Raw genomic sequence first — 144179 nt, 5'->3', positions numbered from 1 at the left:
GCTTCGGAGCTTTGGTTCCTCTCTGATGATGCAGAACCACTGCCTCAGCACTAGGCTGGGTTAGGGAGAGTGAAAAAAAGAAAAAAAAAAACCCACTTACATCCACACACCGCATTAAGAACCTTCTGTGTGCCTGGATATAATAGGTCCCATAAATGGAATAAAATTATTTACCTGCCAGTATCCTCTCTCTGTGTTTGGATGATAGAGTCTCCCATCCCTGCGTGTGGCGAACCGCGTAAAACGTCTGAAGCAGGAAGGTCCAGAGCCGGCCGCGTAGCGCACAAATCTCTTGCCTGAACGGCTGGCGGTAATACAGAGGAGAGAGGGAGGAGAAGAATGGAAGGGGTGCGCTAAAGCACAAGCGAATCAGCAGCTGCTTCAAGAACCCTTCTCCATGGCAACAAATACCCCCTCCCTTCTCCCTTTGCTCGCTGAATCTGCCCCCTCCCTCTCCTTCCCCGTCTCTGTTGCAGAATCAACTTGGGCTCCCTTGAGAGAAATCTGTGATGTCACGGGCTGATGCGGACACTCCTTTTTCCTCGCTTGATTCTAAAAAAAAAAAACAAGGCTGGACAAGTAGGGAGGAGCGATCTCCACCTCTTCCGCCTTACCCACAACACATACCCTTCTCTGGCAGATACACAGGCTACGCAGATTAGTGAGGGTTACACGTCACAGTCTCCCTCTGCTTAATCCATTGTGCCGTACTGTACAGTATTTAGAGGGGTTATGTGCTTTGACATGTTCAGCCAGGTCACTTTCTCCTGAAAGTCCTCTCACAAGCTTAACGTTCCTGTTTGAATGGTTTTATTAGTCCCTTTAAATAAACAGTGACACATTACATGCCACTATTTCTATACTTGCTCATCCAATAACTCAGAATTAAAATCCACATTTTTTCCCATTTTAGTTCCTTTTGTATAGAAAACATATTACAAGGGGCCTCTAGAAATGTTTAATCTGTCATGTCTGTAATTTTTTTTAATTAAAAATATTGTAAAATATTTCACCAAATGTCCAAAAGTCACAGGATTAAGAGTGTGTTTTGTACAGTGCATTTGCACAGGATAAGCAAAGTCAGTGCTTTGCTCAGACATCTGTGCTCTCTATCTACAGACCTTAGGTTAATTTTAATAACTGTTGAGTCCGTTTAAAGACATCAAAGTATTCCAGGCCAAATGCTTTTAATGAATATTTTCCTCCTTACATCTTAGATGTTTCAGTCTTTGCATTGTATTTTGTGTAATATCATTAGTCCTCCTGATTTAAATCCAAAAAGGCTGTGTAAACTTTCGCATGAAACTTTCATTGTAGCCCCACACCTCTTGTGCTGGGTAAAATTAAAGAGAAAAGGTGAAGTGAGTACAAAAAACCAAACAAACTGCAAATTATAATAAATAAATAAACACTGGATGCACAGGATGAATGTTACAAGCCTTCTGTCCTTGGTGAAAGATGCTAGGAGATTACTAGGAGTACATGTAAGTTCACCAACACTCAACCAAGCAGAAACTGTCACACGTGTAGTTCTCCATGAGGTGGTAGCATCTGTGTGCAAGCATTTACACTTCGACAGAAGCAGAGAATATGAAGGATGCTTCTGGCGACTAATTTCCTAAAAAGGAAGAATCTCAAAACTGAGAACATTTTGACTGACAAGATTAACTATTGTGTGTATATTTGAAAACTATTTCAACTCATGACTCACATGTGTCGACAAATATTTAACCAATAACCCACATTTTGTGGCACGTGAAACACTCCACACAGGTTAGTTTGCTAAACATAGCTAACATTAGCAGTGCTACCACCAGTAGCCTTCTTTGCCTGCAGGTCAACATCCAGCTGATTGTACAGAAAGTGGTAACGTATGTTTGTATAAGTTTTTGCTGACAAAGGCTAAATGCAACATCCATGTTGCACGTTAAAATCCTGTAACATCATCTGTTTGTCTCTCATTTTCCACCTTGCCTTTTTATGAGGGTTGTTTCCATGTGCTCCCCCATTACCTACCACTTAAAGTGGCTGCGAAAAATCTAAGAACCAACAGTTAAGTGGTGTCGTACATTAATAAAACACAATGTTAGAATATTTAGTCCTCCTATAATGTTGCTGATTTAACAGATTATTAAATACGAGGGTAAAATAATGTTTGCTTAATAACTTGTCAACAAAAATATTGGCGTAACATATCCTGGGTGAACTAAAATTTTCTTGCTTGCTTTTTCAGGTGGTCTAGGTGACTTACTATTACCCACCTTTGATTGTAATTAATGTTACAGATCTACATGGACTGAACTAAGCAAGGAAGTTTCATTTAACTGCATACACAGATGTGATACAGTAATATAATAGAATTGTGACTCATTTCACCTCCTCTAGTTGTTGCAATCGCCTCTCCATGCAAAAATCCTCCTCAAAGTCGTCTTCGCAAAGCGAGTGCACAGCAGTGAAAAGGTCACAGCAGTTATCCACAGTCACACCTTCCCTGATGGCTGAACAAAGCTTCCTTAACAGCGTGGGCTCTCTAGTAAACTCTTCTCTCTGTAACGCAATCAGACATAGAGATAAATATGGGGGCTGCTTCTTGTTACATTTCCAGACGATCATAATAAATCAAAGTGTATTTGTATGGCTACTTCACCAACTCACTATGCAAAGGTCCTTGAAAGCCTGAGTGTTGGTGACTTTGGGGAAGTGCTGCACAATGACACGCAAGCTCTCCTCCTGCAGCTCTGTGGCCAGGCTTCTCACCTGTTGGGCCCACTTGACTTCAGGGAGAGAGCCAATCAGCTGCTCAGTTCTACAGAGCATGGTCACGGCGTTCTGCACAGTCTGCATGGAAATATCTATAAGCTAAAGAAACTCTTGCTACGTGACAAAACAAATTAAAGCTGAATGAGCACAACTCCATACAAAACTCTTTTACTCCTGCCCAGGACCTATTGATCAATTGAGGAATTCCCCCGCATTGTGCAACCACTCTTGGCCAGCACAGAATCCCAGTACTTGGCAAGCATGAGCAATATATCCCCCCAGTGATGTAAGACAGGCTCACGACTCAATTATCAATAAAAAGGCTGGCTCACTCCCCATCTGTCTGCATCATACTCTTCAATCACCCACCCATTAATAACCAAGAATTTAATAAAGGTCATCTTTAATTAGATCATGTTCAAATTTCCTTCCTGTGAAAAAAAAACCCCCAAACAACACGGCTTGATGATACTTTATGACCATCTATTATATGAATAATTACAGCTGCAGACTCTGGGAGGGACAGACTTACCATTGTTTCAGTTACAGCTGTTAGGCAGGCTCTGTGGAGTTCAGGTGGCAACAGGGAGAAGTTCCTCTCACACCAGACTTTCACAAAATGCTCTGCAACCCACCTAAAATGACATATTAGAGATTAATAGGATGGCTAATTTTCATTTCAGCAATTCTATCACTTATTCCTAAATAATTTCTCTGCACCGTAACCCTGAGGCTCTGAGTATCAGCCAGCAGCGTGTTGCTTGAGGGAAGAAAAAAAACAATGAATGACTGAGTGAGCATGAGAGGCTTGGTAACGCACTGCTGCAGAGAACAGCACTGTTCGGTTCACCATCCCAGTCGCGTGACTCATCAGACTCAATAGACACAACAGGGTAAGGGCAGCCCCTCCTCCCCACAACTTACATCTACACACACCACTTCAAATAAGACCCATCACAGCCAGCTCACAGCCTCCCTCAACACATCCGATTCCTCTGACCTACATTCACACGATTCTTGCCCACTCACTGCAGAGTGCAACACCACAGTGTGCAGTAGTATCAGATGCGAAACTGGAAAAAAAAAAAAAGACTTAGATGCGCATCGCATGTGAAGTGTATAAAATCCGAGAGCAGAATGAAAATATGTAATATCTGCTGTAAAACTGGTGTTTTGTTTTGGTGCAAAACACCGGATTTCTTTGAGCTTCATTGTTCCACTGAAGCAAAATTCATTCACTCTCATGTGATGATGTGATTGCTTCATTGGTTGCCAAAGTAAACGTCTTTACTGAGCACTGTGGTAGTTTGAAACACGCCATGAAAGGCTCTGTAATGGGAAGCACAGAATCAGAACAAAAAATGTAGACACCCAGACATCAATTCACACAGCATTAATATTTAGAGGTTGGTAACTTACACTGAAATTATAAATACACAAGCCTAGCATGGGACAAATATCACATATTTGTTTGCAATAATTAAAAATTATCCCAGGTCCCCTGGTATTACGTATCCTGTGCATAGGTCTAACTCCTATGAGAGTTATGAATGATGCATTGGCAATTATGAGATAAATTATGAGATAAATTTGTGAAAAAGTCACAAGTCAAATTCCTGTTTTCTTGGCGTCAAGCACAGCTCGGTGAAGGTCCTAAGAAGGCAGTGCTCTGGATCACTCGAAGCCATAGCTCAATTAGAAGCATCAAAAGTAAACAATGAATCAAAACTGAAAATAAACTTTGTAACAAATAAAGAAAGAGCTAAATAAAGAACTACTTTATTTAGAATAACTCCAATCAGCAAAAGATCTGTCAAATGAATGCTGTGTAGTTGTAGTCTCAAACAAATCTCAGGACGAGAAACAAAGCCAAAGAGGTGAGCTAAGCCACAAACAAAATCTCATATTGACTGATTCTAAGTTTGAGAGTTTTGGCATTAACAGACACCACGATGGATCAACACTGAAACACCATTGCGGGAACCTTCGAGTCTATACGTGTGATTTGCTACTCTGGAGTTGGACATCTGCACTGAATAGACTCCAGCCAGGCCCAGGCTAAGAAGACACAGCAGTCCATTCTTTGGAGAGATGCTTCACCCTCTGGGTTCTGAAACCTTGTGAGTATATGCATTTGTAAGCCGTAAGAAAGCTTCCAAAAGTGTGGGAGTCTTGTTAAATTGCCCAAACGGTGCTGAGTGCAGACACTTACCGCTTACACTGCATATGGAGGTTTTGAAGACCTAAGGCATGTGTGAAAGAGAGGCACTCAAGGACTGTTCTCTGAACTCCATCAGCTGGCTGCAACCGCACACAGACAAGAAAAAAAACCAAACAGCAATACAAATATATAAAATGCTTTCAAACCGTTTCATTTAGGATGCAGTAGCATTCAGTACTGAGAGACTAAAGAAAACAAGAGATGATTACCTTTTTGAAGAGATTTTCTAAGGACACGTAAAGCTAAATGTGTGGAGACCACAAAAACTTTTTTCTTTTTTTAAATCCATGATGCCACATACTATTATGTACATTAAAAAAGGACACATCCTGCATTAGAACTAGGGACTTTTCTGAGGCCATTGAAGACACATGACTGTGTGAAGATTGTGTGTGAAGGCTGAAACTATTTTTTGCCGTGTGATCATAAATTCAACGTATCTGAAAAATCAAACTTCAACGACATGCTGGTTTTAATGACATTTTCATTCAAGTCCATGAAAGCCATCCATCAAAGTACTCTGCTTGTCAATAGCTCACCTTAGGGAAGAAGCGGCAGTAGTCTCGGGTCAGAACCATTTCCACTACATCTTTCAGCCCCTCCAAACCCAGCATGTCTGCAGCCAGCACCACCTGACTGTGGAACAACAGACACCACATCCACGTCAGCATCTTTTCTTGGTTCTGAGTTTTATTTCTGTCAGTTCCCTGTACATACAATACCTGGCACTGGCTCTTCTGGGCAGATCCACAATGGCTCCATACATGAACTGAAGCAAGATTTCCATCTCATCTGGCCCCAAGCTAAAAAGATTAAAACAAACTCTTTATAAGCCTTGAATTGGAGGTTAACAAACGAAACTGCCCCAGATCTCACTCTAATATTCTCAATCTATGCACATTTCTTTGGCTATAAAGCCAAATAAGCCAGTAAATAAAAATCAATTTATCATGCAGCACTCGATCCATGTGCAATATACGGGCCTCACAGGTTCCCCTACATGTGCAGGCACTCTATTCTGATTTCTGTCTTCCCCGTTACCCTTAGATCAGTAATGCTGAGGTGTGTGACACGTCTCTCCCCGGAGGGAAAAATGGGCTTCATTTGCCTCTGTCATTCTGAAAGAAGGAGAATGCGAGTGGTGATGGTGATGCTGAGTGGGCGGGTGGTAGCAGGGGCTCTTCAGGAGGAAAAGGATGAGAAGACATTTATGTGCCTTGCAGAGGAAACATTCCAACTTTGCTTGGTTGAAATCTGAGCCAACTATATGAGATTTCACTGACAGCACACTGGCTGTGTCTGTTTTTGAAGTGTGGAGTTAAACATGGCATTGTGAGTGAAACCACATACAGTGCAGAGCCACCTCTGTAGCAATACATGAATAATTAATGCTCTATATGCAACTGCACAGTTCAGAAATTACGTTAGACCAGAAGTGGAGGTGTATTATTGATCTCTATGTCCTGCTGCTACGTGATGCTGATGTACTGGCCTTACCCTTGCAGAGTGATGCACTGTCTGGAGCTCTCCATCCAGCTCCCGCTAAGCATTGCTCGGAAGTACTGAGATCGTGCACACAGGATTGCCCTAGAAACCCAATAAAGCAGACAGCTGCATGTCAGAGAGCCACCTACCATTTATTCTTCACATCATTTGCAACTGAAATTGTTTGCACTTAAGCAGCTTTGAAGTGACAAGCAAGAAGAAAAAAATTAAATAAAAGAAATTGAGTTTTCTTGAATCTTTAAAGGCTATTTTTATTCTCTCTGACCTCACTGTACCATCACTGGTGTAAAAATACACCAGACTAGAATATTTATAAAAGGCATTAAAGACACGAGAGATTTTTCTATAAATTCCTTTTTTACTGTACACCCTTGAGTCCACATTGCTTTCTTTCTTGTCTTATGGCAGTGTTTATCAAATATTAGTGGCATGTAAAATAAAGTTTAAATGTGGTAAACCACACATTTAATTAATGACTTTGATTTTCTTAGGCTAAATAGGATAGCAGGCAGTTTGTTTCACAAATGCTTCTGGCAGATTTTGTTAAGGTAAAGATATGTCATCAGTCAATTGGTTTAACAGTAGGTACAGTTTGAGGGGTTCAAATATTTTTGGTTGACTACAGCTGAACTCTAACAGTTAATCCATTTTCTTCACCACTCATTAAATCCAGGGTCATGGTGAGCTTATCCCATGTGTTCATTAGGCAAGAGGCAGGGTACACCCTGGTCAGGTCGCCAGTCCATCACAAGGCTAACAGACAGAAACAGACACCCATTCACTTTCAGATTTACACCTTTAGCCAATTAAGAATCACCAGCTGACTGAGCATGCATGTTTTTGGACATGCCATAAGAAGCTGGAGTATCCAGAGAACACCAAGCGGGCAAACTCCACACAGAAAGCCCCCCCCCCCCCCCAAAAAAAAAGAACAACAAAAAGAAAAAGAGCCCAGCTTCTCCTCTCTGCTGAGCTTTTTATGGCTAATGGGTCCCCTGAGCAGGAGCTGGGAAAATCCTGTCTCCATAGCTACTACAACCTCTGCACTGCTGAATGACCGCCCACCACCGCTGCTTCACATTTGCATGAGTCAACAAGCGCTTTATTGTTTAACATCTGATAAATGTGTCTGTGATGTGCTGAAGTGAGGCGCTGCCTCCGATGTTTTGTGAACCAAAAAATAACCAAGATTAAATGGAAACCACACGTAGGCGCTTTAAATTCAATCCCATCAACACATAACACTTAGAGAATCTATGGGAAATTTATCAGAGGAAACAAAGAACATAATAAGGCAAATAAAGATATACCAAGGCAATTTTTGACTTCAATATTGCTGGACTGAACATTGGACTGGTAATTATTATTAAAAGAACAAATTACATCAGACAAAGATGAAGGACAACATGAACTAATTCATGTTATTCAACAAAAATATTTGCTCGAGTTTTATTTGAGCTCAGTGAGTCTTTACTGCATACTATTTTATGGTCATCCTAGTTGTTTCCTTTCCAGCCTCACCTGTGGGGAACAGCTGACAAGAGACAGGTAACGAGTAATAACATTAAGCTTCCCAAAAATTTGAAACCAAACATATGGAGAAAGAGAGGAGCTGACAAAGAAAGCACCATGGTCAGAGCTTTCAGTCACTTGGTTGGAGTTTGCAGTTAAAACAGCTGCAAAGAGACAAAGCAAAGCTGCTGGGGTAGCAGATGTGAAATACCTCTAAATTGTATTACCTTCTTCCATACTATGTTAGCTCTCAAGCCAGCCATTAGTGAACTGCTGCTGCTGCTCTGTGGTGTAATGAACAAAGAATAAAACAGACACTACGTAGCTCAGCCCAATTCAGCCTTCTGAGTCAGAATCAAACAATATCCGATCCAAATACTGCACCGATTTTTGGCTAACTCTAATTCAGTGAAATGACCTGAATTAACTTAACTGTGTCTTACAGTGTCACCTCACTTTTTTCATTCATATAACACCGCCCAGTGGTTTAATCTTTGCTTGTTTTCCTTCAAACTGCATATAATTTTACACGTTTTGAGTTACGGTGAAAAAAGGGTAATTTCTGTATATGATCATATAAGCTTAGAAATAATTGTAAATTGAGCTACAAAAAAACGTTTTTTATTCCCAGTGTTTGGATACAGATGGCTGAAAATGTTGCCATGAATAGATCTACCTGTGGCAGGAAAAGACCTGATCTGCTACTTGGATAGTAATGTCACACTGCTCTCCCCTTTGGTACAGATCCAGCAGGTCAGCTCCGAGGCCAGAGGCTGGCTCGAGAACAACAGCATCTGCACACGAGTTGAGAAGGATAATGAGGAAGGACAGGAAGTGGAGGGTGGAAAAAAAAGAGGAAAGCTTTAGGCTTATATTAATCTGCTGAGACCACACACAGAATGTGTGTATATGAGATAGCTCTCAGTAAACCAAGTTAAAAATACTGTAAAATATAAAAGCAGAGTAAAATCATGAACTAACCACAGCGTGGCCATGCTGTAATTACCAACAACAACAGGGATCTCAAAGCGATTAGCTCTTAAGTGGATTATGGCTGAGATAACATAATGGGAAGAAAGTGGAGGCGGGAGAGTTGCTGAGCAGCTGAGCCGTCACATAACTTGAAATAAACCCTTCATGGAAAAGAGGCTGGATCTGTTTACCTGATTCAGTGGATCTATGAAGGTCTGCTGTGTCGGGAGCAGGCAGAGTACTTTCTGGCACGGAGCCCTCAACATCTGGGATTATTGGAGCCGAGCGCATGCTCTGGTCTGCTGTGTACACTCGCCTGCAGGGGAGAAAGACTAAATTTAATTAAGAATCTTTCATACATATTAAAATGACAGTCTCATCTGACGCAGCTAGGCGATCTAAAGTGTGCCGAATTTGCTGTTCCTGCTCAGTGAAGCATTTAATAAAGAGGCTAGCAGGCCAGACCTCTGCCCTAACACCTTCTGAAAGGCGATTGCTCTGCTCTGGGTATTGTGTTATTGTATCAGTTTGAGTCACGGTCATAGTCAAAACAACAAAAGAGGAAGAAAAACGAACCAAGCAGACATTTTCTGAGTGGTTTCCCCCAGAAAGAAAACAAACAAACAAAAACAAAGAAAAAACAAAAACTCTTTACGTCTTACCAAGTCAGCTGGATGGTGTAATCACTTAATCACTTAAATGAGATCTGCTCATTTTGGTTCAATTTTTTTTTAATTGAAGTTCACAAATATAATACAGACACAACACTGCTTGTCATGCGAGTCTCAAAGAAAAGCAACAAAGCAAACATAACAAATTTAGACAAACTATAAAACACTACAACTTAAGACATTCCTATATATACTTATTTTAGTGTATAAACAATATAATATCAGTGAGTAAAATGTTTTTTCACACCTCATTTTGTTTTATTTCACTATAATAACCATGCCTAGGTGTTACCAGCTAAATGCAAATTTTTAGCCACATGCTTGAAAGTATATTCATTTTTTGCTCACTGCTGCTGCTCCCAGTGGCCATTTAAAGATCGAAAACGTATCATTTTTGCTGGTGTAATGAATGAGGCTTTAGTAATCTCCTCTATTCAAATCTAACAACCAACTGTCCTTACTTGTTTTTAACTATTTTAAGTTAGTGCAAACAGATGCAGAAACAGGGAGCTGACTATCACGAGAGCCTCCCTCCTCGCTGCGTGTCCTCACTCTATAAGACTGAGGTGCAGTTCAGTGCTATAAGATATCCTCTGTACTTTATCAGTTTATGTATGCGTCAACTTTCTGTTGTTGTTACATAATTTTTTATCATAGATGTGATTAAGAGTTATTCTGTACTTAATGTTGGCCTAGGAAACATTTTTTCTTTCTTTCATGTTTTTAGCATGTTGAATAGTGATCTCTCCCTCTCTTTCTGCCTATCCATTTTTTTGTGTTTTTTCAGCCACTGTCCTTATTTCTTGTTTAAATAACCGAAACATTTTAAAAGACTTCTGACGAGTCTTCTAATTGAAATAAACATCCAGAAATACTGCTTCTCCCCACCTCTTTCTTTCCCTTAATCTCCTGAATTAATATATAAAATTTAGAGTTCTTTGTTTAACTAGCATGCTTAGCTACACTGTAAATGACACACAGGATGAGTTTAAGTTTAATTAAAATTTGAACAAATTTGGTGACATTGCTGCACAGATCACTTTTTCCTGCACCACCACAACGGTGGACATTTTCATAAGGATTTCTGAGCAGTTTATTCATTTTAGTAATAAGGTTTAGTGTGAGGTTTCATTTAAATTTCACCATCCACAAAACATCACTCTTTTGCTTCCCACCTACCACATATAGCAGGAAAAAACAAAACAAAGCTGAACCCTTTCAGTAGCAGCAGTTTCTATATGACCTTATTTAGAGTGCTATGTCTAACTATTAAGAACGTCTTCCAGAACTAGGTAATAGAATAAGTAGTGCTGCTGGGAAAGAAGTTTTAAAGTGACTTCTCATTTCTGTGGCAGTGCAGTCGTAAGAGGAAGGCTTCTTGTCCTAATTTTAATTTGCTAATGAGACTCCATTCATTGGATCAAAGCCTGCGCTGCAAGGCTTTGATTAAAACTCAGTTTGCTATTTGTGCGTCTCAGCAAGAACTTGAAAATGAGCAGTGTAATTTATTATTCAATAGCTGCAGCATTTGCAGAGCTCACTGAATCAAGATTACTAGCGCTTCAGAATAAATATGGAGCACTTGGCGCCCCCTGTCAGACAGACACTGAAGCAGCAAAGATAACACATCAGGGAATAACTACCGTCTCATAACACCCCTACAAGGAAGCAGATGTAGAGCAAAGGTTTCATGTATACTCAGTGAAATGACCTACCTAAGGAAATCTTTGAGCCCAGACAGCTCATAGTCTGGCAGATGGATGATGATGGGATCTTTGTGCGTCTGTCCCTGAAGGACATCAGGAGCTCTGGCCAACAATACAGCTCTGTGTGCTCGGATCGAGCCAGAGCCAGCATACAGAGAAACATCAGCCTCCAGCTCCTCCTGCAGTAGCCTGGGGAAACACATCACAACACTTTAACAGCGGTGTTTAACAAAATAAATAAAACAACAAAAGTTGGGAAACAGTTTCGTATTTCATTGATCTTTAAAAACAAACACAGAAAGGAGACAATGAAGAAAAGGCCCAAGGCTCTGAAGATTCATCTGATGGCCCATTTTTCCACTTGAGAACAACACAAGCAGAGTCCTGAGGTTGTCTTATCATCTCATTCAGCCTCAATAACCAATGATCCAGAAACCAGTCAGCTGATGGCCAACTGTGACACTATGACTTCAAACTCCGGTGCTGTGTCCACTTGTATTACCCTTTGATTAGAAATGCTGCCCATGCACCAAGGAGATCCACATCCCAGAGTTTCCATTTATCTGTGAAACCTAGTGCAACTTTGCTTGCACCAAGTTTTCTATTCCAGATCCACTGATCCTATTATCTGAGGAAAAGCTCTACCCACGGCAGGCATTTCTTAAATGCAAGTTTGAAAGTAAGTAAATATAGTAAACATTGTACCTTCTAGAGGTTATTCAACAATAATTCCTCTGCTTCTGTGTTCTTTTAACACATCATGAATAATTATGGTTTTTACAAATACACTTCTGTCATTTCTTATTATTATAACTCTAATATGGAGCCAAGCACGTTTAAGAGACATTTGGAAAGCAATCTTTTTTTTCCCCCAAAGGAAAACTTGGCCTGATTCAAAAGAGCACTGGCTGTGAAACAACATCATTTATTAGACTGTGTCAAAATGGTCGATAAGTACATGTAGGTAACGTATATGCCAATGAAGCTTGTTAAAAAGACAAGAAAATGTCAGGCGCCTTCATCCAACAGACAAAGAAATACTGACAATATGTCAGATGACATGGGTTACTATTTCACAAAGAAAGAACGAATACAGGAGTGAAAACCAGCTCTATACTCTTAACATTTGAACAGCACTGGAGTTACTGCTAAAAAGGTTTTTTTTCTCAGTTATGGTGATGAATATCTCAGTGTGACACCAAATCTTTAATCAATAAAGCTGTCTGACAGGCTGTGCAATCGGTTTAAATGCTATGAGTGTGTGTGTGTGTGTGTGTTACTGAACATTCAGAAAATCTAGCCTGGGTTATTAAGGTACAGACACTAGATTTTAACTTCAGCTTTACTTTCTATAACCACATTTTGCTGCTTTTTTAGAAGCTTTTAATTAAATCTTAGAAATATTTTTTAAGTAGCATACAAAGGTGGCATAGTGGTTAGCACTGTTGCTTCACATTAAAGGAAGGTCCTGGGTTCAAATCTGCTATCTGGACAGGGCCCTTCTGTGTGGAGTTTGCATGTTTTCCTCATGTCTGCATGGGTTCTCCCTAGGGCTGTTCGATATAATGATATATATCGGATGACAATATAAAAAGTCTATCGTTTCATTTTATGCTATTGTTTGTTTTGTGGTGTCGCAAAATAAACTGTTTATGGCAATATTTTTTCACTGTTTTGATGGTCACTGTAGTGGCTATATTAATTTTTAAAGTTCTCTCTTTCTCTTATATTTAATATAACCACACTACAGACGGACAAGCGCCTGTTTTTACGCGTTGTGGTTAGCAACAACGATGGTAACACCATCGCGTGTCCGCTTGTTTATGTTCCACATAAACCTTTCACAATAAAGCTCAAGATCCTGTTGAGACTTTTCAAAATAAACTGAATCACGTGAAAGAGCAGATTATTTACGGATGAGAAGTAAAAAAAAAAAGACACCAGGTGCTAAAAAATAAACCTTAGAGTCAAACGTTAGAACAGGCTTTTCCCTGCAGCACACCGTGTAATAAATACAAAGAAAACGGCGGCCGTTACAACTTATGTCTAAAAATATATAGTTTCATACATTGTTAAAACACTGGACTCCAGGTACGTGACGCCTAGCTGGAAACACTTCCCGCAAGTCGAGCTGCCAGAGAGTCACAGAATTTACAGAAAATGTTACATTTTTGTGATTTATATCGTTATCTGGATGATAGAATTCAAATATCGGGATATGAGATTTTGGTCATATCGCACAGCCCTAGTTCTCCCCAGATACTTCAGCTTTCTCCCACAGTCCAAAGGCAGGCAGTGGGATCAGATTAATTGGTGATTATAAACGGGGTGCAGGTGTGAACTTAAGTATGAATCGCTGAATGCCTCTATGTGATAGCCCTGTGACAGACTGATGAACTGTCTAATGTGTACCCAGCCTCTCGCGTTATGGCAGCTGGGATAGGTTTACACTTTACCTGAAAAGTGAAGTACTGCAGTGACATTTTCTTTCCCTGTTTTTCTCAATCTTAAATTGAAGATTCTCTTTCTTTGCAAAATCTGATATTGAATTAATTAAGCTAAAAGTGGTGTTTTTTTGTTTGATTTAATCAGCTCTTTCTACAAGTTCACATTACTGGACACAAGAACTGGTCAATTTTTATCCTTTGACAGCTCGGAACTGCCTTGGACAGCTGGATGAAAACTTGTTGCACATGTGTCAAAGCCCAGCCTTTAACACTGAGCTTTATGAGTCAGTGTCAGACACCTTACCTGTTCAGGTCTGCAGACAAAGCAGAAGATAAACATCTCTTCAGCTGATCCTTGTGTTTGCGCTCTTTGACCTGGAATTCGAGTCTCGCTGCCTCACTGGTGATCATGGTGTGTTATGTTCTCTAAAAGTGAGACAAGAGGGAAGACTTGTGAACTCAAAGGTGTTCTGGTGGAATGGGAACCACATCTTCCAGTGGCATGCTGTGTGCACACTATGACAAAGTGAGGCAGATCATCACAAACTGTGACAACTACACCAACAAGGATCACCTGACAAGTGCTGTCACATAGTCCAGGACAACAAAAGGCTACTGCGTTCACCTTTTTTTTCCGTAATCATATGCTGCAATACCATCTTTCTCCACAGTCGCTGACTCATATTCGCTTTCCTTTTCTATCCAAAGAGGCGCTGTTAGCAAAGTTTAGCGAAATCAATGAAACCTGGAAGAGGTGACCGCAATAACGACAGAAAATCACCACGTTACGTGACCGAGAAATTTATTTAGCCGTACCCTTAAAAAGGATGATGATGTTATCCATGGTAAAATACCTGCTTTCGTGTGTTTCCAACAGAAAACACACCCAGCACCGCAAATATTAACCAGTGTCTGTTTGTGTGAAGTTTAATACTCAATAAAGCAATCCTTTTACAAAATTAAATACACGGAGCCCAAATTCACCTGCTCTAGCTCAGGTGTTTCCTCGTTCTCTGTGGGCTCCAGTTGGTACTGTAAGCAAATCAATCTCATTTTCCTCTGGCTGCTAGCATGCTAGCTACGAGGAGCTACCGTTAACAGTAAGCTACCCCCTTTAACCTTTAACTACCCTCGTCAAAAAATACACCTGCACAAATTAACTCCAGTCGATAGCTGCCTGCGAGCACGAGGCTCGGTAACTGCTCGTTAAGGATAAAATAAATGAATATGCTGACCCACTGACCAATGTTGTTGACATCACTGCTACACGCTGTTCGCCACCCACTACGACGCGGTTTGTCAAACGAAAAAGGAGTGGACAAGCCGGAAGCTTCGGAACATGCGCAGTACACCTAAAAAGCTACCTAGCTAAAGAAAACGATGCATTCACGTACAGCCTCTTCTAAACAGACAAACACAAGAATGGACGGGTTTGTTTGGTTTGTTTGGGTGAATACTTCAGAGATGAGAGACATGGAATGTAGCTCCACATTTTGAAATCTATTTTCTTTTATACAGTAGAAGTGATTATAAATACAGAAAGAATGAAAGCATGCTAAAGTGACATTAGCAAGAGAAAAACCTAGAATTATCAAACAACTAGAAGGTGGAGGGTCGCGTACTGGAGCGGGCATATATGGCAGGAATATGAAGATTTCAACACATTTAGAAAAAAAAACATAATTATGAAAAGTTAGAGTGAAAACCCATCGATAAATATTTCATATTTTATTGTGGTTCACAGTGTCATATAAAAATTGTTGCTTTTGAAAAAGCTAAAGGTTTTTTTGTTTTTGTTTCAAATATGCATACATTATAATATCCGGTTAATAGAAACCTGAAAATATAAACCTGTTTTCTACTGAGTTACCGGAGTCAGTGAAGGCAGCAAATGAACTAGCTCGCCTTAGTAGCATTTACGTCATTGTTCCATCCCGGATTATTAGTCCGAGTTTATGATGCCACTGTACAGTACTGTACATGAGAAAAATTGATAAATACGAATAATGTAGCACTGGGCATAGACTCGGTATAATCACTATATATGTGAGAATGAAAGTAAACGGTAAACTTTCTAATAACTATAGTGCTGTTTTACATATTATTTATGTAGATACTGGTTATATAGGAATATATAATGTTTATTGTATTCTCAAAACGTAAGTCATTCATGAGGGCAACATTTGATTATTCAGAATGTAAAAAACTGCACCTAACCTAAATTGCAATTATTGAGATTTCTACATAAATATATATAAAAACCATGAAAATATTGTGTCCCATGGTGTGAAACATGCTGTACCTGAACAGCAGTGAGTGAGTGTGTGTTGGCAAAGCGATAAGACCTGTATAAAAAGTAAACCATAACAAAATGCAATGATTTGCAATTTTTCATTTCATGAGGTTCAAAAAGTTCTGAGTTGGAAGCAAGTAGGCCAGTTTAGCACCCGACTATTCTACTACTAAGTATACTCCAGATACTTCAAATCTTATGAAAACTTTATGTACTGTCAGTGATGAGATATTCAGTCTTTATAAGTTTATGCTGAGGAACATTATTCTGAAAATGTTCCACAATTTTTTTGTAGGTTAGTCAACCTCTACCCAAGCATTTCTGAGACACTCTTCCCCTCTAAGATGCTCATTTTATACCCAGTCATGTGACTGACCTGCTACGAGTTAACCTAATGGTAAATGGCCTGTATTTGTATAGCGCTTTACACATCCAGTCATCCACCCATTCACACACTGGTGATGGCAAGCTACATTGTAGCCCGACCGAGACTGTCCAAGCCCAGGCTTGAACCAGCAACCTTCGGATTACAAGGCGAACTACCAACTCTTGAGCCACGATCGCCCGTAATGTTACAGTTTGTTCCTTCAGTTGTCTTTTTAGTACCGCTTACACTCGCTGCCTTTTGTTGTCTTTCTCTCAACATTTTAAGGAAGTGTTTCCGTCATCAAATTCAAAATCAGCCAATCCTTGTCATGGAACAGTAAAATGTCTCAGTTTACACAATATGTTTTCTGTGTTATATTGCGAACAAAATATGGGTTTATGAGATTTGCAGATCATTCTGCTTTCATTTATACAGCGTCCCAACTTTTTTTGGAATCGGGTTTGTAAATATCTGTCTGATGAACACATCTCACCTTATTTCCACATGAACATTTCTGTTTGCACACAGTGGAGGTATAAATATGCAGTGCCACTCAGCTCTGTGCTATATTTAACAGAGCATCCATTGCTATTTCTGGTAGTTCTTTTTAAATCTGAGACAGTAACAGACACACAGAGGGGCATCTGGAGGTTTTCTGCTTTTAACTTCAAATCCGTTATTATCTTTTTTTTAAAAAGCAGTGAAGTCTGACAGTTTGACACTTAGTTTATTTATAAAATCAAATGGTGTAGACCTGGCTCAGTGAATTTCAAAATGCAGTGTGTAGGAAGAGATACAAAATAGTACAATAGTCAACCATCACTGACATTTCTATACAGGAAGATAACATTCTCTACATTTGAGCATTAATCTTCGAGGGGAAAAAAAAGCTTTTTTCAGCAACACTACCTGATAAAGGGAGTGGGAGGGTTACGCCTCCCAAAGGACTGTGCCCAAAGTGGAGTGGAGCGACCCGTTGAAACACACAAGTATAGCAGGCGACGCCACATCCCCAGTCTCGCAGGACATCGTTACACTGCGACAGCTCGAAAGTTAAAAAGGCACCACACAATACAAGTCACAAAGGAGATTCTGCCACACATTTGTAATGCTGAAACCGACAAACTTTAAGGCGGATGTCGTGTGCAAAAAACATCTTGAATATGTGTCACGCGTACTGTTCGGTGTCCTCTCTGGTGAAGTGTGCTTTGATTTCTTCCTTTACGGCTGACTTCTTTAAAAAATATCTGAAACATGTGAAAGATTTAAAGAATGATTGCATTATCACTATGTTGCTTGGTGTCACAGGCACATTCCAGGCTTCCAGGGAGTGAGTGGGGAGAGGAGAGGTGCTGGAGGAGGCCTCGCTGTGGATTTAGTTCCTGTAGCTTTTACGTCCCTCGCCCTCCTTGAGGAAGGTCCATATGAGGGTGTTTACGATATCGGGCTGGTCCTGCTGCAGCCAGTGACTGGCCCCGGAAATGATGTTAAGACGGAAATGATTCCTGATGTAGAGGCGGCAAGCCTCGGCCATTTCCTGTTCCAAGAAGGCATCCCGCTCTCCCCACAGCAGCAGCACCGGAGACCTGACGTGGTTATGGCTCAGAGGGAGGGAGCTACAGAAAGAAAGGAGCGACATGAAAAGCCTTCAGTTGATCACATTCGTCCCATATTCTCTTCACTGGCTTCCTGTTATCTCCAGAATTTAATTTTAAATCCTTCTCCTTACATACAAAGTTCAGAACAATCAAGCCTCATCGTATCTCACACGACCTCAGAGTACCTTATTATCCCGACAGAGTACTTCTCTCTCAGACGGCACAAAAACTTCACAAAACTATATTTATCCCAGCAACATTAAACTATATTTAATGTAGCTAGGATTGACTCCGAGCTCCTCACAACCATGTTAAGGATAAGTGGAAGAGAATGGATGGATGGAGGGATTCATGTCCATTCATGTCATGTACCAGATTTCCGATGGACCCGCAGCACCTGGGTCTTAATTTAACATCCTGTTCTGTAGTATCACAGTTGTTAAACATCACATGCAGTACGGCACGCTTCTGCCGAGACGTCCTCCAGCCTCCATCCTGTCTCAGACCAGAAAGCAGATATACATTTAAAAGGATGGCTGAATGTTGACTGCGCATTCACCTATTTTTGTCCCCTCTGCATTTAGGTATGCTATCCACGAACAGACAGACTAAGTGGGCATGGGTCACTGAGATTTCTTTTACGTAAGCATACAAAAGCTACTCTGAGATAACTCATTGCTTGAGAAGGGAGCAGATGGCCCGCTCAGCCATGCATGTATAGGTCACATGTCAAAATTGCATGCACTGAGATTTTCTTCGATCTCGTTTATGCGGACCATTGTTTGCCAGTAAACGTGTAGGAAAGATGTGAATGTGAATATGAGACAGTATTGTAGCACTGACAGAAGTAGAGGCTCAGTTTTCTGTTCCCCCAGAGTTCTGACAGTAGATGGTGCTACTAAATGCAAACTACACAACAAAAACCTCGTTTATCCTTGGAGCGTAGAACATGACGTTTATTAAACTGACACAACTGAAAATTACTTTTCAAGCATGAACAAAAACTCAACGAGTAAAAAACATTTAAAACAGCTATTTTCTGCTATGTGTCTGGCAGTTTACTGCTCATTTATTTTGCAGCTGACATGACCGTGGCAGTCACAGCTGAGACTGTGGTGCCAAAACACTGGGCCTGTCCTTGCACCTCATCGTGGAGCGCTTTCTCTGAATGTTTAGAACTGAACTGTGCATACTGCTGATCTTCAGTATTCCTATTTTAATGTAAGAGAGCAAACTTTTATTTGGTGTGTTTTTAACAGCTTTTTAGCTTTAATATTATTCTTTGATATCTTATAAATCATACAGATTTTGCTTAACACATATGACATATCACTGTTATATAGAGATTTTAAAAATCCTTTCACATAATCCATCCTTGGCTGAGTGAATTCCCCACCTGAAGACATTCCTGTAATAGTTGAGGGCTCCTGTTAGAGCTCCCGGTTGTGAGAGTGCGTACAGGTAGGCTTCCAGATCCTCTGCGGTGAGCCATCGGCCTTTCCTGCCGATCCCTGTGCTGCGGCTGGTGAACAAAGCCTTCAGAGCCTGCAGCAGAGACACAGCAGCAAACACTGAGTGAGGTTTGCATGGGCGGTACGTTCTGATCTAGACAGCATTCACTGAAGGACGTCCATGTCGCTGTAACGCGAGTCAGAAAAGGTACTTCTGTGGTGAAATCAGCTCTGATGACCTTCAGTCACAGCTCTGGCTCTCTGACTCTCTGCTGGCTCGACGACACTGCATGCTGTGCACCAGCGCGAGCATATGGCAGCATTCTTTCATTTAATTAGCAAAACTCTGACATATTGATTATACAAGGTGATATAACACCAGTGTCTTAGAAATGCTTAAATAATTATAAAACAAGGAATTTAAATAGAAAGTAGTTTTTAGTTTTACAGTGACATTAAACTCACAATAAGCGGAGATTTGAGGTGGTTTGGATCAGTGTTTGTCATATTTTGGCTAACCTTTCACCTTTTCTCTATTTCCTGCATGTGTGGTGTGCAAATCAATGATGGTATACTGTAGAAATCCTCAGCCTGTGGTGAAAACTGCAGGGAAATCTGGGCAGTTACAAAAAGGAAAGACTTGGTTTGAGGTGTTTATCATTGTTTTAAACTAACAGCAATACACACACAGACACAGCAAGCTGTCCTCGTTTCAACACATCAGCATTTTCTCTGTGTCTTTGCTTTCACAACAACTGATTAACTGCGTATGAGGTGTTTAGTAGTCTGTAAATTGTAGCTACAAAAAATAACCCGAGGCACTGCTCTATGTGCTATGTGTTAATTAGCTGTTGATGAACCGAGTCAGGTTAGTCTTTATTTTCAGTCTACATGCTAACTAAGGTAAGCTAAGCTCCCAGCTGTTGCTTAATATTTAATGAACAGACATGAGAACAGTGGCAATCTCACATCAAACTCCGGGAATAATCAAGCACCGGAAATACTGAGAGAACAACTAGAATCTGATCACTGAAAGATAAAATACAAACTGTGTGTATTTGTAAATCTTCTAACACGAAGACAAGATAATATTAAGTACAATTACTTTTAAACAATGGGAAGAAGAAGATAACAAAATTGAGAAAATAAGAAATTAAATGATTAATTACTAACAATATTTTCAAAATCCGGATATTATTTTGTAATAATCTGTAATCCACACATTTCCTGCAGTTTGACCTGATGTAAACACCAAAAATAGACACTGCTCGTAATGTGCGAGGTACACTATTGCACATGCACGTCCACACACGACCTTGACATTGAAAGTCCACACACAACAGACCACCTTGAAATCATTGATGGAGAGCATGAGCTCTGGGAAGCGGGGCAGCTGGAAGAAAAAGTAATGACTGGATTTCAGCAGCTGGCTCGGGTGACGCAGGGCATAATCTGGAGGAGAGGAAAGGAGAAGAAAGGGGACATTTAGTTTCTCGACATAATTAAAGGGCAGGTTTCTTGTGGACATGATAACTCAGGTGCCTCTCTGTCTGCACCATTTAAACCAGCTGTTCCAGCTTCATATTAGCCTCCTCTAATTAGTGTCTCATCAACTTGCACTTAATGCAGAGGAGGATTTGCCAGATGGATGCAAACATGCAACTGAAGTAATAACACTTCCTAATTATCATTAATAATTACAGTAATAACCCAAGAGTCAAACCAGAGCTTCTCTAATTAGCGTGGAGAATACTGATTTTCCAGCACACCGTCCTGAAATCATACCTGTGAACACAGACGGATGCGGACAGTTGAGAACAATGAGTTTTGTCACCATCTCGGGGTAGTGAATCGCAAACAGCCACGCTATGGTCCCACCCCAGTCGTGGCCAACGAGGCAACATCTGTTGTAACCTTGGAAGAAATAAAACACGAATGAAGGAAGCTGGAAGTCCATTCTAACGTTAAACCTAAGCAACAATCTCTGTGGCTCAAAAGTGAAGCCAACATAGTGAGCAGCAGCAGGGAGGATTTAATGGCTTTGGTTGAAGCTGTATACCGACTGCTTTCTTACATACAGGATGTCAGTGGGGTACTTTGAACTCTTGTTGGGTTGAACTGGATGTGTCTGCAGCATTATTTTACTATGTTTAAGTCATAATATATTTAGTACTGGAGTGCGTTTTGAGCTACAGAACACTTGTTGGCAAATGCAATGGTCATTTTGTCAGATGTCTTCATTTAAATCCGAAAAATAAAAAAAATATATAAACCAAAAAATCACCCAGCGAAATTACATCAGTGTAATTTCATAGCTGTCTGCTGTGCTTGTGCTATAGCTGCAAAATGGTAAATACGATTCATGCAACTGGCCCTTTGGTTCGTAAATGGTCCCTTACGGTTAAAAAAAAAAAAGAGGATAAAAAGCCCCAAATTGACACAGTGGGTGATGCCACAGGGTCTAGCCACTTTGTTACACTGATACAGTCCATTGTGTAAAAAAAATTTTTTTTAAAAATGCCACTGCCTGAAAATCACTGTTGACTTTCTCAGAGGACATTTACACTCATCAAAGGATGGATTTCATGACATTCAGCCAAATGCTGACCAAAGTCAAGGCTTCAGTCTGATCACATTACTGTTGCAGTTGCTACAAACTGATCCCCTTACCTGAGGTCGCACCATTTACACCTACTAATATGAATCACCCCAGCAGGCCCCACTGATGTTGCTGATGCTACAGAGGAAGAGTCTATAATCTTAGACGGGGAACTACATCTGGAAAATAACAGAGCACCACGGCTCTTTCGGCTGTCCGCCTTTTGGGCTGTTAGCAGTTTACTGAAAACGCTGAAATCTGCTACCGACATGGTAACTAGCATAACATGTCTTCTGTGAATGCAGGCAGCTGGGTGGCTCTCATTGGCTCTAAGAGTTGATCACAGATTAGAGAAGAGCAGTTATCAAACAATCAGTGCTTTCCTTCTTCCACTGAAATGACCATTAAGTGATTTGCTCAGCAATGTGCATGACTGAGTGCTTAGCTCCCAAAAACCTGTTAGGTAATTGACCGGGACAGCCAGAACAATGTAACGAGATGCAAAACATCGTGATAGAACACTTGTGGCTTTTTAAAAAGCTACAATATAAAAAAAAAAAATCAATGGTTCAATTTAATTTGTGCAGTGCACAGAGCGTTACAGACTGATTGCAGTTCCTTCCAGCATTTCAAAGATGCACAACCTCTCAGCTTAATGTTTTGATGTTACAGGCCACAGCTTGACTGTTGTGGTCGAGTTTCACCTCTCATTGATTCGATTTATAGCTGCAACAGGCAGCTGCAGAAAGCTTTGTTTAATCCTTCCATTTTCCTGACTGCTTTTCCAATCCTTGATCATCCAGTCACTACCTGAAGGATAAAAGAAATTTTGAAACATAACACTAAACTGAAGAGCCAGATATTACCTATGAATGACTTTGAAGTAATGAACATGTAAATGTAACACATGATGTGATCACAAAGTTCACCAACTCCAGGTGTTAAAAAAGGAAAGTGATCTGAAAATGAAAGTAGGGCTGGTAAAGTTGTATCACTGCTGAGGAAATAGCTTTTCCTCAGCAGTGATAGGTTTTTTTTTTAAATTTTTATGGTTTGGGTTGCAAAATTTTATGATCACTCCTCATTTGTTTACCTCAGAAAAGTTTAAAAGGCAGAATTACGTCAGTGTTTAACAATGTTTACGCCTTCTTCTGTCACATTTAACTGATTCATCTTTGATTATTAGGTACTTGCTGAGTCCTGGAAATTTCAACAGTGCTACAAGGAAACTTAAATGGACAAGAACAAGAGCGTCAGATAACCAGAAAGGTTGTAGGCAGCAGTTTAGAGAGATTATTTGAAGCTCTATATTTTAAGTTCAAACTGCATTTGAAATGAAAATGCTGCTAACAGTTCCTCTGCCTTTCGTGTGTCTTCCATTTGTGTTTGGCTACCATGGAGGAGTGCGACCGACAGAGTTTCATGCCCACGTTTTGGTTCATTTTAACCGTGTGTCTGCGTTTCCAGATCTACAGAACTCCTACAGTAAAATATTGCTGTAATAAAACAGAAATTTTCTTTGATACTGAAAAGATTGAAGAAAGCACCTCAAAGACTATGCAGGAAAATCAAGACACGACCTTTTCGGCTTCCTTGTAATTGACACTGAAACAGCCGTGTTAACACATTTAGATGTGAGGCGACAGGTGTGAAGGAGAATGAAAGGGCTCATGTCCACTGAACACAATCTTCAGCGACATTTCAGGGCTGAGACAGATTACCTGATAGAGTGTGTAAGCCGTGCTGAAATGACAGGAAAAACACTGAGATACGTTGGCCAGTTAAAGAGCAAAAACTGTCATTCTGGCCAGATAATCATTAGCTGGTATGTGCACACCACCTCAGGCCTGCCAGTGTTAGCACGCAGTCAGCAGGCTTTGGGCTCTGTATCTGCAGTGTCCCATGCTCACTTAGAATGAGTCACAGGAAGTTTGTCATGCCGTGCTGCAGGCCTGAAGGCTGTCCACGGCGTAACATTGATAAACAAGTTTATTTTTGACCCAAGTAGCTGTCAAAACACTCTCCGCTCCTCGGACTGATTCCGAGATTACAGGCACGCAGTTCTCCCGTGTTTCCTCACCTAAGTACTCCACAATATCTTTGACATCCGTGACCAGGTATTCGAAGCGGTAACTCTCAGTGGAGAGCGGCAGGTCGGACTCCCCGTAGCCCCTCATGTCGATGGCCACCACACGAAATTCACTCTTGAACTCACGCAGCTGGTAACGCCAGGAAAACCTGAGGCACACACACATTTGACAAGTATTATTGACAAGACGATGCAGGTTAATGCCCGTTTCTCATGGATATAGAGATTTTTCAATTTAAGTTTATTGACATTTATATTACATATAATACATAAGTAGGTAAAAACAAAATCACAGTTATGTAACAAATTATCAAAAGCTTTCAAAACGGATCTAAAATTAGACTTCAAACCTTCAAAGAAACCTTATAACGGGGACAGTGTTTAATGTCTTTAAAAGCGTAAAGATAATGTGTCATTTATACAGCTAAGGAACAAGAAAGTAATTTGTGCCTAAAACACTTTATGAACCCCTTCTACAGTCTTACTTTTGCTCAAACATTCATTCATTTTCTACTATGGTGGATTTAAAGCCCATTCTCCTCTTTTAGGGGTTCTTCCATTTCTCCTAATGTAGTTAGACAGCAACATCGCACTTCAAAACAAGGCAGTTGAGGTGCTTCGGGCACCTGACTAGCATGCCTCCTTAATTCCTAGAGATGTTTTAGGCATGTCCCACTGGGAGAAAACCCCAGGGCAGAGAGATTATATCTCTTGGCTGGCTTAAGACAGTGTCCCCCTGAAAGAGGTGGCCAAGAAGAGCGAGATCTGAGTATCTCTGATTAAACTGCTGTCTGACAGAGACCTGAATAAGTAGCAATAAAGGTATGGACATATGGATGATTTGCGTAATAAATTATTTTCTCTCTTCAGGGTAAATATGTGTGTTTTTCACAATTCTAGCAACTTCCCTTGTTTTCTGAACTCGCGTCTCTTCTCAGGATTAGCATGAGAAGCACAACGAAGTAAACACTCTATGTTTTCTATGGTGACGTACGGCATTTATCCATCATGCCTCTTGATAAATGACTTTTGCTTAGGACACACCTGTGCTTCCTCACTCCTAGCTCCTCCACAAGCTTTCTTTCTCCTTCAGGAGCAATTAAGGAACTGATAGCTGAAGGAATATAATTTCCAGGCCACAGAAGGTGAGAAGATGCAAGGAAGGATAAGTTAACAAAATGGAAAGCCTCTTGTTTGTCTTTTTATCTCCAGTCCCAGAGTCTATGACACAGACTCTTTCTGTTAAACATCTGGGGTCTCTAAGTCCAAACAGCACATTACGCAAGTGTGTTCACAGGCCTTTCCCCGCGATTACGATTCTTACAAACCAACTTTGCAAACTCTCTTTTAGAAACTAGCACTCAGCTTTCTTTCCAGCTGAGTGAAGGTCACCTCTGGATAATAGAAGCTGTTTTAGATTCTAATCCGCCCACTGATGTGGACTGGGATGACTTCCTAATTGAAGATCTTGTCAGCCCCCCTCCTCCTTGTCCTCTTCCTCCTCAGCCGAGTAACGGGGGGAAAAGCTAAATGCAGAGCCCTGCCTGTGATTCTGATGAGTCAGGATAAGATCCCGGCTCTGAACCCTTAGATCTTTGAATACAGAAGAGGGCTGAAGGAAAATAAGCCCCTTGCAGCCCTCCATCCCCCTCCTGAACACAAAGTCTCATCTTTCTTATTTCTGAAAGGGAATTAGCACATTTTAAAAAGCACTCTTTCCAAGCACCTCAGTACAGTTTCATCGTTCCTCTGAAGGATATGTCAAGTGAAGCAGAAAGAGCTCCCCTCTACCGTTAATTAATCCCTGTCCTGTCCGCAGCTTAGATAGCATGCTAGAGATATGGACAGGCTTACAGTTCTTGACAAGCTCTTTGGCCCTGATCCAGACGCAACACTCAACATCATTTTTCATTTCATATCAGGAGGAAGAGAGCTTGAATGCTTTGGACCCCTTTCCCCCGATGGCAAATCATGTCTGTGAATGAGGACTCCTCTCTGCTGGCTTGGATTTGTTTTTGCAGGCCCACAGCCAGATCGCAGAGATTTAACACTGCTGCTGAGCAAGGGAGGAATCCTCATAATGGAAATTTTAGAGAGATGACCAATGCAGCAAATACCAAATACAACTGCACAACACAACATCTTACAGTCTGGTTTAGAGAAGCTTTTACTGTTACTCTGACCCTGATTTGCCTCTGACCTACCAGAACTCAGGGAAGCCGTGCAGAAACAACATGAGGGGCTTTCCTCTCTCACCAGCAGCAACATAGTGGAACCTGAGGCCAGACTCCTGCACAGAAACAAGACACACAAAGACACATTTGCACATGAACACTTCAGCCGTCACTTTTATCCAAAGCCATTTAGTGAACACAACGGAACAAGCCAGCGCTCCTAAGTGACTGTTACTGAGGGGAGCTGCAGGGAAAACTACTACGGGGAAACAAGACAGGAATAGCTCGTTTTCTTTTGAGCCATTAAATAAGAATCAGTGTATCACAAGCTTGTAAAATCATGTTTACTGGACCTGAAACACTCTTGTGAATTTGTTTCTGCAGAATACTAAGTGCTCTAACAAACTTCAAGACTCCTTCAGGAAATGTTTGTAGACATTTAAATGTACATGTGTAATTTTAACACAAAAGAAAATTATGACAACACCTGCCCACATTTCTTACATCCACATTTAATCTTCCTAAATAATCTAAAGTGCTATAATATGCAAATGTTTCATTTTGAAAGTTTAAAGACAAGACAAGCAGTGTCCCCAATATGTCAAACTAAAGGCTCATGAAAGATAAATAAAATTATGCAGAAGACACCTACAATATTTCCATCTGATGGAAAAAGTGAGAGTAGAGAAGAAGAACAAGTTAATGTAAACACTTGTGTTTAAATAGTTGGAAGTTCATTAGATTTAACAGGGTTTGATTTTTTAAATCTTTTTAAGAAACATATCAAAGCTGTGCCTCAGAAATGTGGGGATTTTTTTTTATTTTTTTTGCTTTTCTTTCTCATATATCACTGTTTGGGGTTCTGAGAAAGAACAACAAATACTTTAAGTGCGCATTGTAGGCTTGAGATTATTGAAGCATCTCTACACAAGGCAGTCAGGTGAATCAAAAACAGGAAAATACGGCTTAGACCTTTGCAATAAACTGGTGACCTGCTCTGGGCGTAACCTTCCTCTCACCCTACAACAGCTGAAATAGATTTCAGCATTAAACAGAAGCAAAGAGGAAAGCTGCGCAATAGCGGGCTGACACAAAAAGTCCCCTACTTTACTCTAAAGTCCTTAACCCACCTGAAGCTTCAGGTTCCTGCACTACACTTGTGTAAGCTACATGCAGGACTGCTTCCTTAGTTGTGATATCACCAAACTCCTGCTTCTACAGACATGTTGCTAAGATGGATTTAAGTTGGGCATATTCTAGAGTCAAAGTCAGCTGATAAAGTTGAATTGATTGTTTTTGATGAAGTTCAATAGCTCAAGTGAGATAATAAGAAGCCAAAGGTGTTTCTGTTTTTAGGCAGTGGGGGCAGATTTAGTTCCTATTTAGCAAAACGAAGCATTGTAACAAGAAACTTCAGGGTCACTTTATTGTGCTTGCTCTGCTTGGTTTAGAGGCTTCGCGGCTACACTTAGGATCAAATTGCAGGTGATGCGAAATAACATCCGCAGTAATCATTATATTAAGAAAACCGAGTATCAGACAGGTACTTGTATATTGAATGATTTTGTTCTAATACATATAGTTTTATAATTCTGTTGATGAATTTTATGTCACATGTTGAAATGAAATGGGTGTTAGCGCACTTCAAAATGCTACTGCTTGGACTAGAGTCTATTATAAAACAAATCAAATACAAAGAAAGCAATATTATTGGGCTATTTAAAGAGAAAGACAATCCCCCACAATCCCCACCTTGAGGTGTTATTAAGTGTCAGATAGAAAAGCTTCTCTGTTTTTATTTAGTGGGGATTAGGTGCTTTGGAGGATCTTTCTCTGAATATATCAGAAAACCACAGTCTCTGCAGATTTAGCAAATATTAGGATAGATTTCTGAGTGATGTGCTTTTTGGATGGTCAGCAGGATTTGTGCTGATCTTTCCAATGTGTTTGAGTATGTGTACAAGTTTTCTTTGTGTGAGCAGGATAGTTATAAATATTATTTTTTCTGTTGACACTGTCAGTGAGCTGGACAGACAGAGCAGAAATGCAGGTTTTCCCGTCTTCATATTGAATTTTACTTACTATTTTTAGCCTCTCATTGTGACATGGTGGGACAGTGGTTAGCACTGTCACATCACAGTAAATCCTCCGGACAGCAGAGGGTTTCTGTGTAGAGTTTGCATATTTTCCCCATGCCTGCAAGCTCCCTCTGGATACTCTAACTTCATGAATTTTAGGTTAAGTGGTGATTCTAATTGGCTATTGGTGTGAATGTGAGTGTGAAAGGTTGCCTGTCTCTCTGTATCAGCCCTGTGACGGACTAGTGACACGTCCCGGGTGTACCCTACCTCCTGCCCTATGACAGCTGGGATAGGCTCCGGCGTAACCCTGAATTGGATAAGTGGAAACAATGGATGGAGTGGATGAATGGTATTATGGATGGATATTTAGCTGTTCATCCCAATTCATTTTAATATTTGATCAAATTTTATTTGCAATTTTATGGTTCTGTAAAGTAATCTGCTTCCATGGACATATACTTGCAGTACTTTTTTCTTTCTTGTATGGTTACACGTCAGCAGATTTATTCTGTTCACTTTAATTATTTCCCCTGCACCGTGTTGTTTTCAACCAAACCCTTCATGCACTGTGCTCACTGCAGATCAGATTCATTTGCTCATGGAAAACTTTGGTTTATGACTAAGAAGCACATGCTTTAACAGGCACATATGAGTGTTCTTGCGCTAAAACAGTGTACATGTATTCTAGTACTTGTTTAAGGTATTTGTCATTCTCTGCTACTTTTGTGGAACATTTATTTTTAAACACATTGCTATTCTCCAACAGATCATGAAGTAGATCAGAATTCCTTCTTATATTAATACGTTACTAATGACAATCCCATAATATAAGAATGACAGGTACACGCTGCTGTACTTGTCATGCTTTAAGTACATCTTGTGTTGGTAGTCATTCCGAAGTCTAGGATGTGAATAATTCTTCCACCCCTCACATCGGGACATGCTTTGATATTTTAATTACATAATCCTGAACACACACTGTAGGTTGGTAGTTAGAGGCTGGCAGCACGCTGCATGCAGAGACGTGAGGCGGAGGAGCTGTTCTTTCAGCACCACCTGAGCTCCGCGCCAGCAAGCCTTGACTCCACCAAAAACATTACAAATAAACAAATAGAAGCGCTTCGCAAAAACAAACAGACGCTTCGAGATTGTGCTAAAACATCGGGCCCCGTTTGGATTTTCACGACGCGACACGGCGGAAAGGTGTTGAGGCGGGTTTTTTTGCTTTTTTTACACGTGAACACCCTGGCGTCCGTACACACACATACACACACAAAGGCTGTTACCCTTACAGACACCTTTCATGTCCAAGTGCGTGCGCGTCTCTTACCTTGATCCTAACATAACAGTGGGTTCCCAAGGACGTGTCATTCAGACAAGCCGGGGGAGTTTCACGAATCACCCATTGGAAGGTTGTTGTCGGCCTTAAAACGATGTTCCACCAAAGTTTCAGCAGGGCTACGATGGCGCAAAGAGCACAATAACCGTATATCAATGACCAATACCCCAAAACTCTGATTTTCAGCGCAAGACTGATTAAAAATATCAGCAAGTTGTGGAGCACTCTCGCCATCTTTACATTGCCGCAGGAAATCAGCCCGGATCACGTTACCTATTGATTGATTTCTGTTAACTGGTCGTTTCTGTTTAAACACCGCTCTGACAATGCCGTCGTTTCTTTACCAGCGCATACGCACGACTGTCTGAAGGGAGGATCCCAACAAGCGACTGAATGGGACGGTGGCAAGAGCATCACGTCAGATTTCACGCGTGCGTGTGACAGCCGTGGCTGTTTGGCAGGAGACCGTGTTGTTGACTATACAAGGCAAGTCCGAAATCGAGCAATAAGCGTCTCGATGCGGAGCTTTACGTTGATTTACATTGAACAGCTAAGAGGCGCTGTTAGGCAGCAAAACCTCCGGAGGAAAAAAAATCACTGCAAAGCACCACGGCTTCACGCTGTTATGGCAACAAAGCTGCGATAAAAAAGAAAAAAAAAAGGTCTGCGTGACTTCAGCTCATCATCAGTGAAATAATCCCCGTTATTTTAAATTATCTCACCAAGCGCTTCATGAACAATAAGTGGCGGTTTCCCGGTTTAATTAGCAGGTAGGCTGTGACTGCGCATTGATATGTTAATGAGATGCGGTGTCACAGGTGTGTGGCTGTCAAGTCTACTAAATCACACACGGACACGAGCAGGTCAATTATTCCGTTAGAAAACCGAAGCGGGGACCGGATAACACACATCAGAGGCCAGTTAACCGACTTTGGATTAGCTTAACCCCTCACGTGGCTGGATATGTGGAATCGATAAAGACCTCTGTACGCTCACGCGAAAATATGGAGGCCCAACCATGGCAAAATGAAGAAATCCTTTCCCCAGCTATTCACAAGGGCTCGCTACAGCGGACAGCTCCACATATTTGATTTGGTAGATTTGTTACACCTTATGCCCCTTCTGAGGAAACCCTCCAAGGGCTTTGATTCTCCTCTTGGATCAAACCGGATCCTAGGCGAATCTGTAAATCGCACTAGTAAAATTAAACAGGATTTATATTTTAAAAACATAAATTGTAAAAAGAATTATCCTAACACTATTTGCACTTAAGGGGAACAAACTACAGTTAAGTTTTATTTATATGTTTAACTCAACAAATTTAAACTTAACAAATGTTAATTGCCATCTCACCCCGAACAAAGCTTGTGTGATCATCAGTGTTTCCCTCTGCCTTTAAACTCAGCTTTAGTTATTTAGCCAACAGGAGGTTTGTTACTATATATCTAGTCTCCCACATTTTGATTGGTCTACTAACTCTTAAACATTTTGTTAGTTTGGATGCTTCATTGTAAATCCGACCCAGAGACGCTGTGAGAAAAACACATTTTAACAGAACACATTCTTTAAAAAGCAAGGATGGCACCAGCATTTCATAAACAGTTTTGTTCCTGTTTTAAATCTACCCTACATGATGTTTCTTTTTTAAATCCAAGACTTTAATCAAGCTCTGCACAGAAAAAAAATACATAATGCAATAGTAAACCTATACTGAATAGATATGTTCATATATGCCTGAAGCACAAATACTGATTTCTACCCCTTTTTAGTCATTTATTTATTTTTTACATTTACCCCTCTATTTTACTTAGATTAGATTAGATTAGATTAGATAGAACTTTATTAATCCCTCGGGTGGGTTCCTCTGGGAAATTCGATTTCCAAAAAAGCACAGCACCGACAGAAGTTACAGAGTTATACACACATATATATATAAATACAGAGACAATATAAATAAAATATACGAAGGGGATAAATATAATAAATAGGAATAAAAATAAAAATACAAGTGAATTGCACATTTCAAGTATTGAGTCTATTGCACCGTTGACTATTTACAAAAGTATTGCACAAAAGGTATTGCACAGTGAGGTGAAGAGGCACTACAGCTTAGTTGTTCCCTCCTTTGTCCTCCTGTTTCCCCTCCCTCTCCCCTCCAGAGAGGAGTTAAACAGTCTGATGGCGTGTGGGACAAAGGAGTTTTTAAGTCTGTTAGTTCTTGTCTTTGGGAGAAGCAACCTGTCACTGAACAGACTCTTCTGGTTGTTAATGGCCGTGTGCAGAGGATGCCTGGCATTGTCCATAATGTCCATCAGTTTCTTTAATGTCCTTTTCTCTGCCACTGTCACCAGAGTGTCCAGCTTCATGCCGACCACAGAGCTAGCCCTCCTGATCAGTTTCTCCAGCCTGGATGAGTCCTTCTTTGCTGTGCTGCTCCCCCAGCACACCACAGCATAGAAAAGTACTCCAGCAACCACTGACTGGTAAAACATCCTCAGGAGCTTCCTGCAGATGTTAAAAGACCTCAGCCTCCTGAGGAAGTACAGTCGGCTTTGGGCTTTTTTATACAGGTGCTCTGTGTTGCATGACCAGTCCAGTTTATTGTCCACCCACAGCCCGAGGTACTTGTACTTGTTGACCACCTCCACCTCCTCCCCCTCTATCTGAACCGGCAGTGGACCTGCTCTAGACCTCCCGAAGTCCACAACCAGTTCCTTAGTCTTTGAGGTGTTGAGTTGCAGGTGGTTTGTGTGACTCCATGCGACAAAGTTCCTCACCAGACTTCTGTACTCCTCTTCCTGATCATCCCAGATACACCCCATGATGGCTGTGTCGTCTGCAAACTTCTGAATGTGGCATAATTCAGAGTTGTAGCAGAAGTCAGAGGTGTACAGGGTGAAGAGAAGAGGGGACAGCACAGTTCCCTGTGGTGCTCCTGTGCTGCTGACCACTGTGTCAGACGTGATGTCCTTCAGCCTGACGTACTGTGGTCTGTCGGTGAGGTAGTCGGAGATCCAAGCCACCAGGCAGGGGTCCACCTCCATCCTGTTCAGTTTTTCCTGAAGCATACAGGGCCGGATGGTATTAAAGGCACTGGAAAAGTCAAGAAACAGTATCCTGACCGTGCCTTTTCCCCCATCCAGGTGTGAGTGGGCTCTGTGTAGGAGGTACAGGATGGCATCCTCCACTCCGACACCCGCCTTGTATGCAAACTGTAGTGGGTCCTGGGCATGTTGTACCTGTGGTCGGAGGAGGTTGAGGAAGAGCCGCTCTAGAGTCTTCATAAGATGTGACGTCAGTGCCACCGGTCGGAAGTCATTCAGCTCATTGGGCCGGTTCTTTTTGGGGACCGGGACGATGCAGGATGTCTTCCATAGGGCGGGCACTCTCCCCAGTCGCAGACTGAGGTTGAAGACTCGTTGTAGCGGCTCCCCAAGTTCAGCAGCACACGCCTTTAGCATCCTAGGACACACCTTGTCTGGGCCTGCTGCCTTTCTGGGGCGAAGCTTCCTCAGTTGTCTCCTGACCTGATCCACTGTGACACTGGGAGATGTTTGGGCAGAGGGGAGGGGGGGAGATGTCTTGCTGCTGAGAGAGGGATTGGAGGAGGGGGGTGTCATGGTGTCAGGAAGGGGGGGAAGCGAGGGAGGTAGGAGAGTGGGGATTGGACTCTGTAGTGAAGGTGAGGGTGGGGGGGTTGTGGGCTGGTCAAACCTGTTGAAGAAGTTGTTAAGTTCGTTTGCCTTCTCCACAGTCCCCCCCACTGTGCTTTTCTTGGTGTTGTGGCCTGTGATGGTTTTCACACCATTCCAGACCTCCCTCATATTGTTCCTCTCCAACTTCTGCTCCACCTTCCTCCTGTAGGTGTCCTTTGCCTCCCTCAGGCAGCGTTTCACCTCCCGCTGTGCTGAATTCATCTCCTCCTTCACTTTGCTCCTGAAAGCCTTCTTCTTCATGTTGAGGACAGCTTTGACTTCCTGTGTTACCCACGGTTTGTTATTAGGATAACTTATGGGAATACTACAACATATTTACAGCTACATCACATTTATATTGTAGAAATTTACTAAAACATTCAGACATTTAGATTCTAATTTTAATGCATTTAAGAGAATAACCTCATCTATAATTAAATCCAATTGATTTATCAAAAACTCATCACTAATTAATGGATTATCAATATTCATGACTGCACTATTACCAATGCAGTTATGAATAGTAACTCCAAAGAACATGTGGTTGATTTTAACAAAGAATGGAAACAGTTCTTAGATATGTTTCTGTATTCATGAAAACATTAACAAGTATATATTCTGTGCTTGGCTAAATATCAAGCACAATATAAAAGTTCAAGTTTAATAATTTCGTGTGTAGCTTTATCCGTGACAGCATAAATAATGTGAACTTGACACACACACACACACACACACGTCAAGCTCCTTCATATTTCATCAAGTTAATAAATAATTAGTGTAGAAGATTGTGTGTGGAGATTAAATTGTTTAAATAATATACCTTTAGCTAATTTGCCCTGCCAGCAGTTGGGTTTTATTTTGCACTCTGACATGACATGCAGCACAGCAACCAGAACTAAATGAAAGAAAACTTACTAGTGGTTGTGGTGCATGCTGGTAACCATATGATTAGCTCTTGTATGGATTTATGGGGATCATCTGCATTATGAGTAAACTGCATCTGTGCAGTAACCTGATATTTTGATAAAGTGATCCAGACTGTTTAGTGAAAAAGGTTTATTGAGTAAGAAAAAACTGCATGAATAACAAAGTGCCTTGCATGTACAGCTAACACAATATTTGGCATTTCAAGTACTCAAGGAACTGAGAAGTCAATTGCACAAAGAAAACTTTGGTACTATAATATTTTTTCCTGGCTCAGTTTAAAAAAAAAAATAAAAAAATAAAAAAATCCAAGAATATTTAAGAAAGAAGAAAAAAGTCAGTGTGTAAACATGCTACAGTGTTCTGTTTACATTTCAAGTATATTTAAGTCAGTATTAACAAAACCATGGTAAACACTTACAGGACATTAACATATAATACCAGAACAACCGCTGCATGTTTAAGTAGACAATGCAACAAGGTGGCATTGAAACTGCAGTACATGGGATATGAACTAGCTTACTGTGCATATCTTACCTCTGAACAGTAGAGAAAAACATAACTCTTTTATGAAGGCACTTTAACCCTAGTCAGGCGAAAATCCAGAGGGCACTAGTGCAGGCATTTATCAAATGCTAAGTAAGGACTAAATCCATTTGCACTTAAAGCCCCTTTAAGATGTGCACGACTTTACATTCACCTGATGGCGCCTCAACATTTTGTCAAGTTGTGCCAAAGAGCACCTGGTCAGGTTTCCGTAATGCTTACAACATCAATCTCGCCAGGTCTTTCCCACATCTTTGGGATGCAATAACATGTACATAATAGCATTTGTATCTCAACAGTTTAGTTTCAAAAGTGCATTAAGATTAAAATGTTCCTCTTTTAATCCTCTCAGCAGCACTATAAAACAAACAGAAGGACATACCGTGCAGAGAAAACTAAAAAAATTTTTTTCCAACTACTCCACTAAATAAAGACGAGCATATTAAAATATGCTTGTTGCAAAAGTGGAAACATTGTGTGTATACTGTGGTTTCCTCCATCGCTGACATGTCCGATCAAACTCTCTGCGTGAACATTAACAAAATTAACTCTTAACAGTATGATGAAATGATGTTTGAAAAGGGCTCAAATTACTACCACCCCCACAAATGAAGCATTTATTTTATTAGGTTTAATGACATGTACAGGGCATCAAAGGGAAAAAAAACTATCAAGACATCAAACACGTTTCAGATAAATCTCCGCCCAGTTTAAAGGTCAAGCTCAAATCTAGTCATGACATCCCGTTGCAATGTTAGGTCGATACCAGTCATCTATATAAAAGAGAAAAACAAACAGCAATACAGTTTAACATGATATTTTTTACCAAAATCAAATGAAATGATACAAATGGATCACTGAAACAGATACAGAAGGTACTCACTGCTTCTCGCTTGCGACGTTCCTGCGCTCTTCTGCGGGCCCGCTCTCTTTCTTTATCTAAAGACGACTGTGTGATTAGAGGTTGCCTTTTTTTAGACCTTTGCTGTTCAACATGTTTGGGAGCATCCAAGGGACCTTCTGTGCAAATACTTCCAGGCAAACCCGAAACTTCCTTAACAGGCTGTGGGTTTTGTTCTGATTTACATGGGACTTGTAGACTAGAAGGAGAATACCCAAGTTACTGACTTTGCTCTCTTTAAATCAATTATTATGTTTTCAGAGAAAAAAATATATATCTTGGCTTATAGCAACTAATACAGGCACTCAGTAGTTTTGGCATCTTTAAAACTTTGGCCAAAAGGCAACAACTGTATGCCTGACAACTTAATTAAATCTACCTATTAATTTAAATTCACATCGAATGCTTTAACTATTAACTGTGTGAACACCTGGTCTTTTCAGGAGCCTCGATCTTTTTGCTTTCATCCAACAATTTCTTTTTCAGTAGTTTTTCACGAAACATCTGGAAGGTCCCTTTTGAGGAATTGTTTGGAGGTAGCATCACCCTCTCTCTCGGTCTTCCCAATCTCACCCAAGGCTCGGTGTTTTTCACCACAATATCCTAAGCAAGGAAAATCACAATGTTTAGATACATTCACTTCAAACATTGGTGTGCATTTGTTGGCATCAACCAGCTAGGTTTTGGCCACTAGAGGGAAAAAACACAAAAAAAAGTTAAGTTGTAATAATTTAATGCCTTCTGGTGGTGGAAACACCACATTTGAAAGTATTTGCACCACTTTCTAATGAATAATGCACATAAAAAGCAGCACATCCTTGAACATTGATATAATTTCCAGCTATATCAGCACATAAAAGTAAGATAAATGATCATGACAGTTTTCTGGAGTATTAAACCAACCTTTTTGGGAATTTGGGGTTTTTCACCCTCAGCAGATTTACTCGCAGCATCAGTGTTAGGCACATTAATCAACTGCTTGTCAGGAAGATCTGCAGTGTATCTGAAATCTGCAATAATAAAGTTAACATTTCCTAACATTATGAAGAAAACGGTAGTTTTTAAAGATGGTGATGTAATAATAAGTGATTTAAAGCGACTTACTGGGTGTTATTTCGTCTTTGGATTGCAGGGGGCTGTCTCCAAGAGGGGACAGCACTGGACCCTGCAGGAAAAGCAAAATTTTGTTTAAAAACCATAGCTTTCAACTATGACACATGGAATGGGTGGGTGCAGTTTTTTCCACGTGGCTAACTCATACACTCAAATTATGAAGGCTCCAAATTGCTGAGAAAAAAACCCCAAACAAACAAAACATATCCCTACATAATGCAATAGTAAACTGCTGCTGGGAAAGATGGCAGATTCTGCTAGACTACACGTTCTTAATAAAGGTCTCTTCATTATCATTTCAGGCACGTTATTTTTTTAAATCAGCTGCTGGTACTGACGTTGGCCTGTTCATAGTAGTTGCAGCACATGCCTACACATATTTCCTAACATATGATAAAACATGTATCTAATATCTACCCCAAAAGCTGTTACAAAGCAGATTTTGTAAAAGTTGCCTTTGTGTGCAGAAATGTGCCTTTTTTGACGTACCTCAAATCTTGCAGCAGCCCAGTCCAGTAGCTCTACGGGAGATCCCATGGGGGATAAAAGTGCAGACAAATCTGGACAAACAGTAAATTACAGGAATTCATTCTCAACTCATTACAATGACACAAGAAGCAGATTTCTGCACATTTATTTAAACACACGTGCTACTATTGAGTAAAACCAACTAAAGGCAAGCATGAGTATTATATTCCAAACCAGGAGCGGGGGGAGGGTAAGGAGGCGCTAGTTCTTTGTCTGGCCTACCAGGTAAATGGGTGGTGGTAAAATCAGATAACTGTTACTGTACTTTTCATGGTGGGAAAACTGTTAGTCCTGAGAAATAAAGAATCTTGTGGAAAGATCTTTTCAAGAGGCTGGTAAATCTTTTTTTACTTTTGGACAAATGTTGCATTTGTAAAGACAAAAACATTACCTGGAGGCGATAAAGTGAAGTCATCAAAGGTTAGCGCTGCATCGTGCTGTGCTGGATGTCCTTCCCTGTTTGCTTTCTTTACAGACTGCCCATTAGCAAGAAGCTGACTGGTCTTGACGGATGCTTTCGTCAAATCTGCTCCTCCCAACATCTGTTTACCAGCAGCATGTCTCACCTTTGACACAAGAAATTACAGTCTTACTTATCAATGTAACCCGCCAGCTTACATTGATCTATTGAATAAAGAAAAAAGAGAATCTTTTTACCTTTTTGTTAACCTTTTGGCAATGGTCTTTAGATTTCCGCTTCCTCTTTTTCAGCACTGAAAAACATTGACAATAATAACTCATTTTGTGCCATAAATTGGAAAAACAAGACACCGTGAAATTTATAACAATTTGCTTTTCACACAACCTTCAAGAAAAGCTAAATAGTTCCAAGTGTTAATTAATTATTCATTTTTTCACCTGGACTTTTAAGCAGGTGGTTGCCCAAATAGGGTTAATGAAGTTTCGCTAGCTGGTATTTAATGATGTGCTACGTGATCGCTAGCGACACAGCTACGTTAGCATAACATAAACACAGTGAAGCTGGAGGATGAATGCTAACTTTTTCCCACTCGATAAAAGTTAACGTGAGGGTTCCCGATGGTTAGGGACAAATGCAGTCGCATGGCAGGATGCTGTAAATGGACCAAACTTCAGTCAGGAGAACAAATGAGATAATCCATCTGCAATACGAGGTTAGTCATTCATATACTGCTGCATGGGCTGGGCTGTAGTTACATCGTAAGGTTTTAAAAACTGAGCTTTGAAATGAATAGCGGTAATAAAAAGCGAGAGAGGCTGACAGTGATCACTGACTGTTTTTAGGGGGTTTTTGAGATTAAAAGAACAAGATACAAAGCATTAAAACAGGTTAAACAGCCTTATTAAACGCAGGGTAGTTTGGGCCCAGAAGCAGGATTCATCATATGATTAGATTTTTTACTTCTTTAATTTAGGCTACAGCCTCTTAAAGTTTCCTGTTCAAACATCATGAAAAAAGAGCTATTTGAGATATCTTGGCAGCATAAAATAAGAATAGTTTGTTACATAAGCTCTCATTTATTTTTTCCTTAAAAAAAAAAAAAAGAGAGAAAAAAAAGCAATAAGACCCTGTCATCAGAGAGAGCACACATGCCTGACTGCACCAATCGCCCATCAGAGATGCCGTTTTTCAGCCTCGCATAAATTTACTTTATGAGTTATGCTTTTTCTGTTTAATGGCACCACTATTATGCAACACACTTCAGTGCCTACTAAAACAATAAAAAAAAATACCCCCCAAAAGACCGAGACTTTACTGCAGCTGTCATTGGTACAAACATGCAGGACTCATCCATGTCAGCAGATTACAAAAAGGTGTGTATGAAATGTAAAGAAAAAAGAAAAGAGACCTTTATAATTGAATAAATAAATAAAACAAATTAATGAAAAAAGGCACCCATGTAAGAAAGAAGGGGAAAAAGAGATGGAGAAGCTGAAGACAGCACCAGACCTGATTCAGTGTCCCTGGCATCACAGGCGGTAGAAAGACTACTCGAGCTGCTGCTGTCGGATGAGCTGCTGCTGTCGGATGAGCTGCTGCTGTCGGATGAGCTGCTGCTGTCGGATGAGCTGCTGCTGCTGCTGCTCCCACTTGAGGAGCAGCTGAGACCAGGAGAGGCCACGACTTGAGCTGTTAACACAAGACTGACATTTTTACACTGTCTCACACGTGGAAGTACCATTGCAACAAATCTGTTTCTTACCTGATGACCTCTTTTTACCAGTTAAGTGCTGGTCTTTGCCGACAGTCTGAGACGTTCCGCCATACTTTAGTTTTGCAGTCTGGATTGCTCCTGTGGGCTTGGGTCTTTTTTCTGAGAAGCACGACATACAGGTCATCAACAACAGAATTGAAAAATTATGTTTCTATTTAACATAACATTGTTTTTATTGTTTAATTATTTTGCTGTAAATACTATAATTTTATCAGTTTGTGTTGATAAGTAGAAAAATATCAGTATAATTCCCATTATTTTCCAGACTGGACAGACTTTTTTTTTTTTTTAATCTACTCTTCAGCCATTTTTTGAAAAATTCATGCTAGATACATTTGTGGAGCAGAATTTTGGTTTGTAACTACTGAGAATATTCATATAGTGCAGCAGTCTCCAACCCCCGGGCCACGGACCGGAGTCGTTTGGTACCGGGTCGTGAGGCTCGGGTGTGAAATGTATGTTTTTCAGGGTTTTTATTGTTTTTTAGCATTATTTTGTTATCGTTTTTATCGTTAACTCGGTCTTCCTGGGTCTTTTCACTTGTGTTATGAATAAATCTTATTTTCTTCTGTACCGGTGCTAGTTTTATTTTGTTGTATTTATCCACGACACCTTAAAAGCCGGAGTTTATTTATGCTACATGATTCCATACATTTTGCCTCATATTTTTGATGTCTTCAGCGTGTATTTAAAAGGCAGAAAGTAGTAAAAATAAACAAAAGCCATTAAATGAGTTGTTGCGTTGTGTCCAAACCTTTGACTTGTACTGTATGTATAAAGACAAGCATATACTAAACCTAATATTTCTTTTATCATTACTGGACAGATTTTGACTGCTTGACCTGATAAGCAAGCACTGTCACTGTAAAGACACTTCAAGTTTAGCAGACTAACTTGTATTTTCTGATTAAGTCACGCTGTACTTACTTGTTACATTGATGGATTTAGTCAGACACTCTGCGACGAACCTCTGCAGAGCTCGCAGTGTGGAAGACTTGAGCATGTCAAAGTCAACTTCAATCTCCTCCAGAGTGGAATCTCGCAGACAAGACTCCCTGGTGTGGATGATTTTCACCAACTTGCCCAGTTTGTCACCAGGCAGCTTGTTGATGTCCAGTTTTAACTGTTTCTTCTCCTGGTAAGTAATTGGTGCCAATGGGGCTGAACCCTCATCTTTCATGGATTCACGGAGATTAGGAGGTCTGGTTTCTTTCCTATACATACATATGAAATATTTATATTTCGTTTATATAGTAGCATACACAGCCCAACAGTTTATGTTAGGTAAAAAATACAAAAATATTGATTGATTAAGTGGGGTTCACTTACAAGGAAGAGCTCCTGCTGGGTGCGATACTTTGAACAACAGATTTGTATTTAAAGGATTTGTTCTTTAGTTGAGCTATATCCTTTTCCCTTGATCTCTTTTCCTTCTTCAGCTTTTCTCTCTTCCTTGATTTCATCATGGGATCCTGGACAAACTTCTTCAGCTGCTCACTGACAGCCTTCAACTGAAAAGCGAGCCATTTAAGTTAACTATAGAGCACTGAAGTAATTTATTTCTCAAAGCTTGCTTGTTACTGTGTGCGCAATACTGACCTGATCCTCCAGATTGGCAAGCAGAATGGCTCTCCCTTCTGATGAAAATTCTTCCTCAGATGATGAGCTTTTGCTGTCAGAACTTTCTGAAGTTGACAGACTTCCATTTCGGTTTCCTTTTCCCTTTTCTTGCTGATGTGATGTCTGATAGGACTCTGCTTCATGTGGAAGCTTCAGATACCGGGCCTCAAAAACTTCCTGTTAAAACAAAATATTTTTGCAGTATTGTTAGCAATTACACCAACTGTAATTCGTCAACTGACATAGGTTAGTCTATACAACTGTTACAGGGGCATGTCAAAGCAAGTTGTATTTGAAGGCCTTTTGTTTTGTTTTTTGGGGGGATGATTAGTGGCAAAAATGCTCCATCATGCACAAAGAAATTGTAAACCACCCCTATTGTACAAAAAGTGCTCATAATCACAGGATAGTTAGACAAGCAAAGACACTTTCCTCCTAAAAGTCCACACTAGTTTTTTTTTTTTTAACATTTTGCAGCTGCAACTAAGTGAAAAACTATTTATCTGGGGGTGTTTTTAAGAGTTCAATTTAAACTGGTTCAAAAGGTGTATGTGTGGAACAAGTTACTGCTAAGACGCACTCTAACATATAATAAGCATGCTGTTGTTGTGCTTCTGTTTAGTGTCTTGTACATGTGGCTCATGATGATACAACACTGTAAACGGTTTCAAATCATATAACACTTGTTAACTGCAATGTTCTCAGAAGTCAGCAAACAGCAGATAAATCACTTAAGTGGGAATCTGCTCAGGAGGAGGAGGAGATTTCAAGTTTAGCACCTACAACACATTTGCTTTTTAGGCCCAGAGCCCCATCCCCGGAGGAAGCAACCAGCAGCAATTTGGCAACCAGGGATAACAGGAAGCCGATGCCATTTTGCAAGCTGAGGTGTGCGGGTACAACTTTAAGGCATGTAATTAAAAGACATATCAACTAGTGACCAACAATAAGCAACCAACCAATGTCGGACAAGTGAATTTCATTCGATGTGAATGCGGCTTTAAGGACATGCAAAATGCATGTGAAGGTAAACATAAAACATAACTTACATTTAAATATTGTCCTACTGATTTAAGAAATCAATAAATTGATAAACTGTACCTGAAGTTTTCTTGCCATGTGTACCACCTCATTTGAAGGTGGATTGTATTTGTAACAGTTGGAGAACATCAAGCGAACATCGGCAGCAAACACTTTTGCATTTCCGTACTCTCCTTGATCCATCTTTTTCTGAGGAAGTAACATTTTTGTTGAGAAAACTGATCTACCATATACTGAAAATCACATTACATGCTTCAGTTAATCAGCTCAGACATTTTACCTTGATAGTACTCAGGTCCATGGGATGCTTGATGATATCATGGTAGTCATGCAAACCCAAAGCAACCGCATCGACTGGCACATAAAAGGGCCATGCATATGCAGAGTGCCTCTTTGAGAGCAGCTCCTTCAGGATGTCATTGCAGCATCTGAGCTGCTCAGACAGTCTGACCTTCTTGGCCTCAATGAGAGGCAATTCTTTCTTAGGACGCTTGATGGGCCTTCCACTGCCTCTGTGGGAGATCAGCATACAAGGTGCTGAATGTTCAGCAGGGGAGACTTCACTGCTGGTGATCACTGAGGTGGTGGTGGGGTCTGCTTTCCGCTTGAGACCTTTTTTGCTCTAGATATTAAAAAAAGGAAAAAAGCAGTGGGACACAAATAACAAAAGTGACATTTAAAAGTTTGTTTTAAGGCACAAAAACAATCAGTAATAAATATGATTAATAGCTTCTGACATCATTCGTTAATGATGATCATCTATATGCGATGATGCACTTACTATACTAAATGCATGCACTGTTTGAGGTCTTTGGTTAGACAATCGCATAAGGAACCGTTACTAGTACAGCTAAGTTTATGTAAAACGTTTATCTCACATTTTACTTAAATAGAACACTGCATGATTTTATGTATATTCTGAAAGTTGCTCGCAAACCATTTCAGTGCTTAGTGTTGAGTCAGTTTGTGCAGAGAGCTGGATGGGTAGGCTCGACTGAGGGACATCTGGAGGAATGACTGTCACAGTCTGCTGAAGAACAACCTCTGACATGAGGGATCGGTGCTTTAATGCATCTGCATCACAGGTGATAAAGTTAAACATGAACAAAATTTTATATGGTGAACAAAATCAGTGCAATTTTAATATCTTCCTGTGGTAACATCGTAATATCATTTTTGAAGTTTCTCTTTCTCATTTAAAATTTTATAAAAATTATAAGACAGGACAAAATGACCCTGCATTACTAGTTAGGAGCATGCAACATACCTGCATTAGAGTGTTTCCCTTTTTGTAGGTCCTTTGTAGTGACTTCTACCACAAACTCTTTCTGCGGCATTTTAGAAAGTTTCTGCAGAAAAAGCTTTTCGAGGGTTTTTGCCATAAAGACAATATCATCCCCAGGCTGTGGAAAGACAAATGATGCATTAAATAGGAAAAAAAGGCAAATGTGCTTTTGTGACAGTTTAAACTGCTGAGATGCATTCCAATACTGTTAAGCACCAAAAGTTACACAAAACAAAAGTGTGACTTTGTTATTTTTTTGTCCAGCTTTTTTTCATTGTAGGACTACTTCTGATTTTTGTACATCTTGCTTCTGTGAAGGAATATGAAATGTGCTTTGTGGTTATATTTTGGTATCATACAGCAACATAACTATTATCATCTTACCTGGTTGTACGCATAGCAGTTGGTGAACATAATATTGAAGTCTTCTATGCAGTCAACTGCTTGCCAGTAGTAACTATTCTTTAGCCGCTTCTTAATGGTGCCAAGATCCATTGGATTTGTAATAATTGTATAATAATCCTGAAGACAAAGACATGAACATGAAAACATGCCTTTCTGAAGTGTGGCTCATGAAGACAGTTTTAGGTTCAAACATTAAATACACATGACTGCAGTCTTACTGCAGTGCTACAACTACAATTTTACTACTTACTGGGAGACACAGTGCCACTGCATCCACTGGCTGATAAAAAGGCCATGAGTATTGATGCCTCCATAAAGCTTGGAGCGCCACCTTCTCCAGATACTGTAGCTGATTGGTTACACGTCCAGGCCTCTTGGAATTTATGACCTCTGGTGGAGGGGGATTTCCACTCACAGGGGGGCCGACGTTCCCTTCAGACATTGCGATATCCAAATTGCATGCAGGGGTAAAGCCACCTGAAAATTGCTTTGCAGAAACTCGATGCTCGTACCACGTTTTCCTACATGTCAAGTGAAAAAAGGAAAGCATCTGCTGATTAAACCAACAATAATATAACAAAACTACTTTACTACAAGAATGTCGCAAACTAGTCTCTCGACCCCCTAAATTCTTAAAAATTTATATTGAGCATTAATACTCCCCGTGACTGCTATAGCATTCATATTCTTGATATAAAATTGAAGACATGCCAAATACATAAAGGTAAAATTAAGTATTGAACATGTCACCAGTTTTCTAAGTAAATATATTTCGAAAGATGCCATTTTCATGAAATTCCCCCAAGATGTCAGTAACAATCCATCCATTTCACACGTGCAAAGAAGTCAAACCATAAATATCCATAAATTATGTGTAATAATGAGAAATGACACAGGGAAAAGTATTGAACACATGAAGAAAGAGAGGTGCAAACGGGTATGGACGTCATGACCCAAGCTGAAATCTATCAGTAATTAGAAAGCAAGCCTGCCTCTTTATCAGCTAATATTAATTTGCAGTCCCAACTGAAGGCCTATAAAAAGAGGTTTCATTACCAAAGTATCACACAGCCAAATAATATATAAAAAAAAAAAAAGAAGTAGTAGTAGTAGTCATTACACAAGAAACATCCCTTGATATGTAAAACTATTGATCGCACTTAAGACCTTTGCAACCTTGTTTTTGCAAAACATACTGATGGCATTGTTTACAAAACAATTTCTAAATGAATGAAGGTTCTAGTAAGCAACGTTGTGGCCATAATCTGGAAGTGGAAAGAACACCATTTAAACATGAACCAGCCACAACCAGGTGTTCTTGGCAAGATTTTAGACAGAGCAGTGAAAAGAACTACCAGCTGTCCAAGAGCCAAGGACCACTTGTGAAAAGACCTGGAATCAGCAGGTACAATGGTTCTGAAGAAAACAGTAAGTAATGAAACGAACTGCCATGGCCTGTATGTGCATTTACCATGGAAGACTCTATTGTATGTTGAAGCACTTTTAAATTTTGCTGAACAATATTTATACAAGCTTGTGAAATACTGGGGAAATATAGTGTGGTCAGATGAGACCAAAATTGAACTCTTTGGATGCCACAATACACGCCATGTTTGGAGGTCAAAGGGCACTTTCTATTAGCCCAAAACACCAATAGTGAAATCTGGAGGTGGGGATATCATGGTGTGGGTCTGTTGGATGGAAAAAATTACCAAGACATTTTTAATTAAAATCTGTTTCCATCTACCAGGATGATGAAACTGAAACAAGGGTGGACATTTCAGCAAGACAGTGATACCAAATGCAGAGCCAAGGAAACTCAATTGGTTTAAGGAAAGAAAATTAAGCTGCTTGGACGGCCAAGCCAATCACTCGACCTGAATCCAAATCTATGGAAAGAACTAAAGGTCAGAGTTCAAAGCAGGGGCCCAGGGAAACCTGCAGGATTTAACGACTGTGTGGAAGAACAGCCCCTCCCTTTTTTTGTAAAAAGTATCAAACAAATTAAGTTTTCAAAAAAATTTCATTAAGTGCGTTCAATACTTTTCCCTGCGTCATTTCTCATTTTTACACATAATTTATGGACATTCATGGTTGGATTTCTTTGCATGTATGGACTGGATGTGTTGCAAATTTCTGGTGAGAATTTCATGTCAATAGCACCTTTAGATAGATCTTTATTTAGAAATTTGATGAAGTGTTTGATACTTAATTTACCCACTGTATGAAAAAAAAGATAAAGCTGCAAAGGATGAATCTTTTTTCTCTTAAAAAAACCTTAATATCAATAAATGAGTCTAACAACTATAGTCTCTTCAGCAGAAAATGAGTATGTACAAACACTTCTTAGATTTATAGCAGAATCCAAACAGAAAAGAAATATTTGTTGTTGTTTTTTTTTAAATATTTCTTTAAGAATGGAAGCTTAGGAGAGGCTCATTTGTGCTAGACACATGTAATACTGCCATCTACAGCATCTCTCCAAAACTGCTCCAGTGCACATTTTACTTCAGATGAAGCAACAGTATGTTTGCATCCTTTAAGTACACTATGTGGGTCTGATACGTTGGGGTATTGTTACCCATCCTTTTCAATCATACATTAATGAGCATTCTAAATAGTTAAACATACACTGGATTACTGGAAATGGTCTTATTAATCACTTAGTTGCGGTTTCCTTTTAGTGCTGGCTGCCAGCAGTTATTCAGGGCCTGTTCAAGTTATTCAGTGTGACACTGAATTCAACATTAAAAAGAGGATAATGGCTTCTACAAACATATGTACCATAACTGAATTTGTCCCCTCAATGTGCTTGGGAAAGTAATTTGTAAATGTGGTGACTAAAGATCTGTGTAATGATGATGATGTACAGATTCACAGTTGTAAACTGTGTGCTGAAGGAAATATGTTGGATTGCAAATTATACATGTATAGGTGACAGGATTCTGGATTTTGCTCATGTTTGCAAGCTAAGTATTTCTCTGCTGACCTCCTTTGTAGATAATAATGATGATTTGAACCAAACACCCAACATTCCATCAGCATTTCTGATGAGGCAGTAGATGGATCAACAGAAGATCCAGATGCATCTCTGAGAAATAATTTAATTGCATGATTTTCAGATACCGTTTATCTGCAGTAGATTAAAATTTTTTAAGGCATTCACGCCTTTTGTTCTTTACTGGTTTTATTTTCTCTGACACACCAGATGCCAAGTTATCAGCCAACAGATCACTGGGAATTACCTAGTTTGATTCCTGGTCAACCTGTGTTACTTTTTTTTCATAGATTAAAGTGCTTCACGTCACCTGCTTTTAAGCAACGAGCAGCCAAGATCTTGGAGAGATGCACAGGAGTGCGTCTCTCGCCCTCTCTGTCAAACCAATAAATGGCAGGCACATTTAAAAAACCAGCTTCAGTCACGCCCACCGGTTAGTCCGCCTGCCTGCTAACCTTACCAACAGTCGGTGTACTATACCAAATAAAATAACCACAGTTGCCGCGTACTAACGGAGCAATTTAAGTAGTAGCATTTTGTATTTTATGCACTAACAACCTTGATGATGTGCTAATGCTCCCGGATGAGTTTGGTCGTCAGCGCTAGAAAGTTAAACGCTTTGTATTTTTCATCTCTGCACATTTTAGCAGTTGAATCTTGCACAAAAAAAAAAACAAACCTTAACAGCTAGTCTGTAAATTATTTTCTTCTTTTCAACGCAAGTCGCTTTAGGCAAGCATTTAACGCGGCTAAGCGCGCTAATAACCGAAGTGTTTAGAAGCGGTCACGTTTCATTAGTCTTCCTATCAGTTTGATGACTTTTATATAAGTCCAACATATTGGGAAATAAAAATTCACCAACCACCATAATACAAGTTTGCTCTGGTTATCATCACTACTACCTTAGTCGTCGTCTTTGTCGTACTAACAAACATTACCTTACGAGATTTCGCGGAATCCTGCGTTCAACTCTTCGGTTGTGGACGTTTCTAAGGCAACCACTTCAAATTTATACACCTCTGCTCAAGACTCCAGACTTGATTGGCCTATATTCTACCTACCTACCCGTGTTTTTCTTTGAAATAGTTTTTAAAAAATGACATTAAAATCACCGTCACACAGCCTCCTGCAAAGTGTTTAGCTAACTGTTTTTCTCTTTAAACCATGAGTTACAGATTTATGTTGAGCGTTCCCAACAAAATGGTAACTCGATAACATCCCAGTACATTATCGGTTGCTTCCGCTGAGCAACTCCTGCAAATAATAATGCCACTCGCCTGGTTTGTGAGCCTGCGAAAGCAGGCTGCGGACTTGTGGTAACTGTGGGGGGAAACGTGTCTGTGGCTCACCGGGAACACAAAACCGGGATCTGGGCGGAGCGATGAGTTTACGGGCTGACTCAGAAACGGGAAATTTGCCTTCATTAAACAGAACTAAGCTACAAAACAATTCTCAGCAGCGAACATCCCTTGCGTTACGTCTACTTGATTTATTAAGCGATTTTGTCTATCGTCTTCGTGTTTTTTTTAAAAAAGTATATTTATAAGGAAACAACTTGAATTACGCGCCTTTACTCAAAGTTTTCATTTAATTTTTTTTGTACTTTTTTGAAATGCAACGAGACATTATAATTTCTAATCAATAGTAAACAGTTTTAAGGGCTTTTCTTAGTTGTGAAAGGAAAGTGGAAAATATTAGAGGGCTTGAGGTGAATGTGACTTTTACAAGGATCACCTGAAGCAGACATAATTTTACTTCCTGCGAAATAGAAACAGGCCTTGAATTTAAGTTGAAGTTGAGTTAACATTTAAAAATAACAAAATTGGTGTTATTAAGTACGAACAATTAAAATAAAACAAGCCTTCAATGAGTTTGAGTGTGTCTATGCAGTGACAATAAAATTGCCAGGACTGGGTCAAATTTCTTCATTGTGTAATGCCATTTAATACAAATTTGTCCAGAATTCACCAAACACCCCCCCTTTAAATATTTCCAATCTTGTGTTTAAAATGAGTTTGTGCCAAATGAAATGCTGGAATCTAATTACCCCTATTAAAAGGTGGAGGCTGTAGGCTACTATACCACAACAAGTGGATTGCTGCTTCTTTGGTGGAATTTCTTCTTCCTGCTGCTGCTCTTTTTAATGAAAGGAGAACTTTGCTCTTATAATTCAAGTGGTGCATGTTTTAAATTTTCAATTATTTCATTAATTAATTTAGTGGCAATATTCTTTCTAATTATTCCTTTCCTTATTATTGAACCTGAATGGTCAACTCAGTGCTTTTAGGTATGTAGACATGGTGAAGATGACCTGCTGAAGTTCAAACTGAGCATCAGAATGGGGAAGAAAGGTGATTTAAGTGACTTTAAACATGCATGATTGTCGGTATCAGACAGGCTGGTTTTGAGTATTTCAGAATCTTTTGATCTACTTTGATTTTCGCTCTAGGATTTACAGAGAATGGTCCAGAAATGTCAAGTGAGCAGCAGTTTTCTGGTTGAAAATACCTTATTAATGTCTGAGGTCAGAGAAGAATGGCCAGACTGCTTTATGCCTATATAAAACAGAGGAGCTACATTAGCAAAGTTCAAACTGGGTGCCACTCCTGTCATCTAAGAAAAAGAAATTACAGCTCCTGTTTATACAGGCTCCACAAAAACTGGACAGAAGATTGTAGATCAGCATTGTTTTGCTTTGTTTTATTACATTTTGTAGTTTTTTACTGCCTTTGGCATTGTAAACCTACCACCACTTTTTAAGTTCTTCCATGTTAAGTACATTAAGTTTGCTTCTAATGAAATCTGATATATAGAAAAAATTGCCACTGTGATTAGAAAATTGTGAAAAATTTACCTGGTCTAATGAGTTCCAATTAGTAGTGGAATATTCGGATGGTAGAGAGCATGGATCCATCCAGCCTTGTATCCATGGTTTAGGCTCGTGAAGGTAGCATAATGATATAGGGGATATATTACATCTTGGACTCCTTTGTACCACGTGGTCATCATTTAAACTCCATGGTCACCATGTTGCTGATGCTGATGCTCGTGCTATTCCTTTTATGACTTCAGTATAGCCTTCTCATGGCTGTTTCCAGCAGACTAATGCACCATGTCACAAAACTCAGTTAATCTCAAATTGGTTTCTTGAACATGATGAGTTCACTATTCTGAGATGGCCTCCTCAGTCACCATATCTCAATCCAATGGAGCACCTCTGGGATGTGGTTGAGCAGGAGATTTGCATCATGGATCTGTAGCTGCAAATCTGCCGCAACTACACAATGCTATGATGTTAGTATGGACCAAAAACTCTGAGGAATGATTCAGTTACCTTTATCATCTTGTTAAATCGGTACCATGACGAATGAGTGTAGTCCTGAAGTCAAAAGTGGGAACAACCTGGCACTACCAAAGTGTACCTAATGAAGTGGCCGGTGAGTGTATTTGTGCATGCATTTTTATATGTATATTACCTGTTTTCTTTCTAAGGTAATTTGTAAAATATTGTATTTTTAAGTCTTTTAGCCTGTCAGTAAAAAGGAGTATAAAACTAATTCGACATTAGTCACTTGCACCTTTTTTCCACAAGATGGAGCCATGGCCAAAAATGTGTGGTGAAATTATACAGCTTCGAGTGCAAAAGGAGGCGGCATGTTGCTTTCCTTTATGTCCCACATACCCACAAATTATTTAACTGGAATATTCACGTTTCTGTTTAAATGTCATTATGAAATTATTGGCTGTCATTTAAACATCTGGAAGTAAACTCAGAACATAAACATCAGTTTGTTTTTTGGAGGTTTTAGTTTTTTTTAAAGGCTCACTTGTATATCTTTGTAAGTAAAAGAGATTTTTGACTGCAGTCTAAAGTGAAAACACGTGTTTACATGTATATTGTAATTTATATAGCATCAAACTAAATTTAAATGCAAGAAGTAGACCTTTTAGGAACTGAGGCAGAAAGGGGTGTTAAACAGTCTTCAGTATACCAATAAAAGACCAAATGCAAGGAAGTTCAGAAAGTGAAAGGTATAGGCAGGCAGAATGAGTTTTGAATCTGAGCGTAAATACTGACACAGTGTGAGTTCCCCTGACAATTACCGGAAGCTTGTTGAGAAGGGAGGAGGTCATAAAGGAAAAGGTTCTGCCCTGCCCATGTTTCAAAAGTGAGGAGAAACAACGGGTATTTGTTTTTGAATGAACAAACATAAACTCAAAAGAAGTGAGGGAACAGACACTGTTTACACATTTAACTGCTTCTAATCAGAAGTCAAATAGCTTTAATGCTACTTTATGTTACTTGAAAAGTACTTGTCATATTGTTTTCAGGAAAGGCTGATCTACCACATTCCAAACCTTTAGTGATCCTAGGTGACACATTGTTCTGTATTAGCTAAGCAAATGTTAAATAATCAGGATTAACTCTAATTCAAACAACAACACATCAAGACAGACATGATGGTTAATATAACTTACATTAATATCAAAATGACTAGAATATTTCCATTTTATAAAATTGAGTATTTATGCATTAAATACAATTTGATGGCATTATTACTTTGCTTAAAACTTTTAATTTATTTACTTTTTAAAATTCCCACCTAAGATGATCCTAAATCCAGTAGCAACTCCAAAGCTATAAGGCAATAAATAATATTTGGCTCTATTCAGATGACAATAAACGTCTTTTCCCTGTAATTCCAGTGGGATTCTAACCCAAACTTCATACACAGCGTAAATAAAAGCCTGACAACAATCAGCCAGGAAATGATGATCTTATTAAAAGTGTTCTAATTCTAAATCAATTGAAAACTATAGAGTTGAAATATAACCATGCTACATTAATTTTATTCTCAGTAGTTGGGCTGAGAATGTCTCGTGTTTGGTAACCCTTGAAAAATGTTGTCGGGTTGCCTTTTAATAACCGATATGGCCTGTTCTTGGAGCAGGGTTTAGTAAAGGATGGCACTTTTCTTACCTCTGCTTGTGCTGCACGTATTACTATTTTTAATGGTCTAACTCCTTCACTGAAGAGCAGAAAAACATGCTGAGCAAATCCCTACCTTGCTCTATACCATCCATAAGAGGGCAACAGAATCCATATTTTTATTATGCTACACTTTATGTTGTGTAAATAAAATGCAATTTCTTATTTTTCACCCTATTTTTCAGTCCAAAATGGGAATAAGAAATACTTATTCCCATTTTGAAACTTTGAACTAAATCTACTAAATCTCCTGTTGTGCATCACATTTAAATTGAGTGACAGAAATCACCACAAAACTCTGTTTTTCTAAAGAAAATTGCAAATTACAAGGAAATCTCTAATGCAACTCTGGTAAAATGAAAGTCTTTTAATAACAGATATGAGATGATCTCTAAGAGGTCAACAATTTTTTTCCCCAGGTGACCTTTAAACTATATGTGAGATTGACAGAATGTATTTCTTATGTCTTTTTTGTTTAGCTTTATTTAAATAGTTAAAAAAATAACCTGGAAAAATTTGAATATAATTAAAATCTTTGAATAAACAACAGACTAAATGAAAGTCTAAACTTTTGAGCACATTGAGGGACTTCAGAATCTCATATGTAAGTTTACTGGCCATGCCCGAAGGGAGAGGTGCTGCCAATCTGTCTGGTTGCTTAATAGCTACGTTAAATTAACATTACAAGAAGACTTTTACTATGCTTTCACAGCTGACTACTTTGGAGAAAAAAAATACATGTGCAGATTTGTGTGTTCACCTGCTGCATTATTGTCTTCATATGTTGTTACCAGATGGAATATCCATTCATCTAACTTAAGATGTCTGGAGTGGTCTAGCAGCATTTGGTTTGGTTTTAAAATGAATTAAAAGCAATAGGCCACATTTAAATAGAAATCAGATGTGTTTCTGCAATGATTTAGGAGAAAACCCCCAGTTTTACCATAAAACTAGTGCTCTACAGTAAGCCCTCTCATCTTTCCTGCTACTGATAGGTATTTGAAATCAAAGTGAGAACATGTGAGATGCTGTCCTGGTCAGTAGTCAAAGACACCGTGCTGTACCAAGAGCCAGCTGGAATGAGGCTTTAACGTTGGCTTTGCCTTTTTTTTGTGGCCTTTGTGTGACTGAGAAAATGTGGGCCAGAAAATCCCTTTTCACTCTTTCCATCTGATAACACACTGCAATCCAAGTCAACAGCAGTCCAATAACAACCCTGCCCTGCTCAAACGTTTGGAGTGTCCAAAAACATTGCTGAACCGAGGACAAAGCAAGGGGGACTATCGCTGTGATAATAACTTATTCTTTTCATTCAAAAAAATATTGTTTCAACCCAATTCAAGATAAAATATTATCAGAGAAAAAAGGCTTGTCTTGCATAAAGTACATCTGATTTTGGTCTTTTTGCAATACTTACAGAAGCAAATATTTGACCCTCTTTAGAACAGTGGCTATACCTGTACAATGGAGGCGTCTAATTGTTGTTATATTTCTGAGATGACTGCTGACAATATTGACTACTGAGATGCAGTGTGTTTGAAAGTGGGGGTGTGTTGTCAGGTGAAAGTACACTTCATAAAACCTTCATTGCTGTTCCGTTAACAAAGGAAAAGCACAATACTCTGAAATACTGATATCATATGTGTTGTAGTTCTACTTCACTACTAACAGTGTTTTGAGACACTTATTTTTTGTGTTTATCCACCTTGTAAAGGACACTGAAAAGGTTGCGCTTTAAACTTGACCACTTTATATTCTGCATATATTTATTACTGTCTTCATTCTGGCTTTGAACACATTAATCTGCTTTTGTTGTCTTTTGAAAGATTACCTTTGCCATAAAAAGGAAATGATCCTTCCAGTATAAAAAGAAAATCATTGTCTGTGTCCTTGAAACATCATGTAAAGAAGCCGAACAAAAGAGTTTATTATGGGTAGTCCATTACTTAACATATCTGTATATGTAATTTATATTTACTTGTAAGAATACATTAACCACACACAGCAGTGATAGAAAATAACAATACAGCAAAAATGAACATGTTCAAGCCCAGATTGTCTAAAACTGTAATTTTTCTTTTGCGTGTAATGCAATTCAGCCAAGATCACTTATTATTTCATGCGGTGACACTTGGTGGCACTCAAAGTAGAGCAATATTAGTGAAAAGCATGGTTGGTCTTGACAGGTAGAGCAATCAACTGGGTCAATAAAGAGTCAAGAACGGGAGTTACATTAATGGAAAGTGAAGAAGCTTCAGATTGCTCATATCTTTGATGCACCGTTACACTTTCTATTCCCCTTCATCTCAGCTGTATTCACAACCCTAACACAGTGTAAATAAACAAAGTGGAACACTTTAACGGAGACATGCATATGTATGAGATGTAAAATAATTTGATCCCTTTGAGCGTTTCCTTGTCAACTCTCAAAAGCAGCACATCAGTGTGTTTTTGTGTGTTTTCCACAACAAAAGTTTCCTTCCCTCTTGTCACAGGTGCCATCTCATTAGTGGTGAATCACTAAGCTGACATTTATGTTGTACCAAGTCACACAGCATCTCCTTTTTGCTGGGAGTCTGATATCACAGCAGAGCAATTCGGTGTTTGTTTAGCAGCGTACGAGAGATTTCACACGCAGGAATCGCTCCGCACACAGTTTAGTGCTTGTGATGGGGGTTGCAGGGTGCTGAAATAAAAAGGATGTGACAAAAAAAATTCTTGTGAGAGCTGTAAAAGAAAACAAAAACAAAAACAAAAAACTTCCTAATATTAGAAACCGCTTCAAAACATTTAAACATACAAATGACCGAGATGATAAATATGAAACTAATACATAAGAATACTATCTTTATTTCTAATGAAATGATCACAATGACAGGCAAAAATTAAAAATGTTAAATAAAAAAAAAATAAAAAAAATAAAAAAATATATATATGTGTGTGTGTGTGTATGTGTATGTGTATGTGTATGTATATATATGTGTATATATATGTTTGCTCTACTTCACATGGAAAACAATATTTCACAGAGTGGAGAAGGGTTTTTTTGTGTTTTCTTTTTGTCATTTTGCTTTACAAAAAGAATTTAAAGTATGTAGGCCCAAAGGCATCACATCAGTCACACTGTAACCTCTAAACTGTCTTTGTTTGAGGGCCTCTGGTGGTCTTTGATCACTATCTGGTGACACCAGATCTCCCATTCACCATAAAAAACATTCACTCCGGTCAAATGGCACATTTAAAGTAAAACCTCAGGACTTGATCTCTTGACCTTGACCTCTGCACTGATGGGATTTGATGGCTCTGTTATGCTTTTGGGGCCTGTTTTGGTGAAATGGGTTCCTTGGTCCCCCTAGTGTGAAGGATCCTTGTAAATAAACACAGAATTTGACTCCCTGTGATGAAACACATGTAGGAGGATAACTGCCTCCGCCCTTAGGCCATGAGCGCTTACTGAATGATTTCATCAGCATGAAAGTTATGTGCCATACCTACCCTGCCATCCGTCCTGCGTCAGCTGGCCTAAAAGCTGTTCTGGGAAAATTTGATAGCCTGATACTTTCCCAAAACACTTCCCAAAACTGGATTTTCTTTCATTTGTCACTATCTTTAGGCAAAGAAAACAGACAAATTACTCCATCAGTGAACATCTAATGTCTTTCCTGTAGTAGTAATTTTTGCTAAGTAGTCATCATCATGTGACAATGAACTAATTCAAAAAGGTAGACAACTTTATGTTTTTTTGGGGTGAGAGACTTCATGAGATGTTTAGTGACTGCATCTTTAACCCAGTGGGCATTTCAGACACTGTGCAGTGCAACCCGTCACTGCTGCTCTCAATCTGCTGACGGTAATTTCCTATCCATTACACTTTCAGAGTGTTTAAATAAATAATAAACCCAAACTGAGTGCATATGGTCTTTTTCACAGCAGACATAGTAGGAAATAGTAGGAAAAGCATAGACGTTCTTCAACATTAATGATGGCGCTAATGTATTCAAATGCGTAATGGTCCTGAACATAAAGCAGCTAGAATAGAATTCAGCTGTCATAACAGCATTTTTTATATACTAGCTCCTTTGATTTGGCTTAAAGTACAATCAGGTTGGATGGTTTGTGAATTCCTCACATCGCATTGCAGCGATACTGTGACTTTTCTGTTTGTATGCTTTTTGGATAGTACACATGCAAAAAGCATACACATCAGACACAGATTGGATAATTTAGACATTATTTGAACTGTACAACTATTCCGACAACTTCTGGATTTCCTGCAGCAGTGGTCTTTTCACAAAAATATTATTGTTCTTTAGCAAGTCACTGGAATACCAAGTGCCACTTGGGCTTGCAAGCTGCATCTGCTTGCAATCCCAAGTGTCTGCCATGTTTGTCTCAGTTAAATAAATATTGCCAAAGTTTGACCTCAGTTTAGTTAAAGCATATAGATGATGATGGTTGATTTAACAGTCATAACATGTCTGATTGTTCTATTACTATATCATATGTTATAAATCATGGTATTTTGTAAAATTGTAATTGCACAATATCCTATACATGGAGATTTTTAATAAACTGGACATTAGATGCCAAAGGATTACACAGAAACACCCTACCGCCAAACACCTTGCAACACAATTATTTTCATGACTCAAAACAAAGTCCTCTTGCTGCAGCAAAAGGTGCACATCAAATAGAAGTCTTGGTTAACCAGATATTTGTATTACCTGTCATAATAGGCCTCCATGTGGATAAGGATCACTCTGTTGGCCTGTGTGGTGAGATTAACCTGAAGCAAGCCTATACAGCCTATACAGTTACAGTCTTTATGTTTCATATGGGACTGAAGGGTCCTTTTGAGATATTAAAGTTACGCACTCTCACATTCGGACTTAGATATGTGCGATCACTTAAGGACCTTGTGATCCTCCTGCAGGAGCTCCTGAGCAGACCGTGCACCCTGCTTTGGGAAGCTCTGCCGCAGCAGCTCAGCCTCCTCCCTCCAGGCCCCGCCCCCAGATGAAGCCCTCAGTAAAAAGGCAGACAGATAGTAGTAAACTGATAGAAACTTTGAGCGAGTGCGGTTGTTTGAACACAAACTGATAAAATATCCCGTCGACATTGTTCTCTGTGATTTTTTTTTTTATCTACTACATCAAAAATAACTGCGTGAATGTGCAGCCGAAATAACGACTTTGATATCCGCATCCAGCGCTGCGACCTCAACTTCAACCAAGTTTACTTGGGCATTTTCTGAAGATTGCATGGTATGTCCGCTTGTTTTCAAGACCTAATTCTTTGACTAGATAACGCTTAGCTTTTGTCCAGAAGATAAGGTTTATGTAAAGAATGTCAGGCAGCACTGTGGGTGCGAATCCCTTGAAAATGCTGTTTACAGTTACAGTGTACTTAGCCGCTCAAAACTCCAGCAGAACATCTGTCATGATTCCGCTGACATGCTCTCCTGCTTTCTCCCGCTGTTGTTGATTGTTAGCTACGGGCTAACAGCACAGAGCTCTTGCTTAAATTCTCTTTGTTGCTGGTTTGGTTGTGTTTCATAAGAAAGCTGCTTTAAAGAAAAGCACAGGTAAACATTGAGTGAAGTATTCCCTTCAGAGTGACAACAGCACGATACTGTGTGTGCGCGCGCACGGGTGTGCTTTCTCTTCTCACCCGCGCGCTTCTGTGGGCACAAACGTGACTGACAGTGCAAGAAGTTTAGAGAAAAACTTAAGAGTGTCAACTCGTGTCTTTACACTGGATTAAAATGGATAGGACTACTGTGGCAGTCACGGTGTACTTGTATGTTATGGTTGCTCATGCTTAGGATATTTTCTCTATTCTTTTAGCTTGCTTTAGCTTCACACATCCAGATGGTGAGTTCAGGGATATTACTGCAACCACATATATATATTTTTATTATAGATGAATTTGTTAAAACTCCAAAATCATGAGGTATTTTATTTGCATTTTATCTGGACAGCACAGTGGTGAAGCGGTTAGCCTCACACAAAGAGGGTTTCTGGTTCGAACCCTCTGGCTAGCTGGGGCCTGTCTGCAAGGAGTTTGCATGTTCTCCTGTTTACATGGGTTCTCTCCGGCCTCTCCGACTCCTTCTCACAGTTCACAGACATGCCTTTTATTTTAGGCTGATGATTCTAAATTGTCCATAAGTGTGATTGTTTGTTTATCTTTCTCTGTGCTTGTTTATCACCCTGTGATGGACTGGCAATCCCTCCCTCTCAGTGTCGGCTGGCATAGACTCCAGCCCCCTTCTGTGCTACATTGGATAAGGATTAATGAAAATAAAATGGAAAAATGGATGGATGTTTACATAAATAGATGGAACATTTTGTAAGCCATCTTTTAAGTTTTACGACCAGTCTGGAGATAAGATCGCCAGTGCTGTCATAAAAAGACGTTTTTAAAATGTTTTGTTGATAGAATATTCAAGTCTGTTGAAGTTTTTGTTAATCAAGTGGCTGAAAATTCATTAATTATAGTAAAACAGAGTTATTGCTTTTACTTTGTGCCAACCGATTGTGTTTACATGGCACCCACCAAAGGTCCATTTCAATGCAGGATAAACCCTGATACTGTCTAAGGGGAAAATGAGACATTGTGACATTTTATCTGTAACATTAATACATTAACAGGGGAACAGTCTCAGATCAAAACTGAGAAAAGTCTGCCAGCTGCTATACAGAAGCAGTTGTGGCTTACTTTACCAGCTCTATTTGATTAGCAACAAAAATATAGCTTGATGTCACCAAAAACACAGTACAAGCTATCGCAGACAGTTTTGCACAACCTTAAGACAATCTTCAATTTTTGAGGGGTATCGGTATCGACTTTGAAATTGCAGTCTCGTGACAGTCCATAGACACTGAAAGTGCAGAAGAGCTCACTATAGTTCTTTCAGAAGCTCATATGACCACATGATTTTCAAAATGACTTATGAGTATTAATCCTGACTATCTTACTCATACACCACAAGATGCACTATATAACACAGACCTCAGCCTTTGTGTTATTGCTCTCTTCGCGCATGGCTTTGCGATTACAAGAACCCTGTAAATGCCCTTGGGTCTTGACATCGCTTAACTGCAGCGTATGCATACGTGATGACACAGATATAAGCCAGGCCTTTAACACTTAACTGACCACAAGTATTCAGCTTGGTTTCACTGATGTTCAGTACGTTCAGTCTGGGGTCTGCATGCTATAATGTACTTTCCAGATTCTCTTTGAGGGAAATACTTTGCTCGGCTTAGACAGTCAGGGTTGAGAAGAAGTCACATGAGGTGATTTGAGTTGTTGCTGCAGCAAAACCATCACCATAGCATAGAGTTAAAACCTTCTCCAACCCAAAACAACTTTAAAAGGCTATGACTAAATCTTTTGCACATAGGTTTTTAGAAGCTGTTTTACCACCAGCTTTCTTAGTATTGTAACCCAGTGCAAATGTGATTCCAACCATAGATACATCAAAAGAGCTACACACTGTTTTACGTAAAGAAAGTCTCCTTTGATTTGGTCTTTGCTTCCCAAAAGGTACTGCAACACAGTTTAGCTTTGTTTAGTCAGTGAAGAGATGAAGGTCAAGGAGCGGCATAAATCAAACAGAGCGCTCTGGTTCTCACTGACAAGCTGAAAGTGTAATATTTGTCATGATGTTCCAAAATGACTTCCCAGCCCTTGCAGCTGCCACACAGTGAAAGGCCCTTTTGTCCTGTGCAAGCTGCTTGCACTGCAGAGTGATGCACCTCAGTACTTTGTGCATCACTTCCTATATACACTGTATAGCTCACCACAGGTTATATAGATGCACATGTGTTTCTTCCACACAGCTCTATACTAGTTAGAGACAGTGCCTTTAAAGTGTGAGCACCTGCAGTTCTTGTTACAAGACTTCTAACATGACAACAGTTTCACTTTTCTTGCCACAAAGAGTCAGACATCAATCAGAGAAGAAATTTGCACAACTTTTTCTGCGGACCATATCTTTCTAGAGACATGTTTTGATTGCATCTACAGAACATACCCACATAATAACTGAGAATTAGAAAGAGCTAAAAGGATTCTTCGGAACATGGTAAATCTTTCAGAAGTCTACGTTTTAATCTTGATTTAGCCTTTGAAAAACAACGAGCTGGATTATTGGAAATGGAAAAGCTTGCTTTCATTTGGATATATTAGGTTCCAGTGTACTGTTTTTATTAATACTTGTCAGAATGTAAGAACAGCATGGCCATGTGTTCCTTATCTGCTTTGCTGCTCTGAAGTTGTTCTGTGCTTCTCTGGTCTGACTCTTATAATGCACTGTTTTGAAGGCATCTTTCTGCTGCTGATACTGGAATTCATAACCTTGATAAAAATGCATTAAAATATACTTGTAATAGCCGTGTCTGCGGCTGCAGATATCACACAGTTGTTTTTGCAAGATGGACTTCATGGTCAAAAGCACCTGCTCGTCTGAGCCTAACTCCTGACTCAATCATTCCTGCCTCATTCATTTTTTTCTGTAAAAAGAAAAAGGACCAAGTATAATTACAATTATACTGCTAAATCTGCTAAATGAAAATTAATTCTTAATTATTGCAAAAGAATTTACAAAATATAATGATTCTACATTTCATGATGTGTTTAAATATATTTGTCAAAAAGCATCTAAGCTGCAAGCGTCTTATAACGGGTTTTTCCCAAAGGTAGTAGCTGACATCTGTGGGGTGGTTTTGCCAGCAGTCACACTGACATTGCACGCTACTTAGTCCTTTTTGACAGCCTTATATGGCCAGTGGATGTTACTTTTACCCTTTTCTTTCATAAGCTTATCTATCCACTTGCATGTTAACCATCTGTAGCTTTGCAACACTCAACACTTGGGAAATGCGTTTGCGTTGTTCGGTTTGTTTAAACTGAAAAGTGAAACCTAGACAGGTGACCTTTTTGATTGATTCAGACTAGAAATCAGTTTTGGTTTCTTGTTTTTTCCGCCACTCTTGAGTCATTGGCACTGCTTACATACCCCACCACCTTTGCCACGGAAGGAAGGGGAATGTGGTTATAGTGGCAGAATTTTTTTTCCAGTTTTATCAACTAGAATAAAACAATTAAATTTTTCACTGTACAAAAATCACTTTCATAATTAAACTTTACACCCTTTTCCTTTCTATGCAAGACGATTAGGATTTTTCCTTCTGCCACTTTCTGAGAGAAACTCTGTAAAATTCTGGATATTCTTTGTTTATAAATGTACATGAATTTCATTTTTCCCCTTGTCATAGCCGTCACTGTTTACACTTAGATTAAGTTAAAGCTTCAGTCAGGGTCATGGTAATTAGTGCGGTGGTACTAAGCTGCTTACTCAAGACCCCACTAGAGTTTCCTGAGTCTTTAAATTAAAGTGTGTTAATAACCTGTGGCATGTTCTGGACTGTTAACACCCAGCAAGTCAGTCATCCATCCCAAACTACTTGCACACTCTAACAGGCTTGGAAGGTGTGTGCAGCCTGGTCCTTTGAAGCATGCATAACCTCCAATTAACCCTCCCAGATTAATCCCCTGGTCTCCTAAGTGCCTCTCTTCTTGTCTCATCTCATCACTCCCACGCTGTATATTAAGCAGAGCCCAGTTCCCTGCTGTTTGTAAATGCTTTAATTGAACCTGCTTCTTCTGGTTGACATCTTTTATTTTTGTTCACTTGCAGCTGGAGCCTGAACGTGGCTTTCTGCAGACCCATTCTCAAGAAGGGAAACCTTTGTGAGACGCTGAAGAACGGCCAGTTCATCCACTTTTATCATACTGGAATCTGCAGAATAATAAAATGGCTACAAGGTCCCATATTCCCTTGATGCTTCTTGCAATATGTTGCCTGGCATCTGCAGGTATGTTTATTTCATTTCAAGCCACTTCCTATGCTTTTCGTGTGAGACTAGGTGTTATCAGATATATGTGTGTTTGTTTGTTTGAAGAGCAAAAACATCTCCTGAACCGAAGTTTGCTTCATACTTCAGTTTGTGAACCATGATTTTAGTTTATAGCGTTAGAGGAGATGAATAATCAAAAATAAACCCTGATAATTTACTTGTTACTTGAAAGTGCATAATTTAGCTCGGCGTTAACAACTCCAGTATGGTTTTGGAAGATGGAACTTATTAATTATTCTGGATGTTTGGCTCTGCTTCAGAATTGTTGTAATCATACAAACTTTGCAAAAATCCTTATGGTGTTATGGTGTTGAAACATTGTGGTGTCAAAATGTTGCCTATGCTATGGGATTTTCCACCCTTCTCCCAGCATGCCTTTCTAGACAGTGCTTGTCAGAGTCATGAGTAAGGGGGATTTATACTAAAGAAAGTGCTGACAAGTTCGATCTGAGAATACAAAACACTCAGCAGGCCTACGTGTATCTGTCAGATTGGGTGGAATGAGACTCAGATTCTGCCAAGTACTCCGTAATTCACAGCAGTGATGCAGACAAACCAAAGAGAGAGAAAATAGATAAGTAAACTGCTACACAGGTGGTTGTATGTGCTACAGGTTGACAGTTTTTGAAAACTCGAGAGGTTGTCGAAAAACTTCGCAAAAAACACTCGACAAAGTCTTGGCTTCTCATTTTAACTTCTTCTCCCCCTATATCAGCCCTTATGTGGTGATATTATCTGAGTGGTGACACCTATTGTTCGGAGAATACTGCAACAGCTTCCTGTGCCGTAACCATGGGTATAAATACAAGTTTCTCTGAAACGTGGGTATACTGCGGCCTTTAGACTTCCTAAGACAGTTCTGCCACACAGAGAGTCAAGTCTCTGCAGTCATATCAGCTCTTTGAGACTTGAGCAGTACAAAGGAAAAAAAGGCATTATCATGCTAACATGCACACAATGACAATTATAATAGTCTGATATTAAAAGGTTACATTTATCTTCTTCTCTTAGCATTTTTGCTGCTTTTTAAAAAAACAAAAAACAAACAAACTGTACATTCTGCATGTTGTTTAAAGACAGAGCAAAGTCTCATATGAATATTGATGGATGAATACTCAAGGAGGATCAGCAAAATATATAGAGTATATCATGAGGGGGCAAGAATGCCTGTGATGATTTTATTCTCACCTAAAAAAGCATCTGCTGGTGGTGATGTCTCCTGGACAATTCCTAGATGTGGTGTTCTGATCATGGCCAACTGGGAGGAGTCCCAGGGAAGAGCAAGGGCATGCTGGAGAGATTAAATCTCTGTAGAGATGTTATCTCTTGGTAATGACTCAGTGTTTCTCCAGAAGAGCTGGAGAGTGGTGTAGGAATCTCTTTTTAGACTGCTGTCTGGACCAGACCTGGATGGCAAAGGATGGATGCATGGATCTATGAAGACATCAGAATAAATCCCCTTGGAAGCATAAAAACTTGTCAGTTTCACAGGTGTGGAGAAATTGGAATGGCAATTTAGCAACTGGTAGCCAGTAACTTTTTAAAGCATCACACTGAAAACCAAAATATTTTAAAGATTTTATAGACCAAATTAAAAAAAAAAATCTAATCCAGCATGGATCTTCCTCTGGGGAGCATGAATGTCTTTAGCAGATTTTGTGCCAATTAGTTTGTAAAATGTAGAGAAATACTAGAATGAGTTTCTTGGAATTTCGCTAAAACCCTAACAATGTCAACCTATTTGCAGACCCAGATCCATCACGATTTATCTTTATTAATGAAGATAAAGTGCCATGAATATTTGCACCACTTTTTTTCCTCAATATCCAAATAGGATACAAGAAAACTGCATATGCGTAGAAATTCAAGGGAATAAAATAATCCTAATAGCGTTAAACTAAAAACCTCTGGTCCAGTATTATCTGTACCAAATTTCATGCCAGTCCCTTGAAAGTTGTTGGGAGAATTGTTGATGTTCTGTTTCGGGTGAGTAGTCGGCAATTGTGGCCACATCTGTGTTGACTAGAAGTGGGTGGAGTTTCAAGTAGTTGTGGAGTTGGCCATGAGAGGTAATTAGAGGAACTTTCGTTGCTTTTACATCTACACTGGCTGCAAAGTTCAACTGTGGGTTTCTTTGTTTGGTAAATTGAACAAATCCCAAAGTGTACTGACCCCATCCTGACACTTAGCCCTACAGTTTGAGGACAAACCTGTCACACTGACTTGAAAGGAGCACAAACCATATTCAGATTCAAGTGTTCATTCCGTTTGGTCTCTTTTTTAGAATGTAAGATGTCCTGTTTACAGAAAGCAGTTTCACAATGTACGGCTCTCGACTTGAACTCACTCCAGATTTAGACTGCAGTATCCCGTTTTGTTTTTCTGTGGCAGCACAGGAATAATGTGTGGTTCGCATTTTTCATAGTTTCAGTCTGATTGCCGCCATAGGTAATTATTGTAAAAGTTCTTCTCTTATTCTCTGGGGGCTTGAACCGCACTCCAGAGAGCTGACTCTTACTCAGACAATAGCAAGTTAGTGAATATGTGTTGTGGGCAGAGCAAACATAATTTCTGCCACAATGCCAGGATCTCCAACACAATGAAGTCCCATACGAAGTTTTCCTCTAAATTCCTCCTCACACGGCAAGATGCATTGTTATACTAAGTCACAAGGGACAGATATTTACAGTTTGACAACCAAATGCCCTTTCCTCCAAAGAGTATTGTCAGTGACTGTATTCACTGATTTACTGGCAAATGATTTGTTTTTTGGGGGGGGGGGGTGTTTTCTATCATTTAAGGGAAAATGTATGCCAAATAGCACATTCAGAACATTATCCTTTTTGCTTTCTGCCAAATATTTTTTAAAACTGCCACTGAGAAGCTTACCAGTTTTTCTTTACTCCAAACCACATCACGGACACTCCACACCACATCAGCCTCTTTCTTTCACCTCTCTCTCTTTTACTGTCTGTTCCTACTATCGCACAGCATCTGTGTAAACAGTCACATCTGCCCTTAAACTTGTCAGGAGTGCTCTTACGTAATGTTTAGATTAGTCTGCAATGAGTCTTCTTTCAGCGTAATGCAATCCAGGTTCTGAGCCTCCCATAACTCTTAAAAGTCAGACTGAGAGCACCTTGATGTCCATATTTCAATTCTGTGCTCTGCTGCTTCACTCTGCTGTTTATAAGTTGTTGTTGTTTTTTCTCCCTCAATATGATCGCTGCCATTTTGCGGTTGCGTCTCCTAAGCATGCCATAATGGTAACTTTGTGAAGGATATATTAGGGACATTGGGGCTGACTGTGGATTTTACAGTGAAATAAAGTCTTTCAGGAGCCACGCCAGATATTAATTTGAGACAGTTGCCAAAAACGGCTCCGGCAGGATGCTGGTTACACTGGAGGCACAAGGCCGGGGTGTTGGCTAACTGAAAAACACACCAGCGTTATTGAGTGCAAAAGCACTTTCTCTCTTATTGTCTATCCTGATTTTACTTATGAGGTGGCTTGATGGATGACCAAGCTACTAGTGCGAATTTGTCTCCAGCGATTCATTGTAGACTGTTAAACAAAACGAGAGAGAATTTGGAGCCGTGCTCATATTCAGAGTGCATATGTTCGCTTTCAGCTTTACATTCGAGTAAACAACTTCTTTCAGTCTGCATTTTTCTATACTCCTGGCAGATGCGAGTCACTGCGGTGCCAAAAGTGGTTGTAACTTTTCTTTCTCTCCACAGTTGAGCAAAAGGTTTGTCTGTGTATCCACGGTGCTTTCTTAGGTCCAGCAAGAGTCAGGACTGCCAGAGAGCATTGTGCAACTGCTGTAATCTGAGAGGTGGGGTAGCCAGGGGGAGGAGAGAAGTAAGCGCAGCCGTGGGTCGTCTGGTCCAAATCGACACACTCCACACACGCACGGCGTGCCAAACCGACAAAGTCCCTTCCAGCATGCTAAACCAGATGTGGCCCAGTGATTCATGCGAGGAGCCGGAGCAGCGCAGCGCAGAGGCAGTGTGCTGCTACGCTGAGTGGTTGGGATGTTTACATAGCAACGGGTGTCCTGAGTCTGTCTAATTACAGATCTGCTCTCCCCCATGGTGAAGCCTTTATCTTAACAGTGCTGTCAAGTAGGAGGCAGTCATTGCGGCCCTGTGTGTTTATAGCTTTTACTTATGAATGAAGGGAACCGCAGTATTACCCAGTTTAATTAACAGTGTAAAGTGTGTAAAGTGATTGGTGGAGTATTTAGTTTGATTTACTAACTCATATACTAGCTTTTTTGAAAGCAGACTCTCACCAACACATGGAAGAGTGCCTAAGTGAAGTGCAGCAGACAAGTTTCTACAGACACAAGATCTTCTATGTCTGTCATTTCTTATCAGCCTCTTGTTAAGAGGATGCTTACGTAAATCTGAAGGAGTCAACCAAATCCCGCCCCCAACCCTCTCTCTTCCCCTCTCTCGCTCTCACTCTCTCCATAGTTCCAGTAAGCAGGCGTGTAAATAATTTTGGTCAGAGCCAGTAATGGGAGACAGCTGGGGTGATCGTGCGCTTTCCATTGTGTTTAACAGCCCCGTGGAAAAAAAAAAAAAAAAAAAAAAAAAATCTGGAGAGTAAGAGTAAGAAAGTTATGTGGAGTGTGACTTCATTGAAGAATGAGAGCGTAATAGTAAAAAATTGGACTCCCTCTGTTCTGATAACCTACGGAAGCAGCAAGAAAAAATATTTTGGGCTATCACATTATATTGCTTGAGGTGTCTTTTTTTTATTAAGTGCAGTTTCATCACTTTGCAAAGATGCCAAATTTGGGCGTATGACTCAAAAAATCCTGATATGGGATGCAAGGTGAAGGCCTCCAGGTTGTGTCTTTCAACAGACTCACCCCTCCTGGGGCCTCACCTTCCCCACTCCTTTTCCACCAGATGAGTCCTGATGAAAGACCATGTCGCAGTTTTGGAATAATCCCTTTTAAAAACAGGGGTGACTTCCAAAAAATGACAGTAAGACCTTCAGAGCTTGATCCGTGCTATAGATCACAAACATATGCTTTCCACTTGATTTTCAGAATTTGACAGAGAAAGTAGTTCTGAAGTAGCTTGTAGTGAGCTGTTATACACTTAAAAAGCACTGTAATAGTGCATCTGCAAAACAGAAAACAAGAAAAAAAATCCTAAGATTTGCTTATCCAATTCAAGATCACAGGGAGGCTGGAGCTCATTTCAGCTGCATGATTATTGATTTATTTGTTGAAAATCTTCTTTGCTTATTCATTGTCTGTGGTCTTCTCTAACTGGCCAATTATTCATCACACTTTCTGTTTTTTAACTGTCCAGTTAAGAGGCCCTCCCAAGCCTCCTTTGTGCATGTTAATACATGAGACAACATGGCACTTGACAAGTCATTTTTCTTCTTTGCCCTCCCCTTTGTAAAGTTGAAGCCCAGTGGAATGTAGTCTCTTCCAGTGTGTGTGAAAATGCCGTCAGACTTGCCCTTTCCACCTCTTTGGCTCTCTTGCACTGGGCTTACTTACTGGCACAAAGGACCAGCATTGTTTCAGCCTTTGCCTTCTGTTGATGGCAGCCTGCTGCTTCTCAAAAGCCCCTGTTATCACATATGAGTGATAGTTCTATAAAATATCACAAGAACAAAGACATTTTGGGCTGCTATATGATTGATTAAACAAGTTCATGTTATTTATTGCTTTGGCAAATTCCCCTCCAAATATGCCTAACTAGGCAAGACTTATGATTTTAACGGGTAAGTAAGGGTGTGTGCCTGTGTAAATTCAGATGTCAGATTGAGGAGGCTAAGGATGGCTCATCTTGATACCTAGAAACACTTTCCTTGTGATCCTGATCAGCATGCCGGCTCCCAGTTTTTCCTTTTTTGTCTATAGTCTATTTAACACACTCTTTCAAATTTTGATTTTTATATCAAAATTATTTTTAGAATGTTGTCTCTTTGTATAACGGGGACATTGCGGTTATTAAACTAAAACACTGCACTTTAACTTAAACATTTCATCTCCACTTGATCCCCAGTCCATCTGCCAGATTTATTTTTTTTATTAAATCTGTTGGGTGGATTGTATTAAATACTTTACATTGAGAGTTCTGGCAAAGCAGATGATCCAGCACAAATGAAACGAGTCTGATATCTAGTGGGACAAGAAGAAAGACCCCAGGGCACACCTCTCTGCTTCCACAACTACGTCTAAATCTTTGTGAATGCAGACGATGTGGCTGCTCCCAAACCCCCGCCGAGCTGTTGTCAAAAACTCTGCTTTTGAAGGCATCTATGATTGATGAGAAAGCTGCCCTTGGAGCTGCAAGACAGACATTTCTCTCCATTGCATGGTAAATGTTGTACTGCTTGGGTAGTTTCAGTACTGCTGAGAACTGATTTGTGCTGGGTTGGCTGATGGCTGTTGCACGCCACTTATGGTATTTCAGTGTAACAGACTGTAGCAGTGCTTGTGTTGCTGTTGTTATAGCATTATAGGACTCTTCCTTCTTGCATTTTTGTTTTTTACTGTTACTGTATTATTTTGTGTATAATTCTCAGCTGATGTTATCTATTAAAGATAAGGTAAGCTAGCCTACATTAGTCCCAGAGTTGGAAAATTCACAACTTCTTTAAATATATATGAAAAGCCACTTCTTGTTTCTTGATTGAGTTGACAACTTATTTGCTTTGATGTTATAGGTCCAGACAGCACATGTCAGCACCCATCAGTAAAGACATACAGTGGTAGCACAGCCAGTCTTTAGTCATATGCTCGGTCTCCCCCAGCTGTCTCACTTTACACAGTGGCTCCTGTGTTCCTCTGGGAATTAGCCTTGTCTTCCATCTCTTCAAAGACCTCTGATTTATGCCTGCATGGAGAGGTAGGCAGAAATGTACCCGCTTCCATCTTGCCTGCTTGCCTGTGACTTCATATGCTGCTTGTAAGTGGTCATGTTTTTTTGTTTTTTTTTTGATCACTTACCAACATGAGCCTCCTACATCTGTCAGGGCTGATGAATAATGACCAGTCTCACTATCAGTACCTAGTATGTTATATACTACATAAATCATAGCTACACTAAGCTGTTAAGTATCTTTTCAGATCTGCATTTACAAAGAAAAACCTTCTAACTTAAACATGACCAAACTTTGCAACATCAACACCCATAACATTATTAAAGAGTGTTTCTCTCATCTCTTCTTTACTTTTTACATCTATTGGTCATTAGAAATGATGATACTGATATATCAGAAAATAGCTAAGAGAAATCCTTCTATTCATAATTTAAAGAATCCTGAATAAAACAATCCTGCCCCCAAAAAGCTAATCAGCAACCCAACTGTGAAAAATGTTATCCATTTATGTTGCTGTGTTGATGCATAGTGCAGTAGAGGTTTCAGGTTTCAACAGGTTCAGCTGTGTGGTGACAGACTTACGGTATCTATAATGTGAATTAGAATATTTTGTTAAGAATTCTGGTGGGATTATCCAAATATGCTCATGATGCTGGCAGTCTGGTTCGAGCTGCTTATAAACCTCTAATGCCGTCTATGTTTGTATGTTTGTAGATATGTTATATGTAGAAGTATAACCTGCCGTGGGAAAACATTGTAAATCTTATTTTTGGGCATACTCACCAAACTTTTGGAGAGGTTTGCATCAGGTCTGAACTGTTTTTATATGCCAATCACTACTGAAATTCAAGTTTAGGCTCCCTCCTCATTAATTAGATACATGGTTGTATTAACTGTTAAAGCGGTGGCCAAGTGGCAAAACTTGTTTCTAGAAGGACCAGTCAAATCAGTCACTTACCTGAACCCATTTCTTTCTCTGTAATTATTTGGTAGATTGATGTCTTATATTATGCTATTTAGATCGTTATGCAACGTACAGATGCCTTCGGGGAGTCATCTGATTAAGTCTGCATTCATTCCACCACAAGACACTTGTCTTAAAAATACAGCAACACTAAAAAAGAACCGTCTTGAGTGACAAGAACAAAGAAGTCCTTCACCATGTTGGGTCTTGATATAAACTGCTTTGAGTCAGTTTGGGGTCATTTGAAGAGACAGAAGTGATTACGGCATATGAACACTGGTTACTGCCTGACGCATGTTAGCAGCCCCAAAGAGTCGTTGGTCATTAAAGGTGTTCTTTGCAGTTCAGGCCCGACGACTGTGGAATTCTCTGCCTGAAGATCGCAGGCAGTTGAACTCGACATCTCTTTGCAAAAACTATTTTTTACTTCAACCTATTTTTAATATGCAGTATTTGTTTTTTCCTGTTTATATTAAAATAATTTTTACTCTATGAAATTCATTTTTCACTTATTGAAGTTTCTTATTGTTTAGCCCTTTGTAACATTATTTAAGTACACTTTAACTTAAGTGTACTTAAGTTAAAAATGGCGCTAGCAGTAAGTATTGATCTGGTTTAAAGTAAGTTTCCCTTTATTTGGCCACTCTTGAACATAAACCTTCAAAATGATAGGACCATACTTGCCTTTCAACGTCGAAGTTTACATCCAAAGGAAGTTAATTTATTATCTCAACACCTGTTAACATACTTAGGAACTAAAAGAAGCTTTGCTTGCATATCCTTACTCCCTTCAAACAGTAGATAAAATATAATCCAGTGAAATGAGTGTCTGATTTAGCTGTGTTTTCTACTGTATGCCAGCTGCAGAGATGAATCTACCAATAAAGACTGTTTGGGTGATATTGAGTTACAGACAGATTTGTGGGATATCTAACTTCAGACTTCACACTTTGATGGCGAAGTTTATGACTTCCCTAATGGCGTTCAGGCTCACCCCTGCCCCTCCTCTCTTCATCCCATTCCAGCTTCCTCCTCTCATGCCTCCAAGTTTTACAATCCAGAGATAAATCCTTTTCATAGGAGGGCCGGTGAAGTGAACTTACACTACCCTTATGAAAGGCTTTACTCACTTCCTGTAGTAGTGGCTCAAGGTTCAGGGGTGAGTGGGCTGTGCTTATGTCAACACTGCAGAGCTAGTGATTCTTTAGTCCAAACCCCCTTAGGAAAACAAAAGCGGGTAGAATATTATGTTCTCTAAACTGGTTTTTAAGGTTCATGGTCCATGGGAATTATGCCCTGCAGTAAGAAGGAAAGATATAACAATTCATTTAATCCCATTCCCAGGGGAACAGGCATATCTCAAAGATACACCTCTATGCTTCTTCATACATTTTAATTAACTTGGCTTTTTCTTAACATTATTCCACGGCTCTTTTGTCTATCTGTGTAGTGAATGTGTGTATCAGTGCTGCTGCCTTACTTTTGCATTTGAAGAAACACAGTCAGAATTGTTGAAGAAATACTGGCAACTGAATTAGGATGTGTACACACACAGGGGAACGGTTCTGTATGTTTATCTTTGGAAATGGCTTTGTGGGAATATCAGATTTGTCCCTAACTGGCACACAGACTGACATCACTTCCTGTACCCAAGTGGTTGGCTCAGTGCCATGCTGTGGAAAGCAACAAAGTGCATTCTGTGGAAACGGGGGCGTATATTTCTTTGTATGGTAGAAGAGGGCTGTGACGTCAGATGCACCACTCACAGGGGGTAGTTTTCTAATTGTAAAAATTCATATACATGTTTCACAATCTTGACCGTGTCTGGGCTGACTGAACGGACTCAAGTGCAGACGGAAAGATTGAAATGAACAGTCTTTTATTTACAAACACCAAGTAAACTATATACAAAGTGTGGGGAAAGATCAGTGGCCCGGGGATCCAAGGGAAGGGTCTCTTCACTCGCTCGGTGCTCCACGCTCCACACACGCACACTCGTTCCGCTCTCCTACTCCAACACGCTCCACGCAAAAACTCGCCACACTGCTCAGTCAAACACTCACGCTCGGGAATTCAAGAAAGGCTCAAGGGACGGGCCCAGGGAAATCTATTTACAAACAGAAAGTCAAAGCCAGGCTTACACTAACGTGAGTCTGTACAACAGTCCAACGATGAGAAGCTCTGAGCCACCACCTTAAGTAGTGCCCACGAAACTGCTGGATGGTGAGCCTCAGGTGTGTAATTGCCTGCAGGTGTGTGGCCAAATGCAGGAGCTTGTGGTGAGCTCCGCCTAGGCAGGGGAGGAGGCAGGAGAGGTAGAGAGAGCGAGAGCGAAACAAAAACAATAACACATGTAGCCTTAATGAGTCAGCCGGACAGCCACAGGGACTATGACAGAAGAAGTTTGTCTACATGAATAAATTGGTCATTAAAGGAGCAAACATCATTAGCAACCTGCCTTTTTTAGCTTAGGGTTGTTTGGATAAACAAAGACATTTGAAATCATCATCCTGGACATTAGAATCACCAGACACGCCACGATACGATATTATCACGACATTATACACACAGTCGAAATGATGTTATTTTGATTTTTAGCATTTTCCAATGTGCTGAGTATTGCAGTAACATATATTGCGATTTAGCATCTTTTTCATCTGCAAATTATTCTTTAAGAGTTCAGCTCTGTCAGTATCTATTTTACAGAATAAGACCAAGTCTTACTTTAACTGTTTGTTTGCTGAAAAATGAGATTATCAAGCATACTAAAATTGTCTCTAAAGCCTTGCATAAATGCTATCGTACGACAGTCAGGTATCAGTCTGCAATTTGATTGAGGTCATGTTGACAATTAAATTCAATGTGTTTCCGATAATACAGCAATTAACTGCGATGAATCATCGAACATCACATATCTGTTGATGTCTATGTAGACAAAAATTCAAATTTAACAGTTTGACATTACATTTTTGCTCACCAACTGGCGTGCTTTATAGGACTATGAACTAGCATACAACTAGCTGGCAGCCAGTTGAGTTAAGTGCCCTCAAGTGTGCTCATTAACAAACACTTACTCAGACTGATGGGAACATGTTGGCAATCTGTCTGCATTTATAAATTAGATAACAATTATTTGCAAACCTTCGAAGATCTCTCTGAAGGTTACTGCAGTCAGTCTAGGTCTACTGTTTGCAGAAAGGTTGTCTCCTATCTGGTGACCTGTGCAATCACCTTGCTATCAAACGTAGTCATGATTTCAACACTGTCACGCTCTGGGTAACTAATTAGTCACCACAAGTTACAATACGTTGCATAATGTGAAAAAATTCAGTACAATGCCCAGACAGCCTCTATGATATACATGTGGCTATACATGTATGTTATCTCAAGATGGCATTGTGAGAAATTATTCTCTTGTTCATAGTATACCCAACTGTATATGTTTTATAGATGAAATAAATGTGTTGCAACCAGATTTAGATCTGATAGCGATAACATTATGTGAATTCTGCACTTATATATTTTTTACCCTATGTTTCTATGCATTTTATTACTGGAATAAACAAAGATATGTGTGATACAGACATCTACTATATTTGTTTATAGTAAAAAAACAGAAAAATTTAGAGCATTACAACATAATTACAACATTGTTTCTACCTCCAGGCCATCTTATTTTATTATTTCTTCTAAATTCTTGCAATTCCACTCCAATTGCCCTGGTGTTTTTGTAGTTATTTTAAGCATGAGGCTGGTTCTATTAATTGAAAGCAACAGGACAGATTTTCAAACTGCAAAGCAACCAGTACTCTGCACAATGTCAAATTATATAGAGACTGGTTTTCTTCACTTAAAATTTTTTTTTGAGGAAGCTTGTAGTCAGGGAATATATAAAAACAAGAGCAGGATTTTTATACGTTATCACATAATAGTCTGGAAAAATAATCTGCTGAATTGGAACAAAATATCTGAAAGAGATATTAGTGTATAACAAATGAGGTCCAAAAGTAGCCTGCCAAGGACTGTGAAAAGTGTCTAGTGACATCACTGCTTGGACCTCACATTGTTTAAATATATCAAAAGTGAGTATTTGCACAGTCTCTCCCTTCTTAATATGGATTTATATGCTCACTTCCTATCTGAGCTCTAATACTATCACAGTGACGCTTAGACAGTGAAGAAAAATAAAAGAATATAATTAATATCTTTTTACAGAAAATAAATTTGTCCTGCACACGGTCTTGTCACACTATATCCAACGTTTCTGTTAGGCTCAGTGTCTGTATATTTGACACTAATCCTCAAAAAGGCATAACTGAAGAAATAAACATCTAACCAGGGGGTGGTAAGGAGAAAAGGTAGCAGGTTAAAGTGCGTGTCAGTCATTGGTGCTACTCTTTCATGTTCATGTGCTTTTCTCACGTAGAATCAGTCACTCTGCAGGAAGCCCTGGTTGTGAACTCTGCAAATACTGATCACCATATTGTGCTAATTTTCAGCTCCATGTTTTTAGTCTGGGACTCCAGAGCCTTGCTTTGCATATTTCAGTGTTAAAATTGACTTATTTTGTTATACTGCAGGCCTCACTGATCACTTAACTTCCATTATAATTCAGTTAAAAACCAGATAAACTAATAGATCAGGGCTCTAGACTAACTTTTTACCACCGGCACAAAAGTTAGGCGCACACAAATTTTATAATAATTTATATAATATGTGTTTTTCTGGATACACTGTGCTTTTTCAGCATTCAAAGATTGATGACACCGTGTCAGAGCACTGGCTATGAATTTCAGAAGCATCAGGCCTTAACTTAACAGAAAAGTTAGCAATAGTTCTTTTCCTATTACAGCTACATCCACTTCTGTCGTGCCTAGGCTGCTCACTAGGGCTGGGTATCATCACTGATTTCTATAATCCATTCGATTCCGGTTTTCAAAGTCCCGATTCGATTCAACTTAGCCTCAGACAGTCAGAAATATTATAATTCTGATCATTTATCAGTACTGACTTCATCAGAATTGTGAACATCACAGCAGATGCCTTTGTGTGAAAGTAACTGAGAATAAAACACAGAAAAACATGAAGGAGATTTTCCTGGTCTGGCTTTTTATAGCAGATAACCTTAAAAATATTCTACAATGTTCTGCATATAAAGTTTAAATTTCTTCAGTATTGAACAACAGAAAAAATAGGCTTTCTTGTCCGAGGTCATTTAAGTGAAAAAGAAAAAGACAGCAGCCGACAGCGCTGTAAACAACGGTAGACTGGTGGGTAATAAGCGAATGAATAATACAGAAAACGGAGATTGGAGACGGGAAACTGTTCTTGAAGTACAGAGAGAGATCGAGAGAGAGAGAGCTAGCTGTGCATGAAGTGTGATTTTAATAGTCGTGGAAGCAAAACAGCAAAATTCATGACGACATTGATCAAATGTGAAGCGCAGTTTGCTGTTTCTTTTGCTGCTGGCTCGGTGAATTTTGGTTGGAGAGACAAAACCTGCAGCTCAGAATCAGCGCAAAAAGACGTAAACACAGCGCGGACCGGACGCATCAGAATCGCTAAGCTCCGACAGCGTGTCCGTCTATGGGCCGTCAGGTAAGAAACCCGAGAAAGACAAAGTTGATTCTGATGCGTCGGTCCTCTGTGTTTACGTCTTTGTGTGGAATCCGTGTACCTGCTCTCATTTGCTGTTTGGTTGTTGTTGAAATGGTTTTGTGAGCTTTAATCTGAGAATCTGGCGTTTCTGGCAAAACACAGTTATATTTAAAAGTCGATTCAGGATTTAATGAATTGATATCGCTTTTTTCAAGCTACTCACCTCCCACTTCCACCTGCACTTTCAACTGGACCACGGCCAATCAGAGAGGTCCCGCCCCTTACTATCTCTGATTGGTTTAGTCCACGATAGGGGCATAATGTGTGTCTGTTGTTGACCACAGGGAAGGTTGCAGATTTTTTATTTTTTATTTTTTGCTACCCGAACAGTTGGTCGCACAGGTGCAACCAAATATTTTATTTTTTTTTAGTCGCACCGCTGAAAAATTTGGTCGCACTCTAGAGCCCTGTAGATAAATAAGTACATTTTGAGGTGGCGATGGAGGGGAAACTGAGTAGTTTGCAGCCGAAACATACTTTAAGTCCATCAGCGAACTTACAGGCAAGAGACCTACACAGAAGCTACGGCGTCCCCAACAGTCTAACTTGGAGAAACCTTTTTCTTGTTCTAAATGTGTTGTTGACTACTCTCTTTCTGCCATCGTGACACGAGATAAACTCTTTAAACAATGTTTCTACTTTAAACACAGAAAAGTTTCTCGACAGTTTCTGCCAGGCTCAGCTTCTTTTTTCTGCCATTTATATTTTCCTGTTTTATTCCTGGCCAGAACCAGAACAACAAATTTTGAAAAAGGTACATTTTAGATGCAGTTTGCTCAAATATATGCTACAGTGACATAGTTCAGCATCACATCGCCAGATACTAAATTATCTGTTCACAATCTTTTATAAACGCTGCCTCTGTCGTGGTAAATCGTAGGGGAAGCATCAAGATAGTATTTAACGAAGTATTTCAAACAAATCCACGTCACAACATCTTCCTGTGTGTGCCCACGTAGAGTAAACGGGAACAAACGTAGCGGTGAAAGTTATTTGCCATGTGTCTCTGTCTGTGTAGAACTTCTCACTTTCAGAATGAAACCACAATCTTTTTATATTATTACATGTGGTTTCGACGCTGTGACATTTGCAGTAGTTGCCGGTGCTGATGCATAATACTTTATAATAAGCTTGTAAGCTGCCTGCGAAGAAGTTTCTGATGAATAGTAATCTTTAGTTTAATTGTGGCTCTCCATAGATTTCAGTGTTGATCAGCAGGACTCTGAACAGCAGCCCAAAACATCCATCTGCAGATAAACCCTATTGTCTAAATAAAGTCTGATCTATTCCTGAGCCCTTGTTTTTTTGCTTTAGGTATGCCAGCTGTCAAACCCTCCCCCTGAGCCCTGTTACAACAGAGGACTATCTGCTAATGCAGTGTTGTAGATGAGTGAACCGCAGAGCAGAACACAGTGTTGGGAGGTCAGTGGGTGGTTAGGTGTGTAGTTCAGACTGCAGGTGGACTAAATGGTTTCTTTTTTCTCTTTCAGTTTCAGATCGTTCGTCTGTTAACACATTGTCAGAAAATACAAGCGTGCAAAGGTGAACGATATTAACCATTTAAACTAATTTAATAAACACGTTTTAAAGATCTTAATCTTGTAACTTTGTACGCAAAGAAATTTGAATTCAAATCATAGTTTTTTTTTTAATGAATTTGGGTTGTGATCCGACATGGGAAGGATTAGGCTGATGATGAGGTGTTAATGAAGATTTAGCTGTCTTGTCCTTGTAGCTGTTGGTTCTTAAATTTCATTTATTGCAGGTGTTTTCTTTTCAGAGAGAGGCCTGTGAGAAATAGACTTTGCTTTGAATTAGAGCAGGGCGATATGACCAAAAATATTTATCACGATATACATTTGAAAATTTGCGATAACGATATAACTGACGATATAATTGATATGACACAAAATACTTTACAACTCCACAACTTTATTAGTGCAAAAAAAACCCAACAACGTATATTCACTTAAAAAAGCAGCTGTTTTTTATGTGCATTAAAGTTATATAAAAAATTAACAGTGCAAATGCAAATTCCTTGCTGACAGTTTAACCAAAAGGCATTTCCAGTGGAAACTGGCCGACATATCCTCAGCATAACCATGTATAATACCCACAAAACTTAAAAAGAGGCTATACACACGCAATACGGTAATATTATGTTGAAGCACAGTACATATCACTCCGCCAGGCTCCTGCCTACGATAGTCGCAATGCTCCGACAATCCATCAAGCTGTGCGGGTTCGTAGCTTAGCAAAGTTGTACTAAAACATTTGAGAGATTTTCGAGCGCCGTGTACCACATAAAATCGTTTCGAGGTCAGTAAACACAACCAGAGTTCATACATAAGGCACACGGGATTATAAGGGGCACTGTCGATTTTCAGAAAAATCAAAGGATTGATTTTAAGTGTGCCGTATTTTCCAAAAAACACGGTAATAACAACGGCCCGCTAGCATGCTCTACCAAAAATAGTGCTTTGTTGCGTATCTGACAGATGAAAGCTAAACCAGTTCCACACCACTGAAGTTGCAGCATTTTTACAAACCAATTCTGGTTCATCCGTTTCATTCAACGATCCGCTTTCGCCCTTCTCATTCTCCGTCGCCGCCATGCTTTTTCCGCTATGTGGGTATGAAAACAAAGGCACTGTGCATGCGCGTTTTACCCATATTTCATTTTCTTATCGTTGCCCAATATTATACCGGTATTACCGTGAACGGTACAGTATGGCCCAGCCCTACTTTGAATGATACTGCAACAAAGAATTGTCAGGATTCAAGGTGAATATTTACTGCTCTTTTCTTCTTATGTAGTTTGCAAGATCAATTTGATATGGCTGACTGGAGTGAGATTGAGTTACAGAATAATGGAGGGCTTTGCCTTTTGCAGTATGTCTGAGATTTTGTAGTGTTTTAAAAATTTTGGAGATGGGTTAAGGATGTATTCTTCAGAGTGTCTGGTAGACTTGCTTTTCAGACCGAGTGAACAACGGCTTCTCTCATTCCTGTGCTGTGGGTGTTTTGCCTGACCAGCTAAAGTCACTAGTAGCAGCTGGACAGGACACACTCTGCCTGCCACCAAAGACTGAGGGAAAAGAAAGGTGGATGGAGAGAAGGGGAGACAGATGCGGGGGAGAAAGGCAGACAGGAAAGGTGACAGCAGACACCACGCTGTGGTGGGGCCAACAGATGCTCGTTTTATTTCCTGTATAACTTTTGATGTCAACTGTGGTTGTATGCTGATGGTAATGACATACATGATACGGTTTGTGTCAGTTTGATCAAACAGTGCACTCTCTATTTGTGTGACACTGTTAGATCAGTGTCACCTAAACTAGTTCGTATTCGTTAAAAGACATCGGACTTGTTCCACAAGAGGTGTTACAGTTTAGAAGTTATGATGGATATCTTTAGACGGTGTCCTGGAAATGACTCATGATGTTGCACAGAAGAAGAGGCTAATTCGATATTAATGCACAGTTTTTATCTGAAAACTGGCCCATGGGACAAATTATGAACATTTTTCAGGGCTAAAATAGGTTGTGGTGAAAGGGGAGAGGTGACAGGAAAAATGGGTGGAGCTTATCCTCTGACAAAACACACATTTAATGTATTTGATTCACAAATACTTTTATTACTAGTTCGCTTTGTCTGAAGTGTATAATTCCTCGTGTTTATGCGCGATCATGTTTGGTCCTTTGCTGTTCACACTTTGGCTTTGCAGAGAATCTTTAGTTTTTGCAACACTATACAGCGAATTGTTTTTTTATAGTTCGTCACTCTGACCAGAACTGCGCTAACACAGGAAGCACGATGAATCCTGTAACCCGCTGCTCTCATGGTGTCACACCTTTCCTTATATGAAATAAAATGAACCAATAACATGATAACATCTTAGCTAAGCCTTGTCACTGCATAGATCGTTTTTTTAATGAAACACACCAAGACTTTAGTGAACAGACACCCTTGTTTCTCAGCTTTTTTTGTAAAACATTTGCCCATTTATCCAACAACATGTATTTTGGAGCCGGGGGTTTCGGTTTTCACTTGACTCAGTCTTCCTCTAAGTTTTAAATATTTTCTGTGGAAACTTAGTGTGATCATCCATGCATCCCCTGGGAGCATGACTATTTGCTGTATTTTTCATTGTTGAAAACATTAGTTGTCGATATACTTTGTCATGAGAACATTTTGCCTATGATAATTGGCCAGAGACATCATCATCTTCTGGGAATAATAAATATCACTGGCTATTTCCACACAGATCTGGTGACTTTTATTTGTTATTTTTTTGCTTAGGTTTCGTACAGATTTGCAACCGACTGGCTGATCTTGCCTTTTTGTACAAAAACAAAACCAATGTCACCGTGAATGTCCTACTTTTCTATCCATGTGTTGCTCTTTTCTCCCATAAGTCTCTCTGTTCTGCTGTATTTTTAAACAATTACAAAATCACATCATTGGCCAGCAGCTGTTGTAATCTTTTGGCAGTCTCCCAGAAAGACGTGTGTTTTTCTTTGTTTGTCTGGCAGTTGTTTGTTATTCTCCATGTGTGAGGGGAAAAAGTGAGTTGAAGTGCCCTCGGACGTGTTTGTGGGAGTGAGGCGTGCTGACATGGTTTGGGAGGGAATAGGCTTCGGCCCGCTGGGAGGAAAAGCGAGGGGGGTTAGGCGGGGGTTGACGTACTGATGCACCACAGGTTTTTGCCATTAGGTCTGGTGGTTTTATCGCTATAGTAAGACCTTACCGTATTTTAATATATGTATCCTTTCAGTAAGAGTTAAAGATAATCTTTCTGGGTTTGTAGTAAATTCACGAGAAACAAGAGCATAGCAACATAAAGTCCAGGCTGAGGCTGTCTGTGAAGAGTTTGGGATTTATCTCTTGAGAAAAACATGGTAATAATAAATTCTCTGATGTTTTCCTCACAACAAGGAGAGGGAAACTATGCCATACATGATCTCTGGCTTTATGCTGATCCAACATAGGCTTATTTGGCGGCACAGAAAGAGAAAACAATAGCTATGTGTTCTGAGCAACAAAAAAAACCCCAAACCCTTTCCCCCTAGCTGTACCCCACCGCTGAGGCGCTGTGTTTTTGGAGTCAGTTGGAGAGTTTAACATTGTTATCAAACTGTCTTTCACTTGGAACATTTGGAAATAATTAAAGTCTATCTGATTGCTGTTGGCAGCCTTTGCGTGTTTAGTGTGATGTGTTTGAAATGTGAGCGGGCCTTGGCTGGCACAAGCCTGTGAGGTCTGACCCCAAGAAAAAAAAATACTTGGCCAAACTCTTTCTCATAGTGTACTTGACCTTCTAATGTAAAAGTGCTGTTTGTTACCTCACTCGGAACAAATTCTCTTGTACCACCCCGAGTCCCACTTGAGGTTTGTGCATCTGCAAACTGCACCCTCATTGTTTTTAAGTGGGTCATACTCACTTAAAACGTAAAGGAAATTTATAGCATAGGAAATTGTCAGGCTGCGGTTAGGTTAGTTAACCACCACAAAGGTTGTGGCCTATGAATAGAAGTTGCATATCATGCAAGAGTGTGAATGGTAAGTGCAGTCATGTGAATCTAAACGAACCATTGTGCTGGTCAAGGAATTGCAGCATTAATGGATGATAGAAATGTTCATTATAGCTGACTGTGCAGAAGAGAAAGCATAGCCAGACTGACTGAACTCCGAACATCTACTGGAAAGTAAAAGAGATATGTGTACATCCAGTTCCCCCGTTGCCAAAAACGTATTAATGTGAACATTTAATTACTGAGAGTTGACAGTTGTATGACATGCTTTAAAAATGATGGGGAAACCAAGACAAAAATCCTTATATAAATGTCTTTAATTTTGTATACTGGGACAAAAGGAGGTACCCTAAAAGTAAATGATGATAAACAATAATAAACACAGTTTTATATTTGGTAGTTTTTTGAAACAAACAAACAAATAACTGTGCTTAAAATCCACTGCTTCTCTAGTGAGTCTCTTGTCCTGTCACTGAACTTCAAATTCATTTTCTTGGACTGCAGCTGGCGACAGTAGTCCCTGTCCTTCTTCGCAGCCTCATAGCTTTACTTAGTCCTGGTAAGAATGGCCCTCCAACTCAAAGTCAGTCCCCAGAGCAGAACAAGGACTACTGATATCAGCTGCAGGCAGTGGAATTTAAGGGACAAGGCGTTCTCTAGAGCATTACTGGTTACCACCAGGTGAACTTTAAAATAAAAAGTGAGAGGGTTGTCTGTTCGTGGATGGCGTTGTTCTCTCAGACAGATAAAACAAAATAAAATAAAAGACTAAAAGAATAAAGGACTCCGAAGACACTTGGCCAGCCCAGGTAAAGTCTATGTGTGGGAACAACTTGGGCAATAAGCAAATGGACTAAGGTGGTGACTATGGTCTGTGAATCCCACAGAAGGCCTATATCTTTCAGCCAGTCAGTAAATGCACGATCTTCTAGCAGTCCGTAAGGAGCCCAGTCAGCTGGGGGCCTTCTTTGTTGGATTTGGATGGCTTCACTGTGTCTGCATGGGTTTTCTGCTGCAGTCTGAAAACATGCAGATTGGGTTTACTGGCAACCTTAAATTGCGCACTATGTGAACATGAGCATGAACAGTTCTTTCTCTACATCTGTATCTGATCCAATGTCAGTTAGCATTGGCTCAAACCACACTGTGGGCATCAGGTTAGGATGATATCAACTACAAGGGATGGTTCGCAGTAAATAAGACTTCCGATTTTAAGAATAGAAAGATTTCAGATTTCAGATCGGTAAAACCTACTGACTGACCTTAACAACAATTAGTTTATGCAGTTTTGTTACACCACAAGTGTTCACCAGATGTTTTGATTGTTCAGGAAATTGCTCTTTTCTTGCTGACATATGCAAAGTTGTAAAGTATGAACTAAATCATTACTGTAGACCTTTGCTCAGACTCTAAAAGATGTGGACTGCAAACCCTGGTTCTTGTTGAATGTTAAATGTAACCATTGCAGGAAATCGGTGAAGTTACTTTAGGGCATTTATATTTAGGGATGATGATGCTTTTGTGTTTCATGTTACTCAGCATACATACAGTTAGAGTGCATAACATGGCACCATTTAGAGGAAAAACCTAGACTGTAGGGGAATCAGAAAAACAAATGTATCCAGTCATTCTACTGACATGTAGTTTTTTTTTTTTGTTTTTTTTTTGTTTTTTAGCATTTGATGATTGTTAAAAAGTTTCACCTCATAAAATCCAATTTTAGCATTAAAAAAAGTCAAGCTAAACCACCTGTGGACTAGAGTGGATGAGAGGTTGGAGTACTAAGTTATGCGCTCACACTAAAAAGGTTAGTAAGGTCTAATAAACAGACATATCTGACAATAAATGCTCAGTAACAGACTAATAATATAGAAGCATTTTACTAACAAAAAAACTGGAGCACAGGCTACTTACGTATTATTGGCCAGATTATCCTATCAGATATTCTCCAAGAGGCACCGACAGCATAAACAGATGAAATATATTGTTCTGTGAGGACAAGGTGGCAACTACAGCTGCCTGTGTCAAGATTAAAAAACAAAAATTTAACTTTAGTAAGTTAAAGTGAATGAATAATTTTTAAAAAAAGCTTCCTGTGCAGTTATGAAGGAGACATTTAAATATAGAGAGGTAAAATGCTTTTGTAATAGGCTATAAATAGGATTTTTCTGCTGTTAAGCTGTGCTTTTTGACATACAAGTCTATGGGGTATGGCCTGCTCAAGTGGCCACTTGAGGGACTGCAGTTTTTGTCACTCGTGGGTTAGTTTCCCTTTTAAGCCCTCAAGAATGTTGCTTGGATTTAATTGACAGCAATATATGAGGCTCTGAATCATACACATGCTTTAATATTTATTTTTATTGCAAGAATCGTTGTTTCTCTGCTGCAGGACCGCTGTTTCGCAGCCCATGTGAGTTGCTGCCAGTGGGGACGGGACACCCAGTGCAAGCCATGCTGAAGAGCTTCACTATCCTGTCAGGGTGTGCAAGCAGGGGCACCACCAGCTTGCCTGAGGAGGTCCACATCATCAACCTGAGAGGACATGCTCATGAGGGACCAGACAACTCTCCAGTAAAAGTGAGTCATCCTTAGTCAAAGAACCTGAAACTTAAATTGTCTTAAGTTAACCTGTAAATGCTTTAATGTTGATCAAAATTTAGTAGGCAGAGAAAGTATATTCATAGATTTATTTATATTAATTTTTCAATTTAGCAAGAATTTCAAATTAGAAGTGACCTGCCATAAGCTGGATGAAGATTGTAAGACCTGCTGTGGTTGATATTTCCACTGCCCTAGTTTTCTCAGTTCTGATAATGGCTGCAGTTATTTTCCATTTTACTTCAAGGAGACTTCTTGGCAAAAGTGAACGCCTTTTGTATTTTATTGATTCTACTCATTAAACAAAAAACAAAAACAGTGTCAGACATTATGATCAGGTGAGCTTTCAAAGAAACACCTTTTTAGCGTGAGTAATTAACAAAGTGATAAGTAATTTAAGCACCTGGTATTTTCCCACCATTTGCCTCATTTAAACTCATTTAAACTGTCAGCACATCTACCGATAGTGTTCCTGTATTTGATGTTAATTGTAAAACCGCTCCCTATCTTCGGGTGTTAAACGGCACATCTCGTGGCTGGAGTCCCAATCATCAGCAATAGTTTGGAGATGAATCACAGGCCCACGTCCTTCAAAACACCGGTGTCTAGGTTTTAAACCTTCATCCCCCTCTGTTAGAGAAGTGTGAAAAGCAGCATGTATAGACTTGTCATTGCAGTTGTGTTGCTGATGTAAGCATTAGTGTTGCCAAGGCCAAATGTACAGAAGCACAGTGTGTGTGTGGGTATGCTTCATCAGCACATAAATAAAGAAATGTTATTTGGGTGGCTGAGAGGGAAACATTTAAATAGCTGTGAAATGGAAACTTATGCATATCTTGACACTTTATGTCTTATTATAGACGTTTTAGTCATCGCTGTCGGTGGACACTTCACATTGGTCATGAACTACTCACGAGACGAGAGCTGCGTACGTCACACACACGATAAAAGGAATGACTCGGCCAATAACAAAGCTTAAACAACTGAAGCCTCACCTTTAAGGAAAAATGTAATGTAATATTAAACCTAAAATGGTGCAATGTCGAAAGAATTTATGTTCCTTTATAGTGACTAGCAGAGTTTACATTGCGAGTCTTGAAGATAAACATTATTATCCAGTTGATAAGTTACCGAGTCAGTATTTATGGAAAAAATGATGGACTTCAGTATTACACGTGCACGTGGCCTTCACAGTCAGAAACTACACTGGATCACTGTAATTGTAATAATTTGAACCCCAAATACCAGGGATTACCATAAGCGCGATGCAAATTGTAGCTGCTCTTATTTATGAATTTCTGTGGAATCATTTAGTAGATTTTTTTGGATGTGTCCTGCAAAGTTTGAAGGCTTTGCTCCGTTTCATCTACTTCCCGATTTACTGTGTCAGGGTGGATTATGATTACATGCAGATAGATATTGTATTCACACAGAACAAACTGAACTGGGTTTTGTCTTCACCTGCTGAAAGTTATGATTGTTGGCCTTAGCACATTCCTCACCTTAAGGTAATTCCCAGACCAACTGATTGGCGTTTTAATAGACAGAGTGCAAGTCAAAGTATGCCTAGTATGGATTTAAGACTCACATGACAAAGAGCGTTCCTGTTTTAAGCTTGAACAGACTTGTATGGAAAATCAAACAATCCTAACCATATTTTATCTGCTGTGAAAGTTGCTCGCAACCCACAAGACTGACTGTTTAAATCTTGTTGTCACTTGCTCTCAGGAGATCTTTCTGCACGTCGTCATCGACCAAATGATGACTCATAAATACAGTCAAACAGCAATGTCTGCTAGAACTAATTTAGCACACCTTTGGTTTCCTTATTCGATATATATCCTCATTTGATATATATCCTTATTTTCAGCTGACTTTATTTATTCTAAGTTCAAGATCAGTGAGAAGTCCATCACTAAACATCACCAGTGTTGAATTTCTACTAGCTTAACTACAGTTGGATTATTCTGTAAGTGGTGTACAAAAGTTGAATGTTATTCTAATTTGCTGTATTTAAAACTACAGCTTTATAGCACAGTAAAGGACTTAGTTACAGAGTCTGTGAAACGCATCACTTTATCTAGCTTTCGATCACCCATCACCTCCATGGTCAAGTGAGGACTAGCGCGGAGGAGGGAGAAATCCAGCTGTCTGTTCCCCTGCCTACAGCCTTGGCTACAGAAGGTCACGCCAGGTCTGGTTGAGATTAGGTGGCCCTACAGAAGCTCACTCTGTTACTGGAGGTTTCTGCTTATGATTAGATAAGATATCCTAAAGGACACCCAGACCCTCTACCCACTCTGGTCCTTGATTTTGTTTCCACCTGAGACGTGGGCACAGATTGGCCTGTTCAGATACAAGCAGCTCCTGACAGCCTTCAACAGGACCGTGTTGGAGGGCAAACAATGCGTCAGACTATGGTCTTATTGACACAATCTGCCCCTGATCTTTTGTGACCGGAGGTGGCAATAATCCAGTGAGAAAATGGAAGTGAAACAAGGGGATCTTAACATCCTAGTCTGCATTTGGGCAAGGATGTTCTTACTTAGAAGGCTGTTGGAGAAAAGACCTCATTGGTCTTCATTAATAATCCTTGACCACAGAGCGTCTAAACCCTTTACTTCTTTCAAAAAACAAGTAAAGTTGTAAAAAAGAAAGTTTCTACTGCAAATTCTTGAGGTCACTTATAACTTATAAGTTGATATATAGTTTATATAATGACATATACACTTCAAAAGAACTCTTTTGAGTTTTCAGCAGTAATACTGTTTGGCTTAAAAGGTGGAGCATGTAGGAAAATAGCTGTAGTCAGCTTGGCTTCCCAACAGTTACTGTGATTTCCAACACAAGACAACATCCTGGTTTTGTGGCAAAATAGAACTCCCACATGAAGCCTTCAGACCACTCTTGCAGCGTAATCAGTTTCTCCTCTGTGCATCTGCGGTTTTTGTCCAACATATTTTAGAAAATTATGGCTAAATACAGCAGCATTGTTTATTGACAGTACAGTAATTCAGATATGTTAACTGTCAGTGAAAAGACTGTAGTAGTCCTATTATAAGACTCTATTTTATGTTAAGATACTAAGGAAACTGGGACTGATGACTGAAAAGCAAGTAAGGCCTAATTTAAAGTTGGAGTTCAGTTTTAGTGTATGAATATATTTCTTGTCATTGAATTTGAAGGATTGCGCATTTATTTCACTCTAATTAATTGATCATTTCCTGAGTATGCTTTAGTGTGTTTCCTTTGCTTATTTTCTAAGCCTTCATGAAGGCGCCTGGTCAATGCATGGTACTGTAGACCTTCTCTGAGGTTTCCTCCACACCTCAGCGGATAGGGGACGAGGTTGTGACTGGGCTGCAGTACAGTCTGTATTTGGATGTTTTGAATGTGTCGTTGTGAAGCTTCAGCTTCTGGAGAACACAATGTGCCCCGGTGACTCCTAATAAGTGTCTGCTCAGCTAAGGCTTGACCAGGTAGTGGAATAAATCTGCTATTGCACATGGTGTGCATGGGCTAATATGGACAAGGGAGATTGCATGGTCAGTTTCAGACACTTTTATACACACATGTGTACAGTCGCGCAAACATGCTGCAGCTGCAGTGTGTGAGGCCTGCTTCACATCTCTTTCACGCCCATGTGTAAAAGTCATGGCTTGCAGTTTGTCTATGTTTTCAGTAAAGACATGAAAGCAAGAAAGCAATGAATTGTTTCCTGCCTGTACCAGTGAAACCATTCTTTATGGGTATTAACCAGTAGGTATGAACTGCTACTCATTGAAAGAAAAGGCACAGCTGGACCTGACTCACAATACACACTTTGGCTTCTGGCCAATCTCACACTAAAGCCGAGCTATTAAGTGCAACAGAACACCTCAGTAGTGACTGTGCAAAGTGCTTCGTCTGGATAACGTGACATTTGCAGGGATTGCTTTGACTGTACAATAACAACCAGAGGTTGACAGTATGCTAATCACTCATTTAGGAAGACTGAAGCTAGAAATGCATACAATGATCTGATTTCGAATGATCTGCGAACTTTGCGTTCAAAGTGATAAAAGTATACCTATCTGTGCTCCAAGTTTCAGTTTGAATTATCATTTTTGATTACTGACACATCCAAAAGAAGAACAGACTCTCACTGGCATTTATTAAAAGCACTCTTGATTTATATTACAAGTGACAAAAGCTGTTTTTATATCAACATAAAATCCTCTGGTTTGAAGGAGACTCTTCAATCATTAGACTGCCATAGCATATACAACCAAGTCAAGGCAGTTTTTTGTACCAGCCAAAAATGACAAATCTTGCACAAACATGCCAAGAATGTGCAACTCTGTTGTTGACTGGAAGACATCCAAGAAGAGTTGGTAAATTAGTGAGCCTGTCGTCTGGTGAGTCTGTAACTTTGGTACAGATTAAAAGTTCACGTTTGTGACGGCTTTCATATCTCTCAGCGCCCTGCCACCATGATGTAGAAATTTGTAGGTTTTGATAAAATGTCAGAACTTTTGTGCTTTGAGTGGCCAAGAGATTTTCTCTGCACATTCTTGGTCATATCAGGATACACTATTACTAATTTACGAACCTATTATTTTCATCTAGGAAACACTCTACCCATTACGCTATCGACTCATAAGTGTGTTTCTGCTTACGTTTGCAGATTAGCAGTAACCATGTTAGCATGGTTACTGTGATCATGTTTGCAGCTGGGTAGAAATTTGCTTCCAGGAGATTTAGTTTTTTGTTCATTATTATTTAAACAATTTAAAATTACAGAGTAATCAGTGGTTCATCGCTCCAGTTTGGTAAAGAGTCATTTATTTATATTTCAGCAACTTGAACCATTTGCCAATAATTTCTTTTTAAATGTTACCCCACACAATGGGTGCTGAGCAGTGCCAGGCCACATTGGGTAAAATATGTGCGATGGTTTAACTGAGCTACTCTGCAATTTCAAAGTAACATTTTTGATCTGGATTTGAAATCTAAGCCACCCCCCCAAACTCTGTTTTTTTAATTCAGTGTTTGTCTTTAACAGTAGGCTTTGTTTCATAGACTCTTAACTATTGTCATGGTCCTGGGTCGGTGACCCAGCGCTTTTAGTTATCATTTTCTAGTTTATGATGATGATGATGATTATTATTGTTTGAGTTCTGTGTGTTATATTTGGTCTGCCTTTGAGTCTGTCTCTGTCTATGGTGTCACCCCATCTGTTTGTGAATCTGTCTGTTTAGTTCAATGTCTTGCCTGGTTCCATGTGTCTGAGTTTCCTGTTTTATTGTGAAGGTTTGTGTCATATGTGAGTGTGCTCAGTTACGTTCCCCTGTCTCGTCAGCTGTGATTTCTCCCAGGTGTGTTCCCCTTCTGTCTCTCATCCCTTGATTACTGCCGTCTGTGTATTTAAGCCCTGTGTTTCTCTGTGTCAGTGTCGCGTCGTACCCTCAACTAGCTGTGTGTTCTGCTTCTATGTTCCTAGTGTTTGGTCTCCTGCTCCAGTTTAGTGTTTCTTTCCAGTGTTTCAGTCCTTGGTTCCTCTGTTCTGACTTTTGGTTTTCTTTTGGTGAGTTTAGTTTGTACGAGGTTTTTCCCAGCAATAAAGCTGCGCCTTAAGTTTCACTTCCGTGTCTGAGTTCTGCATTTTGGGTCCACCACTCCTACTTGCCTGCCACACAGCGATTCATGACAACTATCCTCTTTCAAAATATGACCACTTATGATACTGGCTTGACTGGAATTCTTTTTTTTTTTTTTTTTTAATTTTTTTTTACTTGTAACGTGTTATTCACATTTGTCTGAAATAGAGATAGATGATTTCTTCAGCTTCAGTGGCCCTGCTCAAAGTAACAGAAAACCCTTTCCTCTCTTTTACCCATGTGGGCCTCCGAGGACAGAGAGACAGGCCAAATTGGAAAGTCAGTATTCTTGGATAGGTCAAAAGTGACTTTTGGCTGGGCTTCAATTGCTAGTAAAGCTGCAATGCCAGGTTGAGCTTGTGTGTTTCAGAAGGAAATGATTTCCTCAAATAATGTCAGAATGATTTTCACATTTTCACAAAATTGAATTACATTTTATAAAAACAGCCCAATCTTGCAGAGTAAGACAAGAGTTAGTGAGAGCGACCTGTGGACTGCTGCTCATATTTCCTCCGAGCTTGAAAGCCCTTTGGGTTTTTGAGGCAAAATAGCTTTTCGTGGCTTGACTATTGACCTGGAGGTGTTGGTGTTTTGCCACCTAAGCTCTAAAAAAAAAAAAGAGTGACCTCATCTCAAAGTGTTCTTTTCTTCTCTATTTGCTCTGGTTTTAAGATGTAGGTATCAAGTTTAAACAATCTTCCACATGTTTTTTCTGTCACGTGTAGAGGTAGCCTTTTGTACTCTGCCTAACAAGCCACTGCTGCATGCGCATGAATGCACACGAGCCCAACATTACTGTAAACACTTTGTTCCCAAGTGGAGCCAAAATAAGCAATTCCAAAAAAAGGAGTCTTGTCAGGGCATAAGGTTGGGTGATAGGGTAGAAAATAAATAAAAGGGGTCAGTGATATCTCAAATCACCTATCTTTTTCTAATCAGTTTACCCTAGGCAAACATCAAACACAGCCACTGGCTCTGAATCAGGGAGAGGTAGAGCAGATGATTGCTTTATCAGCTGGAATTTGCTGATATCTTAGACTGTGAGTGACTAGCTGGAAGAACTTACCAGGCAGAAACGTAACAGTGTCAGATATGACTTTAGCTAGCACACAAGACAAACCGAACACATACAGTAAACCTGTTTAGGTCTTTCTTTTTTTTTAATTGAAGCTTACTTTGGAACTTAGTAATAACCTTTATTTTTAAAAAAGTAGCGGCACTTATACATCACGTTAAAGTACAACAACATTTTTGGAAATGGACTGGTTCTTCTATAGCGCTTTTCTACTCCACTTGAGCATTTAAAGTGCTTTAAACAGGATGCCTCATTCAACAAAAACTGTATTTTCTCTAATGGCCACTTAAGGCTGGGTCCACAAACAGCAATTTTGAAATTTGGGGGCGGGGTTTACAGATACATGACCTTATAGGTACCTGTGGCCAGGAGCTGTCTGCTAGGCTTCACCTCAGCTAATTCGAGTCACTGAACCATGTTTGTGGGGTTGGTGCCTTTTATACCATTTTTATTGGCATTCTCTGACAAATAATAGGGCTCGAGCTCGCTTTTCTAGAAGACACACTGGTAACTGTGGTGTTGGCCTATATAGACTATGCATGTTAATGCCATTCTTTGTTGATCCCATTATTTATTACTGATTGTACACAGATTTGTAGTTTAACGCTACTGTACATAGTAACTTTTATGTCTGAATGAAGTGTAGAAACAGAGTAGAAAAAACGCGGGACTCAGGTGTACAAATGCTCCATTGCACGAGTCATACGTTACTATTTTTAACTGTCAGAAAAGTAGGCCAGTAATGATAAAATTCATTGACCAGTCTCAACTGGAATCAGTTGCAGATTCCCTTACAAGTGCTTTTGCTTTTTAGCAGTTGGGAGGATCCTGTTAACAAAAGCAATTAACATTTCTTTTTTTTGGTAAATGGAAATTGCCCAAAAAGGAACATAGTCCAAACAAAACACAGGACGCGATATACAGCTAAATATGCTTTTGATTTCACTGCATCTCTAATCTAGTGTTTTTTTCTTCCTGACCCTGTGCTCCCCTCTCCCCACCTTCAGTGCTGTGTTATTTACTTCAACATGTCCTGCTTTTGTGTCATATCACTAAAAGATTGCTATCCAGGCGTCCTGTCTCACTTCAGCGTCTTTTCAGGGGTTTTTTTTCCCTCTTTGGAGCTTTGCATTTAGCTGAGTACAGACTGATTATCATCACATTTAGGAGGAAGGCTCCAGGTAGCATCACCATCTCTCTCAAATATGTGGGTGGCGCTGATAAGAGCGGTCAACAGGTTTTGGTCCGCTTCTCCTTTATCTCTGAGCTTCTTTGTCTGAGCTTCCCTTCTCTCTGTACACCCTCAGTGATCCGGAAAGAACCAAGATCCAGACTGACAAGACACACGCACATACGCACACATCAGATAACACAGTATGATTGGTTCCAGGCAGTTCTCGGAGTTTGTTGTCTATGTTTTCAACTATAAAAATGTTGTGGTATGGGGTTTAGCCACAGTTTGTGTATGTCGTTGTTGTTGTTTTTTTTGTATATACTCTTGGATTTTAGTGATGATGGTTCATGTCATGTGATACATGCTGTGCTTTCTTTCTGTTTTTCTGAAGCTGATTATTATTTCCTGGGTGGGAGAGTGTGTTCCCAGATTAGTCTTACTTTTCAGATAATTAAAGGATGTTTTGGGTTTTTTTCAGAATCACTAGGGTTCATCAGGCATTTAATTAGCTCTGTCAATAAAGGAAACTCCCTTTTCCTGCAAGGACACTGAGCCGCAGTGATAGTGTGCTCTAACTGCAGGGTGCAGGTTTACACGGCTATGCAAAATATTTGATGGTGAAAGTATTTCATTACAATGTTGATGCACAGCCTTTATAAAGCACTCTTGAAACATTGTGTAATTAAGTTGGCTTGAAAGGTCCTGGAATTGCAAATGCATGCTCAAAGCAGGACAAACAAATCACCCTTTACCGTTTCAGTGTCACAGGCATCAGTAGGATCTAAATCTAACCATGTGGCTTTGCTATACAACAAAAGCTTGTCTGTGATTTGTGTTTTGTTTTTTTTCGGTTTTGTTGTAGTTGGCACTGTGTTTGTTGTTGGAGCTGATTTAGAGCTTAAAGTTGATGCTGTGTTGTTTTTTTCCTCACATTTCCATTGTTTACACATGCTACCACCACTAATGGTATGCTGCGTGACGGCTTATCCTGCTACAGCTGTCGTCCCTTGTGTGGAGTTTAATTTCAGTAACGTGATAGTCCGAGACAAGCCTCCATCCGTGGCTGCTGGCAAATGCCCCCCTTAACTGTAATGGACCCTGCACCCCTAAATCCTTGTGCCAGGCTCCTGATAATCAATCAGCCGTGCCGTGGCCTCCTGTCCCGAGCACACCCTGCAGGGTTCTCCGAAGGTAGCTGCCTCCATCAAGGACAACTCAGCGCAACCTGATCCTTACAAACACCACAAGAGGTACTTTGATGCCTGGTGCTTTTGCACCTCTTCTTTCCACACCCTGGCTGCTTGACAAGGTCTGTTGCTATGCCCACTAGCCTTACCAGACCTCACGAACACAACTCTGTGGGCAGAGATGCACACCAGCTGCTGCTGAGTCCTCATCATTGCTTACATTGTGCAACCCAGAAAGGGTTTAGATTTTTATTAATGCTGTTTTCTCATTAAACTTGGAAAAAAAAAAGATAATAATCACCACAGTTTTCACCCTTTCCGACCCCTTAGCGCCTCTTGGCACTTCCTCTTCTTGGAGCTCTGTTTATGCCTGCGTTTGCAGGTGACTCACGTCTTCTGGAAAAGTTTCTGTCTGGGTTAAAATTCCTCATCTTTTACAACTCTCCCCGACTCTCGTTTTCTTTCTACCTCCTTCTTCCATCTATTGAAGCCAGGCTCTTAGAGCCAAGCCAGGTATGATTATATCTTGGTTGTTGTTATCCTCAAAGGAGCAATACAGTCGCTTTTTCCAGTGTCTGGATTAAGTGTGGGGGGGAGCAAATATGAAAAAAAGGGGAAAAATAGTGAGACAGAGAGAGCGATGAATCTCTGATCTGTTTATTTGGATCACCATCCAGATTGCCTCATAGATAAGTGTTTAGTAATTTCTTCCATTTCCTTGTCTCATAGGGACGTTTTAACGATTTTTGCAACACTTTCATGGACCACATAACTGAACATTCTGGTTTGCATTACTCTCCTTGAGGGCTTACATCTGTTGAGGAATGATAATTGGACTTTGATGCTGACTCTGTTTGTTCTGCTAGTATCTCTTGTTAAATGACTTCATGAATCATCACAGTGACACATCGTTGTACTTCAGAAAATGACAGTCAGACTTTCCTTCTGTGCTGAGGTATATGTTAGTCTAGAATGCTGCATGGCTTCAAAAATACATCAGATTACAATGAATTCTTGTTTTAGTGACAAATGGATCAAATGGAAACAGAAAAAAGAGAAATGCCAAAAAAAAAAAAGCCTGTTCATTAACTGCATACTTCTCGATAAAGAAGATATCATTTGGCACAGTTATTATAGTCTACATGATAATGAAACAAAAGTCAACCTTTGGTATAAGTGGCAGCTTTGTCCAACATGAGGAAGCACATTGAAAAACAAATCTTTACTCGTTGAAATAAATTGTAAATCTTTGTATGTTTTTGGCACCTTGGGGGACTCTTCCTCGAAGTTGGCTTTGAGGATGTGCTTCGAGTGCGATCACAGTCTTATCTTGTTTGTGTGTGAAAGTATTCCGATAAAATGGTGCGGTTGCTTCTTGTTTATGCTTTCCCAAGATTCCTGTAATGTTTCCTCGGCAAACACTTCCAGTTTCACTGTAAAAAAAATTACCAAATCAAGCTTTTAATTTAATAATACAGAAGTTTTGCATATATTAAGACATTCAAAAGTGAAAAGTGTTTTCATATATTGCACAGTTGCTATAGCTTGTTTTTCAAGCTCCAATGACTGTATTTAAATGTAGTTGTATGTAAGTTCCTTGGAAACCATCCCTTTAGTGCTTGAAATCTGTAAGCTTAGTCTGAATATTATTGAATACAACGTGATGTTCTTTTTGTGAATCAGTGGCCACTTAGGGAGTCAGAGAGGAGGATAATGCTGTAGGGGTGGGCCAAGAAAACAACCTGCTCAATGCTTCATATCACAACCTACTCGACCACCCCAAATTTATGACAGCATACAGCATAGTCAACAGTTACTGCTGATAAATTACTTTACCTACCATTGATGTTCTGCTCTATTTATGATAGAGCAGGTCTGAAAATGTGATAGCAGAAATTTATTTGTTTTTTTTTACTTTGCTTCTTCTTGCTGGTTAGGTGAAGGCACACAATGCTACTTGGTCGCTAAAACCGTGCTAAAACCAGCTTGGTTGAGGCTGCATGTTGAAAAATTAGGCTTAAATGTGGCACGGAGGCGCTTTTACCAGTACTGAGCTTTGAAACGACAAGCTGGAAGGGAAGATGTGTCGCAGATGTGCCATAAAGGCCAGCAGTTTTGACAAAACTCCAGTGTTTGACACCCCGGGAATAAGCATGGACCGTAAAATATCAACTTGGCAAGAGCAAATGTAAAACAATATTAAAGGGATAAAGGATATTGTACTCTGTTCAGTATTTAGTCTGGTTCAGAACCTATAACAAACTGTTTACTTTTTCCATTAATAAATCCATCTAAATGAGTACTGCAGTGTTTGCAAATACGTTTTGTAGTGACTGAAAACATATGAGTGTAGCAGAAAATGTTAACGGTTTCAATTATAGCGTGTAGATCTCTGTCTCGATAATACGCACTCCATAACCACATCTGAGCAACTTAATGCTCAGCCTGTTTTTCACTAATTCAAGCACTGCTAATAATAACCTGTCAACTTGCTTTTTAATCACCATCACTCTGTTTTCAGCTCATTTGTTCTGTTATTGAAGTACAAAAGCTATATTTTGAGTTCAAAAGCAAAAGCTGATCTTGTGCTGAGCTGTGAATAATTAACTTACTGTGGTGTTGTTTAGATCCTAAAATATGAGTCCTTGTGGGTTCAGTTAGTGATTTACAGCTTTTTACTGCTGACACACAGAATGGAGCTGATTTGATTAGTCTGTGAATACAGAGAGGAGGAAGTTTAAAGATGAGTGTCAGACAGACCTCTGAACCCCCCGAGAGTGTCAGTTCTCATCAGTGACAACAATAGAGAATTTTAACAGTTTCTTAGTAAGTTGGTGTTTTTCAGTTTGAGTACAATTTAAAGAAAATGATGGAAAGCCAGACCCTTGCCTGAGATGATTTTGGGTTAAGTCTCGCACTTTGAACCACCTGACTCACTTTGGCGTAAGTGAAGGCTAACACTAGAAACGAGAAACATCAGTTAAGGTCCCAAAACACACACGTTTGTTTTCGCCATCTCACTAACAGACTGTGAAAATCTATTTTAATGGGAGTCTGAAAAAAAGGCATAGTTGCAAGCTGTAGAGATGGTTACAGGGACCCGCCACTTACTATTTTTTTCCCCGTGAACAAAGACTCCACTGTGTGAAAGTTAAGAGCCCTCTGAGGATACATATCAGAGCTAAGCAAGTGCCTTTTAGGGAGAACACAGCACGCCGTCTTTGTAAGTTTATCAGCAAAGTGAGTACATAAACAACCACAAAGCTAGATAACGTAGAACAATTTACATCATAACAGAGCTGGATTTTCACCAGACTAGTAGCAGTTGCCTGATATTAATGCTTATACAAAACGGAACATGAGAATATCAAAGCTTTGACATTTGCCCAGTTCAGCTGTGTGAAATCAGATCATGTTATGTACTCTGACTGATCTCGTAGGATTTGTGTTTTTTACTCTTCTCACTTCCTCAATATACTTGTGGTAACAGGGCGCTAATTTCTCTCTTTCTTTTTCCCCTTTTCCCCTCCCTTTTTTTTTGCTCTTGCCAGGTTGACTTACATCTGAAGCCCATCCAGTCAATGCTGCACCACCAGAAGCCCCTGGTCTTCGTGCTCAGCTCCCCCCAACCATTGATCTGGAATGTCAAAACAGAGAACCTGGCTCTGCGCATCCAACATACCTTTTATGTGAGTCCAGAACACAAAAAATCCTTTAAGTCCTGCTTCCTAAAACTGTGTATTCATTTCCTCACAGGCTAAACCGCATTACCGTTTCAGTAGCCTTTTCTATGAGTAACATATTTGAAGCGATGTAAATTTGCGGAGGAGGCCGTTCTGCACTTCAAAGGGAGGTTTCCAATGTTTTGGGGGCACATCTGGTCAACGCGCATGTGCAGTCATAGCTTGTGTAGAGCCGTGCATAATGTTTCATCTGGTGCAGTGGATTCTTTAGTCGTAATATAATTTTGGAAGTATTTAGCGGAAGTTTGACTCACATTATCTTATACAGGATGCAGCTGTAAGAGGTTGTTTTTACGCTCATAAATGGGCCAAAATGTATTTATCTAACACAATCTGCTTCGTCAGCTTTATTTATGCTCGACATCCACCGAGTCGTGTCCCCCACCCTTCTTTACACAGTCCTGTTGATAGCTTGGCTGCTGTTCATATGACACTGGGTGTATCCATGTATCACAAAAAACCCCTCAGCGGTGAAGGTGTGGTACCAAAAACTGTAGCACTAAAGCTTCACCAACTTTATCCTTTCGTCTACTGATTTTGTTGAAATTGTCGTACAAGTTGGTTTGCAAGCAAGTATATAATATTGATAAATCCTGTGTTTTTCTTTCTACAAATGTAACTTTTATTTGTTACAAGATCTCTTCCTCTTGCTTTGCAGACTGAAGTTTTTCTTAGGACTCGGGTGGAAGAGGCAAAGATTTAGTGAAGGGTATCTTAGTGAAGTTGGAGCCAGGTCCCCTGGGGAGTCAGCCATATTTAGTGAAGGTACCAGGGGGCCTCTCTGGGAAACTTAATAAAAATGTAAAAATGCACTGCTTCAGTGCTCTTGTTCAAAGCCCGTGTATCACATGAGAAAATCAGTGCGAAATGAAACCCAGAAGCCTCCGCTGTAGCTGTGGTCTCTGTTGTAGCTGTGGCTTCACTGTGCTATATAACTATGAAAACTTCGCTTTGCATTCATGTGAGCTGAAGGCTTTTCTGTATTGCTGGCTTCCCAGAAGTATTCATTTTTCAATTTCTATGTTAACACCAAAGCATTGTGCAAGAATGCAGCATCAGGTACGCAAATTATTTCCATATGTGGTTGAGAGTTTTCAAGCTTACTTCTTAAGCTCAAAACATCTTCCCATAAAGCCAATGTGATATGGAGGAGAATACGGACAAATGGCAAAAGCCTTGTGTTACGCACAGGCGCATAACACAAGGACAGCAAGAGGATCCAGTGACTTTGGGAGCTTTTTGCTGGCAGCGCTTCAGTCTACTGGCCCTGTTACAGGAAAGGGTCACTACAAGTCAATAAAGTGGGTCATCACTTTTATCCAGTGCAGACTTGTATCCTGATAGATGTTGTATCTTCCAGAATCATAATCCCCCAGTCAATGAATAGTTTGCCAAAAGTTTGAGAATGATGTTAATCTTGCTTTTATCATTTCTCAAACTGGTGGAAAACCTATGTGAAATGTTTGAGTCTGACATGTTAAACACTCTCCACTGCTATCATAAAAACACTGGTAATAACCTTAGGAACCAGTTGCTAAATGCTAAATGCATTTCAGCTTTTATAGACTCCACTTGGTGTATACAAAAGTTGTCCAACATAACCCACTGTAAAACACACAAGCAAATGCACGATGCTTAACATATCCAGCAACAACAACAAAAGCAAAAAACCCAAAATATTAACCGTAATCAAATATTACTCCCAAACAAAAAAGTGATTAGCCAGCCAAAATCAACAGAAAGCATCAAATTCACTGAGACGAGCCTTGGAATGGTCGCAAAATCTAACCTAACATCAGAATTAAACGGACGAAGAAGAAAGAGGAGGAACAAGCTTCCTGTTCTCTTTTATTGGCTTCCAGCTCATTAGACCAGACCAGAGACATCTAAATAAAGAGTGAACAAATTATGAGGGATGGATTATAGAGTCTGATTTACAGATAACCAGAGGGCCAAGGGCACATAACACCAAACACCTCGCTAAAGCTGTCTTCACTCATGAACATTGGGCAGTATCTGGAGAATTAGCTTGTCCTCAAGTACCCTGTCTCACATGTAGCACACAGCAGAGCATAGTCTGCTTCATATGTGTTCTTACTACTGAAAACTGGTTTAGAGACAATGCCACTTGTGTATTATGTTACAACTTTCAACAGAGAGGTTCTCCCGTAAAGGCTCAGTCATGTCTTGAAACAAACTTCTTTTCCTTTAATTTGTCACCTCTCCATATCTAATTTTAAGAACTACGTACTCCAATAAAATGTTCTGTGTGTCCCAGCCTGGTTGACATTTAGAACAGTAATTCACTGAGTATTAATAGGCCTCTGCTAGATCTTATGAAACCTTATAGGCTTGTGTGACAGGGACTTTCATCACAGAGTCATATTAGGTCTCATCACCTCTGCATCAAGAGTGATTCCTGTACAATAAAGTGTTTACATAGTTAGCTGACAAGGTTTTGTTTTTACTCATCGTGTATCCTAGAAAGGGTTCTTCTATTCTTAGAGAAATTTAGAAAATCTGTTATTTTTTTTTAAATAAAGCATTAACAGACATGTTTGAAGTTCCTAAAATTCACTAACCAATATGGGATCTGTTTGTCCTTGAGTGGGATCATAGTTTTCAGAGAAATTTACTACATTAGGATATTAGGCCTGAGTGCTAAACAGCCCTTTTAATTATCATTTCCTGTACAAATGGAAATGTTCTCATGTCAGAAAGAAACGGATGCATTTCATACAGATGGATGAGCATCTGGCCAGCTTGTGTTTTCTTAAGCTCTGATAATGTGTGGCCAGTGAGATGAGTGTTTCTGCAAAGACCAGCAGGTCAGCATCACACTAAATATCTTCCCTTGTCAGTGGTGGCGAACAGACAGCAGCTGAAAACCATCATTTTAAAGAAAACTTCGAGGCAGAGCTAATGCTGTGAGTGTAACCATGTTGGCAAGGTTTTAATAACTTCAGCTTAATCTCCAATTAACAATATCTTTTATTGAATTTTCTTTTTAAATGATAAAATGTATTCTTACATCTTTGACTTAATTCACAGTATTCATTAAATTGAAGCATTTTAGACCCAACCAAACCGAGGCGTCAGCTTTCTCTTGTTTGCACTTTAGTAAAATATTTGTCCGACACATAATAGCAGCTTTTGAGCGAGCTGAAAAGAGATAAAGGGAATTTAAACACTGTAGGCCGAACTAATGGCTTTGACTGACTACAGGGGCCCCTGCTGAATTAGGTGTTAAGTATTTCTGTTTGAGTGGCAGCACTGAGCCCTCTGGCAGTGTTGGTATCTTATCCACCAGCCTGACTGCTGCACATTGCCCAAAGAAGTCCCGGATCTTCTCAGGTTCTCTCCACAGTGACACCTCCTTAACATGCCACAAAACTGAAATACAACTCAACATCTTGCTTGAGTCTTCTCCTAACTGTTAATTGGTATTCATCTTCGTCATCTCCAATAACTGTCATAACTAATTCTAATCGATGTTTGGTCAGACCTGCTTTATGCTTTTACCTTCATCCATTTTTTTCCCTAACCACTTGTCAAAAGGTGGAGTAAACCCTGGAAAGGTTCATCACAGGGCTCTTTGACATCCACGCCTTTAATGAGGTAGAAAAGGTTCGTTTCTGGTACTGCACATGAAACGACAACTGACCATGACCACTGATGCAAAAAAAGGTCAGCACATTAAGGAACTTTCCACTCTTTCTGCTTTAGAAAGGAGTTGAGATGTTGCTTTAGTGAGAGCAAAGAGTCAAGTTAAGTCGGTTTTGGACTTAACACTTCAGAATAGAAACCCTATGCCAGACCTCCCTCACTTGCCTTTCCACTGGAGAGGCTGTTTCCTGCGACTAACAGGACTCTGAATCAGACCTGCCAGTCCTTGTTTCCTGGTCCCTGTGCTCAGGGCTCCATGGACACAGATGGGCTGCCTGGAAAAGCTTCAGAGATGTTGAGCACACTGTTACTGTTGGCCACTGGACTCCGATGGCTTTTAAAATGCCAGACTTTTGTTGTAAAACATGCCTTCCACAGTGCTTTTTGTCAATCACCTGCAGGTGGGAATCATTGCGTTTCTAAACTGACATGAAATATGAACACTGAATAAAGGCCAAATTTTATTTTACCAAGGGGACACCATGATTGGAAGTGAGACATCTGCAAAGTGTGCTTTGCTGACTTTGTGGCCAAATGCATATATTTCTTCTTGTGGGTTTGAGGTTGAGCTGTGTTGCATCTTCGCTTGAAAGGCTTGATCTGGAGCAAATGTTTTATGACTTTTCATGGAACAACACTGTTTAAGCTGTTGGCATGTATGTTGTCCACTGCCTGGTTGCCAAACTTTGCCTTTTCACTCTAGTATTTCTTTCATTATTTGTAGGCTCATAGTTTGAGCTCCCTCCTCACTGTAATCACCAATGGAAACCATGGGTAGCCACTAGTGTTTTTATTTGGAGACAGTAATGGCAGAGGAACGCTCCAGAGTGGCGCTGAGACATATGGTATTGTTTTCTCCACAACAGAGCCTGCCAGTTCACAGGAACACATATGCAGAGAGCAGCATGATTAGGTCCCAGTATCTCATTGAGTAAGAGAAGATCAAATCAGCCACCAAAGCATTTATCACATTAATATCAGAGAGTTATTGCATGCTCATAATATCCATCAACTCATTCTGCACTTTCCATCACCCTCCTGTGTTTGCAACACCTCTTATTTTCCAAACAGCTTTTTGCAATTTCCCAGACTAAGGGTGTTGCTCAGTGAGAACGCAGCTCGTGATAATTGATCTCAAACATTTGGCATGCTGTCTCCCTTTTGCTCCACATATGGCCATAACATGTTGATCCATACAGGCAGAAAGAGCCGGAAATATACTGTTAAATGTTTGGGATCTTCAGGACTGGCAGATGTGCTTTTATCTTACATGATTTTTAATATATCCTTCATTGAAAACACTGAAAATGCAATGACCAGATGACCAGAATCAGCTTTCTGGAATCCTTTATTTATCCAGGTAAAAATCTAATAGAGAATAAGATTGTTTCTTTTTTAAGAGGGCAGCAGAAATGACAAGAAAAAAAACGATTTAATCTCTCCAACTGTAACCACTTTCAGTAACATGGTTGACTAAAAGTACCATTATGAACATGAAAGCATGTATGTCAGTGCCAGAGGTCTAAAGTTAATTTCTAACAACTGCAAAATTTGAGAAATGTCTCTCTATTCAGGGCAGTCATGTCTTTAAACTTCGATTTTCTTGCTCATGTTACTATAATCAGAAAAAGAGTGGTACATTAGTAGCCTCCAGAACTGATCCAATAATTTTGGAAGCTGAAACATCAGACTTTCTGTTGAAACATGCAAATTTTGACTTCCCCAGCTTGGTAGTCTAATATATTTACTGTGACTCAGCTTCAAAATAACTGACACCATTACAGAGAACTCAGTATGGCAGCACTTTGTTAAAACAGATCTCCACCCGAGAGTAGAGACAATTTTACTTCACAAGTATTTCTTTTCTACAGCTCAGTCGGGAACCGCTGGAGCCCAAAAACGAAGCCAACATCGAAAGCCTCACAAGCTCACTTCCTACAGTGTCCACTTTACACTAATTTACGTCACTGAACGGGGCCCTCCCTACCAGTTTGTGCAATTTTTGTGTCTTTTGGGATATTTTCAATGGAAATATCTAACAAATAATATGGCAGACTGTGTAGCACAGAACGTTTATGCTTTGGTTTTGTTGAGTGAAATTCTAGTGCCTTAGGTTATTTAACCCTATGTGTCACTGTGTTGCACCTACACACTTTTTAGAAGCAGCTTGCTAACTAGGCATGCTAGGATTAACCGATAACTTAGCAGTTCAACAACTCGACCAAATACGGTCACTTCTGGCTCCAAAAGACAAACATGGTTGCAGCCAAATTGTTGATGTTGGGTTTCAAAATATATACAGTCCATGCTACAGCCCTATAAGGACATGGATACAATGCAATCATCTTTAAGATCTTTTTCCAGAGTTTCCTGACATGAGAATAAGCAAAATGGATTAACTAAAGCACCCTGTTTAAGTACACCAGCAACGAAACTAGCACCAGAGAACTGAATGACAGCTTATGTAAACAGTACGCAGTACAGTATATTTATATTTATAAATGCCATTTAAGAAACTACACTTTGGTTTCCAGCACTTTTTGGTCTACCAGGCGTGCAGAGAGAGGCCGAGCAGAGAGAGAGAGTTTGTTAAAGCCCAGAGTGGGTGTCTCACTTCCCCGTTTCAAATTCCTGAGGTTTCCAGCACTCTGGAAGGCCTGGAGCTAATTTGGCTTTCAGGCTTTCCCCTCTAATTCTTTGCGACTAATTATGGTCGTATTCCCGCAATTAAACTGATAAACTCTGCTGAGCTTGGCAAGGATACCCCGGCCCCTCCCCGGCAGCTTAGCGCACCACCCCTCTCATCTTCGCCATCTTTCTTTCTGTTGCTTCTTACTGTAGTAAACACACTAAAAATAAAGTCAACCTGAATTCTTCGACAATGTCTGTCTCCTAGGCAGCAGTATTTACAGCCTCTGGTGACAATGCCAGGAACACTGAGAGGAGCGTCCAGAGGTCAGACAGATGTTGTGCATGTGGAGATTTGAAAAGTTATGTCTGAAAAGCCTAAACAGTCAGAAGGGATATTACTCTGTTATCATTGAAGCATGATTGCAATTTAGGGACAACTTCATAAACTCATCACAGAGAAGTGGTCTGACGTATTATTTCTCAGATTCAAATGGATTTATTGTTTCAATTGCACCTGCCAGCACTGTCTCAGCTCATGCATACAGATAATATACCTTGGAGGAAAGAAAAACAAGGAGGTGGGCTGTCTAGACCGTGCGCTAGGATTCATTTGGATGTTTGGTAGGCTTTCAGTAAATATGTATGTGAATGTTTATGTCTTTGAAATGAAGCTCTGAATTCCAGTAAGTTGCAAAGGTGGTCTTTTCCTGAAAAAGTTTGTATTTTCTGTTTTTAATATGTAAATGTGCTTGCCTTCTTGGTTTGTGTGTGTGTCAAAGATATGTGTTGTCCCTCGTGGGATATCTGTAGCCCCTTGTGGCCACTTTAAAACACAACTATACATTTGTGATGACGCACTACACTGGAAACCAGACACCTGGTTGTGTAGAGGAACATGTGTAGAAATATCCTGAGCATACTTGTACAAGCTTTGCAAAAAAGTGAGAAGTTCAATCGTATTTAAAGAGTTAGTGCTTTGCTGTGTTTTACAGTTTATATTTTTGTGACGCAATAAGAATGAGCAACATTGAAGTGCATGTAATTCTCAACAAGTGAAACACTTTTAACAGAAAACATTTTCTCTGAAATTGAGTTGGACGTGAGGAAAGCTGAAAAAACTGAAGAAAACACGTTATATAGAGCAGGTAACGTTTTATCCCAACAGTTCCTTTGTTCCTTACACTCCTGCTTTTTTTCTTCTCCTCCAGGTATCTATGGGCTCACAGGTCAGGTTTAAGCCGGAAAACTTCTCCCTCTTCACCCGCATACAGCAAGAGACCTTTCCCCACGGCAATGAGCAACTCCTCAACTGGGCCCAGAAGAAGTACAGGGCAGTCACCTCTTTCTCTGAGCTCAAGATGACTCAAGACATCTACATCAAAGTCGGAGAAGGTGTGCACCAGATTCCCAAAATTCCCAAACATAGCTCTGGGCCCCAAGGCACTCCTCCACCCCATTCCCCTTTAGCTTTCATAACTTTACTTAGCTTTTGTGTTTTAGCCCAGGCTAGAGGTTTACATGCACTACGCTAGAAAAAGATTTTCCTTCCCTCAAAAGACAGTCACCCTTTCACACTTTTTAACAGGCCGCCTGTGGTATTCCTAAGTTTTGCTTGCTTACAGCCTCAAGAGTTCTTGGAACCCAGAACAAAAATGGTTGTATTTCTGTAACATTGTAACATCTTTAAAAATGACTGGGTTCAGAATAAAGCCAATACATTAAAAAAACAAACATATATATAGGCAAGTACTTTCTCTACAAGACAAAAAAAATGATCCCATTTAAATTGGAAATGTCACGCTTTTATCATCCTTATTTCAAACTTAAAATCCTTGTATCAGAGCAAGCAAACAAAAAAAACCACACATAGACGTTTGTCAGCAACAACTCTGCAGTTATCGACAGTGCAAGGGTTTTTGTGTTTGACAAGAAATGAAAAATGTAGCTGTAAAACAAAAGTTATGGCAGCTGAACTACGAAGCCAAAATGATGAGTTTAGTACTTTGACTTACTGAATTTTGGGGCTTACAGACACTAAAGTAGTTGCTACTTTGCTGTTAATACACCAGAAGACTTTATAGTGAAGCCAAACAAACACACAGTACTGCTTTTCATTTTTTAACAAGGTGCAAGGTGTCATATTCTGTAGTTGGGGGAATAGGTGGTAGTTTTACCAGGAAAGAAAAAAGTTAGGAGGGAAAGATGAGGTTAGAAAGAATTAGACAAATTCTTTCTGGTTTTTTCAATAAGTTGAGGGAGGAGGGTTTCTCAAGTGAAGAGCACAGAAGGAGTCTCCAGGGTGGCTATGATTGATTTTCACACATGTTCAAGATGCAGAATTACAATTCTTTATTTTCTGCTCTCACATTGTGAACAGACAACACATCCGACTCTGCATTTCATCAGCTCTCAGACGAGATAACTTGTTTTTAATGAGAATCTATTACTACATGAATATAGAGCAAAGCTTGTGTCCAGAAAGAAATTAATGGCTCCACTAAGTAAGTTCTCTCTGTGTTTTGTTAGTTTCTGTGGAGAGCGGAGAGGTTGCTCAGCCTTCACGCTCTTGGCTGGTGTCATTAGGGGCTGTGGTTTGGCAAAACCTCAGAGTGCCATGATGTTTACTTCAAGTAAAGAGCTGTAGATTTCCACTCCTTCACATCTTCAGAAGTGTTTCATGAAGATGGAGAGATCCTCACTTTGCTTTCTAGCATGCCCACACTCAAGGTCTCTCCTCAGCTCTTTAAGTGCCACAAGAGTTCCGGAGAGGAAGGTGCCAGCCTTCAGTTTACACTCTGTCCAAAGTTCTGTTTGCCAAATAAGGAAGCATCTGTCTGTGTTTTCCCGTTGTGCTGAGAATGAGCACAACTTTTCATCTTAATGAATTTTTTGAACTGTTGTGAAATTGAAGGAAAAAACACAAGAAGTTTTGATGACTGAGCATGAATATTATTGTCCTGTTATTGCAAAAGAATTCTGGTAAAACATCTTGCTAAGATTTCCCACATAAAATCTAATTTCCCTGTTGATGGCAAGACAGATTATGCCAACCAGGGCATGCCCAACCTCGTTGGGCGCACAACCCAGGGCCTTGTTAGTGCTGTGAATAGTAGCTGCAGGGTTACAAGAGCAACTCTGCTGTAGATGGGAACAGCTGGGTTAAAGCAAATGTTCAGTCTTCCGAAGGTTTCGTGAGCAGGACGTTGAATTCGTCACTAGAGCAGGGGTTGCTGTTCTGTTGTTGACATCAGGCTCTGACCTCTCTGTGGTAGAGAAGTACCAGAAGCTATATTTCTCCTTTGCAGGATCAAAATAGTTTCACAGCCCCTCTGAACAGTAACACAAACTTTTCTCCACTTTCAGATCCACTGTCTTCTGACACCTGCAAGATTGATTCCAAGTTCCTGTCTTTGAACTACCTGGGCAGCTACAAGGAGCCACAGACATCAAAAGGCTGCATCCTCTCTGTGCCCCACAAAGACAAAGAAGTCCACATCATTGAGCTCCAAGCCCCAAACGCCAGCAGGTGAGCAGCCAAGGCTGCAGAGGCCAAGAATACATGTTGTCACGGTTTATTTTTGAGGTCAGGATGCTCTCAATAATCTCTGTGGAGTTTATTTTGGATGGGAACTAACATGAAGGCGGAGGGGGGTTATGTTCACTTAGTGGTTTTCTTTTGAGGAAGAGATTTCAAAACTTGGTCTAACGTTCCAGTTTGCCAGATAATGTCCTCACTCCCCAGTGGAGTGATTATTCTGTACACCCAAAAGACAGAAAATCTGGGAATGTGTTGTATCTTGCTGCGGTGTTATCTGTTATGTATTGCATACGTCTGCATTCTTTTTTCTGGGAATACCTCCAGCTTTTTAATTAGTTGGCCAGACAAAGGCACAGTAACATTACGTAGACCTGACCATCTATTATTATTTGTTCTTTCTCTCTCCTTTTTTCCTGCAGTGCTTTCCAGGTGGATGTCATAGTTGATCTGCGGCCACTGAAGGAAGGTACCTGGGTACATCGAGACGTTGTCTTGCTGCTCAAATGCGCTAAATCTGTGAACTGGGTCGTCAAAGTCCACAATGTGACGGGCAATGTGGATGTGGTGGTAAGTTGGCAGCATTACAAGAGACAAAGGCTTTCCATCAAATGATATCTTTTTTGCTCTCCAGGCATCACGGATGATTTTATATAGTTGATCACATATCACTGTAGGTGTCGCGGACAGAAATGTCAACACTTTACGCTGCTGGCCAAAGAAGTTGTCACAGCAAAAATGTGTGTTGAACTGGTGCCTGGTCCACGCTGGGGGACAGGGTGGGGATAACAGGTTAGGAGGAACTGTGAAATGTCATTGTGGCACCTCCAGGAATTGTCATCACTTTGAGAGAGCCAGAGGCTGGAGTGAAGAGGGCATCATATATTTTCAGAGCCAGGCGTGCTGCAGTATTGGGCCAGAGCTGCTTCCCATCAATCATAATGTGAAATACGCGGAGCGCTTTATTCAGGCTTTCGGGCTTCCTCACCACACACAAAAGACAAACAGAGGCTAATTACTACAATATATCAGTATACACCTTACTGAGAAATATGGGTTTGTGCATATCAACGGTGTGCTTGAGCATATAGTTTTGATATTAAATCTTCATTACTGCCACTCAAGTCTCAGGACCCTCGGGAACCATAAGAATATGACACCTATGCACACTTTAGAAGAATAGTTTAACTGTAGATCATGTCGATACACAACTGGCCGTGGTCCAACCACCACAATTGCTGCAAGGCTGGAATTTAGAGCTCCTCTTTTCCTGGAGTAAAAAAAACAATTCCAGTTGAACTGAAAGAGAATCACCAACACCTTTTTTTTATTTTGTATGCCACTTTCTTAAGTTTGCATTTTCTAGCATGTATATTTGTGTTCCCTGAGGTGTGTTTGTCTGCGTGTGTGGGAGAGGGCTTGCGTTTCCTCAGTGTCTAATGCTGATACTCGCTGCTGCAGCAGTGACACTGCACTTTTGCCAGGCATGCTATGTTTGTACAGCTGCCTGCTATACACTGAGTCGATCAGGTTTTTGGGTGTAATGCCAGGTCAAAAATCCATAACACTTAGTGGGGAGAACAATTGAGTGTCATGCATTGTGTATAAAACAACTTTACGGAGTTAAATTTTGTTCATCTATTGGATTATATTTCGCTAGCAGTTTAGTAGATGTACAAAACATAAAGAAAAACATCAATTTGGCTGTAAATGTAACAACTAAGGGATGCATTTTCACCGGAGGATCCATGCTCCGGCACGTTTGGCCCTCAAACACCACTTCGTTTGACTAGTGTGATAGCTGTGTACACACCCTGGATTGTTTAATGTGGTGGTCCCAGGTGCAGTTTATTTGAATCGCCTTCACAATGAGAGCAGCCTCTGGAAAATCTGAATTCCTTCCTTTATTTTGTTTTAGAGCTAATTAGCAAACAACTTAATGTTAATATGATTGGAAGATTACACCTTGTAAAGATCAGTGTGTTAAAGTTCTCATTTGTGCATATGTGAAACTGCTAACTTTAGCATGTAGCGGTGCATCACACAGCAACAGACATTGCTATGATCTTCTAGCATTGTTACGTCCCGCTGAACTGTTCAAATAGAACCTAACATCACTGTTGTTTTTATTCTTTTTAATTGATGTTTACAAGATTGTAACATACATGGTGAATGTGTGTCTAAATGGTTGACTTTGAGTGTAACACTAGCTTACTGTAAACCTGCACCGGTTACAACAGCTGACATCTCTCAACCATTTATCTTAAACATCCAAAAGGTCAGTCATTTTTTAGCTCCCCCACTGCTTACATTTTGACTTTCACTTGACAGCAGCGGTACACAGGATACGCTGCTTGTGCAACCAATGTGTGAGAGATCGTCAGCTACGCTAGTGATATGATGGCCAAAATAAAACTCAGGCCTCGATCTGTCAGAAAGCAGGTTCTCGTCAGTGTTGCTCAAGAGACTTGAATGTGTGGGAAATGGTTGTGAGAAAGAATGAGGCCTCCCTCACTGGGGGAGCAGCAGGGCAGGACGCAAATTTTTAGGAGCAAGCTAACATGTTGGTTTCTGAGCAATGATCGAGCTGCGACACGCCCATTACCTCACACTCATTCACATGATTCACACATGATTCATGCAGAATAAGTGCAGGACTGTACTTGAAGTTGAATATCTGTGATAAAACCTGAACAGTAAACCATATTTCTTTTTTTTCTTTTTTTTTTTGTAAATCAGATTCTGTATTGGCTAACTTAAATTTCTCTTCTTGTTATTTTGAGAAAGCATCTAATGAGAGTTCTATTCCACAGGCCTCTGATACAGTGACTGTTGGCTCACAGGCACTAGTGTCCAAATCCCCCATGCAGCACTTGCCATCAGGGCCACAAGCCTTAATCCAGTGGGCAAGTGATCGTGGCCACAATCCAGTCACATCTTACACCAGCACTCCCGTGGCAAACCACTTCAATATCCGACTTCGAGAGCCAGGTAAGCTGAAGAAGAATCACATCCTCCATTCATGATGAAGCATAAAACTAGCGTGCAATTGTAAAAAGTTGTAGGTGTAGTTTCCTGGATGGAAAATCAGCCTCATAAGGTTACGTGTGACTTCTAGATGTCGTGGATTCTCTGGAGAGCAAATTACCTCCCGAACTCGCCATCCTGCGTGATTCTAGTCCTCTTCCTGTAGATGGAACGCCACTGCGACGATCCGGTCTGCCGTTTCCATTTCTTACAACTGGGGGCATGCCTCCGCTGGGACACCTGCCCTACGAGTCCAATGAGCCCGAAATCGTTTTGAATGTTGACCTTAGTGTGCAGTGCAAAAAAGAAAGGATGGTGGTCAGCATTGACAAACAAAGTCTTCAGGTGAGTAAACAACCGGACATTCTCTGATTCTGCCCGGAGCCCAACAGGCTACAAATAATGGTTATTTTAAATATCGATGTATTCTATGCTTCTGATCAATGAGAAAGGCATTTTGTTGATTTACTTTTGCGTCTCTTTTCACACGACACAGAGTCAGTGTGACAAAATGTGACAAGAAGAGCGGAAAACAACAAAATGGAGCTCATCCAAAAAGACTAGCAGCGTCTAGACCAATTAAAAGGCTGAATGAATGTCTTCTGCAGCGATTACAAAATACTAGCATAAACCTCCATGACGCTGTGTTGTTTATTTTCAAAAAGCACGCACTGTGTGCTGAGGTTGTTACCAAATAATGATGCTGTCTTGGTCTAATGGTTACATGTGGATAATTATGGAGACAGTTGAGCCCACCTATCTGTTGTGTGGGGATAGCAAGTTTCAGATCTACAAAAGTGAAATGAGAAAAAGTAAATCACTGAAGCAGGCAGGGCTGTTTCAAGCATTTGGCGTCTGAACATAGGGACAGCTCAATCAGCCCACATCACAGAATGGAAACTGGCATAGGCTGTAATTGGGAGCTGGAGCTAGACCACCTTGTGGGATTTGTTTATTCCTGAGAACTCAAGGTTTTGCACAAGTACTTGGACTTTTTTCTCCTTTTTTTTTCTTTTTACAATTCTGAAAAGTTAATAACGGAAAAATGTTTTGATCTCCATCCATGTTTGTCTTTTTATTTCTTTTTTCTTAACTTAGGCAAGCGGGTTTACAAATGCCAGCCTCACACTTCAAGACCCACAATGCAAAGCAACAGTCAATGCCACCCACTACACTCTGGAAACTCCTTTGACTGGCTGTCAGACCACCGCATTCACCATAGAGGATAGCACGATCTACTTCAATTCTGTGAGTATATTATGTGGTGTTACAGTATAGCTGAAATTACTTGAAAATGCCCTCTCTGTATATCAGACCTCTAGTTGCTACTATAAATACAAAGATATGATTTAATTTTAAATTGAAATAAACTACAAAACACTCTTCATTTTCTAAAAAATCCCTATAATTATCTTGCTTTATTTTAACTTGTCAACTTAATGAGAAGACAATGAGAACATTTTAACAGAAAGGCTTTCAGTCAGAAAACTTTCTTTTCTACTTGTTTAAACTTTAGAAAAGATACTAGTTTTTGTTGAAATACACCCTTTACACAGTTTTAACCACGTGCCAAAGTCAAACTTTGCTTGTCTAAACAATTCCTGAGTGACTAACATGCAAATAGATGTGTGTTAGCCTAGGTTTAACATATTAAGATGTTGGGCTTGTTAAAGCATTGATATCTATGGGCAGTACAGAGCTGTGACACTCTGAAGTCAGGGAAAGATTTACCCACTGTCAGAAAGCCTTTTTGTTTTATTTTAAGGTATTTTTAGCTTTCACTTGCAGTTTAAGTACATTCAGAGAATAAATGTATTTGATTAGTTTAGAAAAAGATCATCATTTGAGCTTAAATACTCAAACACACATACTCTTTCAAAGAAAATAAATCACATTTTAAAAAAGATCTGGCAGAAAGCTTTGAAGGCTAATTTGATTAGATTAGTTGTTAGGGTGTTGACCATGACCAGTGCTTAAATGTCAGCACTGCCATGGGAAATGCTCACTCAGAGGCTTGACACCTGTCATAAATAAATATTTTTTTAATAAAGATGTCCACTGATAGCCATGCTCTTTTTGTGTACAAATGGAAACTGGAAAAATATGGACAATATGTGCAGGGAAAATGATTACATTTCTGACTCATTTTTGTATCTAATTGTGATCACTTGCTTTTATGTGATTAAGACATCCCCAGTTATCTTCATTATTGTGGAATGCATTCATTCAGCATGTTTGTTCTAACAAGCAAGCATGAATCACTTCTACCCTGGCCTTTTAAAATCTTTTGTTCGGGGAAGTTTGGAAAAAACACTTTTTCTGTCCAGTGCAGATTAAAAACCCAGGCATAAGTCCAAGGTCATCTTTTGTGCTAGCATTTGGACGTGCAGACAACCTCTGACCTCCGGTCAAAGGAGATTAATTTTCATTGTCTGGGTTCCCACTCATCAAAGCTAATGTGTTTTGGCTGTTGTCCCCACATTGCTGTGATATGTTGATTTATTTCAGCAGTGGCACCAAAGGCAGGTCAGCAAACTTCAAAACAGCTCTGTTAGTGTCATTGAGACAGTCCTCTCTCTAAAGCAGCAGACTCATCTCAGGCCCTGACATGCCACTACTCCACTGAGAAATTAGAAATATGTCCTGTCTCACTGAGGCCACAGGACATTCCCAGATTTAAGCAAGAATGTTTTGCCGACCTCTCTTAACAATTCAAATCTCCGCCTGAATGAGGCAATACTAAAGGAGTAGAAAAGGGGGGAAAAAATTGGAAAAAATCTTGTGTAAACTTTCCGTCAATTGCTGATTGTTGTGCTCAGGTTTGTCAGCGTAGGCTTAGTAACAAACTTCTTTTTGATGTGCAGGTCACTGTAAGTCATGCTGAGACCAAAGATGGGAATAGCGACCAGAGAGGGCCCGAGAGAATGCTTCCCGTGAAAACGTTCGATTCATCTACCATATTGGTAAGACTCTGGAATCATTGTGGTCCTTTTTCTGTCAGATCTGCACTTCATTGCAAGGGGAAAGTTGACAAGTTGAGACTACTGATAAACTGTATCTCTATATGCGCAACTGCAGTAAATCATGCATAGTTGGAAGAAACACCAGTTTCCTACTGCCCCTTGGGCTGCTAGTAAAGACTCTTCTGGCTGCTGCAATCTCCCCATCTTTCCATGATGTCCGTTTAATGAACTTGACCTTCCATTTTCCATTTTGAAGTTTCTCCATCTTTTCTTTGTTAGCTTAGTTTCCTTTATCTCATCCAGTCCTCGTCTCCCACTTATTGTTCTTGTTTATACATATCTCTTTTGTTCCTGGTCCGTCTTAATGTGGTCAAACAGTGACACACAGTCATGTGGAGTGAGAGTGCTTAGCCGTGGAATGTAACGTCAGAGTCCTGCTGATATTTGTTTTGGCTTTGCCTTATTCTTCAAACAGTTCAACTGCACATACACAAGCAAAACTAAGAATCAGGAAACCTCAGCTCCCAGGATTGTACAGGAACCACCAAGGCAACCGGTCAACAACATGACGTTTAACATGGAGCTGTACGACTCGCTGCCTATCAACAACCCTGCACGCCAGAATTTCTTCACCGTTTCACAAAATCAGAAAGTGTTTGTGGAGGTATGTTTTGCATTTATAATACATTACCTCTCCCGCCAGAATACATGTTTGGTGTAAATGAAAACTTTTGGCAGAAAACTGCAACCATCTGCCTCCATCTGAGGCTTTAGCTTTTCCAGATTTAATCTCTTCCTGAGCCCTTTGCTCAGTAAGAGCATTGTGACTGTTTCAAGCTAAAAAGCTAATAATTTCTTTCACTTCTTGCTTTTATTATATCACAGTTCTGCATGTCATCTGGCTAAAAATATCTGTTTCACTACAGTAGTTATGCTAGTCATATAAGAGATAGCAAAGACTGAAAAGTCCTTTGAAGAGGTGATGTAGGAGGACATCAGCATGAGATGCTTCACTCACAGCATGGACACAAAGCCAGTGTGCTGTAAATACAAAGTGCTCACAGAGTGTCTTTATCCTTCCCTCTTAAGTGCATTGCATTTATTTTAACTGAGAAATAAGTAAAACATGACTAAATATTTGTTTCTCACCTTTCAGGCAGTCGTTCTTGTTTTGTTTTGCATATCTTTACACTGGCAGCAATAAATACATCACAATATTTCTATTAGAAGACTTATTTAGTCTATTTTGGCTCAGCTTTGGGTTGCTGCTGACAGAATTATTTGGCACTTTAGTTGCCACCAGCTGCCTGCTAACTTTTGAACTTCTTTTTCTGTTGTGGTTAGTAAAAGGTAGGATTTGAATTTTATTTTTCCCGAACAGCTGCTGGTACAGCAAAAGTGAGCTGAAGCATAAAACCAAAACAACGCTCTAAAAGAAACCAGAAGCTCATTAGAGCTGAGGGTTCTCACCATGACTGTGCCCCTTTTGTCCTGCCCAGTGTTAACACGAAAATATTGATTGTTTCAGCTTTAAATTAGCATTTTAACATCTTGTAAATTATGTTTGTTTGTATTTGTGTTTATCGTTGTTCCCAATTTTAGGACTAGGCAATAAAACACAATAATAATTTGTATTTATTGTTTCTGCGATTGTCTTAAAGAAACACAAATACAAAATGACACCTTTTCATTTTGCATGTTTTGTCCAACAAGATTACTTTGCAGACTTTCTTCAGACAACAGCAGATTAGGTTTTCTTCCAGAAATGATTATATTATAAAGTAAAGCTCACATCAGATCAGAGCAGTATTGTGTTGTTGTTCAGTTTTGTCACTTCACTTCATGAAGACTCCTGTCACGACAACTGACAAATAAAATCTGTTTTTACTTGCCTCTCATCTGCTCCAGATCACATCAACTGCATCAGATCCAGAACTGGGGTTCACCATCATATCGTGCTTCATTTCTCATGACTCCAATCCCAGCGTGTCCTCAGAGTACACACTCATTGAGACAGTTTGTCCAACAGATGCCTCCGTCACATACTATCCTCAATTCCCTGTCCATCCTACAAAGATGGATAAGAAAACCTTCAGCTTCATCTTCAACTCAACTTTCAAAGTGTCCCTGCTTTTCCTGCATTGTGAGATGTCTCTGTGCTCAAAGTCATCTCAGAGGAATCTAAATTTACCACAGGTATGCAGAATAATCTTCCCCAAAGAGCCATTGCTGTGTTTTTTTTTTTAGTCTCCCAGAGTATCACCAGTGTTTGTTTGAGCAGCCGGGCCTGTAGGAGACAATCTTTACTCCGGCTGACCTGCAACATTCAGTGTCAGGTCTGCCCCCAAACCTAAGCGGGAACCATGCATCGATGCACAGTTTCCCAAGTGGCTGACCACTGAGCAAAATAATCATCTTTTTTTTTCTCCCTCTGTTATTTGTTCTGTCTTTTACTTTCTGTAAGTCTTACCTAAATGTTACCCCCACCCCCCAAAAAAATAAATATATATGTGTGTGTGTGTTCCTGTCTAGCTATCTTTGTGAGGACCGAAATCTGCATTCTACTATACTTGTGAGAACCAACAGTTACTTGTGAGGACACACTCACCGGTCCTCACAGGTTTGAAGGCTCAAAATGCGGTTTTAGTGTCAGGGTTACAATTAGGTTATGGTTAGGTATGAAAAAGAGTTTGATTTAGTTCTCTTTTGTTAAAGCTTTAGTGCACGGTCCTAGGGGCCGCTGGATCATCCATACTCTCCTTTAAAGCTCCTGATAAACTTTTCTGCTCCTCTTCTCCTTCCCTCGACGGTCCTCTTTGGCGTATACTGTACTTGTCCCATCTGACTGACTGGTCCTTCGATTAAATTATTGTGTAAGAATTCACCTTTTGAGCTAATGGGAAGTGTGGTATATATATAAAAAAATCCTAAAAATAAACTAAAAACATTATATTAAAACCAGAAAGGCAGACAGATTCCTCCAAAGAATTGTGGAGGGGATTTAGCCTCCACAAAACACTGAGTCTTATTGTGCTTTATTTTGTGCTTTTAAAATTAATTGTGAGGTTAATTGTTAGTCTTCAACATTCCCACATAATTTTTTGTTAGTTTTTATAAATCACACATTTATTTGCAATCTCAGTGCAAGAGGAAACTGTCTAATCCATCTGATATGAATATAATATTTTTTATATAATTATTTAATATTTTAGATATAAAAATAATTATAAGCTTATTTCTACCACTAATAGAGTCATGTTTTTCTTTTTGTTTTTTTTTTGTAAGGGTTAGGGTTAGGCAATCATTTTTAATGGTTAGGGTAAGGGGCTAGGGAAACCATTATGTCAATGAAAGTCCTCACTAAGATAGCTGAACGGGGTTGTGTGTGTGTGTGTGTGTGTGTGTGTGTGTGTGTAGTATCCTGAGGCTGGCTTGTGATTGTGGTGCTAACATATTACAGTTGCCATCAGCTGTAGTGGGTGAAGATGGCAAGCTTTTCCTTACTTTGAATTCCAAATTAGTACTTTTGAGCAGATATGAGTGAATGCACTTTTGAGTTTGAGAAATATGAATGTCAAGTTATTAATTAGGTTTTTTTTTTTAATTTTCTGCACAGTGTTTGCCACCCATTGAAAACTGTGATTCTCTCTCTGTGGACAATATCATGGCGATGATGATGAACAAAAAGGTCTCGACTCAACCGCTGGTTGTGGTGGATGACTTGAGCCACATACCAGGTCAGTAAAAGCAAAAGCAAACATAATTTACATCTGTTTACACCAGGAGTTCAGTTGTGCTTGGAACTGTGACACCCACAAATACGAGTATGCACAGTGAAAGAAGCAATTCTGAAGGCAGAGGAACCGCATAAAGTCGATACTTGGAGATCAGACCAAACGACGGGATCACGGTCCAACATCTGGTCCTTATTAACTGTGTTGTGTGTGTATATGATTGTGTATACAGGTGCTTAGGCATACACATATGGTGTGTCTCCGTTTACATTGACATCTGTACACAAGAGTGTGTTTTTGGGTGTGTGTGTTCAAACTAGCATATGGCTGATAAAGGGGAGTGTGCTAACGCTGAGGCCCAGTTCTGCTGTGGACCAGACCATGCTGAGGGAGACATGGAAAAGAACAGTCATACGTTACTAAGATCCAGTTGTTTTCACTTAGGCCCTTCACTGTGGCCTCAGCTTTCCACTAGTGAGGGGGAAAATGAGGAGCGGTGGTCCACTTGTTGGCTTTGAGCGCCCAATCAGAGCCTAAAGGTCCCTCGATGTTTAGTCACTTGTTGGTTCACACTCTTTATCGTAGCACCTCAGGGGGTGTAAGTACATTTAGAAGGCAGGATGGAGACCTGAGGTAATGCCTTCACATGATATTTATTATGACCTAAACCTAAATGGACTGATATAATCAGTGCCTTTTCTCTAGCGGACTGCCAGCATTTTTCATATTAGCATCCCCCTCTGAGCAATGACATCAACATGAGACCTGGGGTCAGTTTGAGTCATGTTTGTTGGCTTGTGATTTGATGTAAATTAGATCATTTTAATTGGTGTAAGCTACAGCCCAACCGCTATTTCACAATGGTAGAAAATAGACTGATTACTCCTTTACCTAACGAAACTTGGTTTTGGTATTGGCTTGGTCAATCTCTGTGCTACAGTATATGTGTGCTATTCAGAATAGTGTTCCATTGTGGATTTGAACCCTGTATTTTGTTCGGATGTTAATATCAGTTGTGATGAGCTCTTCATAGACCAAACAATTTATTGATTGATTGATTTCTCCCAGTTGCAGTGTATGCACTGATGGTATTTTTCAGATCCTGGTCTTACTCTTAAACATCAGTAATTTTACTAGCTTTAAAGTTCCTACTTGTCTGAGCTCTAGTGTGAGTCAGAGTTGTGCAGGATAATTCTAACCAGAAGTTTGTGGCTTTATTACATTTTAATTGGACATCAGCCTCCAATGCTGGGCAATGATACTAAATGGATGGAGTCACTTTTTAGCACAGACATGCCAGTGTTGATGCTGAGGATATTGGTGAACAGAGACGGTGAAATTTGAAGTAATGGCTGAGTGTCTAAGCCAAGCTAGTCCAAAGTGGTACAGGCAGGGTGCACTGCCTGCACCACTATGCCAGTGCAGCGGGTTTATTTTCCATGGAGTAAGTAAACACACTTATGCCATAAACACACTGGGAAAAAAAAACCCCTCGAATTCAAAGAACACAAAGGCATCGCTTATGCTAGGATGGCAAACAAAATAAGCAGCCTTTTCAAGGGCCACGGTTCTGCACTGGACAACATCCCAAAAAGCTGAGTTCAATCTACAAATCAAAGGGAGCCACTTGTGGCCAACTTGGTGCATGGAAAAACATAACAGCCTCAAAGCTCTACCATCAAAATTAGATTTACTGCTTCACAACGTCAATAAATTTGATCCCTTTTTTATGGGTTCAGGAACGTTTAGAAAAACTTGAAAGGTATAATCTATCTGAGAGGCTGGCAGTGTTGGTTATATCATCACATCAGTACATGTAGTATTAATTTAGTTTAAAGTCTGCAAAGTGTAAAGGCAGAGGATAGTTTTTTATATCACATTGGACTGAACAGGTTGAACTGCAGTGTTTGATATATGAATGCGTTCATCCTTTAGATAACTTTGTCTTTCTAAGTAACTGATTTCTCATAAAATATCTCATTTATTATTTTAAAACCAACTGAATGAGGCTCTCCATATGGTTTGCTGTATTCACTGGCCAGATGTCAAGAAGCTCACTTTATCATTAAAAATATCATAAAACGTATTTTTTTTAGTTCTGAAAAAGAAAGGATGAACATGAGTTAGGATTCATGCCTCAGCAGAGTATGAACAAAAGAAGAGAGTAAATCTTTGACATATGCTTGCAGATTGTACACCGCACTTTAGGCAGAGCTAGTAACCTTGTGGACCTGAGCTGGGTTAAATAACATGTTTTGAGCTACGGAGTTCAACCTTTGCATGGTTTATAAGTTTGAAACTCTTCTGTGTTGAGAGTCTTGGAGCAACAGCTCTATGACGAAAGGCCAAAGTTGAACAAAAACAAGTCATTACGCAGGAGTGCTTCTTTCCACATCAGGCAAATTTACATAAATAAATGATGTTCGTAGAGATATCAGGGCTGTTTCAAGTTTGGCAACAACATAAAGCTAGCATAAATCAAAAGTTCAACTTTGAAGCAGATGTCTGGTTCTGTTAAAAGTAGAAAACAACATTCAAGACCAGTCAGATGTCCTGCAGAGAACTGTACCCTATAGACATCAAGGCAGTATTTGAAAGCACCGAGCTTTCAGCTTTGCACATGATCTCTGAGTCGAGTTAACACGAGAGCATTAAACACTCCTGTGCTTTGCTGGGTTCAGTCTGTATATTCCTCCTTTATCTTCTGCTTATGAGGCTGCATGTGTTCATGGCCTCGACATTTTTAGCATAACAAGTCACCCGGGACAGATAGCTCCAGACCGAAGGGGAGTAGGGTGGCACAGAGGACGTCCTCTGGCCATCGTCCCCTCTGAAATTAAAGTCTTCTCTGATGACCTGTCATCATCCATTACCCGAGATGAAAACTTAAAGGTGTCCTGTCCGAGAATAGCAGCCATTGTGCCCCAGGCTTGGACGTATACCAGGTTTGCCTCTTGAGTTCGCCCGTACACAAGCGCCTTTGTATTGTTTGTTAAGACGTTATTATAGCTAATTTCACTTTTGAAAGCCTTCCAGATGGCTTGAAATAAATGGGTGAGCATGATTGGTTGGAGTTAAAAGGTTCATCCGTTAGGACACTGCCGGCTTACAGAATAGCTGCTTTTTCAGCGTTTTCCTGGTTCAGATTTCTGGATCACATTCCACAGAGAATTGCTTATCAACACACTGCAGTATCAGCAATCTGCTGCTCCTGACAGGCTGACTCAGAGCTTGCATTGTGCTATTTTAATGTACCATAATTCATACTGTATACTGTGCATCTGTACACGCAATAGTCAACTTATATTTAAACTATTATATGTTGTTTTTGCAGATCCTACATCAGAATTATCAGAAGAGCCACGTAAGCCCTCTCCTGATGGTAAGTATTATATGATTGCATTTTATTTTGCGTATGTCCGTGTGTATATAAGTGGATTATATGGATCCCAAAAATGAATAAACTGCATAAGATAAACCAGTAAATAATGAAGCTATATAAGGAATCATCAGCTTAGGTCACTTATTATTTCATATTGGTCCTTACCATAACAGTTGTGATGCTTGCTGGACTTTTTTCTTTCAAACTGAAGAAGGTAACTAGAATTTACCAGTAACTATGGATCTGTAGTTTGCTGATAACACAGCTAACTAGGCCAGGCAATAGTTGTTGTTTTTTTTGTTTGTTTTTTGTAAATCATGCATAGCTACTCTATTAGAGTCCAAGAATATAGGCAATAGATGCTAGGGCAGTGTGACTGGGTAAAAGGTGAACTTAGTTACGATTTCAGTTCCTAATATTTGTTTTCTTGTTTTACACATTTTAGGTCATTTATATTTGTACTGTATTTGTATGTATAATACACTTGTTTAACATTAAAACCATGTTCTGTGTTGGTTTGTTGTTCAGTAGTGTATGTACTGGACACTCCTGTGGTGGTGGGCATCGCCTTTGCAGCCTTTGTCATCGGGGCTCTCTTGACCGCAGCTCTGTGGTTCATCTACGCGCACACAGGTAGGTTCTTTACCTGCCTCTCCGTGGCCCCAACTCACTTCTCCACATTAATGAAAAGATAAGATGCAAAGGAATGCCTGAGGGTCTCTGTGCCAGAAATGTGCCGCTGTGATTGCCAAACATCCTGCTGCTGACAGAGGCCTGCTCACAATAACGTATTGACTCCTCTACTGTAAATATATCCTGTTGGTCAGCAGCAAGAGCTCTTCTCTTTCCTGCCTTTGAATGTTTTGGGGGCCATGGGGTGGTCTTTCTCAGTACATTCCCAGTACAATGGCTGGAGACGAGTTGGAAATTCCCCTTGTAGGGTTTAGTGGGCGCTCACAGGAAAAGACACACAATCTGTCCATTAGATGCCAAGACCTTCCCCTTCGTCCCCAGCCCGCTGACCCTAACTGACCTATGAGAGGAAGTGAGTTCCCAGCAGCCCACTGAGTTCACCGTTGCATAGAGCTGCCCTGTTCTTCTCTGCCTTAGTTTTTAACTGACTATCTGTGAGCTGAGTGCGTTTTGCAGAAGGACTTAGGCTGTTTCACTTTAGCATTCGGTATGTAAAGTGAACGTTTTTTTAAGAGCTCACAGTTTGGCAGTGTAAATCAGTCTCCCAGGTAGTTACAACAATACAGGCACGTGTCGGGTTACAGTGCTGCAAACTGTTCCAGTCATGCTCTGTCACATTAATGAGAGTTTAGCTCTTTCTGAATATCTTTTAGACGTAAAGATCAGCTGTCAGAGTTTAGTGCCTTTATCTTTGTCACAATATTGGTATTGGCTTCTCTTCAGAAAACCACTTCACTTGTGCTTCATGGATTTTCTAGTGGGTGACCAAGAAAGAAAGACAAATCTTTACATTTGGCTGGCAGTACATATCAAAGGTGAACACGCATGAAAAACAGGGGTGGAGATAGCAGTTAGGAGGAAACATGCATGGCGATGACTTTAAGGCACAAGTTCCTTCCATTATTAAAATACACTTTTAGATGGGTGTGTTAAGCAGGATTAGTTGAAATGACCTTATATGGCAACCCTTTCTGTCCCATGTAAACCCAAGAAAGTATATCCTCCAAAGCAACCACTCAAAATACCACTTGAGAGCATATTTTAAACCAATGATGAAACAAGAAAACTAAACTGAGTCTATCCCCTCAGGGTCTGAGGACCTCTCAGAAAACAGTTAGATATAGTCCTTGGAATTATATTTTGGGTTTTTCTATCTATTACGATTTATTTCCCTACAAGGCAGTCAGCAACGTAAATGCTTTAACATCAACCTCACATTATAACCTTTGACAGTTTTCTCATTGTCTTGGCACATATATTGTAGTTGGCTTGTAGGTTGCTGGAGATTGCTGGAGCTGTTGTCACCTTGTGCAAGAATTTTGTTTTCATCCACAAAATGAAACCAACTGTTAAAACAGCCAGACACAAGGAGAAACTTCACACATTATCTGCTCTGAAATTCAGTGAGACACCGATGAGCCAAAATGTTAGGACCTCTCCTACCTAAGCAGGTCCAGTCACTTGGAGGCCTAGGATGCTGCAGGACTTTTAAATGTGTCCCGTGTAATCTGATACCCACAGCAAAACTTGCAGGTTGAAAGTTGGACCCATTCGGATCAAATTTGTTCCAGTACATCCCACACACTGTCACCAGGTCATTGTTTGTCCTTCCTCTGACCGTGAGAACACACAACAAGCCTTGCTATTTCAGAAATGCTTAAACAAGCTCATCTGGCCATATTAAATTGTCCCACTATCACTCATATCTTAAATACGTTACTAAGATAATCCGAAAACTCACTGTTTTATCTAACCTAAACCTAGACGGCCACACCAACTTTTCTAAGCTCAATCAGAGCATGACAATGGCATTCTGTTGAGTCACTACTGAAACACTTTTTTCACGATTACATGATTTTTGTTGAGGCTGACTTTTGTATAAATTAGTATCAAATGAGCTCAACTCCATGATAAATACTTTATACGCCCCTTAAAATGAATTAAAATACTTTTTACTTATCACAATGTGAATGTGTCTTATACTTACTACTTTCAAGACCGACGCTAATGCCATGGGCCCCTGCTTTACTTTCTGTTTAGTCCTAATTCCCAAATGTCGTCATGCTTAAAAGCTGGACAGATATGGTGAGTAAGAGACGGTTAAACATAACCATATTATCTTTGTCACATTAGGATTTAGCTCAAAGTTGTGCTGTAAATATATAAAATTTTGCAGAGCTTTGTGTTGTTTTTAGATTTCACTTTAGAGTCCAAATTTCTGCAATATTACTCCACAAGCCTTTATAAAATTATAATGGCAACGTGGTCTTATAGCCAGAGCTATGTCGTTATTTTTAATGTAGAGTTTGTATGTTCTCCCAGTCCTACGACTGGGTTTTATGTGGAAGCTCTGGTTTCTCCTGCCCTTGAAAAGCATGCTTGGCTGATTCTGGCTGTCATGGTCTGGGAAAATTCTACCAAAAGAAATTCTGAATATTAACCAGCCCAAAGATCACCTCACAGAGATCACCACAGGGATTCTGCTGTAGAAGAGTAGGGTAGAACAAGCCTGACTGCGTCATGAAGCCGGGTTCGTTGCTAACTTTGTGTTAGCGTGCTTTCTGTGCAGGTGCATGCAAAGAGCGGATGTTGGGTGGAGAGGTTTCTGTCCTGGATGCTGTTACTGTATCCTTAGCCACTACAAAGACATTGTATGTTTGAATTTTTGTATCCAAGAGATACTGGGGTCAGTGTTTTCCCAAACTGAAATCTAAGGCAAATTGTCCCTAAGTAGACATCTGTTACAACAACTTTCATAGAGAGTTTTCATTCACTTTATGTTTCGGTCAGATAAAAGCAGCCTTTATCTTTCCTATCTAGAAAGATAATATCAGACTTGGGAATTTAAATTTCCTCTGACAGATGAGGTGAATCCAAGTGCCTTTGTTTTGCAGCACTCTTGGTCCTGTGAGGGAAAGACTGCTGGCAGCCCTGTTCTGGTAAACATTAGGAGAAATGTGGGGCCCGAAAGAGGGAAAGGGATGCCTGTGGATACATATGCCTGTCATATATGCAAGCATATGTATAAAACACACACGACCTCTAGTACAAACTAAACTATCGATAGAACAATCTCTCTCCAGGAGAAAATGTGTTATCTTCATTTCAGATAAGCTATAAAGCAAGCGAGGGACACACTGCAGTAATAATTGTGCCAAATACTCAAATTAAACACAGACTTGGCTTTATTTCAGAAGCTGTTCATTGTCTGTCAGAGACGGTTTTTGGAAACAAACTCAAGCACTTCTATTTTCCCTTCATTTTAGCCATTGGATCCCAAGAGTTTACGAAATGAAACGCTTATTTAGACATAGAACAATAAACCAGTCATTGGTTTGAGCTCCGGTCACAGGGCCCGTGTTGTGTTTGTTCGCCTTTATCTGCTAAAGCAAGGCTAATTGGTTCCAGACAGAAATGAACTCTGTGAACGTAGAAACATCTTCTTCTCTTTGTTTAAAATATCATCTGTCAGATAGGATGCGACCATTTGTTTCTGGTCGTTTTGAGGTGGCATCTTTAGAGGATTCGTTTTTAAAAACAGAATCTGTGGCAGATTATGGTTGAAAATGGTCAAAAATGAGGGCAGATGAAGTCCCGAGTTCTTTATACGTAAAAGTACACATTTTTTCTTAGGGATAAAAGTACATTAATCTAAATAGGAATGCTCAGATTTTATACGGGCTTCAGTGAAAGCTTTATGTCAAGTGGCAGTTATAGTAAACAGTAGGAGCTTTATGCAGCCCATTTATTCTGTGTGCAGAAGAACAATGGAGGCTCGACAGTCTTAGAGGAGTTCAATTTGTAGCTTTAACCAAATCACTTTGTAATGTTCTTGCCTAGGGTTGGCTTTTTTGTAAATTATACTCATTTTTCCTCTCTCCCTCTGGTCCAATCCCCTTTCTCCCGCGGCCACACTCCCTCTTCTGCTCTACATCTAGGTGAGACAGCTGGCACACAGCCGGTCCAGAAGTCCCAGCCTGCCTCGGAGAACAGCAGTACAGGCCACAGTATCGGCAGCATGCAAAGCACGCCGTGTTCCAGCAGCAGCACCGCGTAGCCCAGCAGGATGCACTGCCAGGAAGTTCTGACGGTTCACAGGGACCGGTTTGTTATCTCCTTCCATGAAAGGAATTATTTTTGGGGACGTGACAGGACAGAAAAAAAAGCATGATTACAAAAAAAAGAAAAAATAACACCTTAAGTCCTTGTGCTAAATTGGTGCCACTTTAAGTGTGTGCAGACAAATGAACTGTCTTGGTTATGTTGATGTGTGTTAGTTCTGAGACACAGCTTGGCAGCCTCATCCGAGAAACAGATGCAAGTTTATTCCAGACATTTCTTTCGAATCCAAATGCTGCTTTTTTCTGACCACAACACAGCCTTTTGTTTTGACCTTAAATGGTTTGATTGGGGCTGGTTGTGCTAAGCAGGTGTGCTCAGAGAGCAAGCCAACACAATAAGGCTGGAGTGACGTCAGTATTAGTAAGTGAGATGTTGATGGCTGGGCCGGAGCACGTTGTTTTATGACAGTGGAACCTAGAAAGTTGCAAGGAAGCAAATAAACCACTATTTTCATGCGGACAAGTGTGCAGTATGAACAAGTCATCATCTTGACACAGAGATTATGGCTTTAAAAAGGTAGTCTGGGTATGAATGTATTCAAAAGGGTAAATGCCAAAAAAATGTGAATGAAAAATGTGAAAGACATGCTGAGAAAATTCCACGTTTTCGAATTGTTTGTACTTTTTAATGGATTCAGCCACACAGGTCGGTAAAGTATATTGATCTAATAGTATGCTTTAGTAACTCTTGGTATAGGCAAAGATTTGAGTTTTAGTTTCACTCAACTTCACAGGGGCATTATGGGTTCCCTTTTACTAGCTGTTGTTAATGGAAGACTTCAGCATTAAGAGAAATATTTGCTTATTCTTATTTGAGATGATTGACACTTCTTTTGTCTGTGTGTGAATTATAGAGCTCTGTTCAGTTGATGAGTGGCCTAGCTTAGCATACCTGGTGGAAATGAGTAGTTCAGGGGAGTGGTAGTCATTTCTAGGAAGACTAGTTCCGGGTAATAGGCCTAAAACACTCAGTATGTTTAAGTCATGGTGAATATAAAATACAAAATATTAGGAATCAATATTTATTTGTGACAGCAAGACTATAATTATGACATGAATAATAAATAAATTATACAGTGGGCAGGCATTGTTTTGGAACTTATTGCAGGGAGTGATTGACTCTGTTATGTGTGAGACCTTTTTAATGCTAAAGTTACAAAAATGGCCATAAATTGATTTATGTGATTTAATTTTTATATCTCTTTTATGAAATATTATTGAACATTTTACATTTTATGTAAAAAAAAATGTTGCCCAGGCTCAGTTATAGGACTGAACTATCCCTTAGGTTTGTGGATTAGTGAGCATTAAATACTCTGTCCAAAAGTTTGGAAATAGGCCCACCAAACTAAAGCTTTGGACACCGTGATGCTAGCAGCTAGGCTATTCCTTATGCTAAACCTAGCTTATCACCAACTTTTGTGTAAAGCAAAGATTTTTTAAAAATACATGCTACTTTAGATCTTGTCTTTTTATAAAAAAAAAAAATATCAGAAAAGTTAAAATGAAAATTTGGGACATTTTTAAGCGTGGCCTTTTTGTGCTGCATATTACTGATTCTTTCTGCCGGAAGTTTGTATGCTAAGCTACGCTAGTCCGCCACTGCTTTCAGCACTATATTCAATACTGATGCAACTCATGTTAAGCAAGTGAATAAGGGTATTTCTCGAAGCGCTGACTTGCTCGTTCAAGGCCTGTATATTTTTGTATAATACTGTAATTACTCGTGTGTGCAAAGTAGTTTTTTTTTTTCTTTCTTCTTTGGAGTTTCGCTGGATCATCAGCGTGAGCTTCATTAATCAGATTTTATAATAACAGAAACTACGTTAACAGTTTTGACAGTCATGGTTTTATATGGTAATCATGGTTTGGATCCCACAGTTTTAATTATTAGATAATCAATTGCCCGTCAGACCAACAACCCCAAAACCAAAGTTATAAAGTGAAAGCAGAACATTTTTACATTTGAAAGGCTGCAAAATAAAGATTTGGTTTGTTCTCATGATAACACGAGGACTAACTTTGTCAGTTGGCTGATGAATCATTGAACTCCTTATGAGAGAGTTTTTTGTTGTCATTTTTAAGAGATCAAACATAAAGCGTTTGGTTTTCCTTTTCCCAGATGTTTTTCTATGAATCTCGGCACTGACTGTGTGTTGAACAAGCTGCAGCTGAAGCTGACTTTTACCAACATATAGTTTCCTGCCTTCTTCAAACTGCAGCACCACGATTACTCCACCGTTGATGAATGATTGCTGTATGTGTGTGGAGGACAAACTGGGCCCTTTCCCTGCTATCATTTAACTCTGTAAGCAGTAACCAGAATGTGTATCATCTTAAAGCTTTTCATTTTTTTCTCTCCTCATGTAAACATGTATAAAGCTTTCTACAGAGAGTATAAATATATATATATATATATATATATATTTGTGTATAAAATTATATTTTGGAATATATTAACTAAAAGAAATTTATTGTTTTCTATGTGTGTACGTACTGTGAATTGTGGATTTGCTCATACATAACACACATTTGCGGGAGGATTTATTTACACTATTTGTTTAAACGTTATACCATTCTTTAGGACACTTTAATGAAAATGAAATAGTAGTATTTATAGTCAGAAAGGGACTAATATTTTTGAAAAAAAAAAAAGTAAAAAATATGTCATGATTATTTTCTTAATTCTTTCTGTTATTTGATGGGATGATGTGTCTTATTGACTTCATAAAGAATACAATAGAAAGAGATTGTTATTATTATCATATGTAAACAAATCTGGAATACAAATCTTTTGTTTAAGCATGATATTATTTTGTCAGATAGTGTTTGGGTTCAATTTTCCATGTGCCGCTTCTCGCTATTTTATATAAATTGTGTCAGATATGAAGTAATGAAATCAGATGTTGTGCATCTTAAGTATAAAGTTTATTTCACTAAAGATAAGCTGTAGCTATAGATGTAAAAATATATATTTTTCCACATAAAATTAGTAAAGGATGGAGTCCTCCCCATTGTTATATAAAAAAACCCAGATACCCAACTTGTTTTGGTTCTTTGGTTGTCACAACAGTGACATATACCCTCTTTTAAGATAATGAAAAAAATATGAAATCATGCCTAAACCCCTGATGGAACAGTGGAAAAAAAAAAAATCAACCTTCAGTTATTTTGATAGTGGAAACCCAACTGTTTTCAATAACACCCGAGAAATATTTTTTATTAAGCTGTATTAGAAACACTCGGTTTGGAGCAACCTTCACAGCTTGTTTGTTTTATCGGGCTTCCTGCCATGTGTGTGTCCACAGCCAAAATCCAGCTAAAAGCTTTATTTGGTAAAGCTAAGTTATGCATATATGCAGCAGTCCTTTTGCAGAGCACTGTTGCTGTTAGCAATTAGCATAATTGTAAAAAAAACAATATCCCACTGCAGGGTACAGTGATCATCCTCAGTGAAAGATCCATGCGCTGCAGAGTTGAAATGTGCCGCAGCCTATAATCAGCAGCCGTAGCGGGATTAACGCTTTTGGCATTCCTGTACTTTTGTGGTTTCTCTTATCGAGTGTGGCGAAGCCATTTTAAACATATAATTATCCCCCTCACCCCCCACCCGCCCTCATCCACTCATGCTGTTAAGCGCCCGAGCCTCGAGTTATGTTCTGGATCTAATCTTCTCATTTGAGATAATTTGGGGATATTTTTCACTCAAACTAACAATTCAATACAATTTGTGAGAGTCACTTTTCAAATACCAACATTCCTCCCTGAGTTGTGCCCCAGTGCAAGCTGGGAAAAACTTCAAAACTTCCCCCCCCTCATGAACAGGTATGGATAATGTCGGGTTTTTAATAAATACGAAATAATGCTGTCCCACACCAAACGTGTTACTGTAGCAGTAAAAGATGTGGCTTCGCTGAGAGACAGTAAATGCTGAATTCAGAACAGCTGAAAATTGGAGCATAAATCCATAGATTAGTTATGGATTACTAGTTACTGATTGTATTTTTTTTAACCATTTGACTACCTCATGTTTTTCTATGAATGTGTTATTTGTGTGTCTGTATCTATGTGAGTGTTTGCTTTGCTATGGATTATTTTTCTGGGGCCCCATTATGGTTTGAAAGCAGTTTCCCATTTGATTTTTGAAAGCAACCAATGGCAAATTACAACTTCCCCTTAATGCCAAGACGGCCTTTTATTGGTGTTTGTACATGTGTCAAGCGTAAGTTAGCCGTTATTGTTCCATTTGGTTTATAAAACTTTTTATATGCTGTAAATATGCACGACATTTGTATTCCCATTATGACCAATAAATGTTCATGATAACTCACGAAATTGTCATGACTGTTCATTTTGCTGCCATTTTTTTAGGTATTTAGTTGAGTCTTATTTATGAGTGTACGTACATGTGGGTAACTCCTATAAGGATGCAGTTTGGAACAATGAGCTGCAATAATGATGTGTTAGGTTTGGCTCTTTGGCGCTAAAGCCATGACTCGCCACTGGTGAGCTCATAGCGTGATATAGACCATGTGGACCTCTGCCTTGAGGATTCCATAGGGGGGATGGGGGTGACCATTGAGATGAGTGCAATGTGAGTCCTTACCCTTTTTTGTTTTTGATTAGGGCTCCTTAGAGACAGCTGTAAGCAGCCTGCCTTGGAGTAAACTGAAAAGGGAAAGAGGCCAAGGGCGAAGAGTAAAGCAGCTCTTTTGCCAGCTCTGTTTTGGCTCAGTACGTCCACATGTCCCAAATCCTTCAGACCCCTTTCAAGTTTTTGTTTCTGTATCTGTAATTTTTTCCCCCCAAAAGCGGCCCCACCGAGGCATCCTCAGGCTGCAACACTCTTGTCCAACTGATGACTAATTTATTGAATTTTTCAACAAACGAATCAGCCCGTAGATTATGATGTCATTATTTTTATTTCCAACTTTCCCTTTCTGGGTACCTGGAACACACATTTGTTGTTCTGTAGCTAATCTGTTTAGTCACTGATTGCATGTGGCCCAGACAATATAGCATGACAAATGCAGGATGAAATTAAAAAGAGATGTTTTTTTTTTTTTTCTTTTCTGGCTTTTTTAAATTTTATTTTAAAAGCTGACAAGACTCCAAACACTGACGCTGGGGAGGCCAGACTAATTTAGACCAGACATCTGGTCCTAAAGTTGATTATGTGAAGCAAGTTAAGTGAGAAGATTGGGAAATTTTTGGCTGTTATACAACAACAGAGGGGGATGAGACCAGATTAACAGTCTGTGGACCTACGCAGAGCTTTAGCAGCTACAGCACCTCTTCCTTTCTCAGGGCACAAAACTATATTGCGGCAGGAAAAAGAACACATTATTCATAGATGAAAAGCAGACATGTTGTGCGTTTGCTAACAAACCTTGCACTGAAAAAAGCAGGTCCTTGGTGTCAAATGAAATCTGATCTCATTTGAGAAAACACAGTTCTAAGAAAATCTCAACTGGTGCATCTCTGCCGGATCTGATCCACACAGTCACACTCATTGTAATATATTTGGTGCATCTTTTATATTATGTACCGATGATAATAAAGCCAACAGTCTATGGTGCAAATACTTGGGGGCAGAAGAGCTTGAAACGTTTTCAGGGAGTTTTGACTCGATTACTAAGTTTATTTTCAAGCAGCATTGTTGGTGAATAAACGTGAATGAAACAACTGAAAATTCGTTTAGATTTGCCACTAATGTAAGAGTGGAACTGGGCCTCTGTGTTGAGTGTCATATCATGTTTGTGCGGACTCCTCTGATTTCCACAGGTCCTGCAATAGCACATATGGTCTCAATCAACTAATCATCGAACTCCAGAATATATATCCCCGGTCCTGCCACTCATTCTTACCATATTGTTCTGTCAACAGTGAGGCATTCCTTTGCTCACTGTTGGTTACTCCCTGTTGCTCATGACAAATGCGATCTCTGGCTCACCTCCCCTCCACACAATAAACCTTTTGTTAAATCTTGCAAACCTTTCCCGTGTTAATACAACCTGTTGCCATTTGTTACTTTTAGTGAAGGGGTCATTTTTACTGCTTCTGCAGCTAAAAATAATCAGTGTTTATTGGTACACTGAAGAAGCTATTAGTATATCGGATGGAGAGCTCAGGTTGGGCAGTTTGGAGAGGCAAGGCTGAGATGGTTTGGACATGTGCAGAGGAGGGACATAATTGACAAAGGATGTTGAACATGGAGCTGCCATAGAGTAAAAGAGGAAGACCTCAGAGAAGAAGAAAGGTGTGTGTCACAGTTGATGATGACAGATATAGCGTGAGACAACAGCAGATGATCATTTTAGATGAACTTTAGAATTATCTGTTGGCCACCGTACCCAAGGTTGTTCATTTTCAAGTTTTGAGGCAGTTAACTGAGAGTGGAAAATGCTTAGGTGCTGAAAAAAGATCAAACTTATGAAACTACTAAAAAAAATGTGAAGTCACAACAAAATGAGATAAAATTACTTCAACAAAACAACTCATGACCCAAAAAAAGACTCAAAATAAACACAAGAAGATGTTAAACCAGCCTCGGAGAGACCAAAATGACCGCAAGGAGAATCAAAATGACAACACAAACAACGCCCTGCTTTCAGTTTGGGTGTCTCACTAACATGAGTGAGTCAGTAGGGGGCTTTGACACATCTCTGCCCTGGGACCCATTGTCACACAGTTCTTCCATGAGGTTAACATTACTCACTAACATCAGCCAAAGGGTTCCCACTGCACTTCATGTACACACACGGTGATATTTTCAAAATCTCCTTGCAGGTCTCTGCTGAGATATCCCTCAAATCTGCGTTTCAACAAGTTCAACATATTGAGCAATAAAAGTGTTTATTTGGTCCAGTTAGCATACCATTCCTATTGGAGGTAATCTTTTCTCAGCCATGCTAAAACTATAGCCCCTGTCTGAGGTCCACTAACTTTAACCTCACATCACAGCTGGTTCTTATACTGCGCAAAAATATGACTAGGCTACATTTCATTTTGCTGCCAGAATCCATAAAACAGGACTCATTTTGCTGAATTGCAAGTTCTGCTTTGATTGTGGCACATGGGTACTGCATGTGCTTTTTTTTCTTTTTTTTTCTTTGTAGAGATTGGAGGCCCTCGTGCTTATTGCTGGAAAATGGAAAAGAGTGATTCCAGTTGGAAGACAAGTAAAAAGTTCTGTAGCTTGAAATTACACTCCTCCTCATAATGACAAACCTCAATTATAACTAGTTTTATACCACAAACATCTCCCAGTCAATTAATGTTAACATCTTTTCTTTTTTCTCTCTCTCTGCGCTCATTTCTTCATCTCCAAGCTGGACCTCTGCATGCATGTGTGCAATGTGTGTATTCATGCATGATACGCACGCACGAGCCAAACAGGGTCCTTCCTCCCTGCGTTTAATTTCACCAAGCGGTTTGCTGCCCAAGCCGCAATCCAAGCTGAAAACAAAAACAAACTGGAAAAACTGAGCCAGCACTCGTCGATTCTTCCAGTTCATAAGTCTGTACTGTTTGGACAAACTTTCCTGTTTGAAAAAGCTGTTCTCTCTATCCACATGCTTCTCTAATGAAGGAGTCTGGGGACCACAAAAAACCTGCTAGACTCATCATATTCGCCTCATCTAGTGTTCACTTCATCGTGATCTACATGTGTCTGCATTATACTCGCACCTGGCAGCACCTTCCCTTGCACAGGAGAAGTCAGATTGCATAAACCCAACAGTTTCCTGTGAAAATAACTCTATTTTCATTTGAGGCAGGCGGCAGTTTATGTTTCTGCTAGTGTGGTCGAAGTCGTAATTTCTTAGGAGGAGCCTAGGGGCGCACGTGGCTCGTGCAGACACATCATTCATTTACACTTGACCAAATTGTGGCCTCAGCCCCAAAGCAACTTTAACCGCTCTGGGAGGTGGTTTTGAGTGGATGACACATAAACAGATTAGAATCCCGAACCACAATCTGTTGGTTGTTTTATGCGTTACTTGTCGTTTTTGATAGATCCAAAAAGCGGCTCTCTAAATGAGCAAACAGATATGTTTATGTTTTTGTGACACTAAGTCATAGACTGAATTGGAGGTTTTTAACCTTTGCGAGTGACTGTTATTGCTCTAAAACTCACAGAGCGCAGGACCATCACTGATTATTTTCAACAGAAGGAACTTTTGTTGAGCTCGTTTGGATTTGTGCCACATCAATCATATCATCTGCGGTGCAGATGCCATTAATGCAACAGATGGTGCCTGCTTTTATGTTTGCAGATGTGTGTTTAGAATACCATTTTCTGCCTGTTGCTTTTTATTCAGTTTACCGAAAATACCTTGTTAAATAAATCTTTAACAAACTACCACAACGCCAATGTCACATGACTTGCACGGAGTAGAGAAAAGAATCACAAGTCGGTAAATATTTTTAACAATTTACTCTTATTTTGTCAAGTATGATCAATCATCTTTGGTTAGTCGAAGTCAAATTAAGGACGTAGGCATTTTTTTTTCCTCTTGTTTTCCTCTGGCCATAAAATTTGGTAAAACCAAAATCAAATCTAGATGAAGTGGAAAAGTAATGCTTTGTTATACTGAACATACTATAGTACATAAGACAGATTTTATATAAGATTTCATATCTTTACAAGAAAGCCAAATGTATCCTGATCCAAAAGAGAATATTGGCTTTGACTTTGGAGTCATTGGTGTTAAACTGATATTTGTTAGTTTGGGATTTACTGTGTTAGTTTTGGTTTTTACGTGTCATTGGTTCTAACCATTTTTTTTTGTTGTTGTTGTTGTTGTTTTAACTGTAGCACTGACTTGAAAATTAATGTCTTGGGAGATGTAGGTTTTGAACTTGGTATGCTAAAGCCGAATGTGACAGGAACAGATTCTGATGAGCGCCAGTTACCTTTTGAGACAATAATTAGCAGCTTTTCCTGTTCCTGTTAACACATTAAAGTTTTAACTCTCACACACAGTCTCACCTGCAGATGCCTTACTGTATGTGTGTTCATTGGTGTAAGACAACACTGCTTGTCTGCGAGTAGGGCAGAGTGTATTGTTGAGGAGAAAGGTGCCAGAAGGAATGGCACTTTGTTATATTAGTGTTTGTATATTAAAAGCTTTAAAAACAATCTTCTGAAACCCCTAGAACTGAATCACAAAACTTGGGACGTGTCAAACTTAGGAACTTACTAGGAACTTCATCACCTGGCCTTGATGCTTAATGCGAAGTTCCAGTTATCTCTGAAATAAAATAATTTGAGCTTAGTTAGGTTTATTAGGTTTATTTTTGACACACAAACACACACACAAAAAAAACCTGGCTTATGGGACATTAATCTTCTTTTCAGTTTAACTACACAGAATCTGATTCCTGAAAACACAGCTTTTACTTACTGCCCGGGCCCACAAGTGACACGCAGCAAAAGTTGCACGAGGAAAGGCCAGACTTCATTAAGATCTGTTTTTCCATCCAGGATCCGGCAAAATGCCTCGCCATCCCTCAAGAGTTCAAATCTATGCTGTAACCAAACCAAATACACCAGGTCCAAGTACCCTCTACTAAGCACAACCAGATGCCTGCCCCCTTCTGAAAGAGAAAGAGAAAATACACACCTTTCCTGTGATTGGTCCAGTGGAAGCCCCAGCTGATCAGTGAAATCTGTCATCCAGAAAACAGATGTGCAGAAATTATGTTTGCTGCCCGAGGCAGCACTGAAAGGTGAACGAGGCAGAGGTGTAATTTAAGAATAGTAAAATAGTACATGGAAAGGGAAAGCTGCTGCAGCTGACACTGACACACCGAGAGGCCAATGCCAAATTTTCAGTGGGTTTAGTGGTGAAAACCGCTGGAATCAGAAAACTGATTGCCTTCATTTTAGGCATGAGTAACTACGTTCATGCATAATTTTATCATTTGATTAATTCAGTTTTTCTGGTCAATAACAAATGCTTTGTGGATAAGGGCTCCTACTATATTAAATTATAATATAATAACCAGAAATACAGTTTTCTGTTTACTGCAGAAACGAAAGTGAGATGAAATCCACCTGAAGATCACAAATAGCCTGAGGCACTGACCCAACCTTCAAACTCCCCAGATTCTTATTCAATTGAGCATCCATGGGATGCCCCAGAGCAAGTTTGATCCAAGGAGACCCTCCAATTCAACCCACGGGATCTAAGATAACCCACTCCCAATGTTCTGTGTCAATGCCTCTCTGGTCAGAGTTGTTTTAGTTGTTTAGGTGGCTATAATGTCTTGTTGAACAGTGTATGCTGACTGTACTTTAAATGGCCTCAATAACATCATCAAATGAATTGATAACCGATCACATATCCGGCCGGCATGACAGAACAGAAAAACAATAGCAGTGTGGATCAGGTGGGAGTCTGTTTCACAAACTAGTCCTCAAAGCCTGGAGCAGCCCTGAGGCTGAGAGACATGTTCTCAAATAAAGGCCATGATGCAGGCTCTCAATTTAGTTTCTGGCATTTGTCACTATAGATGATGAAGAAACGTCATACCACTCATCTTTTTTTTTTAAATTGGACAAATCATTAAAAATCAGCCTTTGACCCCTTGCCTTTGAGTCATTTTCCATGAAAATAACAAAAAAGAACATATGACATGAAAAAATGAATGTGTACATATGTCAGAGTTAAATTGTGGTGATGACTGTGAGAACGGCAAAGGCGTTGATTCCAAAAGGTTTTAACTGAAAAAACAGAAAATGCAATTCGACCGTCATTATAAAACCAGTATGTCACGACATAACTATTGCCCATTAAGTTCATAGCACCCACACTAAACATTATAACTGCAAAAGTGTGCAGTAAATCATCTCCTGTCTTATCCTAACAGTGTGATCCAGTGCAGCAATAGCTAACCAGCAGAGCGGGCAGATAGGAAAGGTGTGTTTATATTAAAAACCAGCAGACAGATAACAACTGCTATTTTGGATTTTCATGTGCGGATTTAACACCTGCAACACGAAGGAACAATTATGACTCCGAAATAAATTAAATAATTAGAAACAATCGAATCATGACTGTTTAGTCTGATAACATCTTGAATCTGTTGGTCTTGGAATTAGGCTCGGCTCTTAACGTCATATCCAGACTTACTTGAAAACATGAGGTAATTGCTGATGGCTCTGTTTTGTAATATTTCACAAAAAAGGAGGAAAAAGGATCTCATGTATCTTGTTGGCATTAGAGTAAGCTAGGAGTCTAATAAGCTTGCAGCAAGTGGTACCGATCAGCCTTAAATTGTCATGGTTCTGGCAGGCACTGCTGCTTTTTTCACCCTGTTTTTCTCCTGCTTTCAGGTGGAGTGTGGGCAGTGCCCTGACTTGCTTGTTCCACCCATGGGCAGGTCCACATTAAGTTGTAATTCTGCCCTTGAAAGAGACCTAAGTAAGAATTTAATCAAAATACTGTGTGTACAATTCACTCCTCAAATTCCATTAAACACCACTAACCAGTTTTCTCCTCTCTGGTAAACTGAAAACCTGACTGCAATAAAAGCTGCATTGGGCTCTTTGGGTCTCCCTCCTCACTTCCACTCGTTCCTGTTAATATGACACAAAGAGGAAAACTGGCATCTGTTTTAAGGTACCTCAAGGACAAATATGGAATATTTTCTCCTAATTGTGGTCATGTTACTGGCAAAGAAAAACAGCAGAATACAATTACCAAGGTATCCTATAATGGGGCCCTCTATGTTGGCTGGACTGAGTTAAATTCCAGAGACACGTCACCAAAAAGACTCCCCGAGGAGTTCTCATCTCTTCTCCTTCTCACAATCTTAAAAACAGACACCGTGCAACCCAGTCAAGCTTAAGTTACACCTGGCTGTGGTTTGTCCTCTTCTTCTTTACTCCTGCTACTGCAAGAGAGTTTTTAAATTCTGTTTTTAAATGTGTTCTGCATTACTTTGGTTGTACAGAGCTCTCACAGAATGTGACGTTATTGCAAATCTGCTAATTTATACATTCTAAAAGCTTGGCTTGACATGCTCTTCAATTCATCTAAAGATCAAAAATGCCTGTAGACAGCAGTGATTAATTAAAGAGCTCACGTCATGAGGGCCCCACACAACAGTCTCACAACTTTGTAGATTTAGAGACCGTTCACACTGAGATATCTGCTCCTTATACTCTGCAGGCTGTCAGGAGCAGAAGGGCAGCAGGCTGTTAATTTATTAAAACTTGCTGATTCTTATAAAAGTCCTGCTGGCCTGATTGCTCTGATGTAAACAGTGCTCTCCCAACTCTGAAGATCCAGTCATGCAGTGCTACCACGAGAGTCTACTTTACACCCTATATGGTCAGCATAGTAAAACCACTCAGGGTTAGGTCCCAAAACAAATTATTCACATGGACCTCTGTTTATGGAAGTGTCACACATCTCCAGGATTCACATTTTTGTGAAGGTTCTTGTCCTGTTCTGGAGCCCAGCTGTGCAAAGATTCACCATGAAAAACATGGGGAAAATAAGCATTACGCCCTGCCGTAACGGTGCACTTTAACAACACGATGTTATAAATCTCTATGAACAATATTCTACAAACACACGATTAATACTGACATCCATGAAAACGCCACACATTGCTCTGCATCTGAGAGACCTCTGCAGGCCAGCAGATGCTGACTTCCATCGGTTTACATCAGCTGTTCAGCTTATTAGGTATGCACATGTGTTGCATTTGTTCAGCATTTTTTCTAATAATGAGGGGAATTTATTGGAGTGCTAACACCTCAGTACTGGGATAAATCACAAGTAGATATGATGCAGAGCAGAGTGCTCTGCCCTTGGTGAGCAGTGCTGAGAGTTTCTAGGCACACAGTATTTTGGTTGATCTACTAATGCATTACCCAGATGCATTTTTCCCCACTCTGTTATTATGGAGGTCCTGGGTGAGCGTCCCTGCAAGGCAGGTCTGGGGCTTATCACGAAACAAACAAACAAAAATTAAACAAATCAACAATATTTTCAAGCTGAGCTATATCCATCCATTGTTTTCTGCTTAACTGATTCAAGATTGTGGTTAGGGAGGAGCCTATCACAGCTGTGACCAGGCAACAGGTTGCCAGTGTATGCAAGGCTAACACATCAAAATGATTTTGACACAACAGAAATTCTTGCATGGATGGATGGATATATATATTTTGGGCATTAAAACTGCAATGCATGCATGCGATTGTGTAAATCCTGTTAGCAGTGGTGAATGGCATTTAATATTTTGAGCAACGACCATATATAAAAGATGGTTGTATCCACTGTAACATCATTGGTTACTGCATCATTGGCTAGCAGGCCTTTTTAGCAAGGTATATTCATTATTCACTGGGATATTGTATAGGGTGCAAACTTTGTCTAGACTTGTAATAAATGTAAATGTAAAGCTTTAGAGTGTCTTAGTACCAGCAAACACTGTGAAAAATACAATACTAGCCATGCTCCCTAATGATGCATAACTTTAAGCTACTTCACTTTAAGTGACCAAGTTACAGAAAAAAACCCTTCATGAACACAAGGATACTGAAGGGGTGATCTAATTATAGCGACGATTTTTCACTAAAATGTTTATTTCTTCTTTATTTTATCATGAGAGTCTAGGATAATCCTTTTTTTTTTTTAACCAAACTCAATTGGCCATTTGAGAAACTAAATTTTTGAGAAATTCAACATAGGGTTTAATTTCTAGAATGAAGCGGTTACTTCATTGTTACCCCATATTCCCTGTGGCAGAAATGAACGACTAAAACAGGGCAATGAAGTACTAAAACCAAAGTGATACACAGAATAATATGGTAAGACTCCAGAGAGAAGCTTTGCTTATGCTTAATAAATCACTATTTATCACGTAAATGATCAAATATTTCAGAATTAAGTGAATATTTTATGTCATTAGTTATCAAAATTACACCTATAATCATAGCCTTTTAGCCAAAGAAGCCCAAGAGACATTAGTTAATTACCTTGCAAGGGCTAGTTAAGCTTTCATGGAAGCCTTCCTAGAAATTACAAAGCCCCATCAAAGGGCAGAGCTATTTTACATCAGATTCTTTACTGCAGAATGTAATATTTAAATGATAATATTCATTATTAAAAGTCATTCAGACCTGTACAAAAAATAGAGAATTGTGTAAAAAAATATAATAATTTTTTGATCTTGCATGAACACTGCTGTTTTAAAATAATCTGTTCTGCAGTCGTTGTTCCTTCCCTCTGATGATGAACCCACATGTAAACCTTTCTTGCTGCCGTGAAACAGATGGCTCACCTGGTTTTTAGTGTTTGAGACTCATGTTCTTTTTGCCCCATAACCAGGGATCCCTCCTTTCCTCCCAGTTTGGCTGGTGACCAAATAAATATCCTTCTTCATTCTGCAGTGCTAACAGAGCAACCTTGTTGTGTGAAAAACTGACTGTGCCTTATGTATCAGTGCTGATTGAATGGACTTCTTGAGTTCTTCGCCACTTATGGGTCTGTTGAACCTGTCAGCATCATCTCCAGCTGTGCTCTTCTATCTTCTATAAGTTTCCATACAAGATTTCAGCTCTTCCTTTTTATGTTTTTCCTTGTTTTCTTTGTTCTTTGGTGCTGCTTGAAGGGCGAGGATAAAACAGCCATCGGGGGTCTTAATTTAGACATTTAATGTGATCTTGGACTTGACTTCTTGAAAACCTTTATTTGTGCAAAACTCAACTGGATCTGATCATTTAGACTGTGCTTGTTTATTTAATAATTACCTCGTTTAGTACTGCCAAATAAAAACCACACTTCCTGCTACATTATATGTCTCTACATGATGTTATTAAGCAGTAAAAATGGGATATTACTATTGACATAAAAAATATCCCACTTTGGCACTCCCTATTGGTAGCCATGGAAATAACTGGGCTTAAGTATAACAATGCCAGAAGAGTAATGTAAAATGATAATAGTATTTTATATTTTAATTGGTAATTTGCATGATGGTTTCCAGACACTAACAATTACATTTATGGTACGAATCGTTTTATTGTTTTAAAAAACATTGATATCTGATAGTCAAATAACCATAACCTAACCGTATGCAATCAAAAACTAAATAAGTTCAGCATTCACCAGTTTATGATTTAACATGTCAGTTTGTGGGCTTATTATTATTATTATTATTGTTATGGGTCTCAATGTATGCATGATGTGTACTTGAGAATTCAAAGCAGCCCTTTGAGGCAACACACTAAACCATGGGCTCTGTGGTCCCTGCCACTGGAGAGATAGCTGGTCCACTTTGATTTGATTTCACTGCTGAGTGTCTGGACTCCTTCAAGAGATCAACTGGTGCCCTCCAGGAGCTAAATGTATCACTGCTGCTCTTCATCTCTCTCAGTGCTGCTGATCCAGAGGCATTAGTGGTCACATACTCACAGAGGGAAAACCGCTTTCATGGAGAGCATCAAACATTCAATGAATAGTCCCTCAAATCTATGTGAACTTTAGACTTTTGCTGAACCTGTGGTCCCTTATTGTGCTTTTTTTTTTTTTTTGCTGTCACTATGATTTCAGTTTGTGATTTTCTTAAATATTCTTTTTTTTCATTTTCCTTTTTCCTCTGTCTGTTTTCATGTTTGTGGTGTCCTATATTTAACCTGTATTCACTGTTCTCTGTATTCTTCAGTTGTTAACACATATGCTTTGACTAGGGAGCACTTTGATTGTTGTACTGTTGAGTGCTTAAAAAGAATGCAACTGGACTTCTTTGGGTTTTTTTTGAAGATGCTTCTTCAGCTCTAGAACAACTGGTGGAGATTCCCAGGTAAGAATGTCAGACATCAGCCATGGAGGAGCAGAATGACAGAAAAAACAACACTGTCATCCCTTATGCAGCAGGCTCTAAAAAACTCCAAAGACCCTTCTGGTGTATTTCAGCAGCACCCTCAGACAAAAACTGTTTAATTCCAAGGGAAAAAACCACTCAAGTAGAAGCTAAACAAGGTAATGTGGTGCAGCTCAGTGAGGTGTGCTCAGACTTCTGGATAGAAGAAACCACTTTCTGAAGGTCTTTCAAAGTTTTTCTTTGGATATTGGTTGTTTTTTCCTTGTACTTGACCCTTTTCAAATTTCCTTTTTTGTTTGTTAACCCACTTAAAGGCTAATCTACAATCAGGTCTGCAGTGGAACAGAAAAAAACCAGCCCTTGCATTTTTGTAGTGGTTGGTTTATTTCTTAGTTGCTATTTAAAGAAATCACAAGAAGCTTCCTTAAGAGAGTTCAGGCTGTGCTGAAGAATAAAGGTGGTCATAAAAAATACTGACTGTTTTTGCTATTTCGATGTGTATTTGCATGTTTCAATAAATCTCTGCATGTGTTTTCTATTTTCGCAGCAAAATATAAAGAAATGAAGGATGGCTCAAGACTTTTGCCCAGTATTAAATATAAATAAATCACTTGGAGTCAACTTTTTACCTGACACTTCAATGTTAATCCTCACATTTCTTTAAGTAATCCAGTTATAGAAGGGTTTCGATGTGAATATTATGCATATTTAAAATTATTAATCTACTCAGTGGACATTAAAGAAATAGGCTGGGATGAATAGTGATTGTTTTTCTTCTGTTTGGGATAACAATCATATCCCCAGTTTTCTGTGTTATTTGCATGCCTGCAGAGCACTGAGCCAAGAAAAGAAAATAGTGGAAAGATGCTATCTGCACAATGTGGTCACATTCAGAAATAAACAGTATTTAAGAGCAACTGATAAAACGTATTCGTGACAATAACAGGATTTAGTGTAAAACCCTTACATTAAGCCAGTTTAGCTCAGGTCTGTCTCACAGATTGAACCCCGATAACAACATCTGATAAGCTGTGGTGCCAAGGAAATGTAGTGTGTTGTGTAAAAATGCAGACCACATGCTTGCGGTGGCCACAAAGCGGATAGGGACCTTCTTTGCTATAAACTGCACGGTTAATGGTGCCAGCGTATAGCTCGTGCGGTATCCGGGTTGCACCAAATCTCCGTTCCCAGGGGTAAACGTAATCACGTGGGCAATCATTAAAATTCAGGCTCTGTTGTGATCAAAACTGCAGCGTACACACAAAAAGCTCTCCCTGCACTTATAAAGCATATTTAGACCATTAGACTCGCCACAACTGACAATTAGGCTGTTGGCTGGCTCTACCACATAGATTTTCCCTGAGCCTTTGCTCGAATTTTAAACGCAATCTTTGCACGGAGCAAGGAAGGAGCTACCTTATCAAACACTGTTAAAAAAAAAATGTTGATTTGTTGAGGGAAAATAGGCCTCTTCACACACTAAATGTTCTTTATTTTCTTTGTGGGCTGAGATTTGAATGTGCTTGTGAAGTACATCTTATCTGAGCCAGATGTTTCCAGGTTGAGGCCACTTTAGCGCATGTGAGTTAAGGGGTGTTAAATGTAGGAAATTACATCAGCTGTCTTGAGTTTCACAGACAGACTACTGTCACATGTATCCTCATTTTCCGCCTGTAAACAGGAAATGATAGGAGAGGAACGCTTAAAGTTGATCCACGAGCTGCCGAAAAGCACACGAGTGTTTTTAATCAATCTACCAATACTACGTTTTTAAAAATGAAGATCTTAAGAATACCCCTGCAAAAATGTTTTTGAGTATTAACACACTGCATTTTTGACTCTAGTGTTTGTTTTACCTTGCTTTGAAATAGTACAAAGCCTCTTGCCAGAGCTCTCCTCTTCAGGAAGCTGTGGTCTACCTGCTGTCCGGCAGCCACCTGCTCTTTCGTGCAGAGCAGCAAAAAACATCTGCAGCTCGGAGAGAGTTGGCTGCCTCCTGTAAGCCCAGTGAGTAGACACCATATCATCGAGGGGAGAAGAAGAAAAAGTAAGGGGGAATAAAGATCAGCTCACAGATGTTGAATTGCAGATGAATGCTAATAATCCTAGAGCACGAACAAATTAAAGAAAAAGATCAGGGATCCAGATGTGTAGAGGAAGTGACTCCCTAGAGTGAAAATCCTGGCAGCAGAGCAGCGTCTCCTCCAGACGGGACAGAAAGGAATAACTCATCCTGGCATAAGGGCTGCAGACTCCTGCTTGTGTTGTGTTTGGGCCAAAGGGTCGCTGTGGATGTTTGCTGACTAGCCTCAGATGAACCTAGCCGTGCTCTCCATCCTTCCACTATCACCTCATTTAATAAGAGTAAGAACAAATGAAAGGAAATGATCCGCATCACAACTTCCAATTTTGTGTTTTTTTTTTCTTTTCCAAATTGAAAATCAGAATAGTAAAACTGCAGAAATAGATTAAACAGTGTATTTATACTATCTAACACAAATATTAGCATTTATAACTAAAAAGCTAATTACCCAGCATATTGAAAATATGATACTTCAAATTAATTATTAAGCGTTAAAATGTTATACCCAAAAAACTCTTTTCATATCTAGCACATTAACTGTGTCTTATTTCCTTGATGTATCCAAGAGCCTAGAGGGTATCAGGCTATTTTTATTAGCTTTGGAGAGGTTTACTCTCCTGCAGCCCTAGTCAGCATTACCTTAGATACTTCTGCATTTGCCAAACACAACAGTTAGTTCTCAATCCCCAAACCTTTTATGCTGTAATAATAAAGACAATGTTTTTTGGTTATTCTTGCAACAGTTACTACACCGATTCTATCTGCACAATGCAAAACAGCCTGTTTATTAATGTTTTACACATGGATTCGCTGGTGAGGATTAACTTTTAGCCTCTGCCTTTCAGCATATTATATTCACAATTTGCTTAATTAAGCAGTAAACTTTTCAGTAAATAGTGACTTTAATTGGCAAAAAGAAAGAAAGAAAAAGATCTAGAAAGCATGAGTGCACTTTACCTAACAAAAGCACACTTGCATCCTAAGGCGGTGCTGGGAGATGTAGTCCTGGCTTAGCAGTATCATTTCCATCCATCAAGTGTGCTTGGTTCACCTACAAAAAAGAAAATAAACCTCAACAACAACAAAGGAGTGTCATCATTCAGCACCTCAAAAGGTCCAATATTTTTTAATAAAACTACAGTTGGCAGTCAGGATTCAGCAGCATACAAAGGGTTCAGGGAGGAGCATGGCTGGAGTGCCAGCAAAAACAAATGTAAGTTTCTTTTATTGATCATTTAAATCTGTTCATTAAAAGGCAGCAGTGAAGCCATTGCATGTTCTTGCTCTTGCTCAAAGAAACTTCCCCGCAGGATTACAGGGATGGCATAAATTGTAGTTTCTGCTGCTGCCCGAGATGTGTTCATTGGCACAGCAGAGGGCCGTGGTAACACTCTGGAGGCAGAAAACATTTGTGTTGGATAAGAACCAGGAGAGTGGATTGCGCAACGTTAATATGAGCTCTGTGCAGTATCTGCCATGGGGAGGGAAAGAGGCAAACCATCAGACTAAAGAAGCTGTCCCAAAGGACGACTGGCCTCTCTAATAAAAGGTGATGAGTGGAATTTTACTCAGACTTTGTCACAGAGGCTCAGCCAGGCTGCAGCTGTGTGACCACGTATCTTAGTGCGCAAGAAAAAGAGCGACTGCCAGGAGCTCACTTTTAGCTTTTCAGTCAATACAAGCTGTGAGATAACACACAAAACATCATATGTCAATTTGAGGTCGAAGTGCTGAGGTCATTGAAGGCACACTGTGCAGCAGTGTCCTCGCTACAAAATTCAGATGTCTGCACACCCACTGGCAGAAACTCAGTTCTTTGCAGACTGACACACATGCTTACCAGATGAATAAAGTGGACCATAAAGCATACATTTGCAGACGATATGAAAGGGCATGCAAGCACATACATAAAATTCAGATGAATCCCTGCATGTTCTTAAATGCCTTTAAAAAAAATAAAAAATAAAAAATCTACGTTTCAGTCTGTTTATTCATAGTTAACATATGAATCTTATGTTTTATGTCCAAGTTTATCTAATAAATTATGGGATGTCTTCCTTTTATAATCTAAAGACCACAGTCATACTTTTAGTTTAATAAATAAATACATCCAT

At 39.7% G+C, this 144179-nt stretch overlaps 4 protein-coding genes across 11 annotated transcripts in view; 1 reads left to right on the top strand and 3 right to left on the bottom strand.

The window, feature by feature from the left end:
* The window catches only part of btbd8 (BTB domain containing 8), a 25591-nt gene extending 10465 nt beyond the window's left edge, over positions 1-15126 (bottom strand). The window contains exons 1-13 of one of the 3 annotated variants that reach the window (XM_004552889.4): positions 15039-15126; positions 14100-14221; positions 11358-11537; positions 9163-9287; positions 8676-8793; positions 6479-6568; positions 5704-5784; positions 5521-5617; positions 4973-5061; positions 3293-3395; positions 2656-2838; positions 2377-2547; positions 175-304 (exon numbers count right to left, since the gene is read on the bottom strand). In XM_004552889.4, the coding sequence (XP_004552946.2) occupies positions 175-304; positions 2377-2547; positions 2656-2838; positions 3293-3395; positions 4973-5061; positions 5521-5617; positions 5704-5784; positions 6479-6568; positions 8676-8793; positions 9163-9287; positions 11358-11537; positions 14100-14206 (1474 nt within the window). In that variant the 5' untranslated portion in view covers positions 14207-14221; positions 15039-15126. Of the gene's footprint in view, positions 1-174; positions 305-2376; positions 2548-2655; positions 2839-3292; positions 3396-4972; positions 5062-5520; positions 5618-5703; positions 5785-6478; positions 6569-8226; positions 8246-8675; positions 8794-9162; positions 9288-11357; positions 11538-14099; positions 14222-14779; positions 14969-15038 lie in introns of those variants that run through there. The other 2 variants (XM_004552890.4, XM_004552891.5) reach the window with 2 other exon arrangements.
* Positions 15127-17168: 2042 nt separating this feature from the next.
* Positions 17169-30305, bottom strand: ephx4 (epoxide hydrolase 4). The gene is made up of 7 exons (XM_004552888.3): positions 29778-30305; positions 26397-26482; positions 24184-24341; positions 21290-21418; positions 20853-20956; positions 19450-19598; positions 17169-18071 (listed from the first exon to the last, which is right to left on the bottom strand). Exons 1-7 carry the CDS (start codon positions 30018-30020, stop codon positions 17831-17833), a joined length of 1110 nt encoding a protein of 369 aa, XP_004552945.1. The 5' UTR covers positions 30021-30305; the 3' UTR covers positions 17169-17830.
* A 5249-nt stretch (positions 30306-35554) lies between these two features.
* brdt (bromodomain, testis-specific) lies at positions 35555-48513 on the bottom strand. 4 transcript variants are annotated; one of them, XM_012919498.4, is made up of 20 exons: positions 48387-48513; positions 44290-44560; positions 44019-44156; positions 43617-43752; positions 43287-43423; positions 42630-42971; positions 42410-42538; positions 41288-41485; positions 41018-41199; positions 40616-40902; positions 39677-39787; positions 39424-39603; positions 38151-38206; positions 37885-38059; positions 37455-37525; positions 36957-37017; positions 36756-36862; positions 36283-36455; positions 35835-36051; positions 35555-35724 (listed from the first exon to the last, which is right to left on the bottom strand). In XM_012919498.4, the coding sequence occupies exons 2-20, from the start codon at positions 44479-44481 to the stop codon at positions 35662-35664; spliced, it is 2955 nt and encodes a 984-aa protein (XP_012774952.3). In that variant the 5' UTR covers positions 44482-44560; positions 48387-48513; the 3' UTR covers positions 35555-35661. The 4 variants fall into 4 exon arrangements, with proteins under 4 accessions (XP_012774952.3, XP_076736586.1, XP_012774951.3 ...); XM_076880471.1 differs by having other exon boundaries at positions 48315-48432; XM_012919497.5 differs by lacking the exon at positions 48387-48513 and adding an exon at positions 47940-48262.
* Positions 48514-57063: 8550 nt separating this feature from the next.
* Positions 57064-128474, top strand: tgfbr3 (transforming growth factor, beta receptor III). Of its 3 annotated transcripts, none has more exons than XM_076880748.1 (17): positions 57064-57291; positions 61734-61911; positions 83361-83548; positions 96196-96333; positions 103893-104076; positions 106048-106210; positions 106642-106789; positions 109033-109210; positions 109413-109591; positions 110345-110494; positions 112111-112209; positions 112685-112873; positions 114118-114405; positions 115826-115946; positions 119278-119325; positions 119854-119958; positions 123957-128474. In XM_076880748.1, the coding sequence occupies exons 2-17, from the start codon at positions 61851-61853 to the stop codon at positions 124073-124075; spliced, it is 2358 nt and encodes a 785-aa protein (XP_076736863.1). In that variant the 5' UTR covers positions 57064-57291; positions 61734-61850; the 3' UTR covers positions 124076-128474. The 3 variants fall into 3 exon arrangements, with proteins under 3 accessions (XP_076736863.1, XP_004552944.3, XP_004552943.3); XM_004552887.4 differs by having other exon boundaries at positions 109338-109591; positions 119857-119958; XM_004552886.4 differs by having other exon boundaries at positions 109338-109591.
* The last annotated feature ends 15705 nt before the right edge of the window (positions 128475-144179 follow it).

Source organism: Maylandia zebra, linkage group LG23, assembly GCF_041146795.1.
Source record: "Maylandia zebra isolate NMK-2024a linkage group LG23, Mzebra_GT3a, whole genome shotgun sequence".
Classification (NCBI taxonomy): Eukaryota; Metazoa; Chordata; class Actinopteri; order Cichliformes; family Cichlidae; genus Maylandia; species Maylandia zebra.
The sequence above is the reverse complement of the archived record's forward strand: the minus strand, read 5'-3'. Positions and strand labels throughout refer to the sequence as shown.

What these genes read in the sequence shown, in the direction of transcription:
- brdt (XM_012919498.4), bottom strand. Translation starts at nt 44,481, where the DNA reads ATGTCTGAAGGGAACGTCGGCCCCCCTGTGAGTGGAAATCCCCCTCCA. An exon ending in TGGACCTGAGTACTATCAAG is followed by an intron (nt 42,539 to 42,629) that starts GTAAAATGTCTG and finishes TTACTTCCTCAG; the next exon opens with AAAAAGATGGATCAAGGAGA. An exon ending in CTTCACTTTATCGCCTCCAG is followed by an intron (nt 37,526 to 37,884) that starts GTAATGTTTTTG and finishes CTGTTTGTCCAG; the next exon opens with ATTTGTCTGCACTTTTATCC.
- tgfbr3 (XM_004552886.4), top strand. Translation starts at nt 61,851, where the DNA reads ATGGCTACAAGGTCCCATATTCCCTTGATGCTTCTTGCAATATGTTGC. An exon ending in GCATCCAACATACCTTTTAT is followed by an intron (nt 96,334 to 103,892) that starts GTGAGTCCAGAA and finishes CTTCTCCTCCAG; the next exon opens with GTATCTATGGGCTCACAGGT. An exon ending in CGGGCAATGTGGATGTGGTG is followed by an intron (nt 106,790 to 109,032) that starts GTAAGTTGGCAG and finishes TCTATTCCACAG; the next exon opens with GCCTCTGATACAGTGACTGT.
- ephx4 (XM_004552888.3), bottom strand. Translation starts at nt 30,020, where the DNA reads ATGGCGAGAGTGCTCCACAACTTGCTGATATTTTTAATCAGTCTTGCG. An exon ending in CACGGCTTCCCTGAGTTCTG is followed by an intron (nt 24,342 to 26,396) that starts GTAGGTCAGAGG and finishes TGTGTGCCTCAG; the next exon opens with GTTTTCCTGGCGTTACCAGC. An exon ending in TCTCCATCAATGATTTCAAG is followed by an intron (nt 19,599 to 20,852) that starts GTGGTCTGTTGT and finishes TCTCTGCTGCAG; the next exon opens with GCTCTGAAGGCTTTGTTCAC.